This window comes from Micromys minutus (assembly GCF_963924665.1).
Source record: "Micromys minutus genome assembly, chromosome: 18".
NCBI lineage: Eukaryota > Metazoa > Chordata > Mammalia > Rodentia > Muridae > Micromys > Micromys minutus.
The window spans coordinates 43,861,929-43,965,093 of record NC_137953.1 but is presented as its reverse complement, the minus strand read 5'-3'; the positions used below and the strand labels follow the sequence as shown (position 1 = coordinate 43,965,093).

Here is a 103,165-nt window from a genome sequence, read left to right as displayed (position 1 = left end):
GCCTGGAATTTTTGTTTTCCCATATGAAGTTGAGTTTTGTTGTTTAAAATTCTGCAAAAGAATAAGAGCGTTGGAATTTTGATGGGGATTCTATTGACTCTGTAGATTGTTTTTGGTAGGAATACTTTTTTTTTTTTTACTCTGTTGATCCTACCAATCTGTGAGCATGGGAGATCTCTCCATTTTCTGAGACAGTTGTAGGTTTAAGAACCCTCTGCATGCAAATAAAACATTTTCATCAGCCCTAGCCTAGATGACGCTCTCCTTGAAAACTCCCTCCCCAGGCCCCAAGGTTTATATTGTTACCCCAAAGCAAGAGAGCTGTTTCACTAAATATCATCTAGAAGAGCTGCTTCACTTCCCATAGTAGAGGACAATGGTAACACCGAGAAGCCATTTCAAAGAAGCCCCTTCTCACACTCTCCCTACCCTCCCCACCTCCCCATTACTTGCCAGATTAGTATCTCTTGGGAAGCTTCCACCCAGCACAGTTGTCTGTCCACGGGGCAAATTTCCCTTGGCCGTGTGCTCTTAGTCCATCCCACCTAATGGCCACCTCTTTCTCCCTGTCTTTTTACTTCTCCTGTGGTCTCTACCTGAGACCCCCTACTTGATCTCAAGTCCTGCCTTTCTCTTTCTCTCCTGCCCAGGCACAGGCTCTAGCCTTTTAGTAACAGTTCAGAGATTATCAGGGAGCACTCTTTACAGCACATTGGCCAATACAATGTTCACGTCCGGACTGCAACCTGATCTGGGACACAGAACTCAGCATCTGAATACACCGTGCACAAGACTAACAATTGAGAGAGAAAGAGGGAGAGAGAGGGAGGGAGGGACAGAGGAACGGAGGGAAGGATGGAGGAAGGAAGGGAGGGAGGGAAGGAGGGAGAGAGGGAGGGAAAGAGAGTGTGTGTGTGTCTGTGTGTGTGTGCTTCCCTTCATTTGGTGTTGCTGGTGTGAGATTATTTATTTCCCTTTTTTTTTTTTCAAGTACAGTTAAGCTTCTTAGATTGGTGTTTTCCTTCTGGTACATTCTGTAGGGTTGGATGTGTGGATAGACATTGTTTAAATTTGACTTTATCATGGAATATCTTGCTTTCTTCATCTATGGTCATTGAAAGTTTTGATAGGTATAGTAGTCTCGGTTGGTATCTGTGGTGAGCACATCAAGCCAGTCCCTTCTGGTGTTTAGAGTCTTCACTGAGAAGTCAGGTGTAATTGTAAAAGTCTGCCTCCATTTGGTACTCAGCCTTTTTGCTTTGCAGCTTTAATTTAATTAATTTATTTATTTATTTAGTCCTGTATGTTTAGAGTTTTGGCTATTATGTAAAGAGAGTATTTTCTTTTCTGCTCCTATCTATTTGGTGTTCTGTAAGCTTTTTATACCTTTATAGGCATTTCTCTAGGATAAGTATTTTTTTTTCTTCTATGATTAAAAAAAATATTTCTGGGCCTTTGAGCTGAGACTCTTCTCGTTTTTCTATTCCTATTACTCTTAGGGTTGGTCTTTCCACAGTGTTCCAGATTTCCTGGATGTTTTTGTATCAGGAATTTTTTAGATTTAACATTGTCTTTGACCTATGTATGCATTTCTTCTGTCGTGGCTTCAATGCCTGAGATTCTTTCTTTTATCTCTTGTATTTTGTTGGTGTGTGTCCACAGTTCCTGTTTGCTTTCCTGGATTTTCCATTTCCAGGGACTCCCTCAGTTTCTGTTTTCTTCATTGTTTCTATTTCCATTGTGGGGTCTTGAATAGCTTTCCCACTCACCTCCCACTGTTTGTTCTTGGCTTTCTTTACCGTAATTATTCATTTTCTCCAATTTTTTTTGTTTGCCTTTTCTTCAGTTTCTTTAAGGAGCTTATTCATTTCCTCCTTAAGGATCTTCATAAAGTTGGTCTTAAGGTTATTCCCTTGTGTGTCAGTTGTGTTGGAATACTCAGGGCTTGCTGTAGAAGGACACCTGGGCTCTAGTGGGAACATACTGTCCTAACTGCTGTTATTTATATTCTTAATCCCCTAGGCATCTATCTGGGTTAGGAGTGATTGTAGGTCTAACCGATTTCTGGGTTTGTCTTTGCTGGATTGGTGTTTTCCTTCCTTGGTTTCTGTTTCCTCGCTGGTCATCTGGCTGGTGTGGTCTGTGGTTGGTTGAGCAGATGGACTCCACTTGAATTGAAGGCTGGACTGCTGGTGGCTGGGGTGGCCCCTAGTTGAGCACAGGTCTTCAGCCTGCATTGAAGGTTGGGACATGGCAATGTGGGGTGGAGGGCTTGGGCATAGGGTAGAGGTTAGAACGGAGAGTCTGAGGGGGTTCCCTGACTACCTGAGCTTCTCACAGCTGGTGTGGTCTCCGCTAGAGCAGGTCTCTACCTGAATTGGGCTGGGACATGGTGAGGATGGGAGAAGAGATTGGGGTAGGAGGAACACACTGAAGAAGTAGGAGTGGTCTGAGGTCTGGTGGTCTACCTGGAATTCTGGGTGTGATATGGCCTCAATTCAAGCAGGGTAAGTGCCAGGGCATGGTGACAAGAGAGGAGGGGTGATTGGAAGTAGAGGAGACACTGAGAGAGTAGGGGGTGGTCTTCAGGCAGGCAGCCTACCTGGAGTTCTGGTGGCCAGAGACTGAGGCTGGTGATTGCCAGTCATCAGGGTGCCTCCCCTGGATTTGGGGGCTGAGATGTGGTGACAGTGACCAGCTCTGAGGATCTCTTCCCTGTGCCTCTTTCTTTTTCATTTTTAGTATCTTGGCCATAGTCAGTCCACATTCATCCCCTCCATCTCCCCCGAGAGCCCCATCAGCTCCCTCCCAACTTCATGCTCTTTTTATAATATCTGTCTTAGGGTTTTACTGTGGTGAACAGACACCGTGACCCAGGGAACTCTTACAAAGAACAACATTTAACCAGGGCTGGCTTATAGGTTCAGAGGTTCAGTTCATTGTCACCAAGGTGGGAACATGGCAGTATCCAGGCAGGTGTGGTGCAGGAGGAGCTGAGAGTTCTACATCTTCATTTGAAGGCTGCTAGCAGAATACAGGCTTCCAGGCAGCTAAGATGATGGTCTTAAGCCCACACTCACAGTGACACACATACTCTAACAAGATCACACCTACGCCAACAAGGTCACACCTTCTCAGCCCCCAAATCCAGGGGAGGCACCCTGATGACTGGCAATCACCAGCCTCATTCACACTCTCTGGCCCAAGCATATACAAACCATCATAATATCACACTATCTATCTATCTATCTACCTACCTACCTATCTATCTATCTATCTTCCTACCTACCTACCTACCTACCTACCTACCTACCTATCTATATCTTTCTACCTACCTACCTACCTACCTATCTATATCTATCTATCTATCTATCTGTCTGTCTGTCTGTCTGTCTATCTATCTATCTATCTATCTATCTATCTATCTTCCTACCTACCTACCTACCTATCTATATCTATCTATCTATCTATCTATCTATCTATCTATCTATCTATCATCTATATATCTTCCTACCTACCTACCTACCCACCTATCTATCTATCTACCTATTATCTATTTTAACTCACTGGATTCAGTGTGTGCATGAGATTGGGGCCGTTTACTGGACACTGGAACCAGCCAGTGGCCACACTCCTACAGTGACTTTCTCTCCAGCAGCCATCAAACTGCCAGCAGCTCTTCAGCCAAGCACGAGGCCTTGGGAGCCTCTTCTATGCTGGAATTTTTGTTTTGTTTTGATTTTGAGTTTCTTAGGCAGGACTGTATGATATAACCCTCACTGGCTTGGCCTAGAACTTGCTGTGTATGCCAGGCTGGCCTCCAACACACAGATACCCACATGCATCCTCTCCCCAACTATGGGATTAAGTAGCATTGTGCCAGAATTTCTACCTTGCTTGAACAGGACTTGGGTAAGTAGTCTGAGCTGTTGTGAATTCATGTGTACAAGAGCTATGTCATGTCCAGAGGATAGCATTACACAGTTCTCCTCCTTATCCTCTGGCTCTTACCTTCTTTATGCCCCAGCCCTGAGTGTTCTCAGAGCCGCTGGGTTGGTTTGATACAGATGTCCCATCTATGGTTAAAAAACTACAGTAATTTATCCTTAGTACTTAGAACAGAAATGCATCTCTGCACTGACCATTACCCACTACAATACGAAACTTCTTTTAGTGGGAACAGTGTGACTGTTTAGAAAAACAGCATCAAAAGTTTCAGACATGGGGCCTGTGGTTTCCCTAGCTACTAGTTTTAAGCATGTTTACAGTACGAGGCATGGATTTCTGCCTGTGGAGCAAGCCTCAGTTCCAATCAGGAGAAAATTTGGTTACTTCCATAAACAGTGCTGTACATGACAGGTCAACATTGTGTCATGCAGGGGCCAGTGCTAGGTAGGACCACTGATGGTCATTCTCCCCCTCCATCCTGTACAAGACTTTCCAAAGCTATGAAGGCTACCCAGGGGGTGGGCTTCCTGGTCAGTTCAGACTGAGGTTTCTTTGTCCTGCAACTGTTATGGTCTGACCTCCCTAGAATAGTTGTAGCCATTTGGTTTCCATGCCTGCCAGGTATTGTTGCTGTAGCATGCCTGCCAGTCATTGACTCAGAATTGACCTGGCTCAAGGACATGATGACCTCACATCCTGTTTTGTTCTGAATGTTCTGCATGAGGTTTGCTCATCTTAAGACATTCCCCAAAGCTCTGCATGGGACCCATCAAATCAAAGGTCAATGTGAACTTTTATGTCTAAAATATCTTGAGTCAGAACTGACCACTGGGCAGCCCTTCCTGCACCTACTGATAAACTCACTGTGGGTTTTGTGCTGACACTGAAGAATGCTACTAACAAGCCGAAAGGCTATGATGATAATACTCATGCTCTGTTACCTCAGTGTTCTGAAATTCCCATGTTTACCACCCATCCTCTATCCTTACCTTACTCAGGACCAGTCAGCTTAAAGGTTGGCTAATGACACTTTGCCTAATGAGCTCTTCTTGCTTTTTAAACTCTTGAACCTGGTTTTTCCTATAAAACGTCTTCCCTGAAAGCAGACTAAGACCACAGTTTTTTTGCAGTCCTGGACTTCCAGTATTGTGGTGTGCGTTCAATAAACTATTCTTAACTGAGATCGGTGTTTGTTTGGTTTGAGTTGTGATTCCTGAACCCCAGTCACTGTGTGTGTTGTCTTCAGAAATTCTGTTTTACCATCTAGTTATGATCGGCAGCCATGGGCAATATCTGGGGCCTCCCTGATCATAAGAAGGTAACCTGTGCTCGTCAATGAGATTTTCACTTGTCCATGTCTTCTAGGAGCAGCACTGTTTGCTAATGTGGGATATTCGAGCTCCTTTTTTTAAAAAAAAAATTATTTTTAATTAGCTTACAAACTAGTGTGGTTTCTTAATACACCCTTAGTTTTGGTTGTTTCTAAAAGGGGCTAGTTCTCACTTCAGTTGCCTGCTTGCCTTCCTGGCCACTGTGTTAATTAACCAACACCAAGGACGACAATGAACCTTAAAAGGCACAAATAGGAAATAAATTTATTCAGAAGATACTGGATGACTTAAGAAGTTATCTGGGAAATGAAGAAGTGGACTTTGAGAACATGCAGGAACCAGCAGGGAGGCAGCTGGGGAGGTGTGCTTAGCAGGTCCCTGTTACTACCGTTTGGTGACTCCAACGGCACTACTGTAACTTACACTGCTACAAGCCAAACATACCCACCTCCCTCCTTGAATCATTCATTCTGAGTTTTAGGAAGAACATCTGACTGCAAAGTGTAGCTTGCTCCTGTTTCCCTATGTTTTGAGATAGGGTTTTTGCTATGCTGCTCAGGATGATCCTGAATCCGTAGGCTCAAGTGATCCTTCTGCCTCGGCCTCCTGAGTAGTTAGAAATCTAGATGGGAAGGTAGAAGAGACAGACACTGGATTCTGTTCAACTGTTGCTGCTCAGGGAAAGAGTCAATGGCCACTTCCCTAAGGATCAATGAATTTAGCTACCCAACCTTTGAGGACAACAGGATAAGGAAGCTGGGATGGAGATCTCTACAAGAATTTCCTCACTTGACTAGACCTTTGAGGCCTCCAAACACAGCTTCTGTGAAGTCTGGGGTAGCTAGGAAGCCTGTCTCAGGCCCTGCCCCGAGCCATAGTTCCAGTCTTAATCATTGAATTCATTGTCATGGCCCTACTTACAAAGATCCCTCAGAGTGCTAAGAAAATAGATCCATCTGGACAGGTCTAAGCTGCCCTCTAGCCAGGCTAACGGGCATATTGGCAGTACCCCTTTAACACCTCTATGTCTTCTACCAAAAGAGAACCAGACAGATTTCTGGGAATATGCTCTGCCATGGTTCTGGAGTCCCCAGGGGTTGGGGTGAGCTCCCCCGATGACTCAGAAGCTAAGTCCAGATTCCGACGGACCCTAGGCTGTAGTGACCTCATTCCCAGGGTTAGAAATCACCGAGGATGCTAACGTCAGCGAAGTCAGCCCGTTATCGGTAGGCATAGAAGCTGAGTAGGAAGGCCCACTTGAAGGAAATGAAGCTCCAGACGAGAGGTAGTAGCTGTTCGGGTCTTTGAGACTCTGGTGCTGGGTGATCGCCAATGCCAGGAAGGTGCAGAAGGTGGGAACCAAGACTGATGAGAGGAGAGCACCCACGAAGAAGAAGCCACGCACTCCTCTGAGTAATCCTGCATGTACGTCACGTGAGTCACCAAGACCCACAGGGCCAGGACACCTGCGAGACCCCCCATCGCCGCGGTCCCGGGTTGTCGGTAGACCACCGTCCAGACGACGAAGATGGAGAAGCCGGCCACCGAGCTGCCGCCGGGACGGGGCCACGGGGAGGAGCAGCGCCACCAAGGCAGGAATGTATTTAAATATTGTCTACAATAGCAAAAATGAGATATTAATGTCAAATTAATGATAGTAGGCCGGCTGAAGAAAGTATGACATTTTCATATAACAGAATCCAATGCAACTATTTGTAAGAACGATGCGGATTCGTACAGACTGGTCTGAAGCCATGTGGAAGGGGAATGGGTTAGAAGTGAGTGCTTGATCTAGTTCCCTGTGTGAAAAAGTCATAGATGTAGACACTGTCTCCAGAAAGGCACACAGGGAGTTCATCATTGTGTTTGCCTCTGAAGAGGTAATTTGTTGGGCAGGGATTAGTGTGTGGGGGCGGGGAAAGGGGGTTGTCTCCCCTGAAGGTTCCATAGGCTTCCAAAATAGAATCCTTTTTCCCTCCTGCTAGAAATCCAGAGGCATTGACAAACACTGCGATCATGTATGATTCCTGTGAAAGTCCTTGAAGAAGCAGTTTGTTCAAAGACCAGTTTGCTCAGAGGTTAAATATTTTCAGATTTCTCAGTTTGAAAACCATAAATATGCTGGGGAGAATAAGCTCCCGGACTCCATGTTCTTACTTTTACATACAAGCTTTTGCAGAACAAGTCGAGTAATAGACCACACAGATGTCATAGCAGCAGTTTCTGCGTGCTTTAAGTAAGTCCAATTTTGTTTGAATGCTTTTTGAAATTTACCTAGGATGCTAGAACCTTCATCAAGCTATTGCAGATCTGTATGTAAACATAATACTCCCAGCCCCCACCCTCCAGTTTGGCACTCTACTGACATCTGACAATGTTATGAGAACCAGTCTTTGGTTCTTTTTATTTAAATTTATTTCTGTATTTTATGTATATGAGTAATCTGTTTGCATGCCAGAAGAGGGCATCAGATCCCATGGTAGATGGTTGTGAGCCACATGTGGGTGCTGGGAATTGAACTCATGTCCTCTGAAAGAGCAGTCAAGTTCTTCCTTTGATGCCCAACTCAGGTGGGGAAGGCCACTGAGAAGTAACCAACCTGAGCCTAAACAGAAACTGTCAAGAGCCACCAGGATAATCCGTGACCATTGAAGTATCTTCTTGCTTGCTTGCTTTCTCCCTTCCCTTTTGTTCGTCCATCCATCCATTCATCCATCATCCATCTATCCTTCCTTCCTTCCATCCATCCATCATCCATCCATCCATCCTTCCTTCCTTCCTTCCATCCATCCATCCTTCCATTCATCCATCCTTCCTTCCATCCATCCATCCTTCCTTCCTTCCATCCATCCATCCATCCATCATCCTTCCATCCTTCCTTCCATCCATCCATCCTTCCATTCATCCATCCTTCCTTCCATCCATCCATCCTTCCATCCATCCATCCTTCCTTTCATCCATCCATCCATCCATCCATCCATCCATCCATCCATCCATCCATTTGTTCATTCAGTTTACTAGTTCTGGACATATCTCTGGAGCTAGATTGCCTGGGTTTTAATCCTGATTTAACTACCTATTACTACTCTGACCTTGATCAGATTACTTAACTGCTGTGTACTCTAGCTTTTATCATTATGATAATGATGATGATGTAGAATTGTAATACCTCCTAAAATTGTTTGATATTTATTCTCTCAAACAGTTCCCAGTACACAGTAGACAGTATTAGTGGCATTTCTTCGATCAGCCTGTTAATTAGCTTAATAAAGGATGCATTGAGAAACTGCTAGTGTCCACATGTTGAGCCATGTGTTTAGGATATGATGGTGAATGAGACAGTTACCACCTCTGCCTCCCTAACTTTGAGTCAATAGAGACAGGCCACTCCGGTGCGACTACAGGACTAAATAAAATATGGAGTGTTTTGATAGAGGGAAAGGAAGGTGTTACGGGAACACAGTGTGGACGATCCTTCTAACTAAGGCCACACAGAGATCTCCCTGTTCTCCGAAGGAGTCTGGCAGGCCCCTGAGCAGGCAATGTAGTCTATGGTTATGTGAATCTGAGAAGCCCAGGTCTGTGTGTGTGCTGCTGCAGGTCCAGCTCTGAGTGCCACTGTGTGATGCTGGGAAGACCGGCTCTGAGTGAGCGCCACTGCGTGATGCTAGTGGCATCACTTACTGAACTGTTTGTCTTTCTGTGTTTAGCCTTGGCTGTACTGGAACTAGCCATGTGGATCGGGCTGGTCTTGAACTCAGAGATCCTCCTGCTTCTGTCTCCGGAGTGCTGAGATTAAAGGTGTGCTCCGCCACTGCCCGGCATCATTTACTTAACTTTGAAGGAGTGAAGATTCAATGAGCTTGCGCATCTCAATATGTGGAATCTGAGATGAAAAACTCCACCTAAGGAATGAGCATTAGCTGCTACTATACCGGAATAAGCATTAGTTCAAGTGATAATCATATAATGACGAATGTGGATGCCATTGTTTTTTGTCTGTCTTCAAGTAAAAAAAAAAATAATAATAATAATAATAAGCCACCTCGTCTTTTACATTTTGTGAGAACGGTACACGTTTTTAGAACAGTGTATATTTTGAGGGCCTACTGGAAACTGAATTCAGGGCTTAATGCAAGCTAGACAACCTCAGCCAATGAGCCACGCCCCTAGCAACACCTTGTCAGCCACGCCCCTAGCAACACCTTGAGCATAGTAATTTTCTTGCCTCTTTTGCTTGAGACAGTGCTGCGGCCTCTCCCTTCATCCCCTTTGAGCCTGGCCTTTAGTTAGACTTAACAGAGACCTTGCAGGACTATGAAAGCCGTCTAGACACTATGCAAAGATAATACCAGCACCACTAAGAAAGGATTTCCTTTTCTTCCCTTTTCTAGACCAGAGGGAATACTGAACTTACAGTTGGATCACATGGGCTGTATCTAGCTGTGTTATCTCCTGAGTGATCTTAGACAGGCCAGTTGACTTGTCTGACCTGCAGTCTACCCACTGTAACACTGTCACTTATTAAAGCTTTCTGAGGAAAGACGAGACAGCACATGCAGAAGGATCCTGTAAAGATCCATCCATTTGGAAATGTGTTCATACGTATTTGTCTGTTACGTGACTTGATCTACTTTTCTATGTAGCTGGCCACTTCGTGAACTGTTCATACTACCCCGGGAGTTTTAGTTTATCGATTTGGAAGCATCGGCTGCTTCCTTCAACTCCACATCAATCTAAGAAGCATAGCTAGCGTTTAAGTTCTTGGGAGGGGGAGGGGTAGGTTTGGAGATTCCAGGAGAAAGCCCAGAAGGTATCCTTCTTGTTTTTTTTTTTTCTCCCCATTTTTTTCTCCCCTCTTTCCTTCACTTCCTGAGAACCCTTCATCTGCGCATTCCATAAAAAAAGAGGCAAGGGTTTTTATCTTATTCTATCTAAATTTCCATGCTGCTTCATTTTATTCATTTAACGTGTGCGTGTGCGCGTGCATGCGCGTGTGCGTGCGTGCGTGCGTGCGTGCGTGCGTGTGTGTGTGTGTGTGTGTGTGTCAGTGTCCACGTGACTGTATGTGCACAGTGTGCAGGTCCCTGGGAGGCCAGAAGAGGGCGTCAGATCCCTTGGAACTGGAGTTACAGGTGATTTTGGCTGCAGAGATCCAGACTCCAGGCATCACAGTAGAGCAGTGTGTGTGTTCTACTGCTGAGCCTTCTCTGCGGCTCCTACAGTGCTTTCTAAGTTACCATTTCACAAAGTCATGGCTGTGTGGTTGTGGTTGTGTGTGTGTGGGAGGGGGGGGCACTAGTACCGGACCTCTTTCTTTTTTCCGTTTGCTTTCCTTGATAGAGGTTTTAATAAACACACGGAATTTACCTGGAGAGACCACGATAAGAGCCCAGCACATTTCATAATTTAGATCAAATGATTTACTCAAGGGAATTTTCAGGGTGTTAAAAACAGAGATCTGAATCCAGAGAGTTCTGTTTAGAGACTTCTGAGGAGGTGAAATAGCGCCTGCTGCAGACTAAGGTCTTTGTTAACAGGAGAAACGAGCAACACACAGAGAATTACAAACCACCAGCGACATGTCTGAGTATTTTTGAACTTCTGGCAGAGATGTGTTCGTCTGGAATACACTTTCTTTTCTGCCTGTGTTTAACCGCAGTCACAGCTTAGCCCGATAGCATGTCATAGGAAGGAAAAGTTACAGAAATCTTTCATTAATCCAGATTCTTTTTTTTTTAGATTTATTTATTATATATATGTACCCTGTAGCTGAGGCACCAAGAGAGGGCATCAGATCTCATTACAGATGGTTGTGAGCCACCATGTGGTTGCTGGGATTTGAACTCAGGACCTCTGGAAGAGCAGTCAGTGCTTTTAACCACTGAGCCATCTCTCCAGCCCATCCAGATTCTTTTCAATTAATACCTGGAAATTTGTTCTTGCACCAGAAAAATCAAGATAGCACATTAAGATAGTAATTGCATGTTATGGCTTTTTAAAAACTACTTATTAAACTTTGTCCCATTTTTTGGCTCATATATTTTAGAGGTCCTATATAAAGAAATTTTAATTTCACTTTATGTGTATGTGAGCGTGTCTGTGTGTATTTATAAACATGCATGCTAATGCCAGTGGAGGCCAGAAGAGGGCATCGGAGCCCTAAAGCTGCAGTTATAAGTGGTTGTGAGTGGCTTCATGTCACTCACTGTTGGGAACCAAACTCTGGTTCTCAGGATAGATCAGTGAGTGCTCTTGACCACTGAATCCTCTCTCCAGGCCCTGCGATGAAATTCTTACTTAGACTCGGACAGGCACTGCTCTGTGAGCCCGAAGGTGACCTGTACAAAGGTGAGATGTGTGAGTTACAATTCATACATTCCACAGATCCATGCTTTGTTTGTTGGTGCTGGGAATGGAACCCACGGTAGCTCCTAAGTGAGTCAAGCCCTCTACCAGTGAGCTATGGCTCCTGACCCAGAGAACGCCTAAATGCCTGTCTACCTTGAGCAGGATGCTATAAACCAGGCCCTCTTTGCTTTTGCCACGATCTTGGCTATCACCATAACATTCTAGCTGGTTTGAAGACTTCTGTGAAGAAACGCCCCTTCGCATGAAAAAGCCGTGCAGTCTCGGCTACTGACCAGGGACTGTGCTTCAGGCAACCTTACTCCAGTCACTACACTCCAGACAACAGACCCTGGCTCTGGGAGACGTCTCTGCAGACATCCTAGAACTCTACGTGACTCAGACCACTCTGTAAATATTTTTGCTGATACCATGGGGAGGAAGGGCAAACTCCTGACATTCCCGACTCAACAGAAAGCTTGTGGGCCACGCAACTCAGGACATGTGATTAGTCATTATGTAAGGCTTGTGGTCAGAAGTTATTTGTGTTGTGATTGGTGCAGATTACATCTGTATGGCCCATGCTTTCCACCCCCTTTCTGGCAATAGAACCGAGCAGGTCCTCTTCCATGTTAGCATGCTTAAGGTTTAATAAAATTCTTTAATTTTTTTCTTGTCTATTTGTGGCTTTGATCACAAGTAGAGCAGGCTAAGGTGGGAACGGGATGAGAAAGGGGGCAGTGGCAGACACAGTGGCAGCAGCAACTGTCCCCAGGAGCATCCCATTTCTATTTCACTCTAGTAAGTGTATGCTCAGCATATGCAAGGCTCTGAGTTCAATTCAGCCTCTTTACCCTGATGGTATTCTTTTCCTCCATGTGCTGTGTGTATGTTCATCCACGTTTGTCTGTCTTTGGTCATATTGTGTGTGTGTGTGTGTGTGTGTGTGTACACATGTCCTGGTGTATATAAGTGTCTGAGATTGATGTTGGGAACAATCCTAGATTTCTCCTCTGCCTTATTTATTGGGTCAGGATCTCTCAACCAAACCTAATGTTCAATGATATGACTAGTCTCAACCAAACCTAGTGTTCAGTGATACAGATAGTCTTTCTAGCTAGCTTGCTGGGGGATCAGATCCTGCTTTTGCCTGCCAAGGTTGGTGTGGTGACTAACCTTGGTTAACACCTTGACTACCTCTGGAATTCGATAAAACACAAGCAGCTGGGTACACCTGTGAGAAATGTTCTTGACTGGATCATTTGAGGTAGGAAGACTCACCCTAAATTTGGGCCACACCTTCTGCTCGAAACATACATAAAAGGACATGGAAGAGGAATGTTTATACTTTTTTGCCTGCTTAGCTTTACTCTCACTTGCAAGTTTATCTACCATACTGCTGAGGCATCCCTTCACAATAGATTTTTTCTTCAGAGTCCAACTTGGGCTGAAGACCATCAGCTCTCTCAGAATTCCCGGGACTCCAGCACCAGATTGGGACTGCTGAGACATCATTCTCATGGACAGGAAGAGTACTGGATTCTTGGACTTGTCAGGAGAGAGTCTTACCCAGACCACAGCCTATAAACCACGTTAATAAATTATTTACACACACACACACACACACACACACACACACACACACACACACGCTATTTATTAGTTCTGTTCCTTTAGAGAATCCTAATACAGCAGGAATCACAGGTTGCCTATTACACCACATAGCATTTGTGGGTTTGTGGAAATCTGAATTCTGTCTGGACACTCCTGAAACAAACATTTTAATAAATTAGTCATCTGCTCCACCTCAGACTCTACAAAAAAAAAAATGACTTGCTTCTGAGTTGCTGTGCTTATGTGTTTTATTCACGATTGAACCTAGGGCACTGCACCCAGAAAAGCTGGAAAGCTTAAGGAAGAGCAAAGTTCTACTGGAGTTCCTGCTGCCACTCAGACCATCTAACGCTAGAAGCATTCAGCTTAGTCTTAACACTATGCTTGGGGTTATTCAATGTAAACTTTTAAAACTTGCAGAGTTGTGTAACATGATTCAGTCATATGGTTCCATCAAGAAGACCATGAGAATCTCAGCAACAGAATTCATTGATGCTGTTAAGGGCTGAATTGATACATCTTTATCTACTGATGAGCCCTCCCTGCAGCTTCTAATCTGGACTCCTTTGAATCTTACAAATTGATTTGCAAACCAGAGTTTTACTCTAATAACTTGGTGTTTTAGGCTTAGCAATTATGGTTCATACCCTTGTCAGGACCAGAGATCTGCCATAGAAGGAAATATCTTTTATACCCACACTGGACGATTCAGCACCAGGATAGGAATTCGTTCTCCTAATTCCTGAGTTTCTAGATACCCTCAAGGGAATATCTTCATAAACGACGTCCTTATGATGCTGTCTTCAAGAAGCCCGAGCTACGCTCTGGCAATGGGTATGTGTCAGCTTCCCATTGGTGTGACAAATACCCAAGGCAATGAAGTTAGTGAGGGGATTTACCTTAGTTTAGAGCTTTGAAGATTTTAGTTCACGGTCTCTGGGCTCCTTTGTTCTGGGCCTGTGGGAAGGCAGAACATCCTGATACCCAGTGTGGAGTAACGTGTGGCTGCTTAACTCATGATGTCCAGAAAGCATAGAGAGAGCTTCTTTCATAGAGAATCTCACCTCCCGAACATATGAAGCCACAAGTTCATTAATTATTAATTAATTCATTCATGAAGTCAGAGCCCTCACTATTCAATCACCTCCCGAAGCCCCCCTTTGGGATGCTGCTGCACTGGGAACAAGTTTTCAGCACACAAGCTTTGGGGCACATTTAAAATCTAAACAAGACCAGGGTCTGATGGCACACACCTTTAATCCCAGAACTCAGAGACAGAGACAAGGGTATCTCTGTTAGTTCAAGACCAGCCTGGTTTACATAGTGAGTTCCAGGATAACCAGAGTTATATATAGAAAAATTCATCCTAAAAAAGAAAGAAAGTTTAATGGGGAAGGGGAGATGGATCAGAGGTTAAGAGGTTGCTTTTCCAGAGGTCCTGAGTTCAATTCTCAGCAACCACATGGTATCTCATAACCATCTACAGTGAGATCTGGTGCCCTCTTCTGGTCTGCAGGTATACAAGCAGGCAAAAGCTGTATACATAATAAATAACTCTTCAAAAAAAATTAGTGGATACTAAGGTGGAAGATAGGAGCTTTCCTTTGCTCATTCTTACTTATTTGATGAACTTTTATTCCTTATTTTCTGGGCACTCTCCTATATGGATATTTCTGTCCAGAAGGAAGAATTTACAAATAATTATAGTACAGTGTAAGAACACGAGAGGGATTTTAACAGCCTGAGCTGGGAACGGAATGAGGGGAGGGAATACCCGAATTGAGGCTTGAAGGCTAAAGCCAAGTAGCCAGATAAGAAGAGGGCGCTCTACAGAGTTTCTCCCTGTATCAACAACGCAGGGAGAAAGAAAGAGGCTGTGGCAGGAAGAGAACAGGAAGAGTTTTAAGAAGAGGCTGGTTACAGTGTAGAAGATGAACTGGAGACAAGTGGGGATGGAGGTGTAAGAATGGGTTCTAAGGCCTCAGCTTATGGAAAGTCCCCTTTTCCTGTGGCCCATTTGCTACATGATTGACAGTCCCCATGGTGGGCTGAGGTTCGGGGGATATGTTTTCTTCCCCACCATAAGACTGTCAGTATTGCAGGGCAAATATGTCTCCGTGGAAGCCTTTTAATACTCATTCACTACAGTAAGCAAATAGTTTTAGTGTTAGGCCGTGTGTCATGGGACTTAGGATCATATAGACAGGTAAAATAGAGCAATGGAGATTCTGTGGAGAAGACCCTGAGCCGGCTGTGGCTGCTGTGGCAGTAGGAGGACCCCAGGATGATGTCATGAAGTTTCCACTAACACAGACCCTTTGATTTGGAGGAGTGGTGTGACAGGAGGATAGGTTAGTGGGTGGTTCTCAAGAGAGATAGGAAGTGGGAGGGGGTTCGGATGTATGGAACAGGTGCAAAGGCCTTGGTACATGACTCAGTGAATAATATTTTTGCAGGAAGATAAGAAAGTTCAGAATGATCAGAGTTAGAGACACCACAGGAAGAAAGTGTGGGAGGTTGAAGAAGGACCTGTCAGGGACTTGCTTAGAAGTTCAAATGGCACTATTAAGTAATAGAATATTAATAGGGACAAAACACCACATCTGTGTGGATTTGAAAACCACTCTAAGGATCCATGAGGGGGATGAGCTGGAAACCAGAAAGACTGCTTCAAAGACATTTGGAAAATATCAAGTATGAGACGGGACCTTCAGAGAAGAATGAGAGTGATAGAAAAGAGCCCCAGGGATAGTGATAGAAAAGAAAGAGCCCCAGGGATGTTTGTCAGGTAGAAGGAACAAACTACGTTGGTAACTGAAGGAGATTCACTGTCTCTCATCTTTCTGACTTCCCCATTTTTATGGCAGCAGATGATACTTCACCTGGGCAGGAGTCCTAGGATTCCCAGATAGAACTCACAAGTGGGCTAGGAATTGAGAAATTGTTCTTTCAGGATGGCTGTCTGTAGCCTTTGAGTATCCAAAGCCTAGGACTTAGAGTGACAGACCCAGAGGCTTATAGCTCCAAGCCCTGGAAGTAGAGGGTTATTGCTCCAGACTATTGACGTTAGAGTCATGGTATTCTTCTGGTTCAGGGGTTGTTGCTCTGGCCCTTACCCTCGGTCTTAGTTTGTTTTCGTGTTGCTGTCTTCAAATGCCCTAACAAATGCTGTTCAAGAGAGGAGGAATTTAATGACGTCAAGAAACAGGGAATGGTGAATCCATGAGTAGCTGCTTCTTCATTTAGTCAAGGATCCATCCCAGAGGATGGTCCACCCTTACTGAGGTGCTTTTTTTCCCACCTCAATCAACATAATTTCCCACAGGCATTCTCAGAAGCCTTGGCACAGGTGAGTCTAGATTCTGTCAAGTTGCCAACACTAGCCACTATACAAACCATGCTTATTCCGCTTAGTGGCTATTGTAATTCTTGGCTTCTACAAAGTACTGAGAAGATCAGGAGGCAGCAGCAAGCAGTATCGGTAACTGTCGCAGCTAGTGGGCCTTGGCGGCAGAACCAGAGTCTTTGGCAATGTATTTCACCTCCCAGGCCTAGCGTCTCAGGGCTCCGGGCCCTTAAACATCTCCCTTGCTGCAGTGAAAGCCCAGTTAGTTTCCCATCCCCTCCAGTTCTTAGTCTTTCTACTGCTAAGTTTTACGCTCTGTCCTCTTGACTTCTTTATGTTCTCACAATACATTCTTGACATTCCCTGCGGGTTCTTATGACGTCATCACCCTCGGGAGCCTGTCAGCCACTTTGCATCTGAACCTGCTTGCTACTGTTGCTATTGCTTCCTCTGTGACTTCTCTGCTGTCACTTCATCTGCCCTGTCTTTATCACCTCTGCAAGCCATACTGGTCTTGTGACCCACACCTTTAGTCCCAGCACTTGGGAGGTAGAGGCCAGTGGGTCTCTGTGAGTTTGAGGCCAGCCTGGTCTACTTATTTTATTTTTGAAGCAGGATTTCTCTGTGTAGCCCTGACTGTCTGAGAACTCACTCTGTAGACCTGACTGTCCTTGAACTCATACTGACCTGCCTGCTTAGTGCTAGGATTAAAGGCATGAGTCACCACTGACTTCCTTTAATTCAATTTTTTTTTGAGAGAGCCTTTTACGGTTTTTTAAAAATTTATTTTATGTATATGAATTTATTTATGTATCTGTCACTGTCTTCAGTCAGATACACCAGAAGAGGGCATCCGATGGTTATGAGCCACCATGTGGTTGCTGGGAATTGAACTCAGGACCTCTGGAAGAGCAGTCAGTGCTCTTAACCACTGAGCCATCTCTCCAACCCCCTATTACTGGTATTAAGGATGTAACAGCTTCAAAAAGAGTATCTCCCAGCTGACTTGAAACGAAAACCAAACAGCCTGCTTATATAACCAGAAAGGGTATTTAATAAGGGTGTTTGCACCAACCATGGCCCAAATCCTTCATGCAAATAAGCAATTATGATCTGTACCAAGCACAAATCTTCTGGTTAGCCACCACCAGGAAGAGTGCTTCTCCTATAGCCTGTGTGAAAATGGCTGCAGGGTCACTGGGAGTTTACGCAGGCTAACCTTACAGTGCATTCAAAGGCGAGTACAGGCTGTCTGGAGTAATTGCTGGAGCATGTCTTCAGCTGTGCAGATGTGAGCACATCCTCAGGGCAGTAAAAGAGGTGCTTGGCTTAGAGCTCTCCATTGAAGGCTTCCAAATAAGAGTGAAGAGCTTTCAAACAGTTTGCTACTGACAGTAATCATAAAGATTTTACAATAGACTTAAAGACAGGACTAATGGTTCTAACAGCATGTATAAGTTACATAGTAGCCTTTTAAGGCTGGTTTCTTATCTCACGAGCTCACTTCCATTCTGTGATGTGCTTTTCCTTTCTTAATGTCTGTTTTTATTCCATGCCTAACTTCCACCTCTCCTGGTGGCTGCTGGGTCTTTCCCGTACTTTTCCTGTACTATGCTTTTCTTTTTAAGTCTAATCAAATTGTTGCTGAGGAGCTTTTTAAAAAGTTGCTTGACAGGGGCTGGAGAGACAGCTCACTGAGACAGCTAAGAGCACCGTCTGCTCTTCCAGAGGTCCTGAGTTTGATTCCCAGGTTGGCTCACAACCATCTATCTGGGGTTTGAATGCCCTCTTCTGGCATGCAGGTGCGCATGCAGATAGAGCACTCAAACACATAAAATAATCAATCAATCAATCATTTAAAAAAGTTACTCGATAGTATTTAATAACGTTTAACAGTGATTTGGCATGACACAGAAAAAGTGGTCCCTCTCATCTGTCTCCGTGGCATCGCACAACCATCTGTAACTATAGTTCCAGGGCGATCTGATCTCTCCGGACTGTTTAGGGTACTGGGCACATACATACTCGGTGCACAGACAGCATGCAGGCAAACACCAGAGTTTTTATTTATTTATTTGCATGTTTATTTGTCTATTTATTTTAGTTGTTTCTGAGACAGCATCTCACTATGTAGTTCTGGCTTTCCTCGTACTCACTCTATAGACCAGGACGGCCTCCGACTCAGAAATGCCTCTTGAGTGCTGGGATCAAGGCATGCACCACCAGTCCCCGCACCCTACCTAAAAGAATTTTTTTTTTAAGACTTCAGATATAGCTCGTTGGTTAGTACTTGATGAGCACGAACCAGGCCCCGGGTTCAATCCCCAATACTGTAAAAAAAAAAAAAAAACACTTGTGAAACCCGATACATTAGCAAATTTAAATTTAACAAACGGGTTTAGTAATTTTGATTACTTAGTCAAAATTGACTCAATATAACCTGTTGGGAGTGAGGAAGCAATGGGTGACTAAGTTTTGTAGCTGTCTGAGATAGTCATTAATACAATGTGATTATGTCTACAGAATATATTTACTAAATAGAAACTCCCTAATCACTTAGACTCACTTCGCTCTACTCTTTCAAGGTAAGGAAGCTATTCAAATGAAATTTACTTTGAAATGAAGGTTTTTTTTTTTTTTTTTATTTCAGTGATTTACGTTTTTTTTCCATACTAGTCAACTTCAAGGCTCACTAGAAATAAACTACGAGTCCCATGATGCACTGCACGATTAGACTTCGAACCGGTTGCCCTCGCCTTATTTTAACGGTAATGGTCGCGGTTAGACTCCATGGCCCTAGGCTAGAGCAGGGTGGGGAGCCTTGTGTTCACATGCTCGACCCTCGTCTGGGGTTCTCGGAGACCCTCGGGACGCCTTTGCGTTCAGGCGTTGACATGGGCAGGCCCTCCGGCCCGGGGTCCTCCCTGCGGCAGGAGCGCTCTCTCAGTCCTCCTCCAAGATGGCGGCGCTGTTGGCGGTAAATTCGGGTAAGCGCGGTCGGGCCGTGAGCGACCCACGGGGACCCACGGGGGGCGGGGCCGGTGTGAGGGGAGCGCTCGTGCGGTCTGGCCGTTCGGAGTGAGGGCGCGAGTTTGTGCGCAGGGCCTGCTTTCGCAGGGTTCCGGCCTGCAGACCCGCGCCGCCTCGGTTTGAATGGCGCGCGGCGCGGCCACAGCTTTGCCCTGGAAACCGGTGTTTGAAGGGGAGGCGGAGCGGCGGGGTCCGGGGCAGCCGGGCGCGCGGTCCCGGAGCCACTTCCTCCCCGGAGTATCCTTCAGGTGTAGGCAGGCCATCTTTCGCCAAGGTACGGCTCAAGTCCCGGGCTGTGAGGCCCAGCCGAGGCTAGAAGGAAGCTGGTCTCAAAGCGGGCCGTGGGCCGGTCTTGGGACCCGGGGTGAGGGGTCTTGCGGGCCGCGTGGACGTTACAGAAGGTGCCCGGCGAGGCGGTGCCACGGGCTCAGCACATGCCTCCCGACTCTGCGGGTGCGGTCCGGCCCGCACCATTGTCACGGCCACTCTGGATAGTGGCAACGCTGTGGAAGAGCTGGGGGTGGGGCATCTTTGGTGATTGGAACCCTCCAGAGATGCTCGAAGAAGAGGATGGATTTTTGACTTGTCATGGTTCCTGGAACACAGTGCTGGTCCTTAGTAGGGAGGACATAGATGTCAAACGTTTTGTACGAGGTGTGGCACTCCTGAAAACGGATTTAGACACTCGATTCATGAGTACATAGTTTTTGTTTTTTAAACTGGTTTTGGTACTGGTTCTTGCCAGTTTACCAATATATTTGTACCTTAAACCATCTCAGAAGTGATACTGTAAGTTGTTTTGTAGGAATGAAAGTTTCTGTTCATTGACAGCCTACTACATCTTCTCACTGGAACAAGTGTTAGACTTGCTTTCTGTCATTTAATCCCTTCATACCTGGCGTGCGTGTGTTTCATTTATGTATTTGAGTAGTGCAGTTAAATATCTCAGACTTAATTTAGAAGCAAAGACTTCCAGTAGTTAAACAATTTCTCCAAAATTAAACTGTTAATGCTTTTAAGCACAACTTTATGACATCATATCATGCTTGCCGCCCCACCCCCCAGCAGTTATATAAACGTACCACTAAGTGTTTTAAAAGCAAGGCTTCCGAGTTATAGTTGTGTTACATACATTTTTAGCACATAACATCCTGAGTTATCATTAAACACAAACAAATGACAGAAGAAAATAGTTGTCAATAGCTGCCTGGAGTATACTTTGAATAGGAGAGCTTTACTTGGCAGCAAGAAAAGAAAGCATCTTAAAAAGCCAGGCGTCAAGGGAGTTGTTTTTTTTTTTTTTTTTTTTTTTTTGTTACCTTTGGGAAGAACTGAAGCATCCATAGATAATGGATGATGAGTGGATGGATAAACAAATCATGGTGAGCACACAAAGGAATATTACTCAGTATTAAAAAGGAAATCCAGTCACCTGTATGTGTGTGATCTTTGAGGGCAATACACACAAACACAATACGCGCACAACGATGCTTAACCTAGTGTAGCTAAACTAAAGGAGAAAAAAAAGTAGAATTAGGATGGCAGTTGCCAAGGCTAGAAAAACGAGAGGCTGTGGTGATTTAGTTAGTACTGTGTCTATTCATCAGAACAAGTGTTAGACTTGCTATATCTCATTTAAACCCTTTATACCCTCTGTGTGTGTGTGTGTGTGTGTGTGTGTGTGTGTGTGTGTGTTTCATTTATATATTTGGAGTAGTGGAATTAAATATTAGTTTGGTAGCAAAGACTTCCACTGGTTAAACAATTTCTCCAAAATTAAACAATTACTGCTTTTAAGCACAACTTTATGACATCACATTGTGCTTGTTTCCCACCCCCCAAAGTAGTTAGTTAAATAAATGCACTACTAAAATGTTTGAAAAGCAAGCCTTTCATGTTTCAGATATTAGCTCAGGCTAAATCCTTCTCTGCTCTGACCTCTCTGGCTAGGTCAAATACCCTTAACATGTACCCTCTTGATTTGATTTTCTTCAGATCACTTAGGCTATTGCGTTTGTTTCTTTATTAAACTGAACTTAACAATGTCTCATATATGATGAGTGGTTAAATGTGATATACAGGAAGTATCCCAAAACATTAAAGGAAATAAATGTGTTAAAGTACATACTAGAGGTTTTGAAAAAAACATTACTTTTCATCTGTTACTAGTAAAGGGATATTTACTGAAGTTGGGAAACTGTAGGTGATTTTTGTGCACTTGAACTTGTTGATGTTCATCATGGATTGTGTATGTGAGTGCATGTGATTTGTGTGCATATATTTTTGATTTCTTATTGTTTGACTCATTAAGAGGAAAAAATGGAACTTGTCTTTGTGATTTACTGAATTTGTATACCAATCATGTGTAATACAAAGATAGTTATTAGTTCTTCAGAAATCTTTTAGAATATTTTTGGCTTTGTGTGTGTGTGTGCGCGCACGTGTGCTTGTGTGTGCACACACGCACAGTCACCAGCAGAAACCAGAGAGAGCTTTGCAGTCCCTGGAGCTGGAATTACAGACTTGTATGAACTTTCTGGATGGATGCTGGAGCTTTAAGCACTGTAACTTCTGAGCTGTCTCTTCTGCCCTCTAGTGTATATGGAGTATCCTAAGGGTAGAGAGTTAACTTGGGGTGTCTAATATTCTGGCCTCGTCTATCCTCACGTTTTTGAACCTCCCACCCCAGCCTTCAGAGTATTGGGATTATAGATATGTTTGTGCTTTCATGACTGGTTGGTTTGTTTTAGCTCTTTATAAGACTTCTGAAATCTACTTTGACTAATTCCAGGTTACATCTTGTTTTACATGTACTTTATGCTCATTGTAACTAGTAAGATCTTAATGCACTCTATCAAACCTTTAAAAAAACCAAGTACTGACAAAAATGTATTCGTATACTTTTATGCAAAAATGCTTAAAATCTGTACATTTATCTTTGCTTTTTAAAATAAAGTTGTTCAATTAAAAAAAAAGATTTCTGAAATCTCTGTGATAAGACTTTCTAGTTTGTCTAGAACTCTTGTTGCCCCATCAGGGATTGATCCAGGGCTTTGAGTTCTACAATGAGCTCCAGTTTTGAGACTCCCTTTGTATCCTGTGCCCACTCAGTTGCTAGCTCTCATTCTTTCTACTCTAGGTGTTTCCTCACTAGTCTACTGCCCTCACCTTAGTTTGGCTTTCTCGAACTCCTGTTCCAGCGCTCACACACTACAGTACCATTGCTCACCGTGCTAGTTGTCTGTTTGGCTTTGTTTTGTTTTTGGGTCACAGACTACATGTTGAACCTCACTTATAGCTGATAGGTTTTGTGTGTGTGTGTGTGTGTGTGTGTGTGTGTGTGTGTGTGTGTGTGTGTGTGTGTTTGGAGTTCCTGGTTGAGCAACCCTGAGATCAACCTTGAGAGTCTGAAACTTTTTGAGACTCATGTTGCTTTTTTTTAGTCTGTGCTGCAATCCAAAGCTCAAACCTATGCTGTCCTTTACCTTCACAGAGAGAGGCAAAACAAAACAAAACAAAAACAACCCCCCCACAACAATCCTAGGGAAGTTACCAGGGTCAAGAGACAGGACATCATTTTGGCAGGCCCAGAAGTGACATTTGCCAGTGTGCTTAGTTATAATTAGGACCTGTTCATGGACTTCTTTATTCAAATTTAGGAAAGACACATAGGTAAGCCAGCATGCTCATGTACTGCTGGTAGCAGTATATGTGCATGGACACTAAAGTCAGCAGGATCTTCACTGTAGAAATTCACATGATGACTTACAGTTAGTTTTGAGGTGGAACATTGCTGTGTTGTCCAGGTATATCTCACTCAGGGACTCCATCTCTTGCCTCAGCTGTCCAAGTAGTTGGGGATTTATTACAGGTACTTGTCATCCACCACATCTGGCTGAGAAGCTATACTTTTAGCCAGAGATTGGCAGATTGAAGTAGGAGAAGCACAGCAGGGAGTTGGATGATTGAGATGTGTTGACTCCCTTCTCTCTCATCCTCATACAGAAGACCAGATGGAGCGCTTTCTGGTCCTGAAGATTGAGCCTTGTGCTCGAGAATCATGCCTTTGACTGCTAAGATAATGCTTGTGGCCCTAGGCTCTCCTGTTCATATGTTCTGTTAGTCTCCTAAACCTAATTGTGTTTATGCGTGTGGACTGGCTTGAGTCCAAGGCCCCACACATGCTAAGCATGTGCTCTGCAATTGAGCTTCATTCAGAGCCTCACTTGTCAACACTTATAAAACCTGACTTGTTTGTTTTATTTCCTGTGGTTTAAGTCTCACTGAGTTTTTAATAAACGGTGTCGATGGGTTCAAGCAGGCTTACTTAGATCAATCTTAACTTCTTCACTTACTGTGCTCTTTGCTAGATATTTTTGACATTCCTTATTTGTCTTCTGAAACACATTGACTTGCCAAGTATGATGTATAGAGGTGGTATAACCCACTGGTTAAGGAATGGACTGGTCACTTTCAGATGGACAGCTCTGGTGTCACTTTGCCTGTGTGTTTCAACTGTCTTGGTTTTTGCATTTGCAGAACAGGAAGATATAGTGACCAGGTTTTGTAAGATAACAGCCATACATGTAAATCTGGGCCATGCTAAGCTGCACAGCAAAAGTTTAGTAAGGATCATAAAAGTCCTTAATGTTTCTTTGCATTTTAGAATAGTGTCCCAGCTAAAACAAAGTATGTCTTTCAGTTTCCTAGATAAACAAAACGTTTTCACAAAATCTGCTTTTCACAGTATTAGGGGGAAAAGGAAATGCACCTTTGTTAAGTGTCTATGATACAGAGGTATAATGCTGTGTGCTTTATTTACTTTCTTTAAAAAACTTCTAAACTTGTAAACTGCTGAGTGTGTGTGCACAGGCCTGTAGTTCTGGCACTAGGGAGCATGAAGTAGGTTTCAGACTAGCCTGGGCTATAGAAACTATCTCAAGAAACAATACAAAACAAAACAAACAAACAAACAAAAAAAACCGAAAGAAGGAAATACCAAGAACTGTAAGCCTTAGGAGTGGGTAATGTTCCTGGCTAGTTTTGTTTTTTAAATTTTAGTTTAATTGTGTGTGTGTGTGTGTGTTTTGACTGTGTACCACATGTATGCTGGAACCCTTGGAGGTCAGAAGAAGGGTTAAGGATGGTTGTGACCCTCCCTGTGGGTGCTGGGAACCAAACTCTTCTGCCAGAGCATCACTGTAAATCACTGAGCCAGCTCTTCACCCATTAGGCTGTCTTTTTCTTTTTGTTTTGAGTCGAGGCTCAGTAATCAGTCTTTGCTGGGCTGGAACTATCTCTGTAGACTAGGCTGGCCTTGAGTTTAAAGAGCTCAGCCTGTCTGTACACTAAGTGCAGCGATTGAAGAGGTGTGCCACCATGCTCTGCCCTCCTGCTTTCTATGAAGGGGAACTAAAGGAGAGAGGGATTTCTCTCTGAAGCTCACCTAGGTTATGAAGTAGTCACACCAGGTTCAGCTGGCTGTGCACTTTAGTTTGGGTTTACTTGATTTTTATGTTGTTAGAAAGCAAGTTTATATTGTTGCCAAAGCATTCTAATAAATTATACTGTTGTGTTTTTGCCTAGTGCATGTAAGTTTTTATATTACAAGTGGACATTAGCCCTTCCTTTGGTAACCATTTACTAAAGAGTGGGTGTGAGTGTGGCTGATGTGTGGATAGCATGTATCTCACACCACTCTTTCTTCTTTCAAGCTGCCAGCCTATGGGGACCCTACAAAGACATTTGGCAGACAGTCGGAAGTGCTCTCTGGAGAAGACAGCCTGAAGCCATCCATCTTCTTGACATGATTTTGAAGAAACACAAACCTGACTTCATCTCACTATTTAAGAACCCAGTAGGAAATATTCTTTGCTTCTTAGATTTATGTGTGTGTTTGTTTGTTTTTAATAAATCTGGAGAGTGGTGATCTTTTTAGATACATGTATGTTTTTATTTTTGTTAATCAGTTACTCGATGGCATGGGCATGTCTTGCCTGGTACCCACAACGGCTTGCAGGAGTCAGTTCCCTTTCCTCTCATTGTGTGGGACCCAGGGCTCGAACTTGGGCTCTCAGGCAAGGTGGTAGGAGATTTACTTGTCAACTTTAACCCTGTTTTGTATGTCTTTTTAAAAAGTAAAGGACACGTGAACTCTTTGTGTAAACATGTTGCTTGAACTACACTAGTAAATCAAGTTTTAAAAAAATGCTCATCCTCCAAGCAATTTATTAAGCAATTATTATTTATTTTTTATAGAACTTACTGTTGAATTTATCTCCAGCTAAGCAGAGAATGTAGTGTTTGAATATGATTTAGGAAATGCAGTATGTCCCACAAAATGCCTTAGAACTGGCTTATAATTGACAGTACACATAACCTTCACTAGTTACTTATTTCCAGACACATTGTGCGTTTGAAGTCTCTGTAGTGCAGTGTAAACTGTAGGGACTCTTTGCCTTGCTCTTGGGCAATTTTCTGTTTGTTCCCCGCCCCAGCCTGTTTTGTTTGTTTGTTTTGGAGGTACCATCCCACTCATCTCTGTATCTAAGGCTGGCCTGGAACTCAAGTAGCTCAGGGTGACTTATCCTCCTGCCTCAGACACTGGCTGGAATTATACATATGCGCAGACATTTCCATCTCACTTTATCGTGTGTGCTATGTACAGTGTAAGTGAAGTCAGAGGATAGCTTTTGGTGGTTGATTCTGTGTTTTTTCATTCTGTGGGTTCCAGGTATTACAATGCCTGGCATTGAAATTTAGGATTAGAGGCCTGCCCTGCCATGGCAAACAAGGCTGCATTGCTATGCACTGAACTCTGCTAGGAACACTGTTTTCATTACTTGTTTATAATTTTATCATTTTAGCCAAAAAATGTTCAACAGCATGAAAAGATTCAGAAAGCCAGTTCAGAGGGTGTCGCCATTCAGGGGCAACAAGGAACTAGACTTCTCCCTGAGCAGCTCATTAAAGAAGCATTTATCATCAGTGACCTTTTTGATATTGGGGAATTGTCAGCTGTTGAGCTTCTCCTTGCTGGTAAGTTGACATTTAGCTGAAAGTATGGTATGTAGTCAGAATCATGAAGCTATGAACCCCTAACTTGGACTTCTTTTTCCTTTTAAACATTTATTTATTTCATGTATATGAGCACACTGTTACTGTCCTCAGACACACCAGAAGAGGGTATCGGATCCATTACAGATGGTTGAGAGCCACCATGTGGTTGCTGGGAATTGAACTCAGGACCTCTGGAAGAGCAGTCAGTGCTCTTAAATGCTGAGCCATCTCTCCAGCCCCCTAACTTGGACTTTTTATTGTTTGGGTAATAAATGGGTTTAAATGTTTATTTACTTATTTTATGCATATGTGTGTGTGCCGATGTATGTACATGCATCATACTCATTCAGGAGCTATGGGAGGTCAGAAGAGGGTATTGAATCCTCCAGAACCAGAGTTACAGGTGGTTATGAGCCACTTTGTGGGTGCTGGGAAGTGCTCTTAACTGCTGAGCCATCTGTCTAACCCCACAACAGATTGTTTTTAAAGGTGTAATTTATTTGACAGAACAATTCAAAATACTTAATTTGTGTTGTTTTAAAAGGTAAGCTTAAGTAGTCCCAGTTGTTGGTGACTTGCCTTAAGGTGGGCCTTGAGTAGTAATTTACCAGCAAAGATGACGTTGCACCTCTAGACTGCATGGCTCAAGGCAAGTACTGTCGTGCAGGGGGTAGTGCTGATTAGTGGGCTTCGTCAAGGCCTTTCTGAAGGGAGGACATTTGACGTCCACCTGAATCATGTTTAGATGCCATGCCAGCTACCCAGACTTGTTGGGGAAGGCTGATAAAGGCACAAGGAACATGTCATTCAGTCTGAGTGAATGTGTGTTTAGAGGAGAAAGACTGCTGTGACTGGGCATGGTGGATGAGGGAGAATGGAGAGACTCACCCCAAATGCTTTAGAAGTCACTTGTGGCTGCTACATAGAATCAGTATTTTCATAAAAGAAGCAGTTCAAATGATCACAAAGGAGCCATGTGAAGAAAATACATACATCTTAGTTGAATGGTTGTTTAGTTTCTTTAAATATACTATGTAACTACCGAGATCCTTTTTGACCAAAGGAAATTAGTTATTGAAGATGAGGAAGGTAGTTTTCTCTTATGTGAGGGGATGCTAACTGGACATACTTGAGATTTAAATTTATTTCAGATTTTTTATCCTGGCAATGCTGGAGATAGAACTAGAGCCTTGTGCTTGGTAGGCAAGCACTGTACCACTGAGCTGTTCCCAGCCTAGAACTTTGACTTAACAAACATGTCCACTGTATTTACCATGCTCTAGATTCTGTGGCAGGACTGCTGTAAAATGAAGATGAATGAAGCCTCATTTAGTATAAAGGAGCACAGTCTGGTGATTTAAGAAAGACATGGAAAGGGCTGGAGGGCTCAGTGGTTAAGAGCACTGACTGCTCTTCCAGAAGTCCTAAGTTCAATTCCCAGCAACCACATGGTGGCTCACAACCATCTGTAATAGGATCTGATGCTCTCCTCTAGTGTGTCTGAAGATAGCTACAGTGTACTCTCATACATAAATAATTCTTTGAGAAAAAGAAAGAAAGAAAGATAGATAGATGCAGAAATGGATTTGACAGGCAGTGCAGGGTCGAAGAGAATGACCCTGAAAGGAGGAAATTTGCAGACATTTGCAAGAGTTGGTGTGAGTGGAGATAGAGTAGGCCCAACATAGGAAATCATAGAAGTGAAATCGAGTTGGGAAAGCAATGAATTCCTTGTTCTTTTTTTGTTTGATTGAGACAGGGTTTTTATGTGTAGCCCTGACCTGTCCTGTCCTGGAACTCACTGTAGACAAAGCTGGCTTTGAACTCAGATCTACCTGCCAGTGCCTGCTGAGTGCTGGGGTTAAAGGCACCACCGTGTGACTGGGCTTCTTGTTCGTATTAATGGGGTTCACCCTGTCACATAGTTGGTGGGCCTTTTTGAGTCTGCTATGCCAGGAATGATACAGGGAGTAGAGATCCTCAGGGTCTCCTTAATGTTGAGACCTGCTGATTTGAATACACTTTGGCATACAGTTCAAACACATTTGAGCTTTATTGCTAAATAATCAATTCCTTTTCCAGGAGAGCATCAGCAACCACATTTCCCAGGCCTCACCAGAGGATTGGTAGCTGTCCTGTTGTACTGGGATGGAAAGCGGTGTATTGCTAATTCTCTCAAAGCCCTGATACAGTCTAGACGAGGGAAGACATGGACATTAGAACTCAGGTCTGTTTGCCTTGGGGCTTTCAGGGTTCATATAAAATTACTTGAAATTGAATTTTAGAAATAACAGTTTTTTCTTAGTGTATACAGTTCCAGTAAACTGTGATTTCAGGTCAATAATACACTAGATTGCTCTTTCCAGAGTGATAACGTTAGTTTAAACCTGACTTACTTGCAAGTGAAAAATCACAGAGGTTTATTTAACTCCAGTGATTTAGAAAGGGTAAAAAGAACAAGACTATAATTCATCCTTGTTGTTTGCAGTAATAGGCTATTGTCAAAACAGTATTTTTATTCACTATAGCTTTGTTTATTTCTTTTCCTTGCAGTCCAGAGCTGGTTTCCATGACAACACGCTTTACAGATGAGCTGATGGAACAAGGATTGACTTACAAAGTTCTTACTTTGGTGTCACAGATTGATGTGAATAATGAGTTTGAGAAACTACAGAAAGACAGAGGCTTGGGCAGTGAGAAACACCGCAAAGAGGCAAGGGCTCTGTAACATGAACTCAGGTTGTCTTTGTCAATAGTAGAACAGAAGTCATAACAAAATACTCATTTCATTTAGGTGGATGAAAACACTGGGTTTCATCATCATTGTAAATGTTTTTTAATTTTATTTATTTATTCATTCATTCATTTATTCATTTGAGGCAAAATCTCACTGTGTAATAGTAGACTAGTCTAGAACTTGCTATGTAGACTAGGCTAGCCTTCAACTCAGAGATCCACTACCTCTGGGATTAATGCATTTCAAATGTGTATACTGCTCTGCTCATGGAATTGGCTTGCATTTGTTGCTGTGCCTCAGATTATGATGAGTCTTCCTGAATTATTATAATTCTTCCTGAAATGAGTTGTTCAAGCAATTGGTCAGCATGATTTCTTAAGGATTAAACCCTAGAATTTGCTCAGAATTCCAGCATTTTTAGGAGCTCCTGCGGATTCAGATAAGTTAATTCTGTTAGCCCTTATAGAAGATGCTCTATATTTTGTAGTGCCTGTCCTGTTCTTGCTATAACTTTTGTCACGATGGTACTGTTGCTTGTAGGTTTCTGATCTCATCAAGGAGTGCAGGCAGTCTCTGGCTGAAAGTCTTTTTGCCTGGGCTTGCCAGTCACCATTAGCCAAAGATGACACCCTCCTACTCATTGGACATTTGGAAAGAGTGACAGTAGAGGCCAACGGCTCCCTGGATGCAGTAAATCTGGCGCTCCTTATGGCTCTTCTGTATTGCTTTGATACCAGCTTTATAGAACAAAGCACAGAGGAACGAGATGGTATTGGATTTACATTTGTATCTTTGTAAAAAATTATTTACTTATTTTTATCTTATGCATGTTTGTGTTTTTTTACCTGTGTGTATGTCTGCGTGAGGGTGTCAGACCCCCTGTAACTGGCATTACAGACGGATAAGAGTTGCCATCTAAATGCTGGGAATTGAATCCAGTTCCTCTGGAAGAGTATCTAGTGCTCTTAACTGCTGAGCCATCTCTCCACCTTCAACATTTATATATATATATATTTTTAATTAAACAACTTTATTTTAGAAAACAGATGAATGTACAGATTTTAAAAGCATTTTTTGCATAAAACTATGAATATATTTTTGTCTGTACTTGATTTTTTTTTTAAAGGTTTGATAGTATACATTGAAATCTTACTAGTTACAATGAGCATAAAGTACATGTAAAACAAGATGTAATCTGGAAATAGTCAAAGTTTTCTTGGTGTGTAAAGATTAAGCATAATGATTTTTAAATACCAAGAATTGCCACAAGGCTACATTCTTAGCTCTTGAATTATTAATGATTTAAGGTCTAGGTGTACCACACTCTGAGAGGGTGCTATACACTTATTTATTTATTTTTCTAAGAAGGACTGAGGCTTCCACTTTCTGACCTTTTTTCTTTTTCTTTTTCTTTTTTTTTTTTGAGCTTCTTATGGTCTGACATTTATATTTTTTTAATTCTTTTTTTTCCCCTGGAGTCTCACTGTATGGTCTAGGTTGGCCTTAAACTAATTTTTTTTTTAGTTATATTATTTATTTGTGTGTTTGTGTGTGCCAGAAGACAACTTTCAGGATCAATTGTCTCCTTCCAGTATATGACTTCAGGAGGTAAACTTAGGTTGCCAGGTTTAGCAGCAAGCACTGTTACCCACTGAGCCATTTTGCTGGTCTGGCCTCAAACTCTGAGCTTCCTGTTCTAGTCTTCTGAATGCTGGGATTATAGGCATATACCAACATACCCAGCATGTGCTAACCCAACCATCAATATATTTAATTTCAAAAATAACATTTTACATTGTGAGGGAACGTTCAAGAAGGATAATATTTTAACTTCCAAAAATACAATTTTTTTTCTTTGTTTCTGTTTGTGCAATTCAGGCAAGTTTGAAACATTTTTAAATGTGTGATGTAATTGAGGGCTGTGGTTAAAACTCAGTAATAGAGGAATTGCTTACCATACCCGAGGCACTGAGTTTGCTTCCTAATAGCAACGACAGCAAATTAGCCTTGATGGTTTTTTGTTCTTTGTTTTGTTTTTTGAGACAGTTCCTCTGTTTAGCCCTAGCTATCCTAGAACTTACTAGGTTGATCAGGCTAACCTTGAACTCACAGAGATCTGCCGGCCTCTGCCCCCCAAAGTGCTGGGATTAAAGGTGTGCACTACTGTGCTCAGCTTTGTTCATGTGCAGTTAGTTTCTTTTGAGATTTAAATGACTGTTTTACAGGATAAACAGCAATGCGTTCATGAGTGCACGTGCCTGACTTTACTGCAGCTACCTGTTTTGTTCCTTAATTCACATTTTTAAAACTTGTGAAAACATTGAATCTTTATTTTCTTTTTAACATAGTTTTTTTTTGTGTGTGTGCGCAAGATGATTCACCTTATCTTTAGAGAACATTTATTTATATTTCAGAATTCTTATATAGAAAATACAGTGAGTGCTTTTTTTTCTCTAATTTCTGCTTTCTATAAAGCTATTGAAAGTTATTAACTGAAATTTAGGGTTGCTTTTTTATTTTTTGTGCATATAATACTTAACAGTAATACAGATTTTTTTATGTCAAATAATATGCTAATTAGTCATTATTCCTTTTGAAAATGATGTTTTTGACTTTTAGATTTCCATGTGTGACAGAAGTGAGAATTTATGTCTGCTGTTTTTTGGTGAAGTGGTCTAATTTTGTGTTTTCAGATATGATTCACCACCTTCCACTGCTGACAGAGAGACAGTACATTGCAACAATTCACTCGCGCCTCCAGGACTCGCAGCCTTGGAAGCTTCCTGGGCTGCAGGCCACTGTTAGACTTGCCTGGGCACTGGCATTGAGGGGAATATCCCAGCTACCCGATGTGACAGGTAACCTAAGGAAAGTGTGCAGTAACTGGCCATGCCACTGTACCTAGCAATCATGTATTTATTTTCTTCCTTTAAAAATTGTTAGATGACTTATTTTATGTGTGAATGTTTTGCCTGAATATTTGTCTGTATTCCACATGTGTGTCTAATGTGACCTGAGATCCAAGAATTCCCCGGAGTTAGGAATGGTTTCTAGTTATCATGTGAATGCTAGGAATGGGACCTAGGCTTTTTTGGAGGAACATCCAGGGTTCTTAATCACTGAGCCATCTCTCTAGCCCCAAATGAGTTTATTTTCAAATATCAGATTTTAAATCAGAAAGAGAAAGTGTAAATATGAACATGTGAAAATACAAGTTGTTTGATAAAAATTGTAAGCCAGGAACAGCAGCTTGTGTTAGCACTTCTCCTTCCAGCTCTTAGAAGGTAAGAGGATCTCTATAGTTTGGGACCAGCCTAGTCTACGTAGAGTTGAGGACAGCTGCATAGAGAGACTGTCTTAAAAACAACAGCAGCAATCCACCTCATAACTTTGTGAAGTAGTACTGAGATGCACTGTTTTTTGCTGTCTCAGAAAAGAAGCTCATAGGTTACTTTCCTTTTGTGGATCTAGTGACAGATCTTTAACCTTCAGTGTAAGAGTTCAGAAGTGTGAGACTCCAATAGGCAGTCCTACCTATTCTGTTTCTTTTTTGCGGTGCTGATGATTGATTGAATTAGAGTCTTCTCAATGTGTGCTAGCGGAGGAGGGTTCTGCCACGGAGCTACAGTTCTAGTTCTTTCTTTTTTTAAACAGGATCTCGTGTATCTAGTATAGGCCCCAAACTATGTAGCTAAGGGTGTCCTTGAGCTTCTCATCCTCCTGGCTCTACCTCTGAAGTGCTGGGACTATTAAATGTGTGCTACCACAATCAACTACTATTATTTAAATTAAAAAATTTTTCACTTTTTTTTTTTTTAAGATTTATTCATTTTATATAAGTACACCGTAGCTGTCTTCAGACACACCAGAAGAGGGCATCAGATCCCATTATAGATGGTTTTGAGCCACCATGCGGTTGCTGGGAATTGAACTCAGGACCTTTGGAGTTAAGAGCACTCAGTCAGTGCTCTTAACTGCTGAGCCATTTCTCCAGCCCAAAATTTTTCACTCTTGATTTTGATTTTGTTTGAAAACTTTTCCACTTTGTATCAAACTGGAACTAAAAGATTTGGTTTTTTAAAACTCAGTGTGTTGGAAAGGAGATATTTAGATCAATCAAGCATAGATAGATTTGAATATACTTGTCCCAGAGTGTGGCACTATTAGGAGGTGTTCCCTTGTTGGAGTAGGTGTGTCCTTGTTGGAGGAAGTGTGTTACTGTGGGGGTGGGCAATGAGAGTTATCCTCCTAACCATGTGGGAGCTAGTCTTAGCTGCCTTCAGAACAAGAAGTAGAACTCTCATCTCCTCCAGCATCATGACTGGACACTGCCATGCTTTCTGTCTTTAATAGTGGACTGAGCCTCTGAACCTGTAAGCTCGCCCCAATGAAATGTTTTTTTAAGAGTTGCCTTGGTCATGGTGTCTGTTTACAGCAATGAACCCTAACTGAGACAGAGGGGAGATGACTTAATCTTGTGTTATACAGGGCAGCCTATTTTGCTGTCTAGATTTGTGAAGTTACCATGCTTAGAGTGGTTTGTCTTGTGAAATGCAAGCTGTCCTTTTATTGTAATTTGAAATACAAAGACTTGTGACTTCCGTAGGATTTGGTGGTGCCATATGTATATTGGTTACTGGGTAAGATGCATTTCAAGGGAAGAACAGTTTGTTTTAGTTCCCATGGTTTGTGGAGGTTTATCATGGCAGATAGGGCTCAGCAGAAGGAGTGTAAGAAGTGATGCCATTAATCTGCAGTCAGGAAGCAGGGAGACAGTGTGGTGCTCTGCTTGTTTGCTTTCTTGTCTTCCTCTTTAAATTCAGCCTAGGCCTCTAGCCTATGGTATAAAACTTGCCACATTCAAGGTGATTCTTCCTCAGGTAAACCTCTCTGAAAGGTGGGACATGTTGGCTCACACATTTACTCCTAGATTTTTGGGAGGCAGAGGCAGAAGGATCTCTGAGTTGAAGACTAACCTAATCTATAAAGTAAGTTCCTGTTTTTTGAGACCCTGCCTCGCAAAAAAAAAAAAAAAAAAAAAAGAAAAAGAAAAAAAAGAACAAGAAAACCTCCCTGGAGATGTCTGGAATTAAAGCCTACATTGTTTTTACATGTTATGTTTGCATAAGAGATCTCTGACTGTACCGGTGTAATGTCACATTGATTAACAAGTTACTCATAGGAAGAGCAGGTTTCGTCCAGTCTTTTCTGCTTTGTTTTGTTTGAGACTAGGTCCGCTCTGTAGTCCTGGCTGCCCTGCAGCTTGCTGTGAAGACCAGGCTGGCCTCAAACTCAGAGGTCCGCCAGCCTCTGCTTCCTGAGTGCTGGAATAAAAGACATGTATCACCACACCCAGCTGCATTTGTATTTCAAATGTACTCTTTTAGTAGTTCTTTGGAGTTTGTGAATCAATTACAGTTATTTATAATCTTATTTTGTGCACGGCAAGGGTTAGGAGGCTGAAGAAATGTCGGAAATACACTCCACTAACATTTTGTCATGAGATACAACCTGAGTTAAAGACTTTTCCTCAGTTTACTTTACTACGTTCTGAATTTTTGCAGCCCTGGCTGAGTTCACAGAAGCAGATGAAGCGATTGCGGAGCTCGCCATTGCTGATAATGTCTTCCTGTTCCTCAGCGAGGCTGTCGTGCTGGCCGAAAACTTCTATCAGGAAGAGTTCTACATTCGCAGAATCCATAATCTTATTACAGACTTCCTTGCATTTATGCCAATGAAAGTAAGTATAACAGTGTAGGAAAAGCTTTGTAAAATACTTAGAACTGTCTTAACTAGCGCTAAGTTTGGCAACAAATAAAGTCAGCATAGACATAAGATTCGACTGACTGTTTTACGAATACAGTCTGTATGATAAGTTGAAACAATATAAACCTTGGACACCGTGACTGCTTTTCTAGAAAGCATTGGGTTAATGAAAATACCTCTGGGATAGGTGATCACTGTTAATTTCCTGGTACCCTAGTGCTGCAGATAAGTTGCTAATATTCTTGGTTCTTATGTCCGTGTGTTCCGTGTCTATTTTATTTTCTTTTTATTTTATCGACACTCATTTTTATATATTTTGTGGGTGCTTTCTTGTGGAAGTCTGAGAAAAACCTGTGGGTTGTTTTCTCTCCACCACGTGACTCTGGGCCTCAGTCAGGTCATCAGGCTTTGCAGTAAGCACCTTTACCACTGAGCCATTTTGCACACCCCTCCCTCGGTTGTTTTTTGGTAGTGCAAGGGGTGAGATAGCTCACAATCATATAAGGCAAGTGCTTTCTCACTGAACTACACCCTAGAGCCTTCATTTTGGTTTTCTAGATTGTTGGCTTAAATCTCTTTATGTACGCTTAAGTTTTTTTTTTTTTTAAGATTTACTTATTTTATTCATACGAGTACAGCTTTCTTCAGATGTAGAAGAGGGGATCTGATCCCTTACAGATGGCTGTGGGCCACCATGTGGTTGCTGGGATTTGAACTCAGAACCTCTAGAAGAGCAGTCTGTGCTCTTCACCACTGAGCCATCTCTCCAGCCCACGCTTAAGTATTTTAATGCTATGTGTTTTCATTTTTTTGTGCAGTTTAATATATTTTGTCATTTTCCTTGATGACTTTGGTCACTGGCATATATAGAAGTATTTGATTTACAAATGCTTAGAAGACTTACTAGTTACTTCTCTTTTACTAGTTTCTTGGTAGTAAGAGAACATACTTTACCAAGTTGCTTTAATGTTGAGGTTTACTTTAAAGCACTCACTGTGGTCTGTTTTGTTATTAGTCTGTGAAAATGGAAAGGAACATGGATTCTGCTACTGTTCTGTGGATTGTTCCATCAGTAATTAACTGAAATTGTTTGATTTTATTGTTCAAGTCTTTCCTTTTCTTTACCAACTTTCTGTACTTTTCTGTTGACAATTAAGAAGGGAGTATTGAAACTTCCAGCTATAAATGTCTTATATTCTTTTTTCAGACCAAAGAAATTTTTTGTTTTATTAGCATTAGTTAACACAAATGTTAGGAGACAGGGATCCCAGCTTGGGTAGAATGTTCTTCACAGCATGCTAGACAGTGAGTTTTGCTTGTTACGTCACTGTAATATGTTCTTAGTAGTTCAGTATTTAGGATAATCCATAAGTAGAGAAGGCCTACTCCAGATATTAGTAATGCCTCTGGTGAGGAACTGGTCTTACCTTCTATAAAGTGGGAAGTTCTGTCCGTCTTTCCCCTTCCTTCCCTCTCTTCGTTGTGTATGTATGTAACAGGCATGAGCTTGTCATTCTGGGCAGGATAAGTGACCATCAGGACAGCCCGTAGGACTTTGTTCTTTCCACCATCTTGTGGTTGACGGGCTTGGCGCAAGTATCTTTACCTATTGAACCATCTCCCTGGCTCTCTCTGATCCTTAAGATACTATAATCTTAGTATTTTAATGAAATTCCTAGTATATTTTTCATGTTGCTAAAATGTAAAGTGATGTTTTCTTGTAGGCTTACTCTTAGTTACTTAATTTCTTGATTTTTGTTATTAACCAGTACATAAGATAATTACATTAGGCCTTGTTTAATACATATAATAGGTGAAGCAGCTGAAGAACCGGGCAGATGAAGATGCTCGAATGATTCACATGAGTATACAGATGGGTAACGAACCCCCCATCTCACTTAGAAGGGACTTGGAACACTTAATGCTGCTGGTAAGTCCTTCTGTTGGAGAGGATTTTTTTTGTTTGTTTGTTTGGTTGGTTGGTTGGTTGGTTGGTTTTTTTAAATCTCTTTTCTGTTCCATTAATTTTTCTTGAGCATTGAAAAATTTTAGCAAAAGAATTTATTACTAGGGGGCTGGAGAGATGGCTCAGTGGTTAAGAGCACTGACTGCTCTTCCAGAGGTCCTGAGTTCAACTCTCAGCAACCACATGGTGGCTCATAACCATCTGTAATGAGATCTGATGCCCTCTTCTGGTGTTTCTTGAAGACAGCTATAGTGTATTCAGAAAAGAATAAATAAATTAAAAAAAAATTCAATACTAATGTACTTTTATTTCTGTAGTGTTTTTGCTATAAACATTTCTCCATGGGTTTTGCTTATTCTCTGCAGATTGGTGAACTATATAAAAAAAACCCTTTCCATTTGGAGCTTGCTCTAGAGTACTGGTGTCCCTCAGAGCCTCTGCAGACTCCCACGGTCATGGGCTCTTACCTGGGAGTAGCCCATCATCGACCGCCTCAGCGCCAGGTGAGGTTTTATTTTTAGCTTTTTATTTTTATTCTCTGATTTGGTCATTGAGTTTTGAACACAGGCAATAAATTGTGTAGAAATTAATACTTTTTTCTTTCATTTAAGACAATTTGAATCAATCATTTACATTCAGATCATTTTGAATTTTATGTAGTCAGTCCTTTATTACATACTAGACATGTGACAAATTGTTAGAGGCATAAATGCTCCTGGTCTCTTTACCTGGTTCTTTCTTGAGATTTTATTTTTGGTCTAGTCATCCTCTGTAGGTGTGACAATAACCAGTATAAATAATGCTGACCAAGTTGGAGGTTTCATTAGTAAAGACTTAGAGGTCATAACTGATGGCGTGGTGCCTGGGAGTCTCCATGTGTTAGACGAGCATTTTCTGTCCTGTGTTCTCTGTAATACAAGGTATAGAAGTAAATGGATTGTCATACTAGTGTTCATCATTTGGGGTTTCAGTTTTAGAAGCTTGCATGCTGTAAATCCCTTTTCTCCTGGAGTCTAGAATCAGTACATCCCTTTTATTTTTACTCTGTTTCTTACATTTATTATTTTGGCTTTTTCCCCTGTGTAGAAAAACATATTAGAGAAGGGTATATTAAAGCTTTTCAAAGGTTAATGTAGAAGACAAAATAATTATAATGGATTTTTAGTGCCCTGATTTTACATTGCAAGTTGATACAGTTCTACAACTAAGCTTTAATCTTGAGGGATGTTCTAAAGTAAGCAACATGCAGCAAAACATTTTACCCTTCAATAGTTACATATTTTTCTTAGAAATAAGGGTGTTTTTCCTACAGTATTGTAAAACTGTTTTATACCTAATAGTTCACAGTAGTTTCCAGATGTCTGTAAACATTTAGTTTTAGTTTTATATACTTTAAATGTATGAGTATTTGGGGTTGGAGTGGTGGCTCAGCAGTTAAGAACAATAGCTGCCCTTCATGAGAACCCGAGTTGAGTTCCCAGCACCCATGTCAGATGGCTTGCAACTGCAGATTCAGAGATCCTGACTCTTCTGTCCTGTAGGCACCTGTACACACATGTAGACATGATACACATGTACTAAATAGAAATAAGTCTTTAAGAATATGGGTAATCTTACACGTGACATTTAAGGTAGAGATTGTAAACATGTGCTGAATATTTACAAAGATGTTCTATAATTGCCTTAAATTGCTAATTACAAACTTAACAGTTTTTCATAAATAAAATAGCAGTTACTTTTGTTATGGCAGTGAATTGTATCATAGTGTTAAGTTTGTTGTAGCTTTTATTTATCTTTCTATTAGTGAGTCCATGATACCTTAAAGTTGCTTTTTTTTTCTTAATTTCAGGTTGTCTTGTCAAAGTTTGTTAGGCAAATGGGTGACCTGTTGCCGCCAACTATTTATATTCCTTATTTGAAAATGCTCCAGGGCTTGGCCAATGGGCCTCAGTGTGCCCACTACTGTTTCAGCCTGCTCAAAGTCAATGGTAGTAGTCATGGTAAGGGCAGTCTGCATGTTAAATTTGATTTTACACTATTGTGTACATCATCATCATTATTATTGTGTAATACTGATGAGTAGATTCTACCATAGGCACAAATTGCATTTATAATACCTGAGGGAAAGAAATAGTTACATTAGTGATTTTTGTGTGCGGTAATGCTTTGATTTTGGTCTCAGATCTGGGGGATTTTTGCCACTTATCTTTGTTAAATGTGGTAATGAGTCTAAAGCATAATTTTTCAAGAGCACATGTGGCATGTTAAGATCAGGCTTACTTCTCTACAGTGGAAGTCTGATTTCGTTCCGCTTTACTTTGATGTCTCACTCCGTAGTTTGATGTGTCTTAGCACTCACTCGAAAGTCCAGGGTGTCCTTATGCTCCTGCCTTACCTTCTGAGGACTGGAGCATAGCTAGCTGATTTTTGTAATTTATCCTCATAAACTCTTGTTTTCTCGTTACTCATTTTCAGACTCGGGTCTAGTTAATTCAGATACACTGCCAAAAGGGAAAAGAAAGAAACTGTCTATTGTTTTGGTTACATATTTTTATTTTTGCTTTTATATGTGAAGAAAATGAGGTTTGAAGAAGTTAAGTTTTAACATACCCATGGTGACAGGTTAGAGGAGCCACGACAGATCTGCTGACTCCTCAGCCAGCGTTTGGCTACTCCATGTGGCCTGCTTATCCTACTTGTGGTGATATTTAGCATGTAATGGAATATTTTACTTTATAGATCTAGGCTGTACCTATCTTTTTCTGAGAATTCAAGCTCCACTCTTGTGAATTATTTGGTGGAAAAAAGCAGCCTTTTTTTTTTTTTTTTTTTTTTTTTTAATGTGACAGGAAGAGAACGCCTGGATAGGAAGCAGGTAAATGGAATGCAAAGTCACGTAGAGTTAGTCCATGTGTACCACCCCATCCTTAGGTCTGAGGAAAAATGAATCCAAAGAGAGGGATTCTGATCCCTTTCAGCATACTTCTTAGACAAAACACACAGCTCATTTAGGATAGATTGACTGTCTGCTAAGACAAAGGCAAACAAATGGTATCAATTAAATTATTCTTAGACTCCAAGCAAACAATCAGACCTTTTGTTGTAGGGCCAGCCTAGAACCTCTCATGTGGTAGGCAGGATTCTACCTTTGAGCCCTAAATAGGCAGTTTGTAAAAGAAAATTGTGTTGTTCTTCTTTTCAGTTGAAAACATTCAGGGAGCAGGTGGAAGTCCTGTTTCCTGGGAGCATTTCTTTCACTCCTTATTGCTTTACCATGAGCATCTCCGAAAGGACCTGCCAAGTGCAGACAGTGTTCAGTACCGTCACCTTCCCTCACGTGGCATCACCCAGAAGGAACAAGATGGACTGATTGCTTTTCTCCAGCTGACATCTACTATCATTACTTGGGTAGGTAGCCCATCCACAGAAGGAGTTGGTTTATGTTGTAGCACGGTTATGTCCTAAGTGACCAAGCCTTTTCTTTTAGTGACTAATGTTTATGAATGATATATTGAGCACATACATAGTGTACATTGTTATGCTCTTGATTTCTAGACTTTCAAGGTTAAAATTTATGCTAGTTCTTTTCATTACAGAATCTTAATTTGAAAATCATAGCCAGAATGTGTTAAAAGGTAGAGGAGAGGAAAGGAAGGGTCAGTTGTATGTGCCTCCTTCTAGAAGGGCAGAGGTGCTGAGGCACACACACACGTGACGGTCAGTATGTATACAGAAAGAGAAAGAGTACTTTTTCATCGAAAAGAAAGTTACTGAATCATTTTAGCTGCTTCTACCAAATTAGTTCTGTCTTCAGCATATACTTTTCATAAAACAGAACTCCAGGTCAATCCTAGAATGAAATGAACTGCTCAGATATAGAAATGTGTTTTCTAGGACTTTTCTAATCATGTTTGATGTTACTATGTTTTAAAAATACCAAACTTATTAAAATAGTGGGTTTTTTTTTCTTTAAGTATTTATTTACTTTATGTATGTGAGTACACTGTCGCTGTCTTCAGACATACCAGAGAGGGCATAGGATCCCATTAGATGGTTGTGAGCTACCACGTGGTTACTGGGAATTGAACTCAGGACCTCTGGAAGAACGTCTGTGTTCTTAACTGCTGAGCTATCTCTCTAGCCCTTAAAAAGTTATTTGCTGACTCATTCAAGAGTTAGATATATGTTTCTAGTAGTAGTTCTGTTCCTGGGTCTGTCAACGAAATTCTTAGAAATTTAACTTCCATTCTTTCCATGACCAAACAAGTGATCCGATTTAATCTATCAGTAGGCTTCCAGCTAACCAGATAGGTTCTTTTTTGTTGTGGTATATGCTAAATGTATACAGTGTACAGTGTATTGCTTATCGCTTTTGTAGCTGTGACTTGGTAGTGGGTGACTGTATTCACATCTGTCAGAAGGCCAAGTCAGGAGGACAGCTTGAGTTCATGGGGTCGAAGGCCAGTATGGGCAGCATAGCAAGAGCCATTCTCAGAAAACAAAACAGAATAAATGTGTAAAATACCTATCTTGCTTTGTGTTTCAATCGCAGAGTGAAAATGCTCGCTTGGCGCTCTGCGAACATCCCCAGTGGACCCCCGTTGTGGTGATTCTGGGGCTCCTGCAGTGCAGTATTCCTCCAGCTCTCAAAGCTGAGCTACTGAAGACACTTTCAGCCTTTGGAAAGTCTCCTGAAATTGCCGCTTCACTCTGGCAGTCGTTGGAATACACGCAGGTGGTGCCATGAACTCTCTTACTGTATAGTGCAGAGGATGGTGGTACTGTAGAAACGAGCACCTGGTGGACATTTACAGTATTCCAGGGCTTCCTGTTGGGAAGTTAGGTTTTGGGAGCCAAACATTGCATTTAGGATGTTTTCTTGATTCGCTTCACGACCTCAACTAGGTTACTAAAGATAGTTCTTGAAGTAACTCTAAAGATCTTAATTCCTAGGATCAGTGAGATACTACTTGTATGGCAGACTGCTGCTGTTGTCTTTGAGATCATTCTAATCAGTGTAAGCCTTCAGACATACTGTACTCATTAAATGCAGGAAGTAGATACTCATGTTTTCTATGCTGTTTCTTTCTCTCATGCTCTTCCTGCCTGAAACTAAGATAGTGACTTATTAGGTAGTTTTCTGTTCCTATGGCTTTACCATTAAAGAGCCTATTTGATAAGTTTTACAGAGACTTTTCACAGGTGGATATAAAAGACTCATAAGCTTTGGGCATAAGTGGAAGTGAGTTGACAGCAGGAACGTTTTTGACTTGCATCCCTTTACACCATCACAGAAGGGAAATGGAAGGGCTGCACAGTATTTGACATCTCGCTGAATGTGTTTTTCTAAAAGTCAGCTCTGTTGGAATTTTTCCATTAAGTATTGTTATTTTTGTGATAAAGTGGAAAGAGTATGTTTTAAAGCTCTGGCTCTCAACCTTCCCAATGCTGCTACCCTTTAATATATTTCCTCATGTTGTGATGACCCCCAACCATAAAACTATTTTCTTTGCTACTTTATAACTTATGAGTTATAAGTAAATCTGATATGTCACTCCTGTGGAGGGGTCATTGGACATTTAAAGGGGTCACGACCCACATGTTCTCCCACCCTCCAGGGCGATGCTTAAGTGGAACGTTATTTGTCTCAGGTAATAGCAGTATAATGGAGGCTGTAATTCTTGTTCATTTTTCACATAAACAACAACTATTTTCTGGTAGCAGAGGCTTCTAGATTTTTCCAAATGTGTATCCTGAAGATGAGAATAACTATTTAAAGGTATTAATGCTTTTATCATGAGGCTGCTGCTCCCTCTCCTGTTCCATAGTAAACCGTGCTTAGCATGTCCTGTGTGCTTACTGCTCTGTAATGTAATAGGGTTCAGGTTTTTCAGGAAAAAGTAAATGTTCTTAGGATTTATGACTTTCCCGTACATTACAAAACCAAACCTTCTGTGTGCAGTACTGCTAATGAAAGTCGACCGGGGACTCCTTGGTGATCACTTGTTATAGAGTGGGGTGGTAGCTGAGATGGGTAACTGTTGGATGGCCATTGTTGCTCCTTGATGGAAAAGGACGCTCATGACATGTATTTCTTCTTACTTCCAGATACTGCAGACTGTCAGGGTTCCAAGCCAGAGGCAAGCTATTGGTATTGAGGTAAGGTTTCCCTTTTTAGATTCAACACTGCATTCATTCATTCATTCATTCATTCATTCATTCAGTAATGCCAAAAGAAGATTGTGAAGTTATTTGTAACCTACTAAGTTTCTGTAATTTTTAAATTCAATATATTTGCTTTTTGAGGGTTTTCTCAGTAGTACTGAAATAGAGATAAAACTTTTTATCTTTATATGTTTATTTATTGTATGGTCATGTGTGTGCCTAGGCACACATGTACCATAGTATGCGTATGGAGGCCAGAGAGCCTTGGGAGTCAGTTCTTTTCATGTTGTGAGATTCTGGGGATCACACTCAGGCAAGCATCTTTATCCATTCCTCCATATTGTTTATTGTGAGATGAAGTAGTCAATGAAAGAAATTAAAATATGTTCACAGTTGAAAGAGGATGTCACATGGCAGCCAAATTGAAAGTCTTGATTGGAATAGTTTTCATTTGATTAGTTAGGTCAACTTGAGTGAGAATTTAATGTTTTGTTTTATTAAGGTAATATTTTGCTTAGTAGCTTTGGCTGACCTTGGGCTCCTGGTAGTCCTCCCTCAGATTCCTATGTACTGGGAAAACAGGCGTAAGCTACCATCCCCAGTGTGAAAAACTATTTCTGCTCTCCTTTTTATTTATTTGTTACACCTATTATTTGCTTTGCAGGAAGTTGGCACATGCCATGTAGGTCAGAGGAAGAATTTTTAGTTGTTTGTTCAATTCTTGATATATTCTGGGTATCCAGTTCACATCTTCAGACTTAGCAGCAAGCACCTTTACCCACTGAGCTCTCTCACTGTCCGCTTTTTCTTTTACTTTTGAGATCATAATTACATTATCTCTCTGTTTTCTTTCCTCCCTCCAAATCCTCCATGTATACCTCTTTGTCCTTTTAAAATTCATGGCCTCTTTTTATTAATTGATGTTATATGCATATCTGTGTGTGTATATGATATATATATTCCTAAATACAACCTGCTCAGTCTATATAATATCAAAATGTATAGCCAGTTGGTGTACTGTGCCCTTTTTAAAAGACGCATGTGAAAATCTTTATTTCAAGGTTAAGATAATATGTAAAACTTTAAAATTCTCACTCATTTAGATTGGTATACTCTGGTGTCTTTTCTGCTAAGTTGGAAATGGTACTATTTGTTACTTTTTTATGCGGTGATAGACATATTGTTAATGAGTCAGCATTGGCTAAGTGCTTTACACGTCACAGTTAGTAGTTTTATATTGTTAATTTTCTTTATCCTTTTGTTTGAAGGTTGAACTCAATGAAATAGAGTCCCGGTGTGAAGAGTACCCCCTGACTAGGGCCTTTTGCCAGTTGATCAGTACCCTGGTGGAGAGCTCATTCCCTTCTAATCTGGGCGCTGGCCTGCGCCCCCCTGGCTTTGACCCTTATTTGCAGTTCCTGAGAGATTCTGTGTTTCTCCGATTCCGTACAAGAGCTTACCGGAGAGCCGCTGAAAAGGTTATGTTTAGAGTAAACCATTTCTGTCCTATAAATTTACTGTTGCTTCTGTCATCCAAAGAGTAAGGGCCTATAAATTCACTTTGGCTTTTGGAAGTTAATAAAAATCCTAATTCTGTTATTCCTTCTTGGATTATTTTATGTGTCTTACAAATAAAGCCAAAGACATATATTAATGATCTCTGACAGGGATTTTCTGATGGGAGCTCACATTCCTTAATTGAACACTTTCTTGAGACAAGATTTCACAGTGTCTAATTTTTTACTAAAATTGAACTAAAACCTTTCTACCTTTGTTGGGAGCACATGGGATGTTTTATACTAGGAATTGCATCAATTCAAGCTGACTTGCTAGTTTTGTTAGCAATTCTAGGTGGTGGATTATTCACCCAGAGGGAAGCTATGTTAAAATGGTGGACTTAGCTGCCGTGGGTGAATGCTGATGGCAATTCTTGGCACATTCTATGTACATCTTGGCTCTGCTCTTAATACCATGGAGCTCATTGTATATATTATTTTATGTAATTTTAGTATTACCTCAAGGCAGGTACTATTAATGTTCCAATTTTACAGATGGAGGCTTAGCAAAGTTAAGGAACTTGCCTAAGTTCCAGGACCAGGATTTGAACATAGGACTCTGTCTTCAGATCCAAGCTCATAACCACTAAGCTATGTAAGAGACCCTTCCAGGTTCTTATGTAGTTCACCTTTAGTTTATAGTACTGTTTTTTACCTCACAGATGCCCTTGGGTATACTTTATAGGAACATTTCTGCTATATTAGTTTGCTGGTATTGTTAGCCTGTTGGATGTTTTGTTATATTAATGATTAAAAAGAGAATTTGGTTCATGCTAATATTGGACAGTTAAGAGCAAAAGAAATTATATGACCCCCTAGCTCTGTTACCAAAAGAAAAACAATAATTTCTAGTCTTTCTCGTTTAACATTTAAATAACATTAGAAAGACTACCTTACAGGGTTGGCAGTGGTGATGTGCACCTTTAATCCTGGCACTCAGGAGGCAGAGGGAGGTGGATTTTTGTGAGTTTGCCACTAGGGCTACACAGAGAAAGCCTGTCTTGAAAAACCAAAAAATAAAATTAAAAAATAATATCTTCCCAAGACCCTTTGTTATATAGTATCATGGATATTTCAAATAATTATAAAATTTCACTTAAAGAATTTTGGCTTTTTAATTGCTGCATAGACTCCATCCCTTATATATGTACCTGGCATAGTCTGATACATTGTATTTTCACAGCCGTTGCAGCCATGCTTCATTGAATGTCATTTCACATGAGCAGTGCATGCTTGATCGTGCAGACTTTTCAGCAGCATGTCCTGACACATACTTTGTGCTTGTTTACATGTCCTATTTGCACTTTGTTTACAAGGTTGTTATGGCCAAGGTGTTTGGAGTCCTGGTCAGTACTTTCCAGATAACCTCGCTCATGATTCTGCCCCTGAAGCATTGCTGCTTTCTCTACTGCCGCCTATTTTATTGTCCCCGAAAAGGTTTTATCGGGCTTTAGAACGTTTTTTAATTGAAGCTTTCTTTAGCTTAACTTAGCTAACTATACCTTAGAACAGTGGACTCTCATGAAAACATTGCTTTGTGTTGAAATAAATACTAGAGTGTTAGAGATAATAGATTTAACAGTATTTAAGTCTATTATCTAAGATAATGCCTTTTAAAAAAATCCAAAGGCCACAGTTCTATTATAAATTATCCAAATACATAAAAATCCAAATAGTCCCATTCCAAAACTCAGCTCTGATAAAATTGTATAGTCGAATGGTCTTTACAAAAGCACCTGGCTTACAGTGTAAAGCCCAGTGTTGTCAGGCCTCCATATTGGTGCCGCATCTGTGTTATGGTAGAGCAGGGGCCATGCATGCACAATCCAGGCTTAGTCTCCTGTACCACAAACGTACGTAAGCTACGTCATGAAGCATCCTGTTCAATGGATTGTAAAGCAAAGTTTAAACGTTGCTGTATATATAGCTGGACATAGGTGTCCTTCCATGTAAAGTATTTTAAGTCCGTCTTTAACAATGAAATAGTCATGGGGTGGGTCATTTGGGACATTTCGACTGGTTGTTGGGGAGAGAGCCCTGGTCTGAGCATGTTTGCTGCTGAGCTGTGTGGTCTGAGGGGCTCTTTCACTGTGCTGAGCATCACATGAGTTTCTTAGAAAAAAAATGTGGAATATTTGACCTTCAAAGAACTCTGCTACTGTGTCATTATAAAGTGAACATGCAGATGCTAAATACCTAAACCTTGTGAATGATCTCAATTTTTGGCTGTTTTAAATAGTATTTAAAACATGTTTTTCTCAGAAAAAAATCTGTTACCTTTGACAATGAAACAAGGTGAATTAAGATCGAATTGTATAAATTAATAGACAAGGGACTTGATTTGCTTTCTGGAGAGCCAAGTGAAAGGAACGAAAAGCTTGACAAGTTTCTACTTTGGATTGTTCTTATTACTGAAATGTATGTTTTTCCTCTAGTGGGAAGTTGCTGAGGTTGTCTTGGAAGTGTTTTATAAGCTGTTGAGAGATTACGAGCCTCAGCTTGAAGATTTTGTAGATCAGTTTGTGGAGCTACAAGGTAACTTATTCTGTCTCTTTTCAACTGGAAGTTAAGATTTATGAGTTAAATTAGAATCTAGTCTTTGCTTTATTGTTTTAATGGTATTCTGTTCAAGAGAGAAAATAGAATTTTGGAGTACTGGCTCTCATGTGCACATCAGTCCTTCCTGTATAGAATTGCTACTCTTAATAGTTTGTCTGTCTGTGACTTGAAGCTTGCCTTCACCTGCGTTAATCCTATTTAAGTTACATTGTCATACATTTTACAAAACAAAGACTGTAATAAACATTCTAATTAAGGGGCCAGTAAAATGACTGCTAATTGATTTTTTATAGACAGTGACATCTGCATTAAGCCTGACACCTTTGTTTAGTCCCTAGGATCTACGGTGGAATAGAACTAACTCCTCAAGTTGTCCTCTGACCACACACCCTAAATATATAAGCAAGTAGTTCTAAGCCAATACTAATTCACTATCTTGGATTGTGTGCTACTTAGGAGAAGAAATCATAGCCTATAAGCCACCGGGCTTTAGTCTGATGTATCATCTTCTGAATGAGTCACCGATGTTGGAACTTGCGCTCAGTTTACTGGAAGAAGGAGTTAAGCAGCTGGATACCTATGCTCCTTTCCCTGGTATGTGCCCGAGAGTCTCTCTGCCTTCAAACTGTTGCACCTTCAGTTTTTGTAAGTTGAGAACTTACTGGAGATGACATTCTTTGGTACTGCATGTCTCTTATCTAACAGTGGTGTTTTCAGTAGTCAGTATGAGTACACGTAGACCGAATTCAGTACAGAGACTTGTTGGCTCTGGCTATCATTGCAAGGTCTTCTCTAGGTAATTAGAGAAATCTTTATTGCTTTCTTGTCTTTATCATGCTTAACTCTGAGTCTGAAACCTCATGACACTTAGAGAAACACTAAGATCTGGCTCGTAATGGTCAGTAAACGTTGCTTATTACCATTGTTGTTGCCATTATTCCATGCTTTCTATGCATTTGGCTCTTAAAGACAGAGAGTATGTTTTATTCCATTTAATTTGCACAGAAAACTTCAGCGGCAGATTTTTATTTCCATTTGCCAAAAAGATGTACAAACAGGTTACACTGAGAGAGAGGATTTGAACCTAGGCATTTAGGCCCCAGAGCTGATGTATTGCACTCCTGTGCTGTACTGCCTCTAACGTGGCAGTGATCTGAAGTAGAAAAGTCTCATTCTAAACATAGGGCTGTGACTATATAATTCACAGATAACAAATGGTAGAAAGAATTAGGCCAGCATTTTAAATTTGAAAGGTTGAGATTACAGGTCATTTTTATTATATTTTTTGCTTCTTTATTTTTGTTTAAAAAACCCCTTTTTAAGGATTATTTTTACTTTATGTGTGTGATTGTTTTGCCTGCATGCATGTATGTGTTCCGTGCACATGCCCAGTTTCTGTGGAAGCCAGAAGAAGGTATCAGATTCCCTGTAATTGGAGTTATAATTGGTTGTGAGTTACCGTCTGGGTAAGGAGAACAGGACTCATACTCTGTTTAAGAGCCCCGAGTGCTCTTAACCACTGAGCCATCTCTCCAGCCCACAAGTACCTTTCTTTTCACAATGATTATGTCTTACTTGGAGTTGGTTTCTCACTTCAGCGCTGTTGACAGTTTTAACTGATAGTTCCCTGTTGTGGGTATTGTACTGTATGCTGTAGACTTCTGTCTCCTGGATGGCAGTTGCGCCTTCCTATTAGGACAAATAAGAGTATTTTAGGTGCAAATGTTCACTGGGGACAAATCATCCCACTCAGAGCCATTGCGTCACAGATGTCCATATCAGATACTTACATTACAATTCATAGCCATGAAGATACTTTGTGTTTGGAGGGTCAGCACAGCATGAGGAGCTGTGTTAAAGGGACACAGCAGTGGGAAGGGTGATCCTTAAGGATCACAGAAAAGAGAAGTTAAACACCTGAATAGCATGGGCCATGACATTGCTGGTTTTGAATGGGTGGAAGCTGTCTGAGGATGCTGTGGAAAGTTGATGAAAACAGACTTTTTGAAACTAAAGCTTGCCTTTTAGTTATTTTTCTCTTCAGTACATTAAATTGTAATTTCTTTGGGGGTTACAGGAAAGAAACACCTGGAAAAAGCAGTTGAGCATTGCCTTGCACTCCTCAACCTCACTCTGCAAAAGGAGAACCTTTTCATGGACCTTCTGAGAGAGAGTCAGCTGGCTCTCATTGTCTCCCCTCTGGAGCAGCTCTTGCAGGGAATTAACCCTAGGACTAAGAAGGCAGACAATGTGGTCAATATCGCCCGGTGAGTGACCTAAGTCACAGCAGAGGGAGATGGAGGCCACTCTAGCTGTCAGTTCTCTCTCTGTTGCATATTTAATACATCACACATTATTGGTTTTATTGAGACATGGTTTCTCTGTATAATCTTGGCCATCCTGGGACTTGCTCTGTAGAATAGGCTGGCTATGAACTCAGATTTGCCTTCCTCTGCCTTCTGAGTGCTGGGGGTCAAAACATACACCAACATGTCCTGGCTGGTTTTGACCTACTTTAATATTACCCAATTCTACTCCTTTGATTGTAATTACTCTGAGCCATACTGTGCCTTTTCTTTTTTCTCTTCCTAGTTCTAAGTCCTAAGAGTTTCTAGGTTTGAAATGAACAGTGTTTGTCTTTCTGTAGGCAAATTTAAGTGTTTGAACAGTGGGGATAGAGAGCCCCCTTCAGTCCTGTACATATGTATACATGTGTGTATATACATATACATGTATGTATATGTGTGTGCGTGGATGTACACATGCACATTTGCTGACATTCTGGTGATTTGGTGTTTCACAGCTTGTAGAATCCTTAGATGATTACTCATCTGAGCTTCATATGGTTGTTTGTGGAGGTGCTTGTGCTCACATATCCTTTTGTGAGGACACAGTCTTTTTGTCTCGGTTGTGGTTTAAATTGCTGTGATTAAACAATGTGACCAAAAGCAAAGCTTAAGGAGGGAAGTGTTTCTTCTTACAGCTCTCAGATCACACTCCATTACTGATGGAGGTCAGGGAGGAACTGGAGGCAGGAACCGAATCTGGGGACATGGAGGGTGTTATTGGCCTGCTACTTATGATTTGCTCAGCTTCTTACAGCACCCAGGGACACCAGCTTGGAGGTCGCATTGCCCATAGAGAGCTGAGCCCTCCCACATGAACCATTAATCAAGAAAACACACTGCTGTCTTGCTCATGGGCCAGTCTGGTGAGGGCATTGTCTCAGTTGAGGTTACCTCCTCCAAAACGACTCTAGTTTGTGTGCTGTTGACATGAAATTAGCCAGCCCAGTTCTCCTTAATTACCCTATCAGTACTTGGTTTGTTCCAATACAAAGACCTTTTTCTAAATAGTCCTTGTGGATTAAGACTTTAGTATAGATATTTTAGAAGGACATGATTACCCTGTGACAAATTCATTGTAGCTAGAAGGAGGACACTCATTTGTCTAAAGTGTTACATAGGTAGATGAATCTTTGGCTTGGAGTTTTCTTTCTTTTTTTTTTAAGAGTTAGTTAATTTTTACATGTATTTGTGTGTGCCTGCTTGTCTTTATGTGCATCACATGCACACATGAACCTGCAGGTCAGAGATGAGGCTGGATCCTTCGGAGCTGGAGTTTGACATAATCAGAGCCAAACCCAAGGTCCTCTGCTAGAATAGCAAATGCACTTAACCACAAGCCATCTCTAGAGCCCCTAAATTTTCTTTATTGAGAACAGTGAGAAGTTGGAGTACATTGTTCTTCAATGTTTTCTTCTGAAGGTATCTGTGCCATGGAAACAATAATCCTGAATTGGCATTTGAAAGTGCGAAGATCCTCTGCTGTATCTCTTGCAATTCCAACATTCAGATCAAAATGGTTGGCGATTTCACACATGACCAGGTAACTGATTTCTGTCAATCATAGTGTCTGGATGAATTGTACTTTTGTTTGTGGAACAGTTCTCTAAGAGTAAGTGCACTTATAAGGGATAGGTGAAAAAACAGCCATGCACTTGACTGAATTGTCTTTGAAGTTCATACTTTTCGGTGTAGTACCCTTTGTAGTGTGTGACTGTATAGCCCACAAAATTACTGTTACTCTAAGCATTTGAAGTGACTGGGTTTGTAGCCACAACACCTGTTTGCTGAGCTAATTACCTTTCTAGTTCTCTGGCGATCCATAGGTGTGTTATGTTGGCTACTATAAAACGTATTTATGGGTCTTTTTTCTTTTTCCTGAGACCACTACTGGAGTAGTTGACACTATGGGCTTGTGTTCTATACCAGCTCCTTTTTCTTGTGTTCCTAATAGTTTTGTTTCTCCTTTTCTCATGAAATGAGGTTGTGCTGCCTCAACTGGTTCAAGCTCTGCTTAGGTCTCCTGTTTGATCCCAAGGGTAGATTCTGCTCTGTAGCTGCCGTATTCTCAGTGGATAGCACAGCTGCATAACTGGCTTTGTATTTCTCCTGTAAACATCTAGTGTCTGTAAGAAGTGCCTGAACTTTACCTTTACTGTACCTTCCTCAGCAGTGTTTTAAAACAGGAGCCGTTCTGTCCCTTTGGATGGGTGGATATGCATAGACAAGTGGTTTTGTCTGTCAGAGGGTCTTTTACCATGTACTTCATTATGCTCAGCAGCAAGTACCCTCACTCACTTAGGTATCTCTCTGGCCCCCAGATTTGGCTGCAGTTTCTGTATTATAAGACCTTTCATATGACTGTTTGCTGCCACTGTGTCGTTAGTAAGCTCTAGTAACAAATCAGAGTGACCCCCCATCTTATAAATGTCCTTAGAATGAAGGCACCATCAAGGCAGAGAGCCACTGTAAGATACAGATGTGGCTTCTGGATTCTGGCTTTTCTTTTTGAATTGATCTGGCTATGTGATTCTTCTGTGTCCTCTCCCTCTTAAGTGCTACAGATATGAGCCACTAGGCTGAGCTTTAAATTAGATACAAATTATCATTACTGCTTGGAGCATACAACTTCTTGCCATTTCCCTTCTACATTCCTCCTTTCCTTTTCTATTTCTTTTTTGACACAGAGTTTCATTATGTAATCTCCGTTGGCCTGGTCCAGTCGAATCTTAAACTTGGATCTGCCTGACTTTGCTTCCCAAGGGCTGGGACTGAAGTTCACCACACTTGGTCCACTTTCTTTCTTCAGAGGAGGCTGACTTGAAACTTAGGGTCATCCTACCTCAGCTTCCTAAAGTTCACGATGTTTGTTATTGGCTCCCTGATGTGTAGAAAAATGTTAATTGTCATTTTTCTGTCTTTTATGACTCCAGAGTGTGAGCCAGAAGCTGATGGCTGGATTTGTCGAGTGCTTGGACAGTGAGGACACAGAAGAATTTGTACGTGTAGATGAGGGTATGGCTCTGACTAACGTGTGCTTTTACATACATACATGCATGGCATCATGAGAAAGAATAACCATCAAACTTCATTTTTTAGTGCTGATGTAAGAGATTGAGAATTTGCTAGAATAAAAAAAGTTTTAAGATTATTTAAATCAAAGCAATGTAAAGGTCAATCAAGAATTAAGTAATTGTGGGGCTTCAAATACATGCTGCCTTACATTAATTTGTCATTTTGTTTTGCGGATTCTTTATTTAGGCTCAGAATTAGAAAAGAAATTAGCTGCGATTCGTCACGAAACTAGAATCCACATCTTGAATCTTCTCATCACATCTCTAGAACGCAGTCCGCCCAATCTTGCTCTCTACCTGTTGGGCTTTGAATTGAAGAAACCCATCAGTACCACGAATCTGCAAGACCCAGGTATAGCTGTACTGCACGTTGACATCCATTTCTTACATGTTTGTTGGTGTAAGTGGTCATTTATTGAGTACTGAGATCACAGGGTAATTTCCTTAGAAAATAGATGACATGTGAAAGGTATATTGGGTTAGACTTGAGGATCAAAGGTTTTTTTTTTTTTTTTTTTTTTTTTTAAAACATCAATGGCCTCCATTTTTAATAAAATGACATATGCTGTGTGCATTGATCAAGAAACACAATCCAACTATTTCTGTTTACAACAAACTCATCTGAGTTTTAAATATATATATTACCATAAACTATGGGATAAAAAATAATGTTCTAATCAAATAAACTAGGAAGCCAGCAGGAATCTCTATTTTATTTTTTTTTAAAATTTTAAACATTTTTGCATAAATGTATACAAATACATTTTTGTCAGTGCTTGGCTTTTTTTTTTCTTTTTTTTTTTTAAGGTTTGATACTCTGCATTAAGGTCTTACTAGTTACAATGAGCAAAAAGTACATGTAAAACAGGATGTAACCCAGAATTAGTCAACATTTTCTTGGTGTGTAAGGATTGAGCATGACGTTTTGTTTTGTTTTTTGTTTGTTTCTTTTGTTTTGTTTTGTTTTCTTTTTTTCTTGAACTTCACAGAGTCTGTGAGTTGTTTCTGGGGCATTCCGAGCCTCTGGGGTTAGCAGAGGATCAAAGGTTCTAAACGATTTCTCGGATTGGGATTCGTTAGTGTCTGTTATCAGAATCAAAGCATGTTCATAGTTGAGTGAGCTTGTGTTTCTAAAATTAGACTTTGGTAAAGAAGGTCTTGAGTTTGTGATGCAGAAACCTGAGAAAAGTTGAATTTCCTTTTGGTTCCACGTAGGAGTGTTAGGCTGCCCTCGGACATGCCTTCATGCCATCCTCAACATTCTGGAGAAAGGCACAGACGGGAGAACCGGCCCTGTGGCTGTGCGGGAGTATCCTCAGCTGGCCGAGCTGTGCTACCAGGTACGAGGTAGATAGACCTTGAGGAACTGTTCAGAATAGATGGGAGGACGGCACCGAGGCAGGATGAAAACAGGTTCATTTAATCTTCCAGTTTTTGATTTGTGGGTACGTTCCACGAGGCATAGGTACCAGCATCCTGTAGATCTGAAGATGTCAGCAGTGCAGAGAAGGAGCACTACTAGGTGTTGGTGGATTTTACCACTGGCCTGCAGTGAAGTAGCTCTTTGGGCTTGCCATGTGGCTGCCCTTGTGCGGCATTTTCTATCTGTGGGGTGGGTTGCTGCGTGCACAGTGGCAGTGCAAGCAGCACCTTTGAAGAAGCGTGTGAGAAAGTCCTGCGGCCATGGCAACGGCAGGAGTCTGAGCAGAGTTCACACTCACTGGTGCATGTGTTCTAAGAGTGGCCTCTATACTGCCTGACGTGAGAGTGCCTTGGTGGCCTTTCATGGTGTAAAGGTAGACTACATTTCTGTTATTCTCATGTTTATCTTTGTGACCTTTCACTTTTGTCCCTGGTGTCCTAGACAGTCACACTTCTTTGAATCTAAATTCTTTCTTAGAGAGTGACCTGAGTGAGCAGTGTTGAAGCAGGTGAACAGCTTTGTCCTCTCAGCCAGGGGAGGCAAGGTGAATAAAGCAAGGTTTAAGACAGAAGAGAAGGTGAAGGTGCTCTCTAATTGCCTTTTGTGTTTTAAGGACTCTAGCTTATTGGATTGCAAAACAGTGCCACAGCTGTCTGGAGACAGGCATCAGAAATGTTTGCTTTTTATTTTGTGTTTTCTCTTTATGTGTGCTTATGTAGTTGAATTCAGATGTTTTTAGTGTTCCTTTTAACCCTTTCTGTAGTTCCTTTTCTTCCCCTTTGGATTGATTTTCTGTGCTGTCAAAGTGTGAATCTTTTTGTTTGGTATTTTTCTAGGAATATATTTTGAGGGTCAGCAAGAGAGCTCAGCTGGTAAAAGTACTTCCCAGCAAACCTGACAATTGAGTTCAATCTCTGTAACCTGTGGTGGAAGGAGGGAACCAACTGCACAGAGTTTTCCTCTTACCTCCTCTTGGCACACATGCTTACACACATCATGTGTGCACACTGTGCACATGTTCATATGCACTCACACAGAATTAACAAATGTACAACAAAAAATAAATACAGATTTATTTCTAGGCAAGGATTTGCAGTTATTTCTGACTCACTGGCCTGCTTTATAAGGTTACTGAATACTGAACTAACAAGTCCTGGACTGTTGCTACTGTCAATGAAACTGACAGATTCCTGCAGTGCCCCAATCCCATCATTCTTGTTAACTGGTAAACCTATGACCTTATTTTATGTGCATTTCTGTTAAAAGAATCATATGTGGTCTGTATTGATGCTCTGTTAGGGTTCACTTGGCAGTAGCACTGTAATCAGAGTCATGTGGAGTTTATTGACAAGCAGTTTCTCTGAAGGGCAGTTTGATTCACAGCTTTCTTTAGAACTAAACTTCAGAACTATGCTTTATCCTGTTGTTTGTTGTTTTAGAATTCTGTATTTTTTGTTAGATTTTATTTGTATACATGTGTGCACGCGAGTGTGTGTGTGTGTGTGTGTGTGTGTGTGTGTGTCGGAAAATAATTTAAACTGTACTGAGCTCCCAGCCAGGTGATCACGGGTGATCACGCTTAGCTCTCTTGACACCTGCCCAAGTTCTCTAGGTTTTCAAATGAAAAGACACACACTTGCTGCATTATTCTTGATATGCCTTACTAGCTCAATAACTGGGCCACTCCTGAACCTAACACACTTCTTTCCAATATTCCTGAGGAGATACTTGCAAAATCCATATTTCATCTCTGCTACCCCAGATCCAGTTGGGGGAGTGGCCCCTGGGGCTGATTTCCTGCATTCTTACCTGTCTTAAGTTTGATCTCTCTGCCTCCCCATGGTGGCGACTCTGCTCTTCTCTCTTCTCCATTTCTTGCCCAGGAATCCTAAAAGCCCCACCTCTGTTCCCTTACCCAGCCATTGGCCGCTGGCTCTTTATTGACCCATCAAAAGCCAACTGTTACTGGATGTACGAATTCCCATGTAAGCACAAATCAAATCCCCAACACATGTGTGCATATCACCATGTTACAATGGAGGTCAGAGGACATTTGGAAATCAGTTCTTCCTTTTGCCATGCCGAGACCTGGTGATTAAGTTCTGGCTATCAGACTTGGTAATAAATGCCTTTAAACACTGAACAGTCTCTCTAGCCCTTGGTCCTGACTTATACAAATTTAAAATTAAAAAATGATATAAATGTGACTCTAGCTAGACAATGAAAAGGACCATTGTGTGCAGTGTGAGAATTGGAAGACAAAGGAAGCCAGTGGCCTTGTGTGTGTTAGACAAGTCAGGTAGCTGAAACTTTGCACAGATGACTTTGAGCACTGGTTTAAGGGTTATGATCAATTTTACATATATGGAATTTTGGAGAGTATTGGTTATGTCAGTTCAAAGGGGATGAATAGTTGCATGGCTAGTTTTATCTCAGTGTTGAGAGAATGTTTCTTAAAAAGCCAGATACATAGAAGTGAGTAATATGTTCTTATAAATGGGTGACTTGTGAATGAAAATTACTACTTTGCTAGTAACGAAAATTACATTTTGCAGTTTGAAATTCTGCTGACTTACAAGATGTTGTATGGCACCTGCTGCCTTAGGGTTTCATTGTTGTGAAGAGACACCATGACTAAGGCAGTTCTTATAAAAGACAACATTTAATTGTTACTGGTTTACAGGTTCAGAGGTTTAGTCCATTATCATCATGGGGGGGTCCACTCAATTTTTCTTGGATTGATAAGAATGTTCCTCCCTCCTCCTAAAGTTGTATTTAGAGCTTGCATTTGTTACATAGTAAAGTTTAGACATCTTTATAGTTTTTTAATAATGATTGCTATAGTTTTACTATTTTTTGAAGTTGAGATAAGATAATTGTGATTTTTTTTTCAGAAGTGACTACTATGTAATACTGCTATTAATTAAAATACTAAAGCTTAACTAACTTTGTATATATATTAATAAATATCTTTAGGGTAAGTTCAAGATTTAGTCCTGTCATATTCAACTCATTTTCATTTTGAATGCAGAGTCTTGCTATGTAACCTAGGCTGGCCTTGAATTCACTATTGTTCTGCTTCAGCTTTAGATCTGAGATTATAGGCATGTCCGGCAGTGTCAGTAGTCTGAGCTGTGTTTCAGTGTGTTTTCTTGAGCTAGTACACCAACAATGTAGATTTAGAAATCTAAGTTTATGGGGCTGGAGAGATGGCTCAGCCACTAAGAGCACTAGCTGTTCCTCCAGAGTTCAGTTCTATCTATAGATGGATTATTACCATCAATAATAAGATCTGACATGCAGGTGTCCATAATACAAATAGAGCACTCATATACATAAATAAGTAAGTCTTTAAACATTCTAAGCTTATATTTATTTTATGCATGTGATTATTTGTTTGCTTAGGTTGTTGATGCATCACAGTATTTTACATTCATATTTTGCTATCTTAATCAGTCTGGAAATAACTGATTTTCTTTTATTTCATTAGGTGATATATCAGTTATGTGCATGCTCAGATACATCTGGCCCTACTATGAGGTACTTGAGAACCAGCCAGGATTTCTTATTTTCCCAGTTGCAGCATCTACCTTTCTCTAACAAAGGTAGGGTATTGTATTGCTTTATTACTGCAGGTTGAGAGCTCTTTGTTTCAGAATTTGAATATTGAGTGGTTGATTGATAGGGTTTTCTTTGAATCTGGGCTTGGAATTTGAGGTACTCTGCCTTGGCTGGGATTACAGGCATGTAACACCATGTCCCCTTCAATTCCTTTTGATTTGGGAGTATTTCTTACATATGAGTCATTTTGGGGACTGTACCCATTTCTAAGCATGAAGTTCATTTGTATATGTAAACCTTATAGGAATAGCCTGAAGTTAATTTTATCCCATGTTTTTAGTGTACCTTTACTTTGTCTGCAACCTGTCAAGTGACGTGTCACACTAGTAGTATTGTGTGTGGGCACTTTATCTAGGAGTCTGGGACATGTTGGGTTTTGTTTGCAGATTAGAATTGGTTCAGTTGTGTAACCAGTGTATCCACTGGTGTTACCTGGCTAGGTACTGTGGACTGCTCATGGTATTTGGCACTTTGCTGTTGTTAATTTGGATGCTTTTGTAATTACTGCTTGAGAAGCTTCCTGTTTTTACTTTCTAGTGTAAAACTACATGACTATAGTCTGATTGAAGGAATTGGTTCTTTTCTAACAAAACTTAAAAGTTGTGTTAAAGGGATAAGAAAACCACTGAAATTAGATTATGTGTGTGTGTTATATGTGTGAGGGTGTGCACAGACCACATTGCACATGTGATGGTCAGAACAGCTTCGTGGGTCTGTTCCACTTTGACATGAGTTCTAAGGATTGAGCTTGTCTCATCAGGCTTGTGTTGCAAGTGCTTTTTTCTGCTGAGACGTCTTACTTGCTTATGAATGAAAATTACTTAGAGAAGTTTCTCATTTGCATTCGTGTCTTATGTATATTTGAGACTAAACTACCTTGAAATAAAACTTTGAAAAGTAATTTTAGAGGAAATTATAAATCAAATTTATTGACATGACTGAGAACTGTTCTAGACTAAATTTTATCAAGGTTTTGCTTTTTTTTTAATTAAAAAATGTATTTAAAAATATTTCTCTTTTTCCTGTGTGCTTGGTGTATACTAAGGCCAGAAGAATTCTGTATGTTTGTTTGTTTTGTTTTGTTGAGCCAGGGTCTCCTTATGTAGCTGTCCTGGGACTGATTCTGTAGCCCAGTCTGACTTCAGACTCAGAGATCTACCTTTCTCCTGAGTGCTGGGATTAAAGGCATGCACCATGTCTGACTCTTCTCTCTCTCCCTCCCTCCCTCCCTCCCTCCCTCCCTCCCCCTATCCCCCATTTACTTCTTTCTTTCTATTAGCTATTTACAATCCTTTTTCTACACTGGTTTGTGTTAATCTCTTACATATATAGTAGAACTTTTAAAAACATTTATCTATTTTATGTATATGAGTACACTGTAGCTGTCTTCAGACACATCAGAGGAGGGCATCGGATCCCATTACAGATGGTTGTGAGCCACCATGTGGTTGCTGGGAATTGAACTCAGAACCTCTGGAAGAGCAGTCAGTGCTCTTAACCACTAAGCTATCTGTCCAGCCCAGAACTCTATTTTTTATTACATTTTGTGCATTCCTCAAGAGGTTGAAAGACAACTTTCAGGAGTTGGTTCTCTCCTTTTATCATGGGTCCAGGGATCAATCTTTGCTAAACTTTGACAGCTTTAGGGATTTATGTTATAAAACCCAGGGTGTCTTGAATTTGTGAGCTCAGACTATTCTCTATTTCTATCACTATCAAGCTCTTGACTAGCTGGACCTACAGTCGGCACCACTATAGGCATCGCAGTGCAGTTTTGAACCTCACCTGATGCCATCATATTTTGAGATCAAGGTCTATACAAATTGTTAGACATTCCCGTTACTAGTAATTTTTAGTTTTCTAATTAGGTGTTGGAAAACTAATATCCTTGGAGTTATTTGATTGACAAAACAGTTTTCTTTATTTTCATAATTTCATCATTTTTAGTTATGAAATTTTGTTTATTTAAGAACATTATAGAAACTTTAAATTTTTATACATAGATAGTCCAAAAGAATCATCAAAGTCTGACTTATGTGTTATAAAAATTGACTTAGCTTGGCCTGTGTCTAAGTTAAGGTTTCTTTTGCTATGATAAATACCATTACTGAAAGCATGTTGGGAAGGAAAGGGTTTATCTTATCTTATTAGTCTCAGGTTACACTCCACTACTGAGAGAAGTCAGTGCAGAAACTCAAGGTAGGAGTTTGGAAGCAGGAGCCAAAGCAGAAACCTCAAGGAGTGCTGCTCAGTGGCTTGCTCCCCATGGTTTGCTCAGTCTCCTTCCTTACACTATCCAGGACCAGGGTTGGATCACGCACAGTAGGCTGGGCCCTCTCACATCAATTTCTAATTAAGAAAATGCTTCACAGGCTTGCCTACAATGATATAGGCATTTTCTCAACTGAGAAATAACTTATCAGTAGCTCTAGTCTTGGCAAGTTGTCAAAAAGACCAACCAGTGCAGAATGAGGTTATTAGTACTATTATTTAGTCAATTATGTTTATGTTGCCATTATTAGTACTTCAAAGCATAGGGCCCACCAAACATAAATTCAGCACTGAGCCAGGAATGGTCATGCATGCCTGTAATTCTGATCAGCACTTGGGAGTGTAAGGTAGGGGGCTGTGTTTGAGACTTGCCTTATTGCAAGATTATCCTGAAACAAAATAATACTGAATTTGAATACTTTTTTTTAAAGATTTATTTTTAAATTTTGTATATTTGTGTACACCTGTGTTCATATGCCAGCCTGCAGAAGCCTGGGAAGAGAGCTGCAGATCCCGTGGAACATTATTATAGGCAGTTGTGGGCTGCCATATGGTCCCAGGGACTAAGCCAGGCTCCACTGCAAGAGTGGGGTGTTTCCTTAACCATGGAGCCTCTCTCCAACCCCCTTAAACTTGTTTTAAGTATGTGATTCATAGCCCTAATTATATGTCAAGGCAACTGTATTATCATATATCACAAAATTATGTCATATGGGTATAAGTATGTCTTTCTAGAGTAAAAAAGTCTTTTGTTATGTATTTGAATTACTTTTCAAAACAAAATACAAAATGACATTGATGTTAAATTGTGGCAGACTTGTAAGATCTTTGAAATTACTCTGGTGATAAACTTTTTCTTTTTTCCTTCTTTGGAGACAATGACTCACTATGTATTCCTGGCCGGCCTGGAACTTGTGTAGATCAGGCAAGCTTGGAATTCATAGAGATCCTCTGTCTCCTGAGTGCTTGGGATTAAAGGCATGTACCACATCTGGCACAAATAAAAATTTTATTGTTCTGTCAATTAATTTTTTATAGACATAAAATAACTTTATTTTCTTTGTATTCTCTTTTTCTTTTATAATTCCATGTTCTGATTATGATGTTACTCCGATTCAGAAATTAATGACTTTGTTTCATGAAGAGGCAACTGATAATTTATGGAATTTTTCCGATCTTGTGTTAGAACTATGGGAGATTAGATTTATGTGTTTAAATTCTAGAGTATGAAATGTCCATGCTGAATCAAATGTCATGGCTTATGAAGACTGCCTCAATAGAACTAAGAGTGACATCTCTGAATCGCCAGCGCTCACACACACAGAGGCTTCTGCATCTCCTACTGGATGACATGCCAGTGAAGCCGTACGCAGGTGAGCACGCTTGGGGTGTAGCCTTAGACCCAGCTGCTTCCTCCCAGATTAGTATACTGTCTTTACAGCAATTCAAAATTGTCCTTTGATGTCGTCTCGTTTTCCTTTTAATGAATTTGCAATATAAAGTTGTGAAATTTGTCATATTGAATCATCATGACCCAAGCTATTTCACTGGGTATTACACATGCAAATTAAACATAAGCTTCTTTTTAATTATCTCCTTAGTATGATGGGGTCGTAGTCATTGTGAAATTCTGATTATTCTCTTCAAAGTTATGAGTAGGTACAGTTGTAATGGGAAAAGGTAGATGAACATTGCTAGTAAATCTTCATAATTTTGCATCTTTATTCATTTATAAAAAGCTCTTTGACTCAGAAACAAAATAAATTGTTTGCTATCTCCAAGTAAATGTAATTTTAAAGTGTACTTTTCCTTTTCTGATCTATTGCTATTGGTTCTCCAACAGATGGGGAAGGAGGAATGGAAGATGAAAATAGATCTGTCTCTGGGTTCCTTCATTTTGACACTGCCACAAAAGGTGAGGCCCTTGGAATTGTAGTACATTGTAGACATATTACACTGCTTAAAATTGCAGGATAATTTACTGGTATCTCTGGGTTCTGGACCTACATAGAAGAGCTATGTAGAGGATTATTTGTTGTCAATCGCTAAGGGTTTACAGACCAGAGGAAAAGCTATCTCAGTGTGTCGCCATATCAGAAATAAGTCAGATTTAGATTTCAGCAGGGTTGTTGGGTTTCAGAGCATAGCATGCTAATGAGCTAAATATGGGTTGTTCTTCTCTTTAGTGCCTTAAGTATAGTTTATTTACTTCTTGTTCCTAGTGCGTCGAAAAATTCTAAGTATTCTTGATTCGATTGACTTCAGTCAGGAGATTCCTGAGCCTTTGCAGCTGGATTTTTTTGACCGTGCTCAGATTGAGCAAGTCATTGCCAACTGTGAGCACAAGAATTTACAGGGGCAGACGGTCTGCAACGTCAAGGTGAGAGCTGCTATCTAGAGCCTGCAGTAACTGGTTCAGACACTGAGCTTTCAGAAAAATGTAACCATACATATGTATATATACTAACACATTGCTGGTTTCTGCTATTAGTTTATTGGGCTGTTTTGTCTAACAGTGAGGAAATAAAACTGAATAAATACGCTAACTTTCTTGAAAAGCTTTGCCATCAGTTTGCTCGAGGAATTTTTCCACCCAGCTAAGGACTAGAGTATTTTTCACTATTTAGTTCTCTACCAAGTGAATGATTACAGCCTCAGCAAAATGAGAAGGATATTGAGGCTCGGCTCTCAGCATTAAATTACTGTCCTCAGCCCTGAGGTACTATTTTCTGGAAGGAGCCAGACAGCTAATGTTTTTGTGTGCACATTGGACTATGCCATTGATACATTGTGTGCAGAGATACCTGGGCCTTTTCTAGTTAGGGTGGGCTATGGTAATTGCTCCCTGTTATTCTGTCACCATATGATGATACTGTTTCTCTCTTTTTTCACTAATTTAGCTTCTTCATAGGGTTCTGGTAGCTGAAGTCAATGCTCTTCAGGGTATGGCAGCAATAGGCCAGAGGCCTCTGCTGATGGAGGTAAGCTCTGTGCTGGTTTGACACAGACAAAAACCTTCAGCTGTTTGTACTGCTTCATTTGCTTGCTTAAAAAGCTGTAAATGCATATGTAATTAGTAAATGACTTACACATTAAGCTTTCATGGAGGGCTGGTGAAATGACTCAGTAAGTAAAGGCACTTGCTGCCAAGCCCGACAACTTGAGTTTGATCTTCAGAACCCACAGGATGGAAGAAAAGAAATGACTCATGGAGTTGTTTGTTGATACCTATGCATTTCCTGTGGCATTTATACATGTGAGGACATACACACATGTGAGTGACAGGGCTACACTCAAGTGAACACGCACGCGCACGCACACACACACACACACCCCTAAAATAGAATTAAACTTCCGTGGAATGTCTTGTGGTTTTATATTTTTTAATTCAATTTTTAAAATTTACACACAATTTTCTATATAACTAAAAATATTAAAAATAGGAAATTGCTTAAACATGTATTATTTCCCTGAATGTTAACCTGTTTCAATATTTATTAGGAAATCAGCACTATTCTTCAGTATGTCGTAGGAAGAAACAAGCTGCTTCAGTGTCTTCATGCAAAGCGGCATGCGCTAGAATCCTGGAGGCAGCTGGTGGAAATTATACTGACAGCTTGTCCTCAGGAGCTCATTCAGGCTGAAGACCGACAGCTGATTATCCGTGACATTCTACAAGATGTGCATGATAAGGTGATTTACTTGAACTCACAGTGATCCACCTGTCTTTGTCTCCCAAGTGCTGAAATAAGGATGTGCACCACCACAACCCAGCTTAGTTGTTTGAGTTTTTTTTTTTGGGGGGGGGGTAGGATTGGGTTTCTTTATGTGTATCCCTGGCTGTCCTTGAACTTATTCTGGCCTCTAACTCAAAGTCATGCGCCACCACTGCCCCCCAGTTGTTACATTTTTAAGGTAGTTGAAAAGCTTTATGTATATGAGACTTACTGAGTTCTGGTGGGAGCTGGTCTCATTGTTCCCCTTTGTACTTTAAGGTGCTGGATGATGAAGCCGCACAGGAGCTAATGCCAGTGGTTGCTGGTGCCGTGTTCACCCTGACGGCTCACCTAAGCCAGGCTGTGCGCACGGAACAGAAGCAGCCTTTGGTCTCAGGACCTGCAGAGGCCCATTATGCTTTTATGCTTGATGGTTCTTTCACCTCACCTCCTGCAGCAGAGAGCTGGCCAGTGGGCTTTGCATCCATTGGAGATTCTTCGCTTCACATCATACTGAAGAAACTGTTAGACTTTATTTTGAAGACAGGTTTTTCATTTACATTTTCTAAGCATTATGATTTTGTTCTGACTTTGAGTGAAAAGGTTTCACTTGACTGCATGCATGTCTTTGTCTTGTAGGTGGTGGCTTCCAGCGTGTAAGGACTCACTTGTACGGCTCTCTGCTTTATTACTTACAGATTGCCCAGAGACCAGATGAGCCAGACACATTGGAAGCTGGTAAAGTTAGATTGATTTTACTTTGCTCTTTTTAAAGATGGTAACTTCAAAAATCTAAGTCACTTCTCCAACTTCTGACTCCACAACTACAGTTAGGAGATCTTGACATAGCCATTAGATTGCTGTAAAGTGGAGGACACGTGTTTAGTTTCTAAGTATGAGATTAGTACATAGACATGTAAAGAGATCACTCAGGTGATAGTCTAGTTTTATAGACTTGAACTGCAGTGTACTGTTTGTTAGGATGGACAATGTCTCTTTTCTCCTTGCATCACAGTTATCTACGGGGGTCTTAGAAAATGGAGACTGTTCTGTAGTAAGCCTATGACATTTAAATAATGTCTTTATTCATAAGCTTAAAAAGTCTAATAATTTACTATCACAAATACTGCTTCAAAATCTTAATATGTCTACTTTTCAAGAAGATTTGTGGTAGAATTCTCATGGGAAGCAGTATGCAGTTTTATTTTAATAGAGTGTTCTAGAATGGCCATCAAAAATGGTCTTACCAGTATAAATGCTCACCTGTAGTGTGTGTGTGTGTATATATATATATATATATATATATATATATATATATATATATATATATATATATAAATTCTTCATTTAAAGGAAGGCACAGCTAGAGACATGACTCCGCAGTTAAGAGCGCTCGCTGCTCTACAGAGGATGGGAGCTGAGATTCTAGTGCTCACATGGAACAAACCCATAACTCCATCTCCAGAGGATCCAAGTGTCTCATGGTCACCTGCTCACACATGTACATAAACAAATATATATCGAAAAGGAAGATGTTTAAAATACTGAGCTGAGCGGAGTGGCACATGTTTGAAATCCTACTCTGCCAGACTAAATATTAAATTACTTTCAAACAAAATTTCTGCTTTATTGGGTATATTTATAGAGCATTCCGAAGATTCACATAGAACTGCTAATTTTCTATTTAGAGGAAGATTTTTGTCTATATTGTATCTGATTCTTTTTAGCCAAACTATATGTTTAAATTACCTTTATAATATGTTTTTATTGTTAATTTTATTTTAATTAAAACTATTTTGCTTTTATTTTTAGTAATTAATATTTCAACTAAACTATGTTAAGAACTTGTTAGTGGCCTCATCAAATGATAGGCTTTCACTGCACTCTTTTCATGGATGTTTGTGTTTGAGTGTGCTTTCTCTCAAACCATCCTGAGTAAGTTAAGTTACCTTTACGCCTAGTACTGTAGAAGATAACAACAGCCAACAGTAGATGTAAAGGGTACTTGATGTGTGTACATATGCTTTATTTAAGAGTGTAGGGTTTATGCATGCCTCTGCACACAGGTCTCAGGTCAGAAGAAAGCATCAGATCCTTGGAAGCGGAGTTATATATATAACTGCCATGTTAGGAATCAACGCAGGTCCTTTGCAAGAGCAGCCAGTGTTCTTAACCACTGAGCTATCTGTATAGCCCCTGAGAGCAGATATTTCTAATGTCAAGAAAAATAAATTTTTAAAGAAGCTTTTGGAGCAATCAGGCTTTTCTTTTTCCTATAACACACTTAGAAAAGTCATCAAGATGACAGCTTATCTCAATGTAGATTTGTTTATCCTAGGCTAGTTGCAAACTTGGGACCCCATGCTGTGTGATCTCAAGTGTGTGTGTGCCTGGTTCAGGATGGTAGTTCAGTGCTGGGCATGGCGGCACAGGCATTTAATCTCAGCACTCTGGGGACTGAGGCAGGTAGATCTCTGTGAATTGGAGACTAGATTTGTCTACAAAGTGAATTCCAGGACATTCCGGCTGTCATATACAGAAACCCTGTCATAAAAAGACAAACCCAAACAAACAAAAGCCCAAAGAAATCAAAATGAAAGATTTCACTCCCCCAATGAAAGAAGATGGGAATTTAGGAATTACTAAAGTGTTAGAGAAGAAAATCATGAAATTGCTTTGAAGTAAAAAACTTGTTTTATTTGATTATGAAAAGTTTGTAAGGTTTGCATGACTAAGTGAAATGTCTGTTCACATGCTACTATTACTTACATATTTAAATTACCCTTTTAATTAATACAGTTTTTAATTTCAATAAATATTTCAGTTAAAAACCCTAAAGATTAAAACTTTCTGATTTGTTTTGTTTTCTTTTTAGAGGGAGATTTCTGTCTGTATTATATCCTTTCCTCCTTTGCCAAAGTTTCAAAGATGGCAATAAAATATACGAACAAATTGATTAGCAGGGTAAATACAAGTAATCAGTTCTCTTGGAGCCCATGATTAATTTTAACTCCTGAAAGGGCCATACATTTTGTTAGTGGTGTGCATGTGACACACGCTCTTAAAGTTCATTGTCTGGACTCATGATCTGGTCTTCTGTGTACTAGATTTCTGTTGTTGTTGAATATGAGATGTGTAGTTAGTGCTAAGCTGCGTTTTACTGCTCTTTTCTGTCTTACTTCTTGTAGCTAAGAAAACTATGTGGGAAAGGCTGACTGCCCCTGAAGATGTGTTTAGTAAATTACAACGAGAAAACATGGCTATCATTGACAGTTATGGTGCTGCCCTCATGGAAGTGGTCTGCCGAGACGCTTGTGATGGTCATGAGATTGGAAGGGTAAAATACCAGTTGTGTAGAATTGTGTAGAACTGCTACTAAATATTGTGTATTTATGAAAATATGTACTGAATCAACAACTGAATGTGTGTTGTATGTAGAGAACTTTTTTCTCCATTATAGTGAGTTTGCTCATCTGCTGTGATTTTTAGTTTCTGTTTTGTTTTGTTTGTGTGGCATTTTAACTCAGAATTTCTCCTTAAAATTACTTTTGCTAAGTTTGAGGTTTGTAGGAAGGACAACATGGGTAGAAACAATAGAAATCCTGCCTGTTAGATCTGTGGTCTTCCCACTGGTGGGCAGATCCTCTTTTTCTGAGTGTGTTCTCCTCTGGTATTGTATGGAGGGGATTTCCACGTTGTCTTCATTAAAGAGCATTGTAGCTAACACAGCAATGAGGGGGATCCCATGGTACGTCCTGTAGCACTCAGCAGTTATGTCATGGCCAAGGGGGAATTAAGAAATAAGATGAAATGCAAACTAGAAAGCAGTCTCTTCATTATGCTTAAGTTATTGTTGTTGTTAATATTATTATTAAATCTTTTTTTACAGTCCAGTCATTAATCCCCTTCCAGTCTACCTCCCGAAAGCTATGCTTAAATTTTAAAGTACTTTTATACATAGAACAAAACCCTGGGAGAAAATAGATCAAAATGGCTTTAATTATGTTTATTAGATTATATATATATATATATTTTTTTTTTTTAATACTTTTCTAAGATTCTTCTAAATAACAGAAAAATTTAGAATTAGAAGTAATAGTTAAAAGAAAACATGGGAGTTGTAGAGTTGGCTCAGCGGTTTAGAGTGCCTACTGTTCTTGGAGTGTATGTAGGTTCAGCTCTCAGCACAGACACTGGGCAACTCGCAATGTCTGTAACTCCATTTCTAGGGAATGCAATACATTTCCTGACCTTTGTGGTGTATATACATCATCTTATACAGGCATCCACAAATTAATTTTCTTTTCTCTCTAACAAGTGGTGTCTGGGTTTGTCTAAAATATAAATGCTATTATTTGTAATGTAGGTTTTGCTTTAGAAGTAAAACTTGACACTGAAGATTTTCTTTATGTCAAGAAATTGAGAGTCTAGGTCTATTCCAGCTCCTCAAAAAAAAAAAAAAAAAAAAAAAAAAAAACAGTGACATTTTATTATATACATTTTTATAAGAAAAAGTCGTAAGTACTCCAAGTAAAGGCCATGGCTGTTGGTGGTTTTGGTAGCCATTCATATGTTAAGGCTTTAACTCCAGTTCTTTTCTTTCTTAGATGCTGGCCCTGGCTCTCCTTGACAGGATTGTCTCTGTGGACAAGCAGCAGCAGTGGCTTTTGTACCTTTCTAACAGTGGCTATTTGAAGGTCCTTGTGGATAGCTTGGTGGAAGATGACCGCACTCTACAGAGCTTGCTGACTCCACAGCCTCCTCTCTTAAAAGCTCTTTATACCTATGAATCCAAAATGGTAAGGCAACTGTGCTTACTGCTAGGCCGCTGGTACTCCCTGAATATTTCTGTTATATAAACTGCCATGACATTAAGTTTTTGCTTTTGGGGATTTGTGCTAGCAATGCATCTTCTAGTGTAAAGATGCAATGATCCTGAGAAGGTTAGAGGGTAGAGTCCTGCTGCCTGCTTGCTCACTGCTGCTGCTGCTGAGGTGGGAAGGGAGCAATGGCTTAAACACTGTATTCACTTTGTCCTTCCTTCCCTCCAGATGTGCTGCAGTCTCTCCATGTTAAACTTTTTGCATAATGTCACACTAGTAGAAATCTTCATTCATTTATTCATACATATTTACCAAATACCTAATGTACACCAAGTATGATACTAGACACACTAGAAATGAGCACAGCAAACCCACCTGACCTGTTGACAGAAACTATATTTGAATTGAATAATTCACAGTAATAATAATGTACACTATTCAGGCACTTTGCACTGCACCCCCTCTTCCCCCAGAGTTCTCATAAAAAATATATATATAATCTCATGAGAAAGGAGGTAAGGTGTGCTAGCTAGCTCAGGATTTCCCCTCATTAGTGATTAATAAGGAATGAGCTAAGAATGTTTTGTTTTCTTATGAGGCCCTTGGACATGGTTTCAATACTGATACTTTCTCTTTTGTAACTTTTTAGGCATTTCTTACAAGAGTGGCTAAGTTACAACAAGGTTCATTAGAACTCCTAAGATCAGGGGTGATTGTGAGGCTGGCGCAGTGCCAAGTCTATGATATGCGCCCAGAAATGGACTCTCATGGGTAAGTGTTCACGTGAACCAGTTTACTTAAGCTCCTAGCAAAGGATTTTTAAGGGATAATGAAAATTTCAAAGATTATTTTCCAAGAGGATGGGCTGTATTGCCTGCCTCTGTCATTTACTAATCAGTGGAAGTTGCTTAGAGGGTCAAAGTGGGTGGGTCCTGATTCTGTTTCAGAAGAGTAGCCCAGTATGAGAAACGGGCAAGGATTCTGTGAGTCAGTGTTACCTTGACAGCCTTACTATTTTATATGAGTGCCATAGATACTTGTTTTAGTTAGGGGTCTTTTAAAATATAATCATACAGTTAAACTTTGTTGGCAGGTGTGGTAGTGCACACCTACTTGTAAGCCCAGCACTTGAGGGACTGAGGCAGGAGGATGTGAGTTCAAGGCTAGCCTGGGTTGTATAACAAAATTAAGGAGAAGGAAAAAAAAACTAATTTGTTACATATTTTGGTCTCTAATAAAATTTTAGAGTTTTGTTTTGGTTTGGTTTTTTCCTACTCCTGGTTTTAGGGTCTTACCCATTGCTTACTAATTTGAAGGCTTCAGATGAAATTATTTTCAAGTTTTAAGTTTTTCAGCAAATGTCAATTCAGTTTGGTTATGGAACATTCAGTTTTGTTTTTTAAATTTAATCTTATATGGAGTGTGTGCAGCTTGCAGGTCCTGTAGTGTATGTGTAGGTCAGAGAACTTTGGGGAGTTGGTTCTTTCCTTCCAGTGTGGGATGCAGATTGAGACTGGGTTGTCAGGTTTGCAAGGCAAAAAAATCAGTTTACCAGCAGAGTCTTTCTACTGGCCCTTATGGGATGGCATTGTTAGGCAGGCTGCATATCTTCCTAGTAATAAAAATATCTAAGGTGGGCTTAGTTACTGTTTAAACTCCATTGCCAAAGTGATATCTGAGCTTTTTAGGCTTAACCCAGAACTCTGTTGCCTCATGAGAAGGGAAGGGATTGTTTGTTTGTTTTAAGTTTTAGACATGAAAGTTACTATTTTCTCTGTATGTAAAGAGAGTCAAGCTAAATACTTTTGAGATCCCGGTGTAGAATCGCTGGTCTGCACAGAGCCTCTCATTTCCTTCTGCTTCTGTTCCTCCATTTTCTTTTGTCTAAAAGGTAAAATACAAGTGTTTACAGTTTAGCACATAAGTGGTAATGAATTGTTAAGACCATATTTAAATGCAGTGATGTTCTCCCCTTGGTTGTTTGAAATGACTCAAGCATATTTGGCATGAGAGACCCACCAATATTCATCCCAACGCCCGTGGACCGATACCGGCAGATTCTTCTTCCAGCCCTCCAGCTATGCCAGGTCATCCTCACATCCAGCATGTCCCAGCACTTGCAGGCAGCGGGGCAGGTAAGCGGAATGCTTTGTACAGTCACGACTGCAGACTCCCATTTACAGATGCAGAGGCTCCATAGGTGGGAAGTCAAGTGAAGCCATGTTCATCTGCTCTTAGTGGCAAAGCTGAGTGTAGAGCATGGAGAGTACTTCACTTTGGACTACCCTGACTAGGCTTGTACTCCTGTGGGAATGGAACATTGTAGCTACCTAATAGAATCCTGAAATGGAAAGCAAGAGATTGAGATTTGTTCCTGTAGAAAAGCTAGCAGGTACTCTGATAGGAATAGCCGACATTTAAGACATTTTAGCCAGGGATTTATAGAGGGTATAATAGGCCTGTCTTAGTTACTTTTCTGTTGCTATGACAAACACCATGACCAAGGTCAAGGCAACTTAAAAAACAAAACACTTAATTGGGCTTCCATTTTTAGGGAGTTAGAGTTCATGGTGAGAGCTCACATCTCTCTAGGAGTCAGAGAGAGAGAGAGAGCACCCTGGGAATGGTGTGAGTCTTTTCAAGCTTTCGAAACCCAACCCCTGTTACGTGCCTCCTTTAACAAGGCCACACCTCTTAGTCCTTTTCAAACAGTTCCACCTACTGGGGACTAAGTATTCAAACATACAAGCTTATGGGGACCATTCTCATTCAAACCAATACAAGGCCTTTAGAAAATACAAAAGATAAGCCTGGTATAGCAGTGCATACTTTTAGTTCCAAGTACTAGGGAGCCTGAGGCTACAGGATAAGCCTGGTTTCTGTTGTATAACTGTCTCAAATAAAAAAAGAAAACCCCTAATATTAGGCATGGTTCAACATTCCTGTCATCTAAGTACTTAGGAGGTAGAGGGAGGAGGGCAAGAGATCAAGGTCTGCCATAGCTATGTGGCTATTCACGACCTTTCTTGGACAATATGATACCCTGCTTCCAAAAATAAAAAGTATGAAAGACAGTACCATATTTTTATGTGATTTTTTTTTCAACAATATGAGATAATTTAAATAGTGAATACTCTGTCAAAAAAGTTTTCTTTAAGCATGAGAGGTAATTTGTTTTCATGCCATCATGAGCTGTAGTATTTTATTCCATTGTGATCCTGTGGGGGGGGGTGGGGGGGGAAACAATTTGTCTGTTTTTCCTACTTGACACTGAGCTGCAAAACTGGTTTCTAAAGTAGTTCCTTATTGACACTACAGTAGCCTAAGGGTACCTCTTTTATACTCAGAATGGCTTTTGAGCTGAATCTTTAAACAAGGAGTTTCCTTGTTTTTTTCTTCACTAGGTTAAGTAATCCTTGCCCACCCCACTCTTGGGTACGCACACTCCTATACCTCCACCACCCCACCAGTGCTGGGAATTGAATGTAGTACCTCAGGAATGCTATATAAGCACTCCATCACTTCTATGCATTGGTTTGCTAGGGTCAGTTTTCTGTTGGAGGAAGGAGTTTCTTTAAAAGAGAATTGGGCTTAGCAGCAGAGTACTTTCTTCAGCATGGGTTTGATCTCAGCACACCAAGAGAGACGTAAAAAGTTTCATAGCTAGTGATGATAGACTATAAGTGGGGACCTGTACTAAAGAATAAAATCAGCATATGTGTACAGTGTCGTATAGTAAGATCCTTCCCTGTGATGCTTGTTTGGCCTTAGCCTGTGTGCTCTCATGGTGCTGTAAGTCTGGTCAGATGTTCCTGCATGAGAGTTCTCAAGAGCCCTCCCTGGTGCTGCTGCATAGAAAAAGGCAGAGAGAAGTGTGGAGGGAAGAATTCCTGTCTCTTGTTCTTAGCCAACCAGAGACTGTAACAAAAGCTTTTATGTGATTGAACTCTGCTGCCCAAGTCAGCCTTACATAGAGTGACTTCTTGAGTTCATTATACTCTTCCATATGAAATTCTCTTGATTCTTCAGTAAATAGGAAAAGAAGTAACAAAGGTGTGTTTACACAGTTTCCCAGTCATGGTGTCCTGCCTACAGCACAGCTTTGCTATGTTCATAAGCAAACAGACTAGTTTAGCTCTGTCCTGATATGGGGTTACACGTCTACAAGGTCAGAAGCTGCCACTCTTGTTCTTCATTGCACAGCTATTTACTAAAAAGATGAATTAAACACTTATAATGTAAGTTTCTTCTTTCCTCCCTCTGTCTCCTGGGCTGTTCAGGTGCTGCAGTTTCTCGTGTCCCATTCTGATACCATCCAAGCAATCCTGCGTTGTCAGGATGTTAGTGCCGGCTCTTTGCAGGAATTAGCTCTGCTCACAGGAATCATCAGTAAAGCAGCACTTCCTGGTGAGTTGATTGTGCTGAATGCAGCTAATTCTTTATGAACTGACACAGGCTCAGTAGAGTGAGTTTTTATGACTTTACAGTTAGCATGTGAAATTGGTACTGGTGACATTCAGCTGCCTTTATTTAAATAATAAGCTTTTATTAATATGAACTGTACAGTCAATGAATTAAAGTTCAAGGAGATAATTAACAAACATGTGAATCTCATTAGCTGTATTTGGTAACTACCTTTTCAAACATTGCACTGTATGTATTGGGGTAGCAGCATGTAAAGGTGATATGTGAGAACATTACCTTTTGATATGCTTGTTCAGAAGAATTTTACATGCGCTTAATAGGTTAAAAAAGCTTACTGAAGAAAAAAATAAGACTCTAGAAATTCTCCAAGAATATAAAGAAATACTAGTTCTTAAAATAACACTATGATTAAGAAAAATGCTTAGGAAATCATAGACTTTTCCCACCTTTTTTCCTTCAACTTAATTTTTATACTGTGTAAATTCTAAAGTCAGCACCCAGATGTGAAACCTGAAGCATCAAGTCCTTTGTAATTCCTGCTCTGCCTGCAAGTCATTTTGTATACTCCCATTCAGTCTTCAGCTCTTTCTCCCTGACCCTCAGGAGTTTTCTTTTGGTTTATCTTTTGGCATTTTAAATTTGCACTGCAGGTCTCTTCTCTAAGGGAAAGTGTGTAGTATTCCCGGGGTCCCCTCTTGTTTAAGGTTGTCTTGGCTGCCGCTGATCTTAAATGATAGCATAGCCTACTGACTTTCTTCTCCTTAGCACATGCAGCGTCAGTGGCAATGCATGTTCATGTGCCAGGCACTGTGCCCCTCCCCCAGCATTAAGAGGTGTTAGTGTTCACATTTACAGGTGAGGGGACTGAAGCACAGAATGATTAGAGTCCTGGCAATGTGGTCTCTGATCCTGTGACCTATCTACATTACCTCTGCTTCTTTGAATCAACCCTGGTCTCCTGTCTCCAACATTTTACCTCCTTGCAGATGTCTCTGTATCTGAGCTCTCTGGTTGGAGAGTTGATAAAGGTTATGCAGTTCCTGTCAGAGAACTTGGACCCTTGTTGCTTTCAAGGAGACTTGGGGGTCTTTCTTCTCAGCCCACGGAATGTCAGGGTTTCTACATCAGTCCAGGCTCCATAAAATGACTAAAGCATTCCACTCTTCTTGCCTCTTCTATGTTCCACGCTGCAGTGCAGGTGTTGTGAGAGGTCCCCCCCTTCCCAAGCCTTAACTCCTTAGTATGGTTCTCATGAATTAGTTCTGCAAGGGTCCTGTGAGTGGATCCTCTTTCCTCATGCTGCTTCTGATTATCTCTGCAGCTTACAGCCTTTCTCTCTGTCATCTCTGCTCCTCTTCTTCCTCTTCCTTCTCTTCCTCCTCTTTGTTAGGGGAAGAAGGATAAAGTTCATTCTCTCATGAGTCTAAGCTAAGCTATCATTACTTATTATGAAGTACTTGATTGCTGATTTGAGGAAGTTTGAACTTTTCTGGTTATAAGTAAAAGGTTTTTCTTAAGCTTCTTAGGTTTTATCTTATGTATATAAGTGTGTTGCCTGCATGGATATCTGTGCACCCCCTGCATGTCTGGTGTCTAAGGAGCCAGATGAAGGGGTTAGTTCCCCAGGACTAGAGTTAGAGGTCATCGTGAGCCACCATGGGGTGCTGGGATATGAACCCTCATCCTCTGGAAGAGCATCCAGTGCTATTAACCACTAAGCCATTTCTCCAGTCCCTTTCTTAAACTTAAAAAATCTAAACCTTTTGAAAGTACCTAGATTGTAGGTTGTGTGTAAATGCCCTTGTGCTAGTGTTGCTGACATAAAAGATACTTGTCTTTGGAAAATCCTGATTCTCAAAACTTTGATGGCAGGAGTCTGCTCATGCATGTAAAGAATAGAAAATGCCAGAAGCATTCTCTAGTTTGTGTTTCTATTTTAGCATGAAACTACATTTACACATATTCTACATTTTATAGGTATGTTAAATGAACTTGATGTAGATGTAAATGAAGGATCCTTAATGGAGCTCCAGGGACACATTGCAAGGTTTCAGGTAACTGACTTCTTTTGTAAATAGCAGTTTGGAGGGGCTGCACCTGTACTAGAGCAGCCCCTTTCAGCTGAGTCATGGGTTCTCCAATGACTCAGTAACCTGTGTTGTGGTGACTATTTGACTTTCTGACTTCCCGTTGCAGGTGAAGATTTACTGTCTCTGTCCCTGATCTTCTGACACAGTATTTCCTAGCTCACACACCTAAAGCTTTAACCCAAGTGTATCACAGAGCTTTTATATTAATGTTTAATGTTTCCTTATTCTGTGTAAATGCTATTAATGAGTAAGCGATAAGCAATTGTTCATTTTACTTTTGTTTTTCTGTTTGTTTTTTTAGAAGAATATTTCAATGCACCCTTGTGAACCTGGAACTCTGTTTAGAGCAGGCTGGCCTTGAACTTGCAGTAGTCCTTATTCCTCTGCTTCCTGTGTGCTGGCACTGTAGGCATGCCCTGCCGCCTGCTGCTGTTGTGTTTCACACAGCACTTGTTCTTATGTGGACAGTTGTCCCTACCCAGCCCCTTACCCCCTTGCTCTCTCTTGTGTTTTTTGAGGCAGGGTCTCATGTAGTTAGTCTGGCCTTGAAACCTTGACTTCCTGCCTTTACATACTAAGTGGTTTGCCTTTTCTAAAACTGGTTTTTAGATATTGTTAATTTTCTATGTATATAATCTTCTTTTAGTATAATATGCATATTAATTTATCAATTAAGTATTCTATCAAAGGCTTCTGAAGAGCCTACTGGCTTTACTTGATATAAACATTGTCCCATCTTACTAGGTTTAAATAATTAAATATAAGAATTTATATGTTCTTTTAATATAATAATTTTCTTAACCTGTTAACCTTTTTATAAACTATTTTTCTAAGTTTTCAAAAAAAATGTCAGGGCTCAATAGAGGAGTGTAAGGCACTGGGTGTGAAATTCCCATGCTACATAGATGAAGAGTGTTGATTCGTGTATCTCCTTTAGTTAGGTTCAAGTCCATGCACATGGTAAGTTCGACATTATATTATTAAATAACTATCTATAAAGACTTAAATTCACTACCAAAACCCACCAAAATTTTTCTCTTATGTTCTTTTTTCATCAAAAGGGAGAAAAGACCTTTTAGGTGCCTTCTTAGAATATTGGGATATATCTGTTTTATCTGTAAAAGCAGCAAACCTTGGGGAAAGTACTTAGATTTCAGGCTAGCTATATATATATATTAATTACTTTAAAAATTAATACCTTATTTATTATGTATGTATGAGTGCACACATGTTGTATTGTGTACACCTGGAGATCAGAGAATAACTTATGGGAGTCTGTTTGCACCTACATATAGGCCCTCGGGGTCAACTCCATATTGTCAGGCTTGGCCTTAGCCTGCTGAGTCCTGAGAGACAAAGCAGGATTTGTTACAGAATATCTTGTAGTTGCCTTCTTAGTAAACTTTATTTATTTATTAACTTGTATTTTATTTTATAACTTTCATAAATAATTATTTAATATTTTTATATATGACATACATTTTCTTCACAAACATTTAGGTTACATCGGGAATTCTTTGTGGAAAACATTTTATACCTCCCTTTTTTGCAAAAAGGTGAATCTTAGCAAGCTTGTTCATGTGAGTTGTCTCAGTAGGAAGTAAGATATCAGGTGGTCGCTGGTGCTGAGCACCTCATCCTGAAGTGAACAAGTGTCTTTTCTCTCCTTAGCGCCAGTGCTTAGGCCTGCTGAGTCGCTTTGGTGGCTCTGACAGACGGCGGCAGTTTAAATTTCAAGAAGATAATGTGGAGGGAGATAGAGTAAGCAAGAAGGATGAAGTGGAGCTGGCCATGCAGCAGGTAAGAAGGGGTAAGAACTGTGTACCTGACGTTTTTATGGTTTTGGAAAGTTTGACAGAAATAGCAGTTGGGTGTAATTTCACACATTGACTTTGTTCTCCTGCAGTCTAGATTTCTGTGACTTTGGGGAATGTTTGGTCTAACAATTTTAGTTGCTCCTTTTTATTCCATTGTAGATTTGTGCCAATGTAATGGAATATTGCCAGGCGTTCGTGCAACAGAACTCCTCTAACCTCCAGAATGCTGTGTGTCTCTTCACCCCTAGCCTTTCGGAGACGGTTAACAGAGACGGAGCACGGCAAGGTGAGCCTGGAGTGTGTTTGCGTCCTGTGTGAGACAGCATTGCTGGGTAAGATGCAGCGCTGCGTCTTGCCTCCACTGAAATGCAGTTTGTTCTTGATGAGTTAGTAATGTGAAAATTTTAAAATGGTTTTTTAAAGCAATGTGGGAGATACTATAGTGAGATCTACATATGAGGGGAAGCATGGAGGTAAGGAAAGTCTTAGGAGTTTTGAGGCCAAGGTCTCATGTTGGGGAGCATGGTTTTACCAGAGATCCCAAAGAAAGTACCCAGGATTGGAGAGACAGCTGGGCGAGAGCATGAACACACAGTAAGATAACTTTGTGTGCTGAATCCCTTCATGCGGTACTCAGGGTCCAGAGTGGGTATGTGTCACAGCTCTGAGTCTGTCATATGACAATAAACTTTTAGGTGCCAGATAGGTCGACAAAAGTTAGTGTGGAAGGTCAGGATTGTGGGTTGGTTCAGGTCCATCCTGTAACACACGAAAGACGAAGCTGTTGGATACTGCTTTAGTTGTAATAAAATAAGATCATTTCCAAGGACTCATTCCAGTCTGCTGCAAGGAAGGAGAATCCGTGGGAGAATCCTAATCTTTGGGCGCCCTTACCAACATGAAGGGAAAATTCTCTTCCTGGCCCAGGTAGCTTAATTAGTTTGGGTATAGAATGATTAGGAATCCTGTCCAGAGACCCCTTTTGGTTGAAAGTCACCTACCAGTGACTTTGTTGGTTCTGGTCTTCTTGACAGTGTTTCCCTATGTACCCCAGGCCATTCTTAAACTAAATTCGTAGCCCAGGATATTTCTAAACTCACTGTCCTTTGCACTCTCACCGGAAGGTAGCCAAGTAAATGGCAAGTTGCTTTGTTTTGCTCCCAGAGGAGGTTGTCATAGTAAGAAAGGGAAACTAACCCAGTTAAGTTTTCAAGTATTTCTTTGGGAGAACGACTTTCAGTTGTTAGTTCACAACCAGACCAATGCAGATTAGAAGTAAACACATGTAACTGGAACCAGTGAGTGAAATGAGAATTGTTTCACTCTGGACTAAGACTTCATAACAGTGCATATGATTTATGGGACTGGAGAGGTGGCTCAGCAGAAGAGAACACTTACTGTTCTTGAAGACCTTTGAACTGACAGGGGTTTACCTTTTTTTTTTCTTCCTTAAATTATTTATTCACTGATCATAGCCCCCCTCCCTCTTCTCCCAGTCTTACCTCATTCCCCCTTCACTTCTGCCTCTCAAGGGGAGGTTCCCACCCTGGTATGGTCAATCTCGATCAGGTCATATCAAGACTAAGGGCATCATCTCCCACTGTGGCCAAACAAAGCAGTACAGCTAGGGAACAGGGATCTGAAGGCAGGCAGCAGAGTCAAACAGCCCTTGCTCCAGTCATTACGGGGCCCACGTGAAGACCAGCTTCACATCTGCTACATCTCTGCAGGCAGTCTATATCCAGCCCATTCAGCCGCCATGGGCTTGAGATGATTTTTATCTCATGCATAGCATGTCTTACCTGCCTGCATGTCTGTATGTTTTGTGTGTAGTACCTCTGGAGGCCAGGAGATGGCATCTTCTGGAACTGGAATTACAGAAGGCAGTTCTTAGCTACTGTGGGTGCTGGGAATCAAACTGGCTTCCTCTGAAAAAATAGTCAGTGCTCTTAGCCACTGAGCCATCTCTCCAGCCCCAACAGTGGTGTCTAAATATAATCTTGGGTTGTTATTAATAATAGCCTACATGACCTAAATTACAAAGCATCTTTAATTTTTATAGATGGCTGAAAATCCCTAAGAGGTTGTTTTCCCAGGGTAAGAGGCTTACCCACTGTACTCTTTGTGTGTTTCCCAGATGTAGGGAACTCAGTTGTATAATTTGTGGTAGTGGAGGACCTCATTCATGTTCTTTTTTAAAAACAAATGAAATCCATAGAAAATGTGTTTAAATACAACACAGCTTTCTTTTACCTATCAGATACCCAGGTTCCAGTCGTTCCATATTGGCGCCTGCCAGGCTTGGGCATCATTATCTACCTGCTGAAGCAGAGCGCCAGTGACTTCTTTAGCTATTATGACAGCCACCGTCGCAGTGTCAACAAGCTGCAGAATGTAGAGCAACTTCCCCCAGATGAGATAAAAGAGGTATGAACTTTGTAATGAACTGTGGGGCTTGAAAAGTCACTGCTACACCACGAGGGCCCAGGTAACAGTGATACACTCCATGCTACTAAGGGATCTGTGTGCCTTTTCTTTGCTGTGTGCCTTGTGAGCACAGACGTCTTTGCTCAAAAACAGCCCCGTAGCTCTTTTCAAGAAAACAGGAGTGGCTGCCTGATACGGAGCTCTGGGAATTCTTCAAGAGCTGCAGAGAAGTGGGGCCTGCTGTTGCAGATGCTTTTACAGTAGGACTTGGGAGGTTGTCTTTGAGTCTTCAGCATCTTCATGTTTTAGTGACATATCCACCATTCCACTCTGTCCAGGGGATACCTGACAAACGCATGCCAGCTTTTCCATCTACTCCTGGAAAGGGCTTTTGTTTTTATCTAGTAGGACTCGGGGGGCTGGAGGTTGAAAGTGTCTGTTGAACAGACTTGCAAAGGCAGCAGGTAAACATTCATGTGGAAATTGACTGCTTCTTTGACTCTCATGTTTTTGAGTAAAACTCTTGTCCAATATAAATACATTTGAGTGTTTTCATAGTTCTTACTGTAGTGACCATTTTAAGGTGTTATAATTCATACTTCTTTCTTTTCCTTAGTTATGTCAGTCTGTGATGCCTACTGGCATTGATAAAATCTCTACTGCGCAGAAGTGTGTCTTAGCAAGACGGCGTCTGGTGAAGCTGATCAACAACCGTGCCAAACTGCTGTCCCTCTGTTCCTGTATCCTTCTGCGGCCACAGCCCGCGCGCAGACCCTAAAATGTGCTTGCTGTACTTAATATTATGCAGCTAGAATCATACAGGAAGGAACTTGATTACTGTCTTATGGTCTGTCATTTTTGCCCAGTGAATACCTTGTGTGTTTCCATATTGTTATTTTTATTCTCACCGTCTAGACTAGCAAGGAGTCCTAAAAATACCCAGATGCTTTCTGTCTGGGCAAGTGGCTTGTGCACAGTACCCTGTGGGCCTCACCTCCCATAGCTCACTTTGTGCCTTTTTCTGAAGCATGTTCAGTGGAACTTCACCCTTGTTTCTTTGCAAATTCATGGTGAAACAGCACAGCCTCTTCCTTTTCTCCTTCCCAGAATCTGGTTTGTTTAAAAAATACTTAAGGACATTCTTCTTTAATCTGAACTCCCAGATATCATCGAGACCTGCCTATTCATTCTTTGGCGCCATCTGGAGTATTACTTGTTACATTGCACCCCAGTGGATTCCCAAGATTCATTGTTTGCCTCTAGGACTTTATTTAAAAGCAGAAGACTACAGGGTGAGCTGTTTTCCAAACAAATGAGCCAGATGTGTACACATTTTAGGTTCCTGAAAAGCCATTTACTTCTTTCCTTCTGTTGTCTCGTCTCACCTCCCCTTCCCTTCCTTCCCCTCTCTGCTAGGAAGGTCTTGTTTTATTGTCCAGTGAGGTCTTAAACTCCTGGGCTTAATTGATCCAGTCTCCTGAGTAGCTGGGCAGTGGATGTACACCATTAAGTACTCCAAGTCACCTCAGTTTTATGTGTCTCAGATCACTCAGTGAATTGAGTGCAGGAGCTAAATAGTAAACACAACTGCTTCTTGTGTCTTATTTTCTGCCTGTGGGAAATACTCTGAAACCTGTTCATGGGTTGTCCTTCCTTTTCCTATAGTAGGTTTGCCTTAGCTGTAGTCACATCACAGCCAACTTTCCAGAAGAACAGCACAGACCATTGTTTCTGTGCTGGGGTGGGCTCTGAGATGTGGACACGCATTAGACCCCCAGGGAAGTGTGAGACCCGTCCTGGACTGGGATGTGTTTCTCAGGCTTCCCGTGCTTAAAGCTCAGCCTCACACCCTCCTCACCCTTCATGTTCAGTGCCTCTGCTGTGCAGGAGATGCACTTGCAAAGCTGCTTCACCGTGTCTCTTACCTCCACATTCCTCTTCCTCAGAACCCAACCTGGACTTCAGAAGTGGACTGGCTCATGTGAACCAACACGACATAGACCAGGTAAGGCTCTGCCGTCACATGTTCTCGTCTCTAAAGAGGGGAGCCTGGTGGTTGATGAAGTAGAGAGTAATGGTTTCTTTCATTCCCTAAAGACGGGTTTGTTTTTAAAGAATTTTTATTTTATATATACGTGAAAGTGTCTTTGTATATGTATGTGTGCCACGTGTGTGCCTGACACCTGGTAGGCCTCAAGTGGGCTTCAGATCCCCTGGAACTGGAGTTAGAGGTAGCTGTGGGATGCCTCACCCTGGTTCTCTGTAAGAGTAGCAAGTGTCTCTAGCCTGACTTACTCTTAACAAAATAATAATTTAAAAAAGACATTTATTTTATGTATGTGTTGTACTTGCATGTATGTCTGTCTGTGCACCACATGTGTGCCTATTGCTCACAGAAAAGGGCATGAGGTCCCATGGAACTGAAATTTTACAGATGGTTGTGAGCTGCCATATGGGTGCTGGGAACTGAACCTAGGTCCTCTGGAAGAGATGGTCTCAACCACTGAGCCATCTTTCAAGCCCCTTAAGAACTTTTGGTCTGACCTTTAGGAGCTATTTTTGTGTGTATGTCATTATATCAGCATTAACAATTGTTGCTATTTAAGATATATCTTTAACTTATATACATTTGTACAGGAATTAAAATGACAAAAGCATTTGATGTAGATATGTACATTTTTAATGAATTTGGTACCCCATTACACAAATCTGATAATATTTTAGATTATCGAGTGCCTTTTGTCTGTATATGTGAGTGTAGGTAGTGGTGGTGCTGGGTTTCAAACCCAAGGCCTTGCCCGTGCTAGGCAGAGGTTCTGCCTCTGAACTCACCTCACTCTATGTAAGAAAGACTGCATTACTGGATGTCGCAGGGTGGGTCTTTTCCCTTCTTTGAGGAGAAGGGGAGGGGGTGTTAGGGAAGGGGTTTGTAAAGGTAGAACTGGGAGGAAAGGAGGGACAGGTGGGGGTAGCAGTTGGGATGTAAAGTGAATATATAAATTTATAAAGAAGAAAGCATAGCATAGCATAGCTGTTGTGAGCCAGGAAGTCGTGTACTAACAAAGGGATCTCTGCTACCTCCAGCTTCAGTCGGATGTCGCCAACGCTTTTGGAGAATCGCTACAGAAGAAACTTCTTGACATCGAAGGGTTGTATTCAAAAGTTCGATCCCGCTATAGTTTCATACAGGCTCTTGTCAGACGTATCCGTGGCCTGCTGAGGACATCAAGGAGCTGAGGACTGTGCTCTCTCTTCTGTGGAAGAGATGAACTGAGGAAAACCACCTCTTTTTTATAGATGACTTTATTTCTAAATTATGACTAAAAGATATTTTGCTATTTCTTTCTTTATAAATGGACATCTTTTCTGTAAACCTCTGCTTCATTTCACCCTCACTTGTGAACAATAAAATACTTTTTAAAAAATAACCAAGCAAATATATATATATATGGTCAGTCTTTTGAAATTATTGACACTCTTCACATAAAAATGTCTTGATGCTTACGGTTTTCCCGAGGAGAGATTCTGAACAGCAGTTTGTTTTCCAACATTGTGTGTACGTCACACTTTTGTGATGCTCAGCTACTCTGGCACAGAGTGGGTAATGAACTTGAGCCACACTTGTGCCATGAAAACTAATGACTAAAAAGAGTCAAGCTGTCTCCTAGAATCAGCCTCAGCCTTTCCTGCATTTCAGATGATGACACAACCTGTCTGTTTCTTTGAAAATATCATTCTGAGTGAGGTAACTCAGACCCAAAAGGACACGCATGGTATGTACTCACTGATAAGTGGATATTAGCCAGAACAGTACAGAATGCCCAGGATACAATCCGTAGAACTCAAGAAGATTAACAAGTAAAGGCTGCAGTGACAATGTTTCAATCCTATTTGGGAGGGAGAAGAAAGCAATCATGGGTGCAGAGGGAGAGAGGGCTCTGGGTAGGAGAGGAAGCAGGGAGGGGAAAGGGGGAACATAATCAGGTATTGGCAGGGCAAGGGGGACAGGGACGGGGAGTTCTGCCTGAGGGCCAGCAGAATGAATGGAACCAGGCAACCCTCTAGAATACCAGAGAACTGGGAGGTGAGGGACTCTCAGGACCTTAGATGAAATGCCCAACAGTGGGGAGAGGGAGCTTGTAGAATCCACTTCTAGAAAGACGGGATCAAGTGTAGAGATGGTGTTGCCATCCCATAGTCAAAAACTCTGTCCCAGAATTGTTACTGTCTGAAAGAACTGCAGGGACAAAAATGGAGAGGAGACTGAAGGAAAGGAGGCCCAGAGACTGAAATTAGGATCCATCTCAAGGGGAGGTTCCAAGGCCTGACACTATTACTGATGCTATGGTGTGCTTAGAGACAGGAGACTAACATGCTGTCTCTGAGAGGCCCAACAAGCAGCTGACTGAGACAGAAGCAGATCTTATATCCAACAATTGGACTGAAGTCAGACCCCCTTTGGTTGACTTAGGGAATGGCTGGAAGAAGCTGAAGAGGGCAACTCCATAGGAAGACCAGCAGTCTTAACTAACCTGGACCCCTGAGAGATCTCCCAGACACTGAGCCACCAACCAGGCAGCATACACAAGCTGATACAAGCATCCCCCACCCCCACCCCAGTCAGCAGAGGACTCCCTGTTTGCTAGAAAACATCCTGCTGGGAGGCACATGTCTTAGGGAGACGTGTAACTGGATCCGAATTGTAAGCTCGCTGCCTGCCGCTCCACTGGCCCACTTTTATGATCCTGGGATGAACCTAAGGCCTCACTCAGGGTAGACATGCTCTGCCACTGACATCCAGCCATGTCGGCCCAAGAACACAGCACTGGGCCGGCAGCAAGATAGTTCAGGGCATAAAGGTGTTTGCTGCCAAGTCTGATGCCCTGAGTTTGAATTTTGGAATACACCTAGTAGAGGGAGGAGACAAACATGTCCTCTGTGTGCATGGTGGTACAAGAGCACCCACTGAGTGTAAGCCTGAGAGAACTGTGTGCCTCTCTGTGCCCATGATAGATACAGAGCTGAAGGCAACCACAGCTCAGGGTCAGAGGACCGCTTGGGACAATCAGTTCTTTTCACTGTGAGGGTTTCGGGCTGTTGAGCTTGGTGGCAAGTGCCTTTAGGAACTGGGGCATCTTACTGCCCCAGCATTATCTGGTTTTCTCACCAGCTCTTCCAGAAGTGTAGGGGACTAACTTAGAGGTCAGCAGGGCAGTGAGAAGTGTGTGGGAGGCGGCTGCGCAGCTGACTGGAATTGCTAATGCTTCAGAGGGTAATGGAGACATGGGGAGAAGAAAGATGTTACTTATATTCCGGTGCAAAACAAAAGGGAGAATCTGTTTTAGACACTGATTTACAGAGTTTTGGCATTTCAAGGGAAGCTCTCTATTTCTGAGAAAGTTAATATAGGACTTTAACTCATTTTCACTCAGTTGATCAGTATAAAGGTATGTTCTCTTCATAATGTTTATCACTGTGGCTTTGACAAACTGGGTTACCTATGCTGTACAAGGCATGGATTTAGCCTTTTCTAAATGCCAGTCTCCCCACATTGTTCTGAAAATGTTGGATCGTCTGAAGAACTGGGATCAGTGTACAGTAGATGCCCTGGTTCTGTTGAGTCCAGACTGCACACAGTTGCTTTGTTCTACATGCAAGTGTATTCTAGGTTCCTTCCTTCGGTTGTTGACCTATGCCAAAATGGTTCTTTTCACATTTTCCTTAACTAATATCATTTCCATGTTTTAGACATTTTACTATAAAATTCACAATTTCTAATATTCTGTATTCAGATTTCTTCCGTTGTCTTTGAAACTTAGTTTAGAATCTTGAAAAGCTGGGTGCAAGTTCCAGAACAGCCAGTGCTGCAGAGAAACCCTGTGTCAGGAAACTTTTTTTTTTTTAAGGCACATTTATTTACCTCTTTAATCATCTGTATCTGGTACTCCCTTTTTTTTCTAAGAGGGTGAGAGGTTGACAGGTTTTAGCTGTTTAGAATGAGCTTATATTCTTGCCTTTTGATTAGATTCGTGTTAAGTATTTTCCACCAGAATCAACTTGACAGATGACATTATGCCCTCAATGCCTCTCATCAGGAAGTTCACATGGCTGTGCCCTGTGACCTTGAGTGATCTTTTGGTTAAATGTAAAGGTTACCTTCCACTGGAGTAACTGATTTGTGGGTGATACTTTGAGGCTGAATATCTCAGTCCCAAGACCTCTACCATTGAATTGCTTCTTTCAATAAATGATTTAAAAGTTGTAAGTCATTTCAATTAAAAATGCTACACTAAGTATAGCAAACCTGTATATCGAGTCTTCTCTGACATCATACACCTAATTTTGTACCTTAAAATATACTGTCTAGTTTCAGGCTGGAGAAATGGCTGGTGAGTAAGGGCCCCTGCTACACAAGCAAGGAGTTTGGACCTAGGAAGCAACATAAAAAGCTGACCATGGCTGCATAGGTGCCTATACCTGCAGTGCTGTGGGGGCATCAGTAAGGAAGCTTTCTGGGGCTTGCCTTGAGCTGGGGAACGAAGCCAGCAGGTGAGAGCGCAGAACACCAGATGCCCTCCTTTGGTTCTTACATGTGCACACACATGAACATGCACATGCTTATAGTGAATCATAGTGGCTCATTTGTTCCAGGTCCTTTGTGAGAAAAATACCATAGGATTAGTCCCCCGTGACCTCCCCAGCCTCCTCCCAGAGCATGACATCTTTTAATTCATTGCTTCTTCTTACTCATGTTTGCTACTTCCTGTGTGTCCATAGGCTTTAAGCAGTATTACTTTGCAGAGAAAAATACGGTATTTGTATTTTTCATACTGTATAAAACAATTTACAAATTCCTTTTCATTCGGTATGCTTTTTGATAGTTTTGAATTCTTAAAATTACTGAATAGTTACAGTTACCTGTCGTGCAAATGCTCTGATTTATGCCTTGTGCTGTAATGGGATTCATAGACATATTTTGCCAGTTGGAGTCCTCAGTGTATATTCATATCTCCTTGGTGAGACATGCCATGTAAGAGGGCTTCTGCACATCATGGAACTGGAAGAGGAAATCCTGCTGGGAAGTTAGGCATCCTGTTTTTACCAGCCATTGCTCTTTTTCTTAGTGTCTGCCCTGACGGGAGTCTTACCTGCAGGGTGAGAAGTCTTGCCTTTGTCACACCATAGATAACCCCTCTAATTGTTCTATGTGTAAGTGGAGATCAGAGGTTCGTTTGCCTTTAACGTCAAACATCTAGTCTCACGCTTCAGGTCCTTAGCATCCTACTTTTAGAAGCAGAGTCTCTCGCTGGTTTGGAATCTGCAAATTGGACTAGGCTGGCTGGCTAGCAAGCCCCAGAGATTTTTCAGTCTCTCCAGCAGCAGAACTCAGGTCCTTATGTGTGTGTGGCAAGTACTTTACTGAGCCATCTCACAGCCCTGCTTGCTGTACTTTAAAACTCAGTCCGATGGATGTAAGTGGTACCTCACTTGGTTTGCGTTGTGTGCATTACTGGCCTCTCTTTTGCTTTTTTTTCTTTTCTTTGTTGGCTGTGCTAGAGTTTAATGCTGTCATGAAACACCATGACCAAGAAGCAAGTCGGGGAGGAAAGGGTTTATTCGGCTTAGACCTTCCACATTGCTGTTCATCACCAAAGGAAGTCAGGACTGGAACCCAAGCAGGCCAGGAAGCAGGAGCTGATGCAGAGGCCATGGAGGGATGTTACTTACTGGCTTGCTTCCCCTGGCTTGCTCAGCCTGCTTTCTTATAGAACCCAGGACCTCCAGCTCAGAGGTGGCTCCACCCACCATGGGCTGGGCCCTTCCCCACTTATCAATAATTAAAAAAATGCTTGCAGCTGGATCTTAGAGGAGTCATTTTCTCAATTGAGGCTCTTTGATAACTCTAGTTTGTTTCAGGTTAACAAGACGCTAGCCAGTACACTGTGATATGTTTTCTTTTAATGGGCAGAAATGATTATATAATAAATTGAGAGTGCCCCATCCCACTTTCTCTGCAGATATTAAAGTTATTTTTCTCAATTTAAGTACATTTTAGTATGCCAAACCTACTGACCTTTTCCTTGGTGGTGAGTGGTCTTCACATCTGTTTTCTCCCTCTAATCAGCTCTTTTGTCAGGTTAGCAGAGGAGTTGGGAGGAGGGAGAGAAATGGAGGGACCTTGACTAATCTTGGTGAAAGAGAGGGAGAGGGAAAGAGGGAGGGAGAGGGAGGAGAGGGAGGAGGAAGAGAGAGAGAGAGAGAGAGAGAGAGAGAGAGAGAGAGAGAGAGAGAGAGAGAGAGAGAGAGAATGAGAGGATGAGAATGTACTGGGGTCAAAAGGTTCGGTAATCAAAACGGCTGAAGTATATAGAGGAAAGCTTCAGGGGAAAAAGCAGCCCAGATGACCCTGGACTGGTGAGTTTAGACATGTGCCAGCCACACCCTGTACAGGTTGGGACTGAGGGATGCTGGAAGAAGGATGTCCAGGTCTATTTTGATATGTTAAATGGTCGTCCCAGCTATGGTCCCAGGTTTGAGCCTTAACACGCCACACTAGACCCAGCTATGATTTGTTTTTCTGTTACTTGAAGCCAGAGTCATACTTAAGTAGATAAAGATGAGAGACAAGGCTGAGAGCAAAGTGATGAGGGTCGTTTCAATGTGCTTGTGTAAGTGGGTGGCAAGCAGTGCGACAGGACAAGAGTGGATTCGTCTTTGACTCCGACATGACTCGCGTTCTACTTGAGGCAGAAGTAACCTTCGGATAGATTAGGAGGTTGCTGGTGGCTGCCAGCAATCACTACTTGTATCCAGTCGTGCCAGACTCCGAAGATCTCTCTCCACCATTTATCACGGGTCCGAGGACTACCCTTGACTATGCTGCAGAGCCCGTAGCTTTTGAAAAATAGAATTTTTGCCTGCCTTCGTTTGAGAGTCGGCTGTGGCGGGGATTAGTGTGGACTTTGTAAAGGCTCCCAGGACAGTCAGTTGCTCACCTGGCATGGAACCCGTTACCTCACCTCCTGATTTAGCTGGCCAGGGAGCCCCACGTCTGACTGTGTTAACACAAGTGCCAGCGTCCTTGTAATGTGAATTCTCCCTTCTGCTTCCCGCGATGGCCGTCAGAGGGCGCTGCGGCTCCGTGAGTCGCTTCCGGGAATGGCGAGGGCGGGGCGGGGCGTAAACCGGAACCTGGCGGCGGGTTCCGCCCTCGCGCTGGGGAGGAGTCCTGGAGCAGTGCTGGAGCTGAAGCACCTTTCACACCCTCTTCGCCCTCCCCACAGACAACATGCTCCAGTTCCTGGTGAGTGGGGCCTCGGAGGAGCGGGCCCCGCGGTCGCCTCGTCCTCCCGGGTCGGCGGAGTCGGGGCTCGAGCCGGTCGTCGCCCCTCGGGTTTGCTCGCGCAGTTTTCCTCTGGCCCCCCAAGTCCTTGGGTCTTTGCCTGGGTTTATATGCAGTCTTTCAAGTTCCGAAAACTTTGGGGTGTCAGTGAAGTTACTGTGTTTTCAATAGCCACTTACTGTGAGCTCTTTGCGTAATCGTAGGAAGTTTGGTCGGAGAAGTCCTTAATGGCTTGGCTCCTGTCCTCTCCCCGCCACCCCCCCGTAGACCCCATCTATTATATTCGGCTTTTTTGAGGCCCTAGACTGCCTTTCACACACCGTGCATTAGTCAGCCACCTCACGAGGTCGGAGCGAGAGATCCACAGTGCCCTCCTTTACTCACTTGGAGGAGTGAGTCAGACTGCCCTACAAGTAACTTGTAAAAACCTCCCTCTCCCCACACCCTCTCAAGTCTCCTTTTTGAGTTAATACGTTTTCTGGCAAAAACCAAGTATTTCTAAAATTGCCTGTTGAGGATTCTAGGGAAACTTGCCAGTCAGATTTTTCTGAGGAAAGTTTTCAAACTTTGCGTTCATCCTCAAATTTTAATAAAGCAGATATACCCTCTTTCTTTCAGATGGTCCCTGGCCGCCTGGTACTCCGAGAGGGAGTTTTTAAATCCCAGTTAGCCTAAACTGGATTGTTGACATAAACTGCCCCACAAAGACGATGCTCCCTTGCCTCTGGGGGGTTTCTCCAGTGTCCTAACTAGGCCTTAGTTTAGGAAGTAGGAGTACCTTATTAGCAGTAATTTACTTGTTAGGAATGACTTAAAAGCAGCATCAACCAGCTAGTGTAAGGTGATACAGAGTGGAATCAACTTTCTTCTTGTGGAACTTGGTCAGACACTGTTAATTTCTGCAAGTCTTCCTTTCTACATTAGCCATTTCAACTGTTTTCTAGTGTTTAAAAGTTTAGTCTCTAGAATCACACTTGAATTTGTCTTAGTCTTAAACTGTGTGTGTTGGTGGGGAGAGGGGATGTTGGGCAGATTATTTAAATTCTCTCTGCTTCAGTTTGCACCTTGCCAGGTTTCTGAAGGAGCCAATGCATCAAACACTTAGACATTAGCACTTAATAGTGGTTGAGTTACCACTCTTTCTTTTTTGTAAGGTATCCGAAATGGGAACCCGCCTCCCACAGACAGGACAGATAAGAGAAGATTGGGTGTGGCCGATGATTCCAAGCTCTTCACTTTGATGATGAGGGGCAGCTGAATACTTTGTAACCCCTAAGATGTTACTTCAGTGTTGTCTAGGGGGCTCTTGAAAACTTGCATTTGATTGTGTAGCTTGTTTGTTCCTTTCCCCTCCAGTTAAAACCGGTACCCCTTAACCCTGTTTCCACACTGCACTCCACAGCTTGCTCCTAGTTTGGCTGAACTTCCTTTAAGGAACTTAGATGGGGACTGGATTGTGAGTTTCACAACCCCTGAATACTGCTACAGTTTCTGTTACTGTTACCCCAGGGCCCAGCAGCAGCTGCTAACTGAATGGCCTCCTCCTCACTCAGTTGCATTCAGCTTTTGAGGCCTGCTGTGCTGCCTAGGTTCTGTGATAACTCAGATTGGCACTGTGTGGATGACTGGCCACTGCTCTTGCAGAGGGGACGGTATCTGGGTGTAGCAGCTGGGAGGCTTTTTGTCTCTGTTCAGTCTTGTCACTGGCTGCTTGCTTCTGCTCTTAGTTCCTGTGAATTGCACAAGTTCTGAGCTGGCTGTGCTTCTTAAACTTGCCCTTAGGGGACCGGCTCCTGCTTAAGCCAGTACCTTTCACATTGGCTACCAGAACAACCAGGGTCCTCTTCTGTGCGTCCGGATCCCAGTAGCAACTGTCAGAGTCTCTCCTTTGCCTTTCTCTCAGCTTTCCCCATCCTTTCCCCACATATAACTCTCATATTCGAAATGTTAGCATAATCTTTGACTTCTTTTATTCCTTGAGACTTTTACTGTTGATATCATATGTCTGACACACGTGTGCACTTGTTTGTCTAATCTTTTCTTAGCACCATGTAATATAGGAGGTGCCTCTTCAGCACAGCCACGATTCTTTTGTACATTGCATCCACTTATCTGTTGATTACTGTGCATGTCTCCTGTGGGGACATAGAGGTCTGAGGACAGCTTCCAGAAGTTGGTTCTCTTCCCCCATATGCATTCTGGGGGTTGAACTGAGATTGCCAGGCTTTGGTGGCAAGGGTCTAGGCCAGACCTGCTGTGTAGTCTTGAGTAGGATCTTTAATTGTCTGTGCCTCAGTTTCCCCAGCATAAACCTGGGCAGTAGTAGGGGTTATTACCTATACGCATGCTTGTGAGGATCAAGAGTTAATGAAAGGTTAGAACATCATTCATGCAGGCCATCAGGTCTCCATGGCTGACCCACAAAAGCTTGCTCCGCTTCCTCTGTGCGGTGAACTGAGGCGGTGAGCGAGCAGGGTTCTCCAGTCTGGCTGACACGCTGCTTCTCTTCATACTAAAGGATTTAGTTTGGGGATATAAAAGAGGCCTAGTCAATCAGAAGTGACTGATTTCACTTGCGATATCGCCGGACACATCTGCATATTTAATTAGCTGCTGATGGAAAATATTAGGGGATAGTTGCATATGTATATGTGTAAGTTTTTCCCTGCCCTTCCTGAATTGCAGTAGGTATTGTGAGTAGGTATTGAGAGGGTTGGAGCGCTTGGGGGATATGGGTGTGTTCCTGTGGCGTTGTATAACTTGTGTGTGGGGCGGCCTGGCATGGATCCCCTCGTTAATTTTAGGTCCTCCTTTCGCACTTCATCACTACTATTGGTCATAGATAGGGGGATATTTGCTCCAGCTTCTTTTTAGAGCAGGCAAACCAGGACACCTTCTTCAGAAAGACTTCATACACTCCTGTTGAACAATGGCACGCTAAGGAGTTACTGATGGTTCTTGTTCTATTCTCTAAGCAGTGTCACCAAACATAGAGCGTAGCGTGCTTTTCTAGGAAGCACTGAAGGCTTTAGCCCTAGCAAGGTTTTGCTTTAATGCACAGAATGTAGGGCTTTTTCCCCCTTCTACTTGAAGTAGCTATTAAACATGTCTTCACAATGAGTTTAAAAACTAAGACACAAAAATGGGTAGTGTGTGTATGCCTCCTCCCACGGCCTTCTGATTTCTTCTTTTGAATCTGAATTTAAAAATTCTGTTACCGTGGCTGGAGAGATGCCTCAGCCGTTGGGACCAGGGGTCGCTCTTCCAAAGGACCTGGGCTCAATTTGCTGTACACTGATAGAGGCTCACGGCATCGTAACTCCAATGACCTCATGTTTTCTTTTGGCCTCTGAGGGCATTGCTTGCATGTGGTATACATCATACATGTGGGTAAGACACACCCATACAGGTAAAAATAAATAACAATTAAATTTTTTTTCTTCTCTCCCCCCATTTAAAAATACCATATCAACTTAGCTTTTTATTAGTTCTATTTAGTTAATGTATAGTTTTGAGTTGTAGATGCTCTTACCATAAACCAAATGTTGTTTTTAGGTTTCCTTTTTAATGCTAGCATGGGCCTATATTTTGCTTAATAATTTTTTAAAGATTTTATTATTTTAAGTGTGCTTGCTCTCTGGTGAGGTGCAGGTAGTCATGAGCTGTCTGATGTGGGTGTTAGGACTGGGCTCTCGAGCTGTGCAAGAGTAGCGTGAGCTCTGAGTCGCTTGCTCACCCTCCCTTTTTATTTTAGATTCTTAAACTTCATCAGTAACTTGGGCTTGGGTGTGTTATTTTTGAAAATACAGTTTGATGAGTCACACTGGGACTTGTCAGCCACTTTGGGGTTTTGCCAGGAGCCATCCCAGATAAACATTGCGGTTTTATTTGCTGGTCTTCAGACACAACCTTCTGAAAGGGAAGGGCCTGAGCCCCGACAGATGCATGTGTTTTGGAGAAGGCTCTGTGCCTTTTAACAGAGCTTTTTAGAGTTAATGGACAAAGCGTTATTGACCGATCTATTTGTGTGTTTAAAAAAAAGGTACACTTAGAATAGTTTAGGTTTCTCATGTGTAGACTCTTCCATTTTTTGGACTGGTTCTCTTTTGCTTCTCAGGAATTTCCATTCTTTCTAACAAAGTCCAGTTTGGAAGCCACAAAGTTGTCTTTGGCTTCTTCCCAGGTAGTCGACATTACTTTACCAAACTTTGGCAACATTTTTTGTTTGTTTGCTTGCTTGTTTTTTTTTTTTTTTTTTGGCACTGAGACAAAAGTCCCCCCACTTATATCTAATTCAGTGGCTTTAGTGTGCTCAGAGATTGTGTACTGTCTTGTTTTATATAAAAAGAAACTGTATAAGGATGTGTTTCTCATTCGTGTCTCCAGCCTGGACAGTCAGCAGTTGGCTTTCTATCACTGTGGAATTGCTGTTTTGTATATTTTTTAATAGAATCATGCAGTATGTGTTCTTTTCTGACTGCCCTTGACCACAGTGTCAGGGCTCCTCTGTAGACGGCACGGAGCAGTGAATGCTTCCTTTCTTGTTATGGTGTGTATGTGTTAATCAGCCTCCGGTTGTTTCCACTCTTGGTTGTTAGGAGTGGCTGAGCCCGGGAGTATTGATGGAGGCATTTTTGTAGGGGGTATGTTCCACCTTTTGGTGCACACACACACTGGAACTGTCACACCTCACAATGCGCGCAGCTCTTTGAGAAGTGGCTGGATGGTTTTCCAGAGTGGCCTTGCGCTGTACACCAGTGGAGGATAAAGACCTCTGCCCCACGTCTTGCCAGAATTTGTGTTCATTTTGTTTTGTTGCTTTTGAGTAAGGCCATCTTAGTGGGTGTGCCATGGTTCCTCATGGTTTTGATTTGCATTTCCTCAATGACTAACTGATGTCAAACGTCTCTTGGGCTTGTTTGCTGGCTGTGTCCGTGGAAGAAGTCCACTCACAGCTTTTGCCCACTTCTTAAATTGAATTATGTTTCTCTGTTATTTATTGTAAAAGATCTTTTTTTCTGGATAAAAATGCTATCGGATTATGATTTGCAAATCTATTTTGTGGTCTGTCCTTTTTCTTTGAGGGTATTATTTGAAGAGCAAGCGTTTATACGTTTTTCTTTAGTTCATGTGTGTTTGTACACATGACTGTGCAGGATGGGCTACTTGGCTATGTATGCAGATGTAGAGATTTAGATTTGCTTTTCCTGTCTGTTCCTACTTGGTGACCATCTCCCGAAACATGCATATTTTCCTGACCTCCTGGGTTCTCCCTCATTTTTCCGAATAAGTGATACTTGTCACATTGTTTTCTGCATCATATTTAAACTGTCCCATTGTAGAGCTGGTAGTATTCTGAACTGGATCAGTGCTGTTTATAGAGGCCATGGGCTTTGTTTTGTGTTCTAAAATAACTGTTCCCTTTTCTGCCCCAATGCTTGGTGACATTGCCAAAACAGAGCCACACTAGATAGCCTGTGTTTATTTTGAGACACACATAGTAAGAATTAGGAATTCTATGTCTGAGCTGGAACATTTCAGTGTCAGGCTATTTTAGAGATGAGGAAGCTCAGCAAAGCTGGAGCAGGTTGAGTGGCGAGTGGCCCACCTGAAGGCAGTCTCTCAGACAGCCAGACTTCTGTGTTCCTCATCCCAGTTAGGATTAGGGTCATCAAGGACGTTTCTCCTCTCCTTTTACATTTTGTCTCAAATTTAATTATCGTTCTGGATTGTGGTTTGAACCTACTAGAGTGGAAAAAAAAATGTAATTCTGGTAATGACTTAACTAGCATCAGAAGATAGTTAGGGACTAGAAACTAGCCTTTTTTATGTTTCTTGCTAACAACCAACCAATTTAAAATTGCCTTTGGATTTAAAGGTTAAGTATAAGACAGACCCAGTTGTATTTCTTGTTTTTTTGTCCCCCCCCCCTTTAGGATTTATTTTTACTATTTTTAATGGTGGTGGAGTTGGAGGTGGTGGAGTTGGAGGTGGTGGAGGAGGAGGTGGAGGAGGTGATGATATGCAGTATGTTTACTGGCATGTGGATGCCAGAAGAGGGCAGAGTAAGATGTTGGTTCCTAACATTATCAACCAGTCAGAACCCCTAGAGCTGCCAGGGACTAAACCACCAACCAGAGAGTACACGTGGAGGGACCCATGGCTCCAGAAACGTATGTAGCAGAGGATGGCCTTATCTATCATCAGTGGGAGGGGAGGCCCTTGGTCTTTTGAAGGCTTGATGCCCCAGTGTAGGGTAATGCTAGGGCTGTGAGGTGGTAGTGGTTGGGTGGGTGAGGGAGCACCCTCATAGAAGCAGGGAGGAGGGGAGATGGGATAGGGGTTTGCAGAGGGGAGACCGGGAAAGGAGAATAACATTTGGAATGTAAATAAATAAAATAACCAATTGAAAAAAAAAAGATGTTGGTTCCTGGAGCTGGAGTCAGTTGTGAGCTGACTCACGTGGGTGATGGGACCTGAACTTGGCCCTCTGGTCCCCCACAGTGTTAACTGCTGAGCCATCTCTCCAGTACCTCCATTTGTATCCTTGCCTTACCTACATCTAGTTGGAAGCTCAGGGAGGCACCTCACATGCGATCGATGGGACAGTTGGTGCTGTTCTTTGATTTCTGTCTTCTCTGTTGAGAATGAGTAGAAGCAACATCGTTTAAACCAAAGAATGGGAAAAAGGGTGCACACCAGTTTTAAGTTAGCTCACAGTTGCAAGCTCTGAAGTAAAAAGTTGCTGGAAGAAATCAGAACTATCATTAAAATGCACAGCTGTAGAACTCTGGCCCATCTGTGTGTACGGAGCAGTCCTCATTTTCAGGAGAATACTCACCCAATGGGATAAACATTCCCATCTCTTTTGTCGTTGAGAGGGAGCCACAGACCTTAAGCGTCTGCCCCTAGTCCCCACCCTTGGCGTTTTACTAGGTTTGGTGATGTGTCAGTTTCCTGTTCTTCTGAGTTTCTGAGCAGCTCGAGTTGTCTGCTGCTGCTTCTGTGAGTAACCCTGGGCAGACCACTGTTGAAATATGAAGAGACTAAACTCTGAAAGCCCCTTTTCTAAGTTTTTTTGATTCAAATGAGATTTTGTAGTTGTTGCTGTTTCGAGACCAAGTCTTGCTGTGTAGGTGTGGGGTGGGCCTCTTGCTGTGTAACTGGGACTCTGTGTAGACCAGGATGGCCTCTCTTTGCTGAGGATCCCCCTGCTGTATCCTGAATGCCAACGGCAAATGTGAGCCACCATGCCCAGCTCTAGTGGGTGTTTGCAAGTGGATACATTTTTATCAGCAGTGCACAGGAGTAACATTACCTACAACAAACAGTAACTAAGTAATAGTAACAAAATCACAACACTGGCTTCCAGACCTCAATTCAGGACTTTATGGGGACTTTCAGGGAACAGGAAAACGTGATCCAAGCCACCGTTTATTCTGTTGTAATGTTGGTGCATGACGTGTGTGTGTGATTGTTTCATAGAAGAAAGCTGTGACTTCTATGTTGTATGCAATCCTACAGTGAGAACCTGAGCAGTCACCTGCCATGCACTTCTTGGGAAGATGTAACCTGTGTGTCTGACACAGCTGCAGGCTCATGATGGGTTTTATCTGCAGTATAACTCTCCTGTTCTGTTCTTTCAGCTTGGATTTACTTTGGGCAACGTGGTTGGAATGTATCTGGCTCAGAACTATGACGTAAGTGGCCACATTCACGTCTTTCTTGGATCCCTGTAACCGTCTCATAGTTATTTTTCTCTCTCAAGGTGAAGTTTGCCTACGAGCATAACTGAGGACTGTAAATGTAACTCCTTGATTTTATAGAAAGCTTTTCTGTTTGAAAAAGCAACAGAACTCACAAAGGCACGAGTGTCTCCACATCATCACAGGAGCACTGGATGTGGACTTAGCGTGGGTCGTGGAAGGAAGACGGTTTGGTAGAGTGAGGAATTACGTCAGCCTCATTGCTGGTGTGTGGGGGGGAGGGGTGGGAAACGGTGTCACAGCCAGATGAGGGTCCTAGAATGTGTTGCAGAGAGACACATGATTCCATTTTCTTCGGTACCGAGGGACAGGGACTTTACTGCTTCAGTTTGTGTTGCTTCTACGTACACTTCTTTAGCTGCTACTCAAGTCAAAGGACTGAGTGCGTCTGAAGGAGAGCTGGGCCTGACTTTCAGAGTATAAACCCAACACTGAGCTTATGTGTGTAGGTCTGAGCCAAGGAAATACCACTGAGTAGGTCTCCAGAGGAAACCAAAGCCTTGGCAAAGCCTTTTGTCCTTAAAAGAAAAGATGTGGGAGATACAATAGCATTTGTAGTCTTTCTGTCTATAGCTAAATTATTATGTCCTTTCTTTTTCTTTTTAAAGATGCCAAACCTGGCTAAAAAACTTGAAGAGATTAAAAAGGACCTGGAAGCTAAGAAGAAGCCCCCTAGTCCCTGATGCCCGCCTGGCACTGCATTCTGGACCCACCAATTCTGTCCTGGGGGGCCTGCCTCCTTCACAGCCACATCCAAAGCTGTGTTCCTCTTTGGTCTCAGACCCTGCGTGTTGCCTCGGATCCAACATGGGCCAGAAGCCGAGTTAGCTTTGCGTTTCCAGCGTCTCCCCTCCTCCCGTATCTTCCGTCCAGCTGCTTCTGAGTCCTAAGACTGGAACTATGGTGCTAGGTCAGCAAACAACCGTAACTAGAGCTCGCTCACCTGTGCTGTGGGAGTCCTGCCGCCTGTTGTCAGGAAATGACTGGGTGTGGATAGCTGCTGGATTCACTGTCTAGCAGTGATAATAGGCGCCTGCTAGACAAAGGTGTTAAAATAATTAAAATCAGTATCTTCGAGCCAGTTTCTGGTGAATTGATCCATTTATTATATATTGTTATCAAGGAACTCCACGATTGATAATTTAACCAATAAATCATTTGCTGGTCGTTACCAAGAAACTATTTTATGAATTCTGTTAAAAAAAAAAAAAAACTGGGAAAATTTAAAACTTGCAAAGTGTCGTCTGAGTACAATTCAGTCTACTTAGTCTGTGTTTTTCCTTAATATATTTGAACTGAGTCTGCCGTCAAAAGAACCATTGTGATTGCACTTGACAGGAAGGGCGGATAAGTGAGAAGCTTTTGATAAAAGGATGTTGCTTACTTTTTTAACATTAAAATTTGTACCAACTGTATAACTTTGCAGTGATTCTCCTAAGAGGAGTGTAGTCCAGATGTGTAGTGAAATGAGTCTCGGGGAGGCTCTGCTTCTCTCCACAGTAGAAGCATCTTCCCCTGAACCAGGACGGATCATCAAGATTCTTTTTTTAAGGAAGTCTCCCAGTGTTACCCAGGGTGGTCTTGAGCTCCCAGGCTCCAGCAATCCTCCTGCCGTAGCTTTCGGGTCCTGGACTACAGGTGTGCGCCATGGTGTCTACCCTGGTCCGTAATGTTTTTTTAATTCAAATCTGTCTTTAAAGTTAACTGTCCCATGGGAGATGATAGGAGAGTGACTTCACATGAAGATTCTTTCCAGCCTGTTCCCAGGTGTAATTCCTCAGGCTCCTGTGCGCCTTTGAGAAAGAGTGTCTAACCACACGTGTTTTGTTTTTTTTGTTGCACATATACATGTACACATACACACTGTGTATGTGTGTATAGTATGTGCTTTTTGTCTCTTCATTTTTGTTTTTTACAGTGTCGTGAAGCCCATGCTTTATAGTCAGTGATAACCTTGAACTCCCGATCCTCCTGTCTCTGCCTTTGCTCCTCAGATGCAGGGATTATAGGTGTGCACCAGCTGCTCTTTTTTCTTTCCTTCTCTTTCATTTGCTTGCTTTTTGAGACAGGGCTCCACTATGTAGGCCCTGCTGGCCTGGAACTCGCTATGTAGACCAGGCTGGCTTCATGTTCACAGAGATCCGCCTGCCTTTTGCCTCCTGAGTGCTGGGATTAAAGATGGCTCCACCATGCTTGACTTGCTGTGTTATTAATGGAGAGCATGCCCTGTCCGTACATTAACCTTACCCTGTGTGTACTATGCACGATTCCATTGGATGGTGTTTCATAATGGAATGTGCTACTGCTCAGTGGTAGGCTGTTCTTTTGCTGGTGTGATGCTTGCACTGAACCTGCTGTCCATATCCCAGAGTAGCTGTAAGAAAACAACTCTCCCAGTCCAGTTTGCTAAGACATGGTGTCTCGCTTCAGAGGGTTTGTTGGGCAGCTTCACTGACAATGCCTTTTTGAAGATATTTTAGCAGATTATAGATTGCAAGGATTTGTTAGAGATACCTGTTTTCAGGAAGTGAAGACAATGATTCCATATGGGAGTCAGGACAAGGCACTGACTCCTACTTAGAGATACATTCTGTCCCTGTAGAGGTCGTCTGTATGCCAGACAGAGGCTGGTGTCTCCCTAGCAGTGGGGAGTGGGCAAGTGCTGTGTTCTTCTGAGACTCTGTAACTCCTGCTTCATGAGGGTTTCCTGGGAAACATTGAGATGATATTATGTGCTCTGTTGGACTGTGCTTTACAAACTGTCCAATAAATAGTAGATTTCAGTTGGAAAAGGCTGCCTGCCACACTACTTTCATATTTCTGTAGTCACTTTTCGTGATAGTCTAGTTATAGTTAGTCTCTTATGAAGATACACAGTATCCATTATCTCGTGTTCTCATACCACCTGGCTCACAAGACAGCCTCAAAGAAGAAAGATGTGTCACCCTTGGGATATTCAGAATGCTGAATAGAGGCTTACTTGGCAAGATCTTTGCAAGAAAGAACCATCATGACAGCAATGTACGTGTGGCTGCCTTGGAGGTAACGGGCTTTAGATCTTAGGAGATCAGGTCTTTCTATAATAAAGATTTATTTGTATTTGTGTGTCTGCATGTGGGCATGTTTATGTGAGTGCAGGTACGCTGTGGAGACGAGGGTCAGGTCCCATGGAGCTGGAGCTGGGTTGCTGGAAACCGAACTCTGGTCCTCTGGATGAGCAGCAAATGCTGTTAACCACTCAGCCATCTCTTCGGTCCCAAGGACTATATTATATAGTCAAACTTACAGGGACCGAGGGCTTCCCTCAGAAGTGACCCCTACTCTTACTGGTAGGATTGTTTCTATAAGGGGAGCCTTCTTAATTTTGGCTCCACCATAGAAACAGGCACACAGTTAATACAGGAGAGCCACAAGTTTGCTATTTAGGTACACGTGCCGGGGTTTTTGCTGTATTTATTTTCTGATGGGGCACAGACCATTGTCCATGCTCTGCTCTCCTGCAGAGAGCCACATCCCAGCCCTGGCTTTCTGTTCTGTGGCAGCAAAAGGTTCTTGGGCATGACATTTGCTATCCACATAAATGTTGGAGTCTGAAGCTGTAAGCTGTGGGGGACAGGGGTGGAACTTGGTCGTGTGAGTGGGGTTGCACTCCATTTGTGATCATGAGAAAACCATCACCAAGACAACTCTCCTTCCCCATCCTAAAAATACTTGAAAATCCTGGGGATAAAATTTTAGAAAACTTTGCCCTGGGAGACTATAAGAGGAGAGTCACTTAAAATACTCCAGGAACTTCTGTGACACCTGAAATAGAAAACTTAAGAATTGTTCTCCATTCCCACCTCCACCTCCCCTAGACAGGGTTTCTCTGTAGCCCTGGCTCTTCTACTCCAGGACAGCCTTGAGATCTGCCTGCCTCTGCCTTCCAAGTGCTGGAATTAAAGGCATGTACCACTGTTGCCTGGCATGATTGTTGAAAAGGTAAAAACTACATTAATCGTGGAAGAAATCTCCTTTTATTTAGTGATTCCTTTTTTTAAAAAAGTATGCATTAGTGTCTTGTTTGCGTGTCTGTGTGAGGGTGTCAGATACCCTGGAACTGGAGTTAAGGACCAGCTGTAAGCTGCCGTGTGGGTGAAGGGAATCGAACTAGAGTTTTCTGGAAGAGCAGCCAGTGCTCTTAACCTCTGAGCCATCTCATCTCCGTCCCGAAAGACCTATCCTCAAACTGTAAACCTAGAGAAAAAACACCTAAGGTTTAATATCCTCAAAGGGTGACTTTCGTCTACTGCACCTTTAGGCTTCTAGTTGGTGTTTTACGGAGTTAAGCAGACATCTACTTCTGGTGTAAGGAGAAGCCCCATTTCTTTTTTTCTAATGTATTCCGTTTTCATTCCCACAGCTCCAGAGAGAAGAAGCATGGTTTTCCTTGCCATCTGCCTACTGGTCATGGTGCACACATCCACATGTGTAATGTTTTCATTTCCACAGAGCAGTCCACGCCCTAGAGACCGTGCTGGTGTTTGTTTTCTGTTGAGGTTGCCCACGTTAGAAATGTTACCCCAAGTCTCCTTGTGAAAGGATGCTCTACTGTACTGTGGCAAATTAAGCCTTTCGGTCCTGAGCTTGCTCCTGACGAATGTGAATGAGTCCTTTTTTTCCCTGTCTTAGGGCATTGCCTTATGGAAAGTAACTTAGTTGTGAAGGGAAACTATTTGAAGGCCTCGCTTGTTCTTTACAGGGAGTTTGTGGTACTTAGAATTTCAGGAGTTTAATATATTCTTTCCCAAAGTCTGGTTGTAGCATATTCGGCCAAATAAGGAGGGCGGAATGAATGGCAGTTTTATAAGGCACAATGGAAGCAAAGAAAGAACTGACAGAGAGCCCAGGGTGGAGCACTGCCTGAATCCTTGCGACTATGGCTGGACAGTAGGCAAGGTGTGGTGAGCTGGGTCATCTCTTGGGCAAATGCACAGGACTGGGGCAGAAGGTGCAGTTTGATACAGTGTGCACTCAGCGAGGACAGTCCCGAGAGAACCTAGAGCTCCAGTCCCTTGGTGTCTGAGTGGTTCAAGCGTCTTGCAGTACTGAGAGTCATTCTAATCTCAGCAGTGCTTTTGCCGGCTGAGTCTGTGTGAAACCCACTGTTCTCTTTGGTATTCACGAGAGACTGGCTCCAGGTCTCCTATAGATAGCAAGATCCAAGATGCTCGGGTCCCTCATGTTCAGTGGTGTGCATCTGCTGAGAGCGGACGCACCCCCGTGGAAGGAAACGGAAGGAAAAGTAGCAATTTTTAAAAGCTGAAGCAACGGATGTAAGACCTCACTTCCGCAGGAGAGCCTGCGCATGCTCACTGTTGCTCCTCTCTGCCGCTGTGAGGAAACACTGACCAGAAGCTCACAGGTTACAGTCTATCACCAAGGGAAGCCAGGGCTCTGTGTAGGAAGTTAGAGGCAGAAACTAACAGGGGCTGAGGAGTGCTGCTTCTGGCTTGCTTCCTCTGGCTTGCTCAGCTTCCTCCCACGGCCTAGGTCCACCTGCCTAGAGATAGCACAGCCCTACAGGGTTGGGCCCTTTTACATCACTTAGCAATTAAGACAATACCTCATAGTTATGTCCACGGGCCAGTCTAACAGTGGAGGTTCCCTCTTTCCATAGGTGTCAAGTTGACGACTGAAGGCGGTTTCCATACTGATGCCTTAACGAGATTTCAGAGGCAGCTTTAGCAAATTTGATATGTACCTTACAATAAGATGGGGCCAGACTTAATATCCTCAGCCCCGTTTCATCATCTGGAGGATGAGCTGCTGTAAGATGATTACGCGTTCACAAATTCTGTGTGATGCTAGAAAGTGAAACTCAAATCCTGCCAAGAGAAGGGCTGGACCGGAAGGGCTCTTAAACTGCTGGAGGTTAACCCATCCGCTCCTGCCTCGAGGCAGGCAGTCTTGTTCGGTCTGGGTTAGGTAAGAAGGCGCTTGTCTTGAGCGCAGCCAGGTCACACAGTGATGGTATGGCCAATGGAGACCCAGGCAGCAGATCGCGGAAGGTGACCGGAAATTAATTCCAAGTACTCCTCCTTGAGCCAAACGTTCTTTCTCTTTTTGCCCTCTCTACTCCCTAAATCTCATTACCAAAACTTTTAAAGCAAAGTGCTTAGAGAGGCCATTGCTTTCAAGCCAGCTTTATTGTTGGCATCGTGTATGGGCTTGTGAAGCGTTCCCTGTTGTGATCGGCCAAATACTGGCTGTGCTAATTAGTACGGCAGAAGTAGTCATAGTCCTGGTTAAACCTGGTTGATCACATTCTGTGGAGCGTGGAAGCGTTGACTGGCATACGAGGAACTTTACAACTCAGATCCTGGTATGCCAAAGATTTCAGTGAACAGATAAAAATTGTCAGGAGAAAGCTATGTGCCTGGTATAAAACCTATATACACACTAGTAACGAAACGGTTCCAACGATGGAGTAACTGCAGGGGGCGCTTTTCTAAGATACATTTAGTCAGCAGCTGATTGTGAAACCAGCATAGGACAGCAAACAGCTAGAGATCGGCATCTAGCCACCCATTTTTCTGATGGGAAAAATGACATGGTCC

General features: G+C 41.7%; 2 protein-coding genes across 2 annotated transcripts; both read left to right on the top strand.

Annotated features, from left to right (window-relative positions):
- Positions 1-19,546: 19,546 nt before the first annotated feature.
- Positions 19,547-82,852, top strand: NUP205 (nucleoporin 205; the record flags this gene model as incomplete). Its single annotated transcript, XM_080932078.1, has 43 exons — positions 19,547-19,574; positions 25,332-25,474; positions 26,484-26,655; positions 28,759-28,903; positions 29,230-29,389; positions 29,954-30,182; positions 32,107-32,271; positions 34,978-35,153; positions 36,993-37,109; positions 37,511-37,648; positions 38,995-39,145; positions 40,348-40,553; positions 41,698-41,880; positions 43,254-43,304; positions 44,579-44,788; positions 47,302-47,401; positions 47,882-48,019; positions 49,503-49,692; positions 51,193-51,313; positions 52,704-52,785; positions 53,032-53,196; positions 54,060-54,184; positions 57,758-57,872; positions 61,383-61,532; positions 62,003-62,074; positions 62,382-62,539; positions 63,060-63,140; positions 63,661-63,852; positions 64,155-64,422; positions 64,515-64,613; positions 67,064-67,212; positions 68,483-68,674; positions 69,348-69,469; positions 70,695-70,833; positions 72,979-73,105; positions 75,101-75,177; positions 76,885-77,013; positions 77,190-77,316; positions 79,291-79,457; positions 80,074-80,197; positions 80,621-80,749; positions 81,404-81,462; positions 82,542-82,852. 43 exons carry the CDS (start codon positions 19,547-19,549, stop codon positions 82,692-82,694), a joined length of 6,024 nt encoding a protein of 2,007 aa, XP_080788204.1. The 3' UTR covers positions 82,695-82,852.
- A 5,804-nt stretch (positions 82,853-88,656) lies between these two features.
- Positions 88,657-97,745, top strand: STMP1 (short transmembrane mitochondrial protein 1). The gene is made up of 3 exons (XM_080932278.1): positions 88,657-88,761; positions 96,447-96,500; positions 97,175-97,745. The coding sequence occupies exons 1-3, from the start codon at positions 88,747-88,749 to the stop codon at positions 97,247-97,249; spliced, it is 144 nt and encodes a 47-aa protein (XP_080788404.1). The 5' UTR covers positions 88,657-88,746; the 3' UTR covers positions 97,250-97,745.
- Positions 97,746-103,165: the final 5,420 nt, after the last annotated feature.

Excerpts from the sequence above, each read along its gene's own strand:
- STMP1 (XM_080932278.1), top strand. Across the intron at positions 96,501-97,174 it reads ATCTGGCTCAGAACTATGAC|ATGCCAAACCTGGCTAAAAA; the intron begins GTAAGTGGCCAC and ends TTCTTTTTAAAG.